This window comes from Oryzias latipes, chromosome 10 (assembly GCF_053564925.1).
Source record: "Oryzias latipes strain Hd-rR chromosome 10, Olatipes_Hd-rR_3.1".
In the NCBI taxonomy this organism is placed as follows: Eukaryota; Metazoa; Chordata; class Actinopteri; order Beloniformes; family Adrianichthyidae; genus Oryzias; species Oryzias latipes.
Window position 1 is genome coordinate 18,660,929 of NC_136246.1, and position 103,665 is coordinate 18,764,593.

At 40.8% G+C, this 103,665-nt stretch overlaps 4 protein-coding genes and 1 long non-coding RNA gene across 19 annotated transcripts; 1 reads left to right on the forward strand and 4 right to left on the reverse strand.

Moving 5' to 3' along the window:
• The first annotated feature begins 2,452 nt into the window (after positions 1 to 2,452).
• fgf18a (fibroblast growth factor 18a) lies at positions 2,453 to 44,312 on the forward strand. 6 transcript variants are annotated; one of them, XM_078953581.1, is made up of 6 exons: positions 2,453 to 2,504; positions 2,631 to 2,748; positions 40,546 to 40,585; positions 40,705 to 40,885; positions 42,484 to 42,590; positions 42,698 to 44,312. In XM_078953581.1, the coding sequence occupies exons 1-6, from the start codon at positions 2,486 to 2,488 to the stop codon at positions 42,968 to 42,970; spliced, it is 738 nt and encodes a 245-aa protein (XP_078809707.1). In that variant the 5' UTR covers positions 2,453 to 2,485; the 3' UTR covers positions 42,971 to 44,312. The 6 variants fall into 6 exon arrangements, with proteins under 6 accessions (XP_078809707.1, XP_078809709.1, XP_078809708.1 ...); XM_078953583.1 differs by having other exon boundaries at positions 42,701 to 44,312; XM_078953582.1 differs by having other exon boundaries at positions 40,708 to 40,885.
• On the reverse strand, positions 11,373 to 30,655 carry LOC144994729 (uncharacterized). The gene is made up of 2 exons (XR_013658341.1): positions 20,897 to 30,655; positions 11,373 to 18,561 (listed from the first exon to the last, which is right to left on the reverse strand). It is a non-coding gene; the product is annotated as an uncharacterized LOC144994729 (long non-coding RNA).
• Positions 44,313 to 46,659: 2,347 nt separating the features above from the next.
• On the reverse strand, positions 46,660 to 60,435 carry fbxw11a (F-box and WD repeat domain containing 11a). 4 transcript variants are annotated; one of them, XM_078953578.1, is made up of 14 exons: positions 59,807 to 59,983; positions 57,594 to 57,698; positions 55,702 to 55,770; positions 55,221 to 55,440; positions 54,864 to 55,050; positions 54,596 to 54,686; positions 53,186 to 53,323; positions 51,141 to 51,259; positions 49,678 to 49,927; positions 49,436 to 49,554; positions 48,650 to 48,764; positions 48,488 to 48,562; positions 47,977 to 48,141; positions 46,660 to 47,844 (listed from the first exon to the last, which is right to left on the reverse strand). In XM_078953578.1, exons 1-13 carry the CDS (start codon positions 59,843 to 59,845, stop codon positions 47,980 to 47,982), a joined length of 1,689 nt encoding a protein of 562 aa, XP_078809704.1. In that variant the 5' UTR covers positions 59,846 to 59,983; the 3' UTR covers positions 46,660 to 47,844; positions 47,977 to 47,979. The 4 variants fall into 4 exon arrangements, with proteins under 4 accessions (XP_078809704.1, XP_020562245.1, XP_004073339.1 ...); XM_020706586.3 differs by having other exon boundaries at positions 48,488 to 48,566; positions 48,654 to 48,764; positions 59,807 to 59,981; XM_004073291.5 differs by lacking the exon at positions 57,594 to 57,698 and having other exon boundaries at positions 48,488 to 48,566; positions 48,654 to 48,764; positions 59,807 to 60,435.
• A 754-nt stretch (positions 60,436 to 61,189) lies between these two features.
• Positions 61,190 to 66,563, reverse strand: etf1a (eukaryotic translation termination factor 1a). Of its 2 annotated transcripts, XM_023959183.2 has the most exons (12): positions 66,394 to 66,563; positions 66,144 to 66,206; positions 65,923 to 66,033; positions 64,684 to 64,859; positions 64,385 to 64,524; positions 64,151 to 64,289; positions 63,873 to 64,063; positions 63,244 to 63,373; positions 62,950 to 63,123; positions 62,779 to 62,843; positions 62,544 to 62,691; positions 61,190 to 61,914 (listed from the first exon to the last, which is right to left on the reverse strand). In XM_023959183.2, the coding sequence occupies exons 3-12, from the start codon at positions 66,006 to 66,008 to the stop codon at positions 61,832 to 61,834; spliced, it is 1,332 nt and encodes a 443-aa protein (XP_023814951.1). In that variant the 5' UTR covers positions 66,009 to 66,033; positions 66,144 to 66,206; positions 66,394 to 66,563; the 3' UTR covers positions 61,190 to 61,831. The 2 variants fall into 2 exon arrangements, with proteins under 2 accessions (XP_023814951.1, XP_023814950.1); XM_023959182.2 differs by lacking the exon at positions 66,144 to 66,206 and having other exon boundaries at positions 66,394 to 66,562.
• A 21,027-nt stretch (positions 66,564 to 87,590) lies between these two features.
• On the reverse strand, positions 87,591 to 99,497 carry LOC110015751 (uncharacterized). Of its 6 annotated transcripts, none has more exons than XR_013658339.1 (3): positions 97,136 to 99,497; positions 90,109 to 96,609; positions 87,591 to 90,027 (listed from the first exon to the last, which is right to left on the reverse strand). XR_013658339.1 is itself a non-coding variant. In XM_078953573.1 (3 exons), the coding sequence occupies exon 3, from the start codon at positions 93,168 to 93,170 to the stop codon at positions 90,261 to 90,263; it is 2,910 nt and encodes a 969-aa protein (XP_078809699.1). In that variant the 5' UTR covers positions 93,171 to 96,430; positions 96,505 to 96,609; positions 97,136 to 99,497; the 3' UTR covers positions 87,592 to 90,260. The 6 variants fall into 6 exon arrangements, 5 of the variants coding, with proteins under 5 accessions (XP_078809699.1, XP_078809701.1, XP_078809702.1 ...); XM_078953573.1 differs by having other exon boundaries at positions 87,592 to 96,430; positions 96,505 to 96,609; XM_078953575.1 differs by having other exon boundaries at positions 87,592 to 94,954; positions 95,036 to 96,609.
• Positions 99,498 to 103,665: the final 4,168 nt, after the last annotated feature.

Consider the following 103,665-nt stretch of genomic DNA (forward strand, 5'->3'; position numbering starts at 1 on the left):
TCCACATTGGAGCTCAAGTATTATACATTTTTTACCAGTAAGTCTATTGCCGTTTTCTTTCCTTCACTCGTTTAATATTAAAAAAAAAAAAAAAAAAAAAACATCGGACAGCGCCCGTGGTCGAACTTGACAACCCGCGGATCGTCAAAGGACAACTGTCGATTGTTGGAAGTAACCACTGAGCTAAACCGATGCAACATCGACGGTGTAAAGAGCATATATAAACTATAAAAAATGCGTGTTCAGTTTCATTTTTGTTCTGTTTTTTATGTCTATATACCCAAGACCTGTAATGATACAAGAACCATATTGACAATAAATGCACCCTTAAACTGTAAAAAACAAAAACATTTGTTCGACTTTGTCAACTTATCCGTGTAAAGGTGACGTCGGCGAAAGAGTAACACGTGTTTTACCGGTAGATCACGTGTCATGCGCACTGCTTAGTCTCGGGTCTATTTTGTGTTGATAGTAAACAGCAGTACTTTTGTATTAAAGCCACAAAAATTCTCTAAAGAAGCAAACCCTCCTAAATATATATTTTTTAGTTATCTAGTTATCTCGTGACCCCTTTTACCAAATTAGTTGATCATATGTGATGATTATATATGTAAAATATATATACAATATATATATATATAAATATATATATATATATATATATGGTCAAGTTCGACCACGGGCGCTGTCCGATGTTTTTATTTTATTTTATTTTTATTTTTTTCCTGTGATGTCATCGCGTTCGCTCACCAGAAAATTAATGACGTCTCTGCTGTCACAAAGACATCTGCACTGTTCCACAATGGCCACTAGAAGGAGCCAGAGGCAAATAAACTTGAGCAATTGTTCATCTTCCTCAGTTGTGTCGTCTGTCTCCCATAAAAAAAAGCCCTAAACTAAGATTCACGTAATGATGTATGTGTATCTTCTTAAAAACATGTAAGTATGTGTATCAGTTTAGCATCATCTAGTTTGTTTTTGGTTGATAAATAAGCTTAATCTATTTGTTTTCATTTCCCCCAGCATGTGTGTGTGTGTTTGGCTACCGGTTTTAGGGTCAAGGGTGAAAAGAAGGCTATGGGAAGTTAGCGGGGGGAAAAAAATACAGAGATGTGATGAAAAGGAGGGTGATTTCCACCTGCAATTAGCTTCAGCTCATCACTCTGCAGTTTCCGTAATAACCTGCTGAACTTTGTCCACTGTCCGCAATATCTATCAGAGAAGATAAACACAAAAGAGACATGGGAGTGAAAGGTAAGGTGGGAGGTCGTGCAAGACGGGGAGATATGAACAAGAAATCATGAGGGAGGAAGGCAGGTGAGCGGAGATAAGACAGGACAAAGAGCCAGCAGAAAAATGCTAGACACCCAGTAGCAGACCAAGCAGTGATAGGAAAATTTAAAAAAGTAAGGATAGGGGGAAAAAGGGGAGGAGAAAAGGTGGAGAAGAGAGGTTTTAGTCCACATGCTCCTCAGCTGTGTAAACTGAAGGTCTTGTGCTGCCTCTCGGATTCCCCCAAAGAAGGGGGATATTTATAGGAGACTGGCAGTAATAGTGAATGGTCGCTTGCACTGTCACACCCTCTACTATTATTATTATTACTTTATATGTGCAAAACTGGAAAATGTCAGAAACCTGAGAGGCCTTTAGAGACATGGACTACGTCCCATGTGTCTGTCTATGCATTAGTGTATCAAGTGGGATGCAATGTTTTTCGGGGAAAAGGTAAGAAGAAACTAAATTAGAGAAAACTGACGTACAAGTAGAAGTTGGCATGTATTAGCGGGTGTAACCTAATCTCGCAAACTTATTAGAGCTGTCAAAGAACAAGGAACCGAGTGAAGATGGAAAAGAGCTATGTGGAGCGGAATGGGACAGACGCAGACGTAAGCACATATTCCACTTCCAGGTTATAAGATTCCCCTTAAGTTGCAGACATGTTGAAACAGACTACACACACATGCACAAACACTGGCATTTAGGTCCTCAGCCACTTTGTAACAGATGCAAAGTCAGGCGCACATGCTGAAACACAAACAGTGCGATAGACATAACAGACGTGCACGCGCTTGAACACATGCTGGGAAAAGAGGAAATTCCAGAGGGAACAGGTAGGAGTGGCGATAGCAATCTATCAAAATGACTTTGATCTCCTCCATGCTTCTGTCACCGCTGCTAAAATGCCTTCGATGGATCAGGTCTGCCTTTAATTAATCATAATGCGCATATGCACGCAAAGATGAAATAGCAGCACCATGCTGGAATCCTTTTTTTGTAGAAATGGCTGTTTTTATTAAGTGAGCTCTAGTTAGAATGCCCACTGTGATGTGTTCTTATTAAAACTGCACTGTTTCTCAAATTACACATGCATTTGTTTTATCCAAAGCAAATTGAACTGGCATCTCATGTTATTTTTCTCTTATATTGTTTTTTTTTTATGTTTTCCACAGGAGAAAACTGTCTGAAGGAGGCAGTGTTGTTAAGGATGCCTACAAAGAGGCGAGGTGGGTCACGCTGGAACATTACAAATAACTACAGACCAATGTTTGGTCTAGATAGGTGAAATAAAACTAAAGTGGGCGTGCAGTCACTTTGATAATGCAATTTTTTTTATCATGATTTCCACCAAGATGATCTGAGTGGAGAGTGCAGAGAAAAACAAGAGGAAGGAAGAGAGATTGGGAAATGGAGGGGAGACAGAGACTGGCTCTGGCACCACACCAGAGGACAGAAGTCAACAGACTCTTTGTAGGTAAATGTGCATGTGAGTGCATGTGAGAGTGCATAGTTGCAGGGTTGCCTAATTTTGAGCAGAATGACTAAAATGTCAAAAAAAGTAAGTTGTGTTTGTGCATCAGCCAAGACTGTGTGTGTGCATGTGGGTGAGTGCCAAGGCAGAGGTGAGAGTGGAGAGCCCCTGCCTCAGGGGCCACAAATACAACAGACATTCAAGCTGCAAGAACATGAATGTGCGTGTGTAATCCTCTCCCTAACAAATCCTCATAATCACTCCACTTTTCATCTTTTGTCCCTTCACTCCACCCATCCCAGAACACCCCTCTTCCCGCTCCCCTTCACTCTTTCACCTTTGTCCCAAACAGCCCTCATTTATCCACTTCTCTGGTTCCTTTAGGTGTATTATTCTTAGACACAAGTTTGTATTTGTGACCCCCCTCCATTGGATGAGAGGGCGTGTTCCTAAACAGGTTTGCAAATAAACAAATTGGCATTGAACGAGCCAAATGTTGTAATCAAGAAAAGATGCAAGGAGGAGGAAAAAAACTCAATTGTGACAAACTGATTGCAGAAATGATTCATTTCCCCTTTTTATGTTTTGTTTGTGCTGACTGTACACCCATCCCACTCTCCAGTCTCTCTCTTTTACTCTCACTCTTTTCCTCACGCGCATTCCACCATGTTTTGCATATCTGACTGCCCAACCGCCCCACTCGCCGCTCTATACCTCGCTACTTTTTTAAAGCAGCTCGCCTTCCCTCTCACATTCTCTCCTTTTCTCTTTCTTTCCTTGCGCCTCATTCCCAGCCCTCCCCTCACTACCTGACATTGTGGCACTGTGCCCAATGAGTCACACCTCTGCTAAAATCATCAGAGATGGAGGGAGGAGGGCGCAAAAGAAAGAAATCATCAGGGAGAGAGAAAAAGCACGAGTATGACAGTGAAAAAAAATATAGAAAATAAAAGTGGGAGGGGAAAAAAGTTAGGGAGGCAGTAAGAGGGAGCCTCTAGGGAGAGAAAAGAGCATAGAGTGCATTTAACTTTTTGACTCCAGTAGTCAGAGTGTGCATGTCAGTAACAGTTAGCCTGTTGACAACAACAATTTCCACACGCTGCCCTGGCACCCGCTTGCATGTACAAATGCACATGCACACACAAGCAAATGCAAACACTGCCATTCAGTGACACGGTGCACAAACCTACCTGCATCCTCTGCAGACGCACACACATGCACAGCAATCAGACATGCAAACAAACCCAAAGAGAACAAGCAGCCGCAGCCCTGCCTCTCTGCATCAGGCTCCCCTTCGCTCTCCGGTCGTTGCCATTGGAAACCACACAAACACTCCCTGTTGGGCAACACTGGGAGTCAGGAGAGGACGTACATGGGTCGCACACCTCCCAAAGCCCCATAAGCTTACAAGCAATGCTAGTTTTGATGTGTTTGTGAATTTTGTGTGTGCGACTTTTGCTCTAGGGTTGTGTTCTTCAACTGGACTTTAAAGGTGGATCTAAAATACTTTCTGCTGCTCATTCAAAATTTCAAAGCAGTTCTGCCAGAGCTGAAGAAAAAACCCAGATGAGCGGCAAAATCTCCACTAGATCATCCTTTTAAATCCAGCTGTCCTGGAGAATCTTGTGAGAAACATGGATGACTGAGAATCTCCACAGACTTGGCTCATTCTGAACCTTCTGAAATTGTGCGGACATGCTCACAAACACACAATCAGAAAAAGCAGGGTGTGTTTTTCAAAATAATTTCAAAAAGATGTGGCATGACGGAAGAACAGGAGTGTAAACAATCAGAGACAAAATAGGATTACAGACAAAAATGTGAACAAAAGAAGAAAACTATGAATATCAATAGCAGTAACATTTTTAAAAGAAGCGTTACTGAAAGCATGTTGTTGTTTATTATTTTATTCTCAATAGATGGTCTCTTTTCCAGTGTGATTTTACCAATGATAAGCCTTACCCCTGAACTGTGAACTTGGCTTGCTTGTCACAGTGGGGGTGCTGGCTTTAACTAGTCTCGTGTTTTATGAACCCTGAGAGATCGCAGCAGGCTGCGCAGATGCTGCAGTGTGCCACGTGCCTGTCATCATTCTGCTGTGTTGTTTTGGGCCCATTTCTGCCTCGGTCAAACAAGCATACACTGTTCCGACAAACAGGCTTTCTCTTTCTGATGGGGAATTGATCTGTTTGTTTAACAATCTGCCACGCCGTCAGGTGGTTTTTCTGTCTTAAGGGGCTTCAGGGTGGCTTGTTACCACATGTCCAGAAGGAAGAAACAACCTGGCTTCATGTTTCCTTTATCTGTAGCTTTCCGTGAAGGGATCATTTGGATTTTTTGGAAAAACTGAAAGACGGCCCGCAAACTCTCCAGTAAGTCTTTTAATGGCACAATCTATGCTGCTTTGATGGGGTCAATCCTAAATCTGAGCTTAGGAAGTGGAACAAGCTTCTACCCTTTGCTGTAATGTTTTTAAAGCCATACCAGCCAGCCACAAAGCTCCTTCTACCCTTTGTGCTGAGCACACCAGACAAAACCTTGGAAGCCATCCACTACAAAGCACATTCCCCAAGTATTTTTTCTTCTTCTTCTCCTTTTTACAAGTGTGGGATGGGGTCGAACAACAATTACGGTAAAATGTGACTAATATGTCACAGACATACTGGTGTGCTTTTTTTCTGACCTCCCTTTTTTTTCTCTTTCCCATCCATCCCTTTTTCTCTTCTTGAAAATTCTTCCCTCTCACTTCAAACCCCTGTAATTACAAACAAAGGCGCTGACTCTTCTCCAGCTGAAACAATGATAATGATGGAGAGTAGTGTGTGTGTGTGTGTGTATGTGTGTGTGTGTCTTCATCAAAGCAGCAATTACGATGATGGGTGTAGAGAAGTGTGTGGAGGACAGTAAAGATTTACACAATCCGGGCATGAAGCCCCACAACTGGGAGAATAGTGTGTGTGTGTGTGTGTGTGTGTGTGTGTGTGTGTGTGTGTGTGTGTGTGTGTACATATGTTGACTCTGTCTTGATAGCAACAATCCAGCACACAGCTGCTCTCTGAGCTTGGCATTGAAAAAAGGCAAACAGACACTTAGAGCAAATGAAATACAGATTGAGGCGATGACAACAGAGAATGATGGAAGAGATTTTAGGAGCAAACTTAAGAGCAGGTTGCTCTCAAACATGGGCTCTAAAGGTTGTGAACAACAAACAGCTCTGTTGATGCAAACAGAGAAATCGAGGTTCGTCAAGTGTGGGGTTCGCATTCTCAAAGCGAAAAATACGCAATGTGCTTTCGATCATTAAGTTTTGAGCAGTGTGCGTGTTGCAGTCGTATCCAGGCCACATGTATGGATGGTTGCGAGGTAGAGTGTGTACTGCCTGGTTGTGCTTGGAGCAGGCCCAGGCCAGAGGAGCTCAAAGAGCTGAATGTCATCATCAGAGCTGTCGGAGAGCCAAGCAGTAATCACACCCAGATCACCTACATGCTCAGGCCAACTTAAAACACCAGTCACTCCACAGTAGTGTGTATGTGTGTGTCTGCTTAAGAAAAAGAGCTCTGATTGAGGAAAGGAAAGAAAAAAAAGACGAAAGACAAGAAGCATATGTCTGCGCAGAAACCATGCATTCTCTCTTAGTTTAAAAAGTGTTTGCACACACAGGCATGATGTGGCCATGGTGTTATGCTAGGGAGTGAATGAAGGCCAGAGATGTATTTGCTGGAGAAGAGGATGTATTTTTTCTTTCTCTCCTCCTTCGTCCTCCCTCTGTTCATGTCAGTCTCGTATCCCACCCCTCTATTTTCCATTTTTACATACAGCTCCAGATGTGAAGGCAGTGAAATATTAAATTACTGAAATGGACATGTTTCTGCACTTTCACTACATCAAAAACAACACAGTCTCTGCTTTCTGCTGACCTAACACACATCCACACCTTCACACACACACACACAGCAGGGGTAGAAACACTGCATTTCTGATCATGCTAAAAAATGTTTTAGATCATTATGTAACACAGATATTCAGTTACAGTGAGGCAAAAAAGTATTTAGCCAGCCACCAATTGTTCAAGTTCTCCCATTTTAAATGATGAAAGAGGCCTATAATTTTCATGTATACCTCAGCTATGAAAGACAAACCGAGAAAAAGAAATCCAGAAAATCACATTGTGTGATTTTTAAAGAACTTATTTGTAAATTATGATGGAAAATAAGTACTTTGTCAACTACAAACACGCAAGATTTCTGGCTCTCACAGACCTGTAACTTCTTGTGAAAGAAGATCCCCTGTCTCCACTTTTTACCTGTATTTATGGCTCCTGTTTGAACTTGTTATCTATATAAAAAGACACCTGTCCACAACCTCAAAAAGTCACACTCCAAACTCCACTATGACCAAGACTAAAGAGCTGTCTGAGGTCACCAGAAACCAAATAGTTAAACTGCACCAGGCTGGGAAGACTGAAGCTGCAATAGGTAAGCAGCTTGGTGTGAAGAAATCAACTGTGGGAGCAATTATTAGGAAATGGAAGACCACTGATAATCTCCTTCCACCTGTGGCTCCCCAAAAGATCTCAAATGATCAAAAGAATGATGAGCAAAAATTGCAGAATCACACGGTGGGACCTAGTGAATGACCTGCAGAGAGCTGGGACCAAAGTACTAAAGGTTACTATAAGTAACACAGTACGCTGCCAGGGACTCAAATCCACTGGAAGGGAATCAGCCAATCACTGCGAAATGTGACACAAGCTGATGACAGCATCCTTGTTAAAATTCCGCAATCCAGAATTTTAAGCCCGTAGTACAATTATGTGCATATCGCGCCATTTAACCTTTGCCTATTTCAAGTGATTAGAAGACGCAACATTAGAACAAACTCAATCCAGAAAATCTGTTTCCACATCCCAGGATTTCAAAGACAAGGCCACTATTACCGCATTCTAAATACAAGAGGGGTTAGTCATTTTTTCAGTTCCAAAAAAACATGCACTGAATATTTACTTTCTAATGCAACTATAACTTCAGCTATATTTGATTAAGATATGGAGCAGGTAGCAATTCATTTCAAATTTAACATTTTTTTCAAAGTATAGTTATTTGGTATGTTAGGGCTTTTAAAATACAAAAAAAAGCCTGATGTACCACTTACATTCTTTTGTCTGCACCGTTAATTAACCCCAAATATACATGTGTCTTTGGAAATACTTTGCATATGAAAAAAGCAAACTTTATATATATAAAAACAGAATTTCAATCATCTCTTTAAATCATTAAAACAGAATACCAAACCCCTGAAACCCTGCAGATAATCGTGTCATCAAGCTTGAAAAGTGTAAATGCCACTCAGAAGTTCGTTGCAGTTATCGCAGAGAGTCTCAAGCAATGAACGACACCACATGAGTGCAGTAGGTGCGCATTACGACTGATGTGATGGCTGATTTCTATGACGTATAAATCAGGCTTTAAAAGGACACATAACACAACTGTTCATATCCTAGCACTGGCTTCTTGTGGCTGTACACTTCAAAATTTAAACTTTTGCACTTCTGAATTGGTGCTTCATTATAACTGATTGGCTGTGTCATGAAAAATGATATTAACATGATTGCACATTCTTATTCGCAAGGTTTAAATGTCATATTTAAGACATTTCTGGCACATCAGAATGAGTGCATTTGATGAGTATTAGCTTACCAAGATATCTTAAACACATCACCTTTACAGATTAGGTATCAGTAATACTTAAAAGATAGTTTAAAGTCCTAAAAAAACTAAGTAAACTATTTACCAAATTTGTCAAAAATGACATAACACACAATGTGACACTACTTACTGTTCACAGACAAGCAAGGATTTCATTAGAATTTTGTAAAAATGAAATTATTGTTAATACAACCACATAATTAAACAGAAATGAGTCACCTGCTTTTTAATCTAATGCTAACAAAATTGCGATGTTTTGCATCAGGGTGCTTTAATGAGCTAGAAAGTTGTGCGGTCATTGTTGGAAACTTTCTTCTTTGATTGTGATGAGTGTGAAATGCAAAGCGCTAACTTAGTGCAGTGATTAGATTCATAATCAATGGATCTAACCTCACGGATAACTACTGATTACGCATATGATAAATACCATGTTTACTGACTCACAAAATTTGGTTGATACAAATGTTTGTTTTTACAGTTTTTCTCAGTCGCTTTAGTACAATTCTCAGATCAGAATGAAATTCCCAAAACTATTTGTTCAATCTTCACATCATGATGTGACTTGTGCACATCATATAAGCAGTTTCTCATTTCTTTGAACAAGTTGCAATTGCTTTGGTACATCCATGCAAATGATTATGTACAATTCTCTGCTCTTTGCTACATTATCAATTGTTTATGCCATGTTGATCAAAATGTATTATATAGTTCACTGTGCAATAGTCTTACTCCTCAAAACACTTAGTCATTATTTCATCGTATAAGTCATTAACGGCAAAATGGTTGACCAAGTTGTCATAATGTGACAAACATATTTCGCTGCATTGCAAGAGAGGATATTCGCTGTGATGTGGATGAGAATTTGTGGCCTAACATACAGGAACGACAAGAGGTGTAGGAAGACCACACCAATTCCTACTGCACTGCCTGTACTGTTGTACAGAATATTGTCCTATATTTTTTTCCCTTTGTGTTACTGTTTGCAGTGGGTTTTTTCTATGTTGGTATGACATGGTCTGTCAACAAATTACAATATGAACAATAAAAGAGTAAATGTGAATCTTGTCCAGTGTCTTGGAATCAAACAAAAAAGGTGTAACTTACATTTTACAATAATTGTCATCAAAACTTTAGCCATAGTTTACATCAGAACCTCCCTCTAAAGTACACAGTTATATTGACAACATGACTAAGTAATTTGACTGTCTTGTTCGTAGACAATGACACAAGGACTTGACATTCTGATGGCACTGACATGTTCAATGACATGAAGACTTAGTTTTGAGAGATGCACTAAAGATTTTGAGCAAGTTACAGGCTTTTGCAAGAAATCCATAGTGTTTTGCTGTTTGTACAAATTGTTTTGAGAAATGCACACACGTATTTGCAAACTTCAATTCTGATCTGAGAATTGTACTAAAGCGACTGAGAAAAACTGTATTATCAAGAGTCTTTGTAACAGTGGTATTACTAAGCAAATTTGCTTTAAGACAAATATTAAAAAGGATATTTAATCAAGATGTATTCCCAGAGGGTTAAACACTGCAAACAAGATTGCAGTTCATTAAAAGTAGAACATTTTGACTAATTTCTGCGAGTTTCTCTTCTATATCTGGTTTTTCTAAAACATGGAACTGCTAAAAGTTCCTAACACAATTCTGTACTAATATTATTTTAATTTTGATCTGGTAAGAACCTAATAAAAATAGATTCACTATGTGCCAGCAAGTCATTTTACCAATTTTATTGTGAAATTTATGAACAGTCACACATTTTTTGATAAAATTCAAAAATATTAAAAAAGAGCCATGCATTGGTTATAAAAAAGAAATCTATGTCTCGTTGAAATAAAGTATTTCCTCATAATTATTAAAGTTGTATAAAAACAAGCTTAGAAATTTCTGGAATTATGTGTTGTTTTATAAATTGAAAAAAAAAGAGTGGCATGTTGTTCTAGAGGTTGGTCTCATGCTTGGTAACCAAACATGGAAAAACATCACAATCATTGTCTGCGATATATAAATTATGGTGTTCCAGGAAAATTATTTGGGGATGTTTTGCTATCATAAGGCCAGGGCACCCTAGAGACAATAAATTGAGAACTAACTTTTAGTAATGACAGCATTTCTGTAATCTTTGTAATACACAATATAAATGTAAAAATTTGTCATAATCATGGGCTCTTTTGTGACCTTGGTGCAAGTAGTGTTAGGATTTTTTGTAGAGGCAATGCACAACAGTGTACACAAAACCCTCCTTTATGCTTAAGTTTGTGAGTATCCTGGTTTTTCAAAAGACTGAATATTGAGGAAATATGTTTTCTTGGGGTTGAAAAAAACACCTGGTCTGTTATTGTCCATAGTCATTGCATCAATGGAAACACACATTCACAGCTGCCTTGAGTACCATCCGTCAGTTGTGGGATAAGGCAATTGTAAATCAAATACAATGAAAATCCTAGAAAAAAAGAGTAAGTCTCATTAAACATTCAAATGTGAAGCTGTCATAACGATCAAAGCTTTAACAAAGTCTGCATGGCAACACATTTAGCAACAGAATGGCAAAAAGGTAAAGGCAGCTGTGAGTCCAGACCCTCACTAAGCTGATATGTTGTGATCAAAATTTAGAAAAGCTAGGCACAAAGAAGTTCTCAATTTTTAGTTAAATGAAGATCATAAAGAAAAAAAACATTAAACATTACTGTAAACATGAGCAGAGTTATAAAAGACAGATAAAATCACAGATGTATAAATGGACAGACAGACAGACAGACAGACAGACAGACAGACAGACAGACAGACAGACAGACAGACAGACAGACAGACAGACAGACAGACAGACAGACAGACAGACAGATAGATAGATAGATAGATAGATAGATAGATAGATAGATAGATAGATAGATAGATAGATAGATAGATAGATAGATAGATAGATAGATAGATAGATAGATAGATAGATAGATAGATAGATAGATAGATAGATAGATAGATAGATAATGTTCTCTCTCTGTCGAATGCCCAACAGTTTGCACCTTGACAGGGACACATGAGAGTAACATGCAGGCCTTTACTGGGGTATGTAATACTTAGCATTGCATATGTAAGGGGTGAGCATGCAACGAATGCGTGTCTTACGTGTGTGGGAGTAGAGTGTGTGCATACGTTTGTTTGTGTGTGTGAGGACTACCCTGCTCAGGGCATTGAAGGAATTGTTTCCACATGTGTCTTAACGCAGTGTTCTGGGCGGGTTTGGAGGACATGGGAGGAGAGGGGGCTGCTTTAGTTGGTGTTTTTTTTGGGGGGGTCAGGTTTCATAGCACCATGCAATACATCTGGGAAGCAAGAGTAAAATTAAAGTTCCCACGATTGAAAAAACACAGGCTACACAAACTCGTGTATGTATGTCCACCTTTATAAAGCACTTTTGCTGAGCAAACATCCAATATTTGTAATTAGTCCATGTGTGCACATCATAAACACAACATTGCATAACCAGTTAAATAGCTCCTCAATTAAGCTGCGCTTGTACATCACATTGCATCATGCCCTGTTGGTTTATAACCCTTGCTTTCTTGACCCTTTACTCACAAACTTCCATGCATGCTCACACTTATGCTCATTGCACACATAAACTCAAACACCACTTCTTCCCTGGCACTGAAGTGCCAAATGCTGTGGGTACGCGGGCATTTCACTGGCATGACACATGGAAGGAAAATCTGAATGTGTTCTTACTAATCAGTCCTCTGTTCCACCAAGTGCAAAAGAGACGTGGAGGCCTATGACTATAGGACTGTGCAACCTGTATAGCAGGTGTTGAAAGGTGACGAGAGGCCGGAGATAATGTGAGTGTCAGAGTTAAAATGCAAGAAGAAAGACAGAGTGACAGGATGAGATAAGAGCAGGTTAGAGGTGAAGCAAAACGGAGATAGAGCTGTGGGAGAGTGAGATGGGATAAATGGAGGCATACCAGATCCATAAATGTCTTAATCGCCGGCAGGTTTATTCATGTTAGACTGGAGTGAGGGAGGGAGAGAAGTCAATTTCTTTTCTTTTTTAAGAACAAATGGTGAACAAAATCTGTCTAGAGCCCCTAATTTACACAACAAACAAAGACAGGAGAAAAAAGACCAAAAACAGAAGAGAAGGAGAAGAAAGAGAAAAGGAGAAAAAAATGCTAATTGGCTACAGTTGGGCATGCCTGGCCTAAGATAAAAGAAGACGGCAGCCCTCAGAGAGGGCTGGGAGTGCACAATGATGAGTAAATAAAAAAAGGGAATAGATAAATGTACGAACGGATGGATACATGGATGAACAGGCAGATTAATAAGCATCTGCATAGAAGGTGTAGAAGATATTCTGCTCCTTTGTTGTTGTTTTTTTGTCACTTATATTAAAGACCCACTTCGATGAAAATTGAGTTTTTGATCTTTTTAACATGCTCTTGTGGCATTTTTCCAATATAAAGAAAATTCAACTTAATATTGCATGTCTGAGTATTTCTTTGTTCAAATTTTTGTGAATCAGGATCAGAGAAAAAAATGCAGTTGGAAAAAGCTTGTAAGTATAACGTAGAACCTACAACAGCAAGCCACAAGCTTACTGCTCCATTTTGTTGCATCCATTTGCAGATAATTAGATCCATATACATCTTCGTTTAATTATTCTCAGCGGCATCTGGCTCAAAATTGTACTGCTGGACTGTAAGCTAGTGGGAGAGCGTGTAAACAGAGGGAAGATGGGAAATGCGGCGGGCTCACTTGCCAACGGTCAGAGACGAATTTTTAATGAACTACTGCCACTCGGCAAAAACTTTGTTCAAATTTTTTTTTCTTTGGCAGAATCATAATTATAGGACTACTGGTAACACTTTTACAATTACTCAGTATAGGATTGGAGTGGGACTTTAAATCTTATTTTCATTCAATAATCAATCAATTATTTCCAAGTAAGAGGGATGGTTTTTTTTAGTATTCACATCACGTAGAACAACTTGAACAGCTTTGAGATTTAATTAATGAAAGGAAATGTAACTCACAACTTCAAAACACCTTTGGAATGAGGAAAAGGCATCACATCCCTGAGTAACCACTTATCCATCTTTATATTTTATTTCTCAAAACATGTACCTGTCGCCATCAAAGGAAAACCTCAAATGAGTCACAATGGACTTTCCCAGCTATAGAGGGTGGTATTGCCTGCTGCTGGTTCTGCAACACTGGAAGTATTTTTGAAAAGTCTTTCCCAGGTATTAGGAGAAGAGGTGTGGAGCACAAAGTCTCCTTATATGCAGATGACATATTGCTCTATGTCTCCAATCCAGCTCAGTCTCTTCCCTCTGCCTTGGCATTGCTCAGTCATTTTGGCAGTTTTTCAGGCTATAAGGTGAATATTAGTAAGAGTGAGCTCTTTCCAGTCAATGAAGCAGCACGGAACCTAGACTTTAATGGTTTCACTCTGAAAGTCGAGCGCAGTAGATTTACTTACCTTGGAGTCACAGTTACCCAAAAATATAAAGATTTATTCAAAGAAAATTTTGCTATTTATTTAAACCAAATCAAACTGATAGTCCGGCAGTGGTCTTCCCTATCAATGTCCTTAGTTGGACGAGTGAACCCTGTTGAAATGATTATACTTCCTAAACTTCTTTATCTTTTCCAAACTCTCCCAATATTCATTACTGGCTCTTTTTTTCAGCAACTAGACTCTCTTATATCTTCCTATATATGGCATGGTAAACATCCTCGTCTAAATAAAATCTACCTTCAAAAAACTAAAATATAAGGGGGGCTTGCCCTGCCGAACTTTCGCTTCTATTACTGGGCATCCAATATAAGAAATATTGTGAATTGGTCTTTCTACCATGACAACTTGGATTGTCCTAACTGGATAACGCTCGAGCTTTGCCAAGACAACAATCTCTCGCCTCTGACCTATGTTGGCTCTGGTTTGCCTTTAAGTTGTATTGCATCTCTTAACAACCCTGTAGTTAAACACACACTGAAGATATGGTCTCAATTTAGAAAACAGTTTGGCCTGCACAGTTTCTCCATTTGGAGTCCTATTGCCATGAATCACCTTTTTAAGCCATCTACTGTGGATCCAGGTTTCCTGCGATGGCATCACAGCGGTATCACTCGCTTTAAAGATCTACTTATAAAGGATACCTTTGCCTCATTTGCTCAACTGAAAGAGAAATTTGATCTTTTAAATTCAGATTTTTTTCCGTTACCTTCAAGTACGTCATTTCTTTGTTTCTCAACTACCACAATTCTCAACCACCACAGAAACAGAAATAACTGACAAGATTTTTTCACTAGATCCATCCAGGAGGGGTCTTATTTCTATACTATATAACATTATGTTGAACTTTAAATGTTCCTCTGTGGATAAATTTAAGATGGCTTGGGAAAAAGATATGGGCCTTGCTATATCAGATGATACTTGGGTTTCTGCTCTTAAACTGGTAAACTCATCTTCATTTTGTGCTCGACACCAACTAATTCAGTTCAAGGTGGTACATCGGGTCCATATTTCCAGGGTAAAGCTGGCTTCTATGTACCCCACAGTTAGTCCACTATGTACAAGATGTAACCTTACAGATGCCTCTCTGTATCATATGTTCTTTTCATGCCCTCATTTGAATGCATATTGGAGGACAATTTTTGACACAATGTCTCATGTATTTAACATAAATTTAAAACCAAATCCATTAACAGCCATTTTTGGGGTTGTGGAGGACCAATCTGTTTCAGGTACTGCCAAAAAACACTGTATAGCCTTTGCATCACTCCTGGCACGACGTGCTATACTGCTTAAATGGAAAGATACCTCTCCCCCGTCTTATTCACAGTGGCTACAGGATATCATGTCCTGTTTAAAACTGGAGAAAATTAGGTGTTCACTCAAAAAGTCTCCTGATATGTTTGAAGAATTATGGGGTCCCTTTTTGAGAACATTTCCAGCTCTTTAGTCATATAAGCCTACAGCAGCTTACCTGCATGTGGTATCATATAGTACAGGTCATGCGTGATGGAGTGATGGTTTGACTGTGGCAGTGACAGGGAATGGTATGGGTTTTTTTTTGTTGTTTCTTTTTGTTTTCTTTCCTTAGCTTTATTATAAACACTTCTTGTAGTAATTTGTCTTTCAGACTAACAAAACTCTGTAATTGTGTTTGTATAATGTAAAACTCAATAAAAATACTGGGTTTAAAAAAAAAAGAAAAGTCTTTCCCAAATTAAAACAGCTTGTTACTTAAATTGTAGCATAAAAAATCTCTGCTGGTCTTTAGCACACTTTGTTCTAAGTTGTTTATGGTGGGACAATCTTTCTCTCATCTCACCAGATTTGGATTTTTACTTCAAAAGTCTCCCCCATTGTGTCTCTCCTCATCTCCTGTTTCATTGCTTTCTACAACTCCTCTCTCTTTCCAGTGTTTTCAGTTATTCTTATTCCTTTAAACTCTCAAATCAAACCATATGTGGTGATCGCAGAGCAAATGTCACAAAAGAAAAACGTATACCAGCTTAAAAAGTCACCTTTATCCTGAAAAGTCAGCCGTTGCCAGGTCAGGCTGTCAACGCAAACGTGTGCATTTTGTGGCACTATCCATGATAAGTAGGGACATTCTTCAGAAGTCTCTGTCGTGTCTTTCTTCCTCTGTAACACACATGTCTTCAGGCAAAAACGGCATCTGTGGTTTGTTAAACATATTACTGTTATGCAAGAATCTAGGGCAAAGAAAAACAACACTAACTAAATATGTTTGTTGTTTATTGTTATTGAGAATAAAAAATGCATTCAAATGTGGTCAAGTGTACTTAAAAATGCTTAAATATAATACCTTCAGCAAGTCAAAGGTAGGCTTTAGTCTTTGGGGTTTTACCTGACTGCATTTGGATACGAGCCAGAATTAGCCGCGGAAAGCAGGTCAAGAGGTGCTCTTCTGCTGGGGATCTCCGGAGAGTCTGCTCCATGTGTGTTTTTATGTTTAGCGCGATTTAGTCAGTCTCCAATTTACAAACATTTAAGGCCCCGCTGCTGCACTGTTTCATTTTTCATTTAGTTGCAGCCCAAGGCCATGTTCCAGATTGGAGACTGTTACACAGCACACCACTGCAGTCTGCTCCACAACAAGCCACTTCCCTCCTCATTGTCTGGTCTGGACGGAGGAGATGAAGACCTGCCGGTGACCCCAAGGAATGAAACGCACACACAAGATCCCGGGCATTTCTATGCCCTCACTGAGATTCAAACCTACTCTGTTTGCAGACATGGTCCTAACTGTGCACACACACACACATAGGTAGGTGAGGAACACAGACAAAGTGTGCAGACACACACAACAAGAAGAACAAGCCGCCTAAGTCCACTAATGCGAAAAAATCTGCAGAGACAGACAGGCATAAGAAAACAGCCATCGCAAACACACAGAGACACACTGAAGTGCCGCTATGTATTTAGCACATGAGAAAACACACAGTAAGCACTCACACAGAAACTCAAGTGAACCAGTTTCATACACAGTAACGCACAAATGAAAAAAATAGACCACCAGATAAAACCCTGCTCCCGTTAAAATTGACATAAACAAAAGATGTACACACCTTCTTAATAGACACAAGAATGCTTGCACATGCACACACCTGTGGTTTCAGGCCAGCACACAGAAAACTCTTTAGTCTTTAGGCTGTCTTTCCCACTTAAAGTGAGCAGCGCTAGTGAAGAGGACCTGGCAGAAAGAGAAAACACACTCACTCACAGACACTGTGATGAGTACACCGTTGGAGCAGAAGACCTGACTAAGCTGAATTTCACACAGCTCCCTTTCCTATTTTCCATCTGCCTCAGCGTATGAGAACCTGCCGAGGGAAAAATAATGTCCACCATACGCACACCACTCTTCACTTTCTCTTCTCTCGTTGTGACTTTCTCTTAAACATATACACACACACAAGCATGCATACACTCAAACTGCTAATCCAGACTTTCAGCCTCCATTTTCCCTGGCTTTTTATTCACTGATTTTATTCTGATTTAGCCTCCTACTAATGCCTTTTTACTCTTTCTTCCATATTCCCTCAACTCGAGTTTCATCTTAGCAATATCCCATCGCCTCTAAACCCATTTTTCATTTATTTGGTGCTGTGTGGTTGACCAGCATCCAGAAAGAGACAAGTGCAGCAGTCTTGGCCAAATTTGCCTGCCTCTCTGCCCAAATTACACAGGACAGTACCAATTACCCTGTGGCCTACCAAAGCATTTCCTAGTTCAGCAATGTTGACATGCGCCCCTCCCCTTTGCTGTGGTTACAGGGGGTGTCATTAGACGCTTGTTTTACTGCAACCCCAAGAATGTGCCTGCCAGCCACATCCACGCCACGAAAGGCACAATAGCTTACATGGGGTTTATGGAGGACAAACTGTTGGGGCTACACAGAAGCTCATAGTAATTTCCTGATAACCACGAGAAACATAGAAAGGGAACAAAGTAATGATAAAAAATTTTTTTGAGAAACAGGCTGGAGACAAAGTAACTGAGCTATTGGTTTTTTTTGGACCACCAGTATTTTTCCCAAAGTGTTAGCCACAGGAAATAAATGTTTAGTTGGGAAAAAATAAGGTTTGAACAATGGGTTTTTCGAGAAACATGCAAAAAAGACTTGATAAATGAAGGTAAAACAGTTATAATCCAGTGATTTTATAAATACCCTTATATTTCTCACATGCATAGGATGTACCTTTGCAAACAATGTGCATGTGCATGGAAGTTGACTGAGGAACAACTGAAAGGGAGGCTTTTTTTCGGTTACTTGATAATCATATAGATTATGTCACAAACGCATTTTTTTAATAAAACAGAATTAAAAAGAGAAGTTAGCAATTGTCAAAGACCACAAGTATTTATACTAAACAGTGGCATATAAAGCACACACATCTAAAAGTAAGAGATCTTCTATACATTTCTTAAAAAAGATGACATTTTTCACAAGTGTAATAACAAACAGAATCACTTGAAAAGAGAATCTCACAATTAGTAAGGCTGACAGCTTGCAGATGAATGGAGGCAGGTGATTTGCTGCGGCGACCCCTGAAGGGAGCAGCTGAAAGGAAAAGAAGAAGAAGCCAGGAGATGAATGACATGTTGGATAAATAAAAAGCAGCCATAAAGAGGCAGGTTTTGCCAGAGGTAGACACCAGTCGCTGAATACATTTTTTAATCCAAGAGGGCAAAAAAATTCTCGCAAAGCCTTTTCTGTTTAGCTTGCAATCTTTTTCCCCACCTCTTCTCTACTTTTTAAGTCTATGAAACCTCAAAATGAAAATACAAACAATTCCAGTCTTCCAATAAAGTACATATATCAGCACTGAAGGAGCTCAATATTTTTCTGTTTTCCTAGTAGATTAATAGTTTATTCACATTGTTTTAATTGATGAAGTGAGACAGAGAACTAAAACACTCATGCGAGTAGTTTCATTCTGCCCCTTATAAAATTTTCATTCACACTGACATCACTAAGTGTATTGCTTCATTTGTAGAAATATTTTGCCGAGCAAAAACAGTCATACGCATACCATCCAACATACCTAAACTATTGTAACACACAATATGATTTTCAAATGTCTTGTATAACCACACATGCCTCCGGTGTTTTTCTCCGTTTCACATTTTTTAATGATTTAAAGTTCCATAAATGCTTTGCTCATTTATAGGATTGTTCTGATAACAGCTTGCCTCCTCAGCATGCGAGCAGCTGTGGTTCCATAAAGTTGTTGTTTACGTCGTTGCCATGGCTGCTCTCCTACATTATTGATCACGTGATAAGAGGCTTCCAGATCAGGAAAGAATTCTTGTGACTCAGAGAAACCAGCAAATGGGTGAATGTAAGCTGTAGTGACACCACTGTTTCAAAAGTCTGGCTTTTTCAACGGTTAGGCCCTGAAATGGTGTCAGTAGTAAAGACTGATCAATTTTTTCAACTCTAAAATTCCTAGATTGGCCAAGTCTACATGGGGAAAACGTCCATTTTGAAATCAAAAAGGTGCACTGTGGATATTCCAGAAAATTAGGATCAATGTATATGTTTGGTTTTGAACTCCTGAAGCTGTTTAAGGTGTGTTCTGCCTAGCAGATGTTAATTTTGGAGCCATAGAGTCAACTAAAGAAAGAAAAAAGTAAGCATGTTATATTTTTTGTTCTGGTCCAAAGTGTTTTGGCATTTTTTAAAACACTTCAGAGCTGCATTTTGGGTGATGATGGCTTCTGTCTTGAGAGCTTAACAGAGCAGCTCTGTTGACAGGAGGTCTGGAAGTCTTCTGCATGGTCAATTTTTCAACTACAAGATGCCAAAATGCATTGATTTCAAATCAAGCCAGAGTCATCACTGTCCAATAACTGTACTTGAACAGGGAGTATTGAGACTTTGAAATTCTGTTTGTTTGGCAAACATGGCTCCTTTCATTGGTTTCATATGCCCAAAAAACAACATGCTTAGAAATATGTTGCTTGTTCAGGTGCAAGTTTGCAAACCTTATTTGTGCCTCTATGCTTCCACATTCCCTTTGAGACATGGGAAACATCTTCCCTCCACGAACAAACAAGCAAAAAAATAGAAAAAATTCAGGCGTGACTGAAAAAATCTGGGATGTTCATTGAGGCTTGTGGAACCCAGATAAGCTACTTTTTGTTGTTTGTTTTCTGTTTTGTTCCTTGGTTTTATGTGTTTCTGTCAGCCTTTCCCAGTCAGACCCTGGGGTAAACTTGCTGGGAGGTCCTCTCTGTGTTTTGATTTGTTTGATTTGTCACTTTAGAATGTTGGACTCCAGATTGTTTGGAAATGGTTTTATAACCTTTTCCAGATTGATGTGCAGCAACAACTGCTTCTCCAAGACCACTGCCTATGTCATTACCCTTTTGGCATTAGGTCAACACACCTGAGTCCTCCAGAGCAGGAAAACTGACAAAACTTTCACTTTTACAGAGGTCTGTTGTTAATCAAAACATCAAAATGTACCAAGGGCCATTGATGAATAGAATTAAGCTACAAGTTACCCTCTTCATGAGAAAGAAGTAGAGAATAGACAAAGTTCTTTTTTTGTGCTTTTATTACTTTATTTAAACAAACGTTATTTTTGTTAATGTATTTGCCAACTTTATGTTTTTAAAGAATTTTTTTTATTTTGAGAAAATGTATGGGAAAAAATGTCCTGTGATTTCACTTTTTTCTATTCTAAAAGCAACTAATATTCACATAAAATGCATTTTTTTAAACGGATTAATCATTACAGAATGCAGTTATAGAACCTCACTCCATAACTTAGGAGATGGTTGTTTTTTTCACCTTGATATGTTGTGAGTTTCAACTACTGTCTTCTCCTCAGAGGTTATGCACTCTCTGTGACCCATTATGATTAGACTTCTCTCTGACTTTTACCCACCTGAGATGCTTTCCTCCAAGCACCACCTGGCAACGTGATCAGTCGGAGAGACCCAACAGGTCTTTTCGGATGACCACCCCTTGAACAAACAGCTGATAGTGATGCATTACAGCAGGTGTGGGACCCTTTTGAAGATGAGTGCAGTCGTCAGCCCAACATTTGGCCTTGGTGGTCGCATGTCATAAAGTTCGACAGTGGGAACACAAAGGGAAAAAGACTGGGATTGAGATCTTGCTTGAGTCCTTCAGTCATCTGATGGAAATAAAAAAAAGAATACCTTAGAAACCCTATGAAGCCTATTGAATTATGCTCATTATATTGCTATTAGACCATGATCCCTGTTCACAACAACAAGAATGACAGTGCTACCTGATGACAGGAAGATTTCTTTGACAAATTTGTCCTGGCTTGGGAAGACTTGCAGGCAGCTACACTTTTTTTTACATTCTTTCTTATGATACTGTATATCACCAGAAACTATGCAAACTCCACAATGTGGGTGCTAGTTATTCTGTAAGAGTGACACCAGAGTGAGCATCCTGAGTGGCATTTAATACTCCTTTTCCAAATCTGCTGCTGGTGAATGTTAAATGAGCAGAAAACAGATGGATAAATTCAAAATCTTGCAAGATGTCAGAGGCCTCATCATGATGAGACAGAGCTTCAAACTTTCTTTTTGTTTAAGCCAGTGTGATTAAACAGAGAAAACCCACATAGTTTATAAAAAGCCTAAAAAGCCTTGCCAAGAATTTTACCTCCTAGCTGTTTGTTTAGTACCTTACTGTGTGGTCATTCTTCCAATGTCTCCTTGACAGTTTATGCTTCCCCATCACCAACTTCATAATTTCTCTCAGTTTAAGTTAGACAGGTATGCAAAAAAAAAAAAGAAAAGAAACGAAAGGATATTTGTTTGACTGACCATTTAGAAAAAACAGCCCCCATTGCCGTATCTGAATCGTTTAAGTCAGCAGCAATCATGCTTGCAGAATCGAGCATCTGTTAGGAGATTTAGTAATTTATACATTTAACAAAAGTGTGATTAGTTTCCAGACTCCAGATTAGAGAAATGAACTCCAGCAAGAGATGCTGTCAGTGGAACTACATAAGTTGCATTCTAACTGCTGAACACTATCATTAGCGCTCAGTATCAGGGATGGCCTGGAAATGCATCATTGCACACAAATCAAGACATCCAGATTATAACAATTTCAGGTACATTCTTCCCTAATTCTACTACATTGTTTTACAACTACAGCAATTGTGCAAAAGAAGACCTTATATGATAGGATTGCATGTTTGGTCTCCGCTCTCCCTGGCCATGTGTGTCAAAGTTTTCTTGGACAAGACACTAATCCGCTCATTGCTACTGGTGGCTAGGTTCCATGGCCCTTTAATGGATAAATGTGTGTGTAAATGAAGGAAAAGAGTGTCATTTGTAAAGCCATTTGGGCCTTGAAGAAGGTGGAAAAGCACTGTATAAGTAGACATTGTTTGCTGTTTTCCAGTTTACATATGTGTGAAGAGAATAATGTAGGCTATCAGTATGCCTGGAAATACAAATGACATTCCAATGAATACAATAACTGGCAAGTCTTTGTAAAGGTAACCTATTTGTAAAAAATACCAATAAATGCCTTGCATCCTTGGGGTTTTTGGTTGAGTATCCATCTATAATCAGTGCTCCCCCCATCCGGGGGGTGGAGGTGGGTACTTCAGCTTATTCCACCAATCACTAAAGCAGTGGGCACATTGGACAAGTTGCCAGTCCATTAAAAGGCAGCCCTTTGGAGAAAGAGAAAATGCAAAACTTAACTTTAAAAGAACAAGAGCCGACTTGGTACTAGGTTAGAAACATAACTAAGTTAAACAAATGTAAAGAGTACTAATAAAAACTTCAAATACGGATTTGGAGCAACTTCTATTCCTACATTTGGAGAGGTGTTACATAATTTTCCTTTGCTGCTTCTTTTAAATTAATATATTATAAATACTGGTTAATGTCTTATTGTGTTGAAATTTATCAGACCGGTAAAGGTGTTCTTTCATTATTTTCATGTTTTTCTTGACTGTGCATTATGCACCAATTATTGTAATAAACCATGCACCAGGGGGAAAGGCTAATTGTCAAGTTTCACCTGATTGCTCAAACTATGACTGTTAGTATAATAATACTGGGAACTTGCGAATGATGAGGATGAGTCGGTCACAATTAGAGGAAACCTCAGGAAGAGGTTGCAATTGATTGGTGGCATAGGGAACGCTGTGAACTGGAAAGAGTTAGTGAATGAAGCAACAGAATGTTTTTACTGAATGCTCTTGGGTGTGTCTCTTGATGGAATTGTTGTTTGCTGAGTTTTCTTTATAGGCAGTAAAAATGAGGGTAGATTGGCTAAACTGCTGCAGGTGAATCATCTTGTGCATCTATGTTACGCATAACATTTGTAAATTCAGTATTATGCCTCAAATTTGAAGTCAAAATCCACACTTCAAAGGTGGAGAGTGGATTAGCCTAAATTTGAGCTGTACAAAAGCACAAACGTACGTTTGAAATACATCTGAAATTGGGATAATTTGAGAATCATAATTAAATACCCCACATAGACCCAATGCACATCTACCCTAAAAACACCTGAAACAGCAGCCACTATAAAATTAACTTAAATTCTTTCTAATATTATTCCAATTTTGAGGGGGTTTTTGTTGTTATTTTTTAAATCCATTTTCAAATATGTTAAACCCTTGTAAGACTATTTTATTGTAAACACATGTGTTTTTCTTCTTTTTTTCAATAAACTCAGTCGATCTTATTGAATATATTACCAGGCAACAAAACATATGAGTAAAGTAGAATGTTGGAGACTAAAGTAAGAAAACAGAAACGGGAAAGAGTAACTCAGCGGCACACCACTGTGAGTGCTGGAGAGGTTGGCGAGAGGTAGAGTGATGTAATGGATGAGAGGGTGAAAGGGATTAGCTGAGTGACAAAGATGAAGGGATGCTCTCCAGTGTCATCCATCCTCACTCTCACGCCGTCCATCATTCATCAACAGCATCATGGGGCGTGTGTCTGGCAGCTGTGGATGCCAGCTGTGCGCAAGTGTATGTGTGTGTAATCAATTTGTTTGCGTTCATTTTAAAGTCTATTTATGCACATGTGTGTATTGTAGGCATTAATATTCCTTCTGTCAGTTTGTCAGCATTAATATGCAACATGTGTCTGTGTGTGAAGTGTGTTCATGTATGTATGCAGAGTGTGTGCTTTGAGACTACTTCTGGTTGCCCATCTGGTGCTGCTATGCTGTGCCGCTCAGCCAGCTCTCTAATAGCTCCAATAAGCCTGTGGTTTGCTGCCTCATGCACACATACATACCCAGTTATGAATGCACTGGCACATAAATGGACATACACACTTGACACAAACTTCTACTCGCATGCTTCTCTTGTTGTTCTTTTTCCAAGAGAAAGAGGGCGAAAAATGACCATTTATTTACTTTGAGGTCTTGGACTATAGTAACACCGCCTGCCACTGCCATGAAAAAAAGGATTGAAAGAGTCAGAGAGCACAACAGAACAGGGAGTAATAGGGCAAAAGAGAAACCAAAGAGTTGTGGATGGATGAGACGAGAATGAGCCAAAGAAAGCTAAAGGTTGAAAGGGAGGCTGAGACTTTGCTGGTCTTGTAGGGTAGTAAGCTGTGGTTTGCACTAGTTCAGGAGTTGGTTGTGTTACAGTCTGCCCCTGGCCTGTGTGGGTTGGACTGCAACAAGCTGGGAAACAATCTCAACTTAATTTGCCTCAATTATGAAAATATATATAAATATACATTACAAAGTGTCCAATAGAACTTATCTTGTGTACTTAAATTATTTAGTGCACGATGAGGCAAATTAAAGGTCACCTCAAACATTCCAAATATTTTGAGGAACATTTATGTTTATCCAGCTCTGCTGGAGCGAGCACTCAGCCTTAGCCAGCCTGGCCAGCTGTTGGGGTTCCATTCAGTAGCAAAGTGTCTTTCCAGCTTGCACTGCCACACTGGGTCCAGATCCAACAAACCGAGAACTTATTTACATTTTAGGGGAAAATATGCCCTTTCAAAGAGGCCAAACAAGCCCTTTCTTGCCAGAGAAATATTTCTACACACGTAAACAGGACAAATTGTCAGCTTTACTTTGACGTGATTCCCCTGGATGTGGTGGATTACGCTCAGATTCAAAGCGCGGTCGTTCCAGTTTACCCAACAAAACAGGTCTCTCTTTAACAAGATGTTTATTTAAATCCCACTGGGAAAAGCCAGGTGTTGGCAGTGTACACAGGACTAATGTGGTTTAGGGAGTTTACCTTTGAGTGCAGAGTACAGGTGCTTGTAGGAGTGAGCTGCGGTGCACAGAAGATAAGATGCTAAGACGGGAGGTTAGCATGTGTTACCAAAATGTAACATGGTCTGGGTCAACACAAGGATACAAACAACTGCACCGACTGACAGACTGACAAATGTGTTCATGTGCTGCACACAGATCGCTTTTGCCACATTTACCTGCTTTTTATCTACTTCTGCACCATCTCTTTCACATCCTCACTTCTCCCCTCTCGGTCCTCTGTTAATTTGTTCCAGAGCATTGTGATCACATGGAAAAAAAAATTAGCAAGTGCACAGATGACCCCTTTTGCCAAAAGTGAAAAAAACGACACAGGGGTGGAGCGGGCTCGGGCAAGGGGGGAGAGAAAAAAAGAAAAGCGAAATAAACTGTTTATTCAAAGGCAGTGCTGAGAGCTTTTGTTGTGGTGAGGACCTGTCTTTTATTAGGTGCCTGAAAAGCCTTCAAAGGCTGGAAACACAGAGGACATGCCAACAGTCGAGTGTATACAAGGCAGAGAAGAGGTGGGGAAGAGGGGCGGGGACGGGGGAAATGAAGGGGACACGGCAAAAAAGGTTTAGAGAAAGGCAAAATGAATGGGGTCTGGGGACATAAAGGGTAGAAAGGTCACATAGAGGAGCTGATGGAGGGTTGAGAACTTGAATTTGTGCACATAGAGCAGCACAGGAGGAAAAGGGGGATGTTGGGGGCAGCTACAGCACCAACACAATATGGGGGAAACTGTTCAGGCCTCTCATGTGTTTTTTCAACTTTTTACACTAGAGCTTTCACAAGGCTTTTGTTCCTGACTGTGTCAGTGTGTGAGCATGTTTCTGTAATGGAGAGGTTGAAAGGATAATGACGTGTTGGATCAATCCTTGTAGCAGAAAATAAAAAAAGAATGACCTGTTAATACAGAATATTTGCTGTCTTTCTGGTTTAATCTGCACTTGCTAAGAAGAAACACTTGTTGTCGATATGTTTGGTAACTGTTAGTGAACATAATGTAATATGAAGGAGACAGATTTTTTAGAGATAACTTAGAGAAGCAAAAGATGTCTTCTTAACTGTTTTAACTTCTCACTCTTGCCTGTGCTTTACTAGCTGATGATAGGAGCTGTATGCCTGTATGTAATGTGTTCAATCTATTTTATGTCTGTGTTGTTCATAAGCATGTGCATGTTGCTCTTGAAGTTAAATCAAAGTGCTCTGCTTTCAATAAAAGTCACAATCAGTGAAGTGGCAGCAGGCAATGACATCACTGCAGCTGGGTCCCCAGCTGGAACACAGAAAGGACTTTGGCAAGTGTGAGTTAGTGTGTGAGGACATATGCATTACCAGAGTTTGCATTATTTATTTGAAATATGCATATTTCATGCAATGCTTTAAAAAAAATGTGCCAGGGCATTTTGCAGGTGGGTTCAGACAAATGTGGAGACTTTTTACTTGCAGAATTTGCAAAAAGAAGTGTGCACGTGTGTCTATTTGTGAGTGTGGGTATGTGGCAGCTGAGAGAAAAAGTAAGATTTCCAACCTCAGTCGTCCCCGTCATTCTCTCTTCAAGTTCTGTACCTTGTTTCCATTGGAAGCAGACAGTTCTGTGGTGAGAAAAACAACAAGAATTTCATCTGTCATTGATTAAGCCCATTAAAGGTGGTGTCTGAAGTCTTTTACACTCATTCCACATAGACCGGTATGCAGCTGCACTTAAGGTTAAAGACACTTTCCTCGACAACCCCCACCCCCCCCACCACCACCACCAAACCACAACCAAGACTACCATACAGTAAAGTACACAACATGGAATACCATCAAGATCTACACCATTACCATATGAGTGTGTACATGTGTGCATATGTGTGTTTGTGTTGGATGTGAATGGATTTTCACACGCTAAGTCATGCACGCCGGAAAATACTGATCATAAACTTCTAACCGGCATGAAAAGCCGACAGCCCCACTGAGAGCCAATGCACACACACTCACACTCAGCATGCCAGTGGGCACACAGCCTACGGAATTGATTTGCAAGCTTACAAGTGGACATACACCTTGTGTGCCACACTAAGATACTGTAAGTAAAGACTGTTTTAAGCACACACTAACCTGCTTCTGAGCAACCTGTGCAACCAGACACTCCAAACTCTAAAACAAACGTCTGATGTTGCCATTCTGGTATTTTTACCACTCCACCACTGTCATTTTATAAGCCAGCTTCACTATGGTGCATCTATGAGCGTTGTGATTCTAGCTGTGCAATAAAAGCACAGCTCTAATAATATGATAGTTAATAGTTGGGAGCACAAATGCAGATTACATCACTGTTTTTAGAGAAGAGAAGAAAAAAATGAAAAAGGTTTCCTTATTTTTTAATGGCTTTAACACCTGAATTTTGGGATGTTCAGGGAGATATTTCAAAATTAAACAATGCTGTAAATACACATAAAATGTTCCAAGAAATTACTTTAAAAGAAATCTGGAAAGGCAAATAAATCTGCTGCTGGCCATTTTGCCAAAAACAAAAATAAAACTGCAACTCAATGTTTCTCACTTTCTCTTTTCATAAATGTTGCTGTTCTTGCTTCAGTCATTAAAATGTGAGTCCATTCCTGAATTTAAAGGACCTATATCATGCAAAATCAACTTTTTGAGCTTTTAAGTTTACCAGTCACATACACACACGCGCGCACACACACACACACACACTGAAGGAGGGGAAGAGAAGGAGGGCGGTAAGAATGGGTGCCCTGTCTAGGCTACCCCACTTTGGTGGGACACAGCCTGGGTATATAGATAAATAGATAGATGATGTTAATTTCACTCAAAAAACAAGCCCAAAGTGGTATTTTGATCCATTCACGAATCTCTGAGCGTTCCTCTTAAACCCTGCCTTCTGAGCACCAGTTCCTCCCAAGCCACTAAAACGAGTTGGTTCTCACAAACATATGTATGAAAGTGAGGAACAGCCCCTTCCAGGAAGAGTCTGCGCTGCCAGGACTGCCCCCAGGCTAACGCAAACACCCATTTTCTCAATGGAGCTGGCTGTGACAGGCAAGAGTGCGTACATTTTATCTGCACAATGTGCACTTCCATTGTCTCAAAAGTTCGGATGTTGTTTGTTTTCGTGTAAATGGGTTAAGATTCCAGTTTAAACCCGATGACTTTTTTTCATTTATAGTTTAAATATTTTCATTATTTTGTTCTCATCTATTATATTGATTTTATCAATTGAGTTATTGGTTAATGAAGGTGCAGAATGTAACAAAAACTCATATGAGTGTAGCAGACTTTAGATCACTGACACAAAGTCGATGTCATTCACTCTGTGTAAGTAAGAGTTCTTAGCGGGGATGTGGGAATATTTTTATGGCTTTGCTCCCTACAAAAGCTTTTGGAATTTGGATGTTTAGTTTCCGATCTTGTCCAATTTTCCATTTTCAGTTGTCTGTTCGATGTGTTGCCGTTTCTTGTCTCTAAGGTTTCCTTTTACTTCAGTCAGTGCAGTTCTTAGAAAAATCGTTTGGGTAAAAAAGTTACTCTTATGTGAAACACATACATGTTTTTGAGCCGAAGACAATAATTCAACTGAGGGGTTGTCCTCCAGCTGTCACTACCGGATTCTTTCTGTGTTTTAGTGCAGAAGCAACAGGGAATGATGGCTTGAATTATATAGAAATAGAACTTTCAGAACTAATTCATGGTTACTACAATTCAACTAAATATCATTCCAACTTTAAGTTTCAAAAGGAAGAAAAAATATTTTATCTGTGGTATAAAACACACTGTAAGCTTCTTAGATGTTGTCTAGATACATAACCTCAAAATAACAGAACAGAAGAGAATAAAGCATATAGCTGCAAAAGAGAGTGTAGCCAGAAGCTGGGACCCAAGGGAACAAACCAGTGATGAGGGACGGCTACCAGAGACACCCAGAAAGCCATTGAATGTGTAAGGCAGCCCGCACGCACACAACCATACACAGCCCAGGAAAAGAACATACACAAAGAGGCAGTACTGACATATACCTGCACGCAAGCAAAATTACACAGGCAACACCTGAAACAGGACACATTGAATTCATCAAGTCGTTTTTATCATAAATCTTTTGTTATCTGCACGTCTCCTCTAATGTTTTTCCTCTGGCCTTCTTTCTCCATCGCCATCCCTCTTCTTCCTCCTCCATCAAATTCCAGAGATCAGTCACATTCCATATTTCCATCACAGGAGACATCGCCACAACACCGCTGCTCTCCAGGGCTCCACAGATTTGTCCAACCTGCCAGTCTCATTCTAGAGTCCTGTTGTATACCCAGCTGTAGCTCAATTCCAGAGCACCCTACTTTCTTTTGATTTTCACTATTTATATGTCATCGTCATTCATTAGGAGTTCCAGTGAAAAGGGAAGGGGCTGTAGGAGTGGAAGTATCATTAGATTCCTGTTTGAAGCTGTTGAGCATGACTGAAACCCGAATGCACTCGAACACGCCAGACGTGGGTCAAAATGACGAAGGGCAGAGATGGAAAGGCAGGTGGGTTTACACCTTTTAGGGAGGAAAAGTGTAACAACAGAAGCCAACAGAGCAAGGGAATGAGGCGAGAGAGAGCATGTGAGAAGAAAAAGAATACAGGAAGAAGGAGGGAAAAAGGGAAGAATAAAACAACAGGCAAAGTGGGAGAGTAAAGGAGAAGGAGAAATCCTCCGGAGTGCTTTTTTACTCCATTGGGACAAAAGGTTACAGCATGACGGGGGTAGGTGTCAGATGATGTGTGACAAGTCCAAATTAAGGCTGACATAATGGTGGGGGTGCGGATGGGGTCCAAACAGGGTCTTGACTGAGAGAGAGGTTGGGAACAGTCTGTGGCAACCAAATCGAGCTGGACCATGCTGAACTGGGCTAAGCTGGAACCGGGCAGCAGGGGGCTACCCTGCAGGCTCCTCCATATGGAACGCGTTAGCCTTGGGATTGCTAATGAAATGCAGGCTGACGTCAGGCAGGCACCCACCCATTGTTTTCCTGCTTAATTTGTTATAATATTTGTCTTACAAATGAGGATTTTGCAAGACGAAAGGATGTATAAGATACGTCTATAAAAGTAAAGAACTTGGGCGAAGCGTGTGGCAGTTAGAGTCTAAAGTTTTCATTTATTGTATAAGAAGAAAAAAAGATAGGGGTCTTAGCACAAGTGCTAATACAATAAAAGAGCCAGATCCTGAGCTGCCTAAGTGGGAGGTATCGTGTCTGAAGCCCTAAGATGGGTGGGTATGCTGTGAAGGGAGTGACTGCACTACGATCGTGTGTTTAAATGCATAATGGTAGTTTTTAGTCTTAAGACCTTCTCTGCTATACTCATGTGTTCCGGGGCTGCATCATCCATTTCTGTGAAGGTTTCCGTTTTTAACGCATCCTCATTTGCACTCATCCAGTAAGTGTCATTTCTTGTGAATTGCTCGCCTTTCCACCCATTCACCAAGTTCCCAACATACGGAGAATTTTCCTAAAATAGGCTTGGAGCAACACATTTAAACATGCTTTTGTTATTCCAGGAGGAGTTGTGCAGTAACTGACCACCACCTGGGTATCTGGCAGAAGTCAGTCATGAAAAAAGGGATCCAGAGGGAAAGGAAGGAGGTGTGAATGGAAAGAATGAAAGAAACAACAAAACAAAAATGAACAAATGTGGGCTGAGGAAAGACAAGAAAAAAAAGATTAATGGGGAGAGGTAATAAATGATGGAAAGTTTTTCCTGTGCTCCCCTCTTTCTCTCTTCTTTTTCTCATTCTTTCACTCTGACATGTAAATTCGGTGGTGCTTTATTGGCATGAGTAATGATGGGAGGTGTTTCAAGAGTAATTACATAGCACATTAAAGGGTTTCGTGAAAATTACAGTTCCTCCTCTGCCTGGTGGCAAGGCTAATAAGACAGGAAGGGAGAAAAAGAAAAAAAAAACAGAATGAAAGAACTGGACACAGCGAAAAGCAGTAGAAATTATACAAAGGAGAGCAGAAAAGAAGAATTAAGAGGAAATGGAACTTCCTGGTATGATAGAGGATAAAAAGGGATGTGTGAACAAGATGTACCGAGAAAAATGACAAGAAAGAAGGTTACCATCCTTATGGATTCCTTTGCTCAGTGCCTAAACATGAAACAGGAAGAAAAAAAAAAAACATGCCGGATCATCGTCCAACACAAACCACAGCTGCAATTCACATCACAGTGCACAGAGAGCACAGGATAGCTCTCACACATACAGACATGAAACACACAAACACAGCTATACCCTTGTTGACACAGTCTTAGCACATACCCAGGAACCATTCACACTACAGCCACAAATCCCACACACTCAGCTGTGCAGAGTCTGTCACTGAGGGTCATGACACACTCACTCAACCAAACACACGCAACCACAAGGACCATAATTAAACAAACATCCACCCAGCCGCTGAATGTTGCATATTTATATACAACCTCATTGGTCAAAAGTAATTACCTTATACACGATCTTAGAGCTCACAAAACGGCTCCCGCCAATCAGTGTCAGGCAGCATGCAGGGCCACTCCTACGCTTAAATCTTCTTCAGGTTTCATTGTGTTTACTCTGGTGCACTGTAGCATCTGTCTTAAGTTTTGTACATCTAAATGTCAGATATGATATTCAGATTGTCCTGGTTGTTGATGAAATTCATGACTGTCTCTGTTTTATTTTATTGGGATGTTCATTGGATCTCAAATACTTGGCCTGGAACTTGAAGTTCTGTCACGAGTTCCTGATGATATTGATTTATGAGCCAGGTGCATAACGATGTTGCCTTCCAAGTTTGATGTCTTTATGATTTGAACATACCACTTATTCAATGCAAAATGTCCAAACTTCAACAAATAGTCATGCCAGATGGCACAGAATCAAAGATGAGACATTGTTGCTGCTGGATTCTATTTAACTTTGGATGTTACCAAAGAATTATGTTCTTAGTTGATATGAAAGTTGCAGATGTTTCGGATTATTCAGCACTTTAGTTAACCTCACCCACAACAGCGACGATGAGCTTCTGAAGTCATTGAATATTTGCATTTTAACATTATACACTGCTTTGCCTTTAAGAAAACAGGTGGAGCCTGAATTGGCACATTTCTCTTGGTTAAACTAGGATTTGGCGCAACAATGACAAGCAAGATTATATGAGTAATTACCCTGACGCGTGTCCAAAGCACCATCAAATCCTCTAACTTGAATGTGTCAAAGTAAAGTTATTCCAGTGCTTCAGCTGGGCTATGTATAGAGACAACAGCTGCAGTGGATTTTGGGATGGAACAGAATAAACGTTCATATTCGTTGGATTAATCTTGTTAAGCGAGAGAAGGGAGCAAGCTGTGCACCACCAACATCGTCTCTAATAAAAACAATATCTCGCTTTTCCCTTCATCTCGCTTATAGCTCGCTATCGCCCTGCGCTAATTAATTCCTGCTCTTACTTAGCTGCAGCTGTCGATTCTCTCATCTCCCAGACGCGAACAAGTGGCGAACAGGTTCTCATTTCAAAGCCCGGCAGACTGTACACATTCTTTAACTTCACATGGGCCCCCTTGTCATCAAAGGACCTTATTAAGTGTCTCATACATTTACACATTGGGGAACAGTTTAAACTTGGCCCATGATTAACAGAGTGGGTATATCTATTCCAGAAGCCAATGTTAGGCTGACATCTCAGCATCTTATGTGAGCTTTAGGGTCCATGTCTGCAGGTATAAATCAAAGCCACAAGCCTGACTCTCCTTTCAGAATTCCCACATGCCTGCCTCTCATCTACACGTATACAGCCCATAACTTTTAGACAAAGCTAATTGGACACAATCCTCTGCACTTGACACATCTAAAAACTACAAATCTGAGCCTTGTCTCAACAGAATGATGGATTGCATTTGGTTTGTTTGGGTTTCCTAGAGTCAAACATATCAGAGTGTACAGCAAAGGAACTCAGCCAACATTTCTTTGAACACATTCGAGTTTTATCTGATTCTAACATCTTACTCACACTTCCACGCATGCATACACAACTGCTTTAATGAGTCAACAACTGGCTCTGAGCTCTGCTTCAGGTTGTACTCCAGTCACCCATAACTCAGAGTAGTGCGTGATGACCTTCAGGTCAGGCCATAATGCCCTCATATAATGAGAGTGCTGTTTTGGGATTTGTTGGGCTGTGATAGAGAAAGGGCACATACACACAATGCACCCTAAGTCTTTGTCTGGGTACTGAATGTATTGACCAGCACTGATCGATGTTAATTGCTAGACAGAATGGTCATATTGACCCAGCTCCCCGGATGAGGAAGCCTGAAGGCCCAGTCAAAGCAAAAGAAATAAGAAGAGAGTTGGGCCTAGAACTACAGCGGATAGCTCCAGATGCACACACATGCACACGGGTCTCATTCACTTTAATGAGCCAAGAGAGGAGTACAAAGGTATATCGTCCATCAATGCCAAATCTAATCAACACATCAGAAGGCTTATGTTAAAAAAAAGAAATATGTACATCCTGTCCTTGTGTGTGTCACTTTGATGTGTTTATGCACCGTTCAGTATATGCACATGTAAAATGATAAACTTTATGTGTGAGAAAGTTTATCTGTACTAGGGGGAGAAGATTTTGAGTTCTGGAAAACCTGTGAGGATGTTTCTGCATGCAGGTTTGTGTGCGTGTGTCTGCATGTGTGCCTTTTCCGTGGATCAATACGCAAAAGCTGCAGAGGCAAAGACATGAGCAATCAATATGCTGGCTGCAAACAGAAGGAGGGACATGGTAGATTAGAAATTTAAAAAAATCAGCAGAGATTGAGGACAGATTTCAGATATATAGGAAAGAGAGAACAATTAGGATGAAGAATTATGTGATGTAGAAACATCTATAGAAACATATTTGATTTAAATGAGCTTCTATTATTTTGGAAAAAAGTGTTTGCAGAAGGGAACATTTGCATTTTTATCTTTGCACAAACCCTATTGCACATATAATTGGAAATGTAAAACTTCTGCAGGTGCACATTTTGTTTTTTAAGTAGCTATTTCTTTTTTTATTTAGTGGTTGAGTCTCTTAAACCAGATGTCTAATATTCCCTGAGGTATGCACCATTACATGTGTTTAATGGTTTTTCAACAGACTTGGAATATAGAATCAAAAAGTATTTGGAAATTTGTGCAAATATTCTGAGCTTTGAACGTTCTGGTCTGCTTTTTTCTTCTATCAAGATGTACTGCACAGTCCCTTGTTTGAATTGCTGGGCTTAAGAGACAGGCCCATACCTTATCACCAGAAAGCAGTTCAAAACCCCTCGTCACAACATTCACACTCATGTTCCCCATAGCGTTGTGGTGAGGCCAGAAAAAAGCGCCCAGACACAGGTGCAACGATGGAGAGAGCCAGTAGTGGGAGAGGAGGCCAGACGTTTGTCTGTGGAGCATGACTGGAAAGCCATTCAACCACAGTGGCCCTACCAAGCCCCGCTCAGCTGTGTCCAGTTGCACAAGTCTGTGTGTGTAATTTGAAAGTACAATGTTGAAAAGAATAAGCCCAACACTTGGAGCCAAGATAACTGTCCCTCATGGAGGAGGCCAACACCCTCCCACCCTCAATACACACATGCACGGAAAATATGTACTTTCTATTCTTTCATGGCGCGCATGTGTGTGTGTGGGTGTGTGTGCGTGTGTGAATGAAAGGTATGGCAGGAGTGTTGTGTTGGCCTGGCGGGCCGTCTGCGGTTACGCGGCGGTGAGAGGGAGTTTTGGGAGCGCAGAGCGGGCGTTGCTGCCGAAATCCCTGAGAAATGTTCGTTTTGGATCCATGTCCGCGCGAGTACACCGCCCTCCCGACATCCCCCCCCCCCCCCCCCCCCCCCGGTTTAACTTAAAAGTTATGAAACAGGGAGTCAAGACATCACTTGAGAGCGGGAGTGCGGTGATCTCCACTTTCCACCTTCAGCCCTGACCCCGGGGCCACTGAGGCTGCAGGGGTGAGGATATTTTTGGAGGGATAATAGAGAGCAAGAAGTCCACTTGGTTCTAGGAAAGATATGCGCCTGACAAAGCCAGGTGTTTTTGTTATGATAATACCCTTCGAGGCATTTTTTTTTCCTTATTTCTCTTTCTGTTCCTGCAGGAGACATTTTCAAGAACCCATTTGTTCCTCCTATTTTCTGGAACGCGTGTTGCTCCCGGTACCATGACATCATTTTCATTGTTTCCAATCTATTTTCACAAATTACCAGAAATGTTGGCAGAAGGAAAAACAGAATAATGCACACGTTTGTCAGACAAAAAAAAAGGTGCCAGACTCTGGGAATCCACTGACAAAAAAAGTCCCTTTGAATTGCAAACAAGTGAACTTATTCCATCTCATTAGCAGACACGCTGAAGTGATCACTTGTTCAAATGTTTTTTTTTTTCTTTCATTTTGTTTTTTTTTTTTTCTGAGTTTGTGCGTTTTGGACAGCATCGCGCAGCGAGCCACTAATCCCATTTTGATCCAATAAGTGTGTGTGAGTTTGTGTGTGTGAGAGAGGGAGGAGGGGGGGTGAACGGGGAGGAGGTGGGAAGGATGGGGGAGAGGCGGGAGGGAGGATTGATCCGCGTCTGTTAAAATCTTGTTCTGGTTTTTCTTGGAGTGAGGTTTGTGCCTGCCGACGCGCCTCTCCCGTGCAGCCCCCTGAAAAAAAAGAGCTTCTTTTTTTTTAATGAAAAGAAACCTTGGAATTCTTGAAAGGGAGTAGGATCTGCATAATACCAGGGAAGTGGATAAAAGCTCTCGGCTGGGTTCTTTTTGCGTTCCCTTTGCATTTTCTTCTCTGGTGTCTGAATGAAACGAGAGGCAGATATTTGAGGGAGCAGAACGGCGCAGGTTCTGCTCTGGGAGTCGATCTGTCAGCGGGATTTTGAGTAAACACGTTTTTGCCTGAACTTTTATTTCTTCGCAAACTGGCGAGATCTGCTCCTGCAACCTGGATTTTTTTTTTTTTTTTTTCCCCCGGAGACTTCACAGTTTCTCCCCCGCTCTCCTCAGAGAAAGTGTCCAAAGTTTCTGCGTTTAAAGAAAAAAATAAATAAATAAAAAGATCGGATTGCATTTTCCCCCTTCAAACATTTTGGGGGTGATGTCATCGCGCTGTGTTTTGGCAGGTATTGTGTCGAGAGGGCGCTGGGAGGACTGCTGCAACCAGGCGGTAACCAGCGGCTGAGCAGAGCGGGGAAGTCCGTAAAATCAGGTGCAAAGTGCGGCTGTCATTTCCTCGCTCGGGTGGCTGAGTCCGCCACCCAGTCACAGCTGTTCCCATCCTCTCCAGCCACCCCTCCCTCCCTCGTCTTTCTTTTCCCTTCATTATTCCCTCCTGTTCTCATTCAGCACTCCCCATAAATCTCTCTGAGCTGGACCGCTCCGGGACCCTATCTCCATCTTTCTCCAACACCGTTGTCCGGTGTCACCTGAGCTGCAGACCCGTTGAGCCGGCGTGGGGACGCAGACATGACCGAAAGCGTCTCGCATTACCCTGCGCCCGCAGAGCCCCCTTCTCCAGGTTTCCGTTTGCTCAATCAGCCAGCCCATGTCTCCCACCTCCACCAGCATCTGAACCCTCACTGCTGGGACTGAAGCTGCCTCCGGTCTGTGGCGGGACAATCATCATCTCACCGTGGAGCTCGCTGTTACGCACTGGATTACGCACGGCCGAGGCATCACCCTGCGGGGTCATCCAGATCAATTGGCTGTTTGTGACGCGTGAGCGCGCTTTCACCTGTTCCTCTCTTTGTCGGGCACGCGCAGCTTCTGCGCTTTAAGTCCTGTGCTCCCCCGCCCATCCACCCCTCCACCGGTCTGGACAGCTGTTAAAGGTTGTCAAGCGGTCAGTTACCCCAGCTTCACGCCCCTCGTTGCCCGCGGCTGCATCTTTGCCCACACCGGGAAACCGGGGCGCAGCGCTGCCGATGCCCACAGGAGCGGCTGTCAACTATTTGACTCCACGCAGCATCCACCGGATTCAAACCCCAGAGGGGGACTCTTCGGACTGTAGGACTGGCTCAGACCGAGAAAGGAGACTGTCTCTGGGTCAAGTTCCATAGTGGAGGGGGGAAGCGATGTGGTCCCTTCTTTCCACGTTGACCGTCTTGTAAGTCTCTTCCTTCACGTTTTCCTGTTATGATCTTGTGATAATCTGGTTCTGATCAGTTGTTTGAGGATTTTTGAGAAGCATGAACAGCAAAGAAAGAGGTCTGGGAGGGAGTTTGCAGTGTCTAGCAGTTACATCACTCCTCATAGAAAACATGCCATGAAAAGCTCTGTTTTGATTGGCTGACAGTTCAGGGTCATGGGGTCAGAGTCAGGGCTGTGTTACTCATAAAACCTGACAAAAACATCTTCATGAACATACTTCAGGGAATGACCAGTCTAGCTGAGAAAAGACGACTTTCCCATCACCAAATAGATGTTTCCCCCTCTTACAAAGTTGATTAAAAAAACTTCGACTTTAGTTTTAACACAAAAAAAAAAAATGATAAAGCGCCAAGAACAAATCTAAAGCATGGAGAGTCTAAACTCAGGGGGCTTGGGTTTGCCAGTTTGAGGTGTGTCTTGTTAAAAGCCCTGGGATTTATTTTTCTTCCTTTGTGCCGGCTGCATTTCTCCCAGATGGCAGTCATCTCCAGATACCTCTCATTCCTTACACAACCTGGACAGGGTGTGTGCTGCTGCCTGTGTCTCCCTCCCGCACAATCGTCCCACTTACTCACCTAACTGCCTACATCTGTCTGCCTCTTGTTGCCCATACCCCTTATTTTCCACAGATATTTGTCCAGATAAAAAAGCAGGAATTAATAACCGTTGAAAGATGGTGCCCCTGGCAGCATTTGAAGAGGAGTACTCTCACTGTTTAGTCTGCTGGTTTTACTTCAAACCCCACCTCCACCTCCACCACCACCACCACCACGAGTCAGTCATCTCTGCTTTCAATCACCATGGCAATTTTCTGTTAAACCTTGAAAAAACTGTCAATGGGAAAAAAGTCCAAAACAGCCTCTTTACCAAAAGCCACATTTTCATGTCTAGGCACTTATACTGTTTTGACCATCGCTACATCACTGGCTCTAATGTTGGCCAAGCGCTGTTTTAAAACAAGGCCGGCTGCAGAAGATTTGAAACCTCTGCACTTTGCTGAAACCCACCGCTCCAGCCCTGGCCTACCACACTAACCACCACTACACACGGCTGAAACCACTGCTCTGTGCTGAGTCTCCCTGCAGTCCAAGCCGATGCCCAATCCGTGGTTCTGAGGCCTGCTCGCCTAACCACAGCCTCCATATGGTGGATCTGCTGCGACGCAGGTTCATGATGTCAGATGGTTACTTGTTTTGGCAGCTGTCCCAGGCGCACCATGCCTGCTCTCTCTCCATACCTCCTATCTTTACTCTCCCAGACTTTTTGCTCTGCCCTTTCTAATTCATCAATTTTTTTCTTCATTTTCTCATCCCTCCCCCCACCGCCGGTTGATCCCGTCTCCCTCTTTCCTCTCTCCTTCTCTTTCTCTCTGTGGCTGGCATAATATGGAGTGTCTGTGGTTTTTGTGGGAGCGGGGGAATCCAGTGCTGAGGCACTTTTCCTGCAGCGTCCTCTGCGGCAGTGCAGCCGTGGTGTTTTAACAGCTGAGAGTCCTCACAATGCACAGGCGCTCCGGGTTTTTCGGCTGCGCAGGCAAAAAGTGAGGGCCCGTGCTCTGCTGCATTTCCCAGGGTGTCTGCATCTATTAGGGCGAGTCAGGAGCTGACACAAGAGCCGTGCCAGGGAAATGTTGAGACAGAGAAATGTGAAGACGGATGGTGCACAAGTGATAAACTCGGAGGGTGAATGGGTTAATTAGCTTCTTACACTCGTCTTTTAGATTGCTTTTCACATTTTTATCACAAATTCTCCTCCATTGCTCCTTTTTTTTAAAGTTTGTCAACTGCATGATATTTGATGCTCTTTCTGATTCCTTGGTAGCCCTCTTTGGGTTCATCTTTTCTGACATCACCTTGCTCTGCTCCGTCCCTGTGGTGTTGTGTACCTTTCAGCCTACCTTTCCCACCCCCCACTCTGCTCCCCCAGCATGTCTTACATTATGACCAGCTGTCAGCTGCTGGCTCCTTCTGTACACACACACACATGCCCTGCACACGTCTGCACATCTGTGTGCATGCCCATGACAATGCGGAGGAGTCCCCTCACTAACCCTAAACATAAAGGAAGATTGGAGACAGACAACGATAGCGGAAAGAAAGAGCGGACCCAGAGACGGGGAGGGAAGGATAAGTTGGAGCAGGGAAAGGGAGGATCGCAAGTCGGAGAAAGAGAAGAGGCATGCAGAAAGATAGCGAACGATGAGGTGGGGAAAGACAAAATTCATAGAATTGCTTTTCAGCCCACACACTTGGTTCTGAACTTCATCAAGTCTTCAGTCACTAATTCAGAGCTGTTCAAGGACTGCCAAAGTAGATTTTGCAACACAATCACTCCCTTACTAAAGCTGTAAATAACATGTGAAACATCCAAGGTCAAGGTCTACACCTCAATTAAGCAACGTGATAGAGTGGGAAGAATTTTAATTGTAAATATAACCAGCTGCTTCTCCCAAAAATGGATCTAAAAGTTCAGCAAGATGGACAACTGATAAGAAGTAATACAAAGAGGCCCTTCTAGGATTTTCTTTGTTCAATAAATCTGCAGGCTACAACTTCACAAAGTGAATCATCTTTCCACTTGTCTCGTTAGTTTACCGTCTTGCTTATTTATAGCAAATGTAAATGTAGCTACAGACCCTTTCCAGTACACCTGTAGTCCAGCCCAGCTGTCTACATATGAAGAGCAGCCAAACCAGCCACCCCATTTCCTCAGATATTTGGACCAAAGCGTGTTCTTCTCGTCTCGGCATGTTTGCCATTCAGCTGTGCTCCAATCGGGTCATTTGGAGGCCAGATTTTGGTGTGGCAAAAGTAACGGGTCAGATGGTGGAGTTGGACAGAAAGCTGGTAGCATGACTATAAACACTGCTGTGGCTGCTATCCATCTGCCGATCCCTGGATATCTGCCTGTCTGCATGTCAAAAGTTGCAGTGCCAGCTGCACACCCAGCAGTGTGAGTAATCACCCATAAGGAAATGAGATGTTGAACAGAGGGAACGGCAGACAAAAAAGAGATGGAAATGATGGTGTCATGCCCGACTCTTCCAACATTCTGTATTTCTAAACCCATCTGTTTCTACTTTTTCCAGATGTATCCAGATGTTGCTTGTGATGTGCAATCCATTACAGGTGAGCATCGGCATGCATGACAGTGACGAGTGGCACGAGTTGTATATTGCTTTTCTCTGCATATTCAAGCGTGTTGTCAACTGTCCGCCAAATTCCGGGTGTGTTTGTGGGTGTTCCAGCAGGTGCTTGGCGTGGATGGAGTCAACTTCAGCGTGCACGTGGAGAACCAGACACAGGTGCGAGACACCATGAGTCGGAGACATCACCGAGTCTACCAGCTTTACAGCCGCACCAGTGGCAAGCATGTGCAGGTGCTGGGGCGCAGGATCAGCGCCAGAGGAGAAGACGGAGACAAATATGGTAAGACACACGTGCACCGAGAAAACCGTGCCAGTGCACGTGATGCTTACTTGCACCATCATCACACACCCTATAATGGCTACAAGTACAAAGACTTAAAGGTTGACCAAGTACATGCATGAATGGAGACAAAATCCACCCGTGCAGGCACACTCACAAAAGGCCTCACACACGGGCCTCCCCAGGCTTTGGTAGAGGGGCAGTGGAGCTTGTCTTGGGAGTACAAAGACCTCATCGACTGGCTGACTCAATGATTCACAAAAGAGAAAAGAGACAGGGAAAAAGGCCACAGTGAAGAAAATAAAAATCCCAGTGAGTAAGAGGAAGGGGAAAGGCAGGTAGAGTGTCGGCCTGAGCGTCAGAAACTCATCTCCTTCATCGATCTCCGCATTGATTTTTCATCCTGAATGTTGTCTCCTCTGGTTTTAAAACAGCAGGCTTTCTCTCCCTCGCCCTACATCCATCCTCTAACACTCACTGTGTCCATCCCCCACATCCTTGACTAACCTATGCTTAAACCTTGCCAAATCAATTGGGAGATGAAAGCCAAGCCACAAAGCTAAACAGTTCTGTATGTAGCTTCAATGTGGCTCGCATGTCACATCCTGTTCATTGATAAACAAGTGAGATCGCACATGTTGCTGCACACTTAAGACCTCAGAGGTGGAGGGATGTCTTTGGGTTTTTTCATTCTTTTTCTGGCAGGGAATCACTCCCCAAAGGTGACTGACTAACTGTTACAGCAGTGTCCTACACTTTGCTACCAGAGGGACACAAAAATGGCACGGTGGCATAGCATGGAGTCTAAGAGCAGAAGGGAGATGAGAAGAGAGTTGGGGGAAGACAGATGAAGAGGGCAAGAGGGAGGGAGGTATTGATTTCTCCTGACCCCTTTGTTGACTAAGGTCATGTAGAAACCGTTTTAGGGATTTATTTTTAAACAGGCACAAGCGCTCTCTAAAGATGTGTAGTTAGTGAAGCGGGACTGCCTGGAAGGGTGAACACACACAGTGCACCTGCACACATGCTCACACACCAACTCACAGGGGCACAAGAGCACACCCACCCGCCTTAAAACAACAGTATCACAGATACCCAGTCTAAGTGTTCTCCTGCTTCCCTCAGCCCACAGTGCTCCCTCTTCTCTCGGCTGTTATCCTGCTTTCTGTCCTGTTTTTTTTTTTTTTTTTTTTACAAGGGCCATTTGTGGTCAGGAGCCTCTCATCCATGTGTGAGATCAGACTTATCTGACAACCATCTGTTCACCCCAAGACAATTACATCTGTCTCTGATTTATTAGAGGGGTTAATAGCAACTATGAATCCTCAAACCGTGACTCAGCCTGAATGTCTTATCTGGTCTAGCAGAGCTTTTTTTTTGTTTAACATTTACTGGTAATCTGTGCTAATAAAGCAAGGTTACTTGGCCGTGTAGGAGGTCGTAAAAGTCTCTAGTTGAACAACTGTGAACAACTCAAAAGTGGGATATCTTTATCTTTCCGTTTCAGTGCTTGCCTTGTAGGAAATACAAAGCATTGAATTTCTCCAGATTTCTACGGATCTAATGTCTGTCTGTCCCTCTGTTTGTCCCTTCACAAGCCCAGCTTGTAGTGGAGGCCGATACCTTCGGTAGCCAGGTGAGAATCCGGGGGAAAGAAACCAATTTCTACCTGTGCATGAACAGCCGTGGCAAACTGGTTGGAAAGGTGAGACTGCATGAGAAAAAAATTCTACTCAGTAGAAAATTCTTCCTCCTCCATTCTCCTGACCAGCCTCCATTGTGTGCACCTGTGGTTTCTCTGCTTTTTCTCAGAAGGCCAGTAATCGAAGCGCCGACTGCGTCTTTGTGGAGAAGGTTCTAGAAAACCACTACACAGCATTAATGTCGGCGCGCTACACGGACTGGTATGTTGGGTTCAATAAAAGAGGGCGCCCTCGACCCGGCAGCCGCACGCAACCCAACCAACAGGATGGACACTTCATGAAGCGCTTCCCACCTGGGGAGCAGCCTGACCTCACCACCCCCTTCCGCTTCACCACCATCAGCAAGCGGGGCAATCGGGTCCGCGCAAACGGGCCTCGCTAGTAAAGGCTAATGCTAGCACCCACTTTCTTGTTGTCTTAAGACTTGATCTGAGCCTGTTAATGGCTAACCAAGTCATCCCTTATGTCACACATGACTGAACAACTTTTTTTTTGTTGGGACAAATATTGACCAGAAACTTGATGAATCATTCATTGGGGTTTACCTTTACATGTCGCCGAAATCGCCACTACAAGCCCCCAGTTAGTGATCATTTCTGTTCCTCTCCTGGACCAAGCGGACGATAGCTGGCCTAAAGCTTAAAGCTGAAAGGAAATGGTCTGTTTCTCTTCAAGGGCCTGAAATTGTGACAGAAAACTTGATGGCCAACCAGCAATCCGTGTTGCACAAAGGCCATCGTTTCGCAAATGCAGAATGCCAAGGTCTCCAAGACATCTTTTTCTAGACCAGCTGGACAATGTCAAGCATGGGATTACGACGGGACCACACAGAGAAAACACGCTGGGACAGACTAACTGAACAAGTGAGTGGGTGCTCAGCCAACAGATAAAAGGGAAGGAACAGAGGTGAACCCAGGGAGACGATGAGAGATAGAGTGATACAAACCAATCCAGTGGACATGTAATTGACTTTTGACATGTGACGCACTTATCTGTCTCACTGCTAAGTTAGTGGGAATGTTTCAGACTGCGGCATGAAGGCAGGATGGATAATAAAAGGAGGAATGGGAGAATAATCCAGTAAAAGTCGAGTAAGTGAATCCATAAGGCAAGGACAACAAGGACATGTATGTATTATGAGTGTGTGTTTGTGTGTGTCCGGATCATGAGGGACTCTGGATCCCCTGCATGAACCCTTGACGACTCACCGCAGGGACGGACTTTCGGAACTGGAATGTATAAAAAAACAAAACAAGCTGCACCAAAATCAGCCAGTCAATCACAGCTGAACCAAACCAGTGGCGACCAAAGACAACAGGAAACCTTCACGGTTTCGCCCGATGCCTTGCCTCCTCCCAGGACACAACAACCACAGTCCTTCTGCGTAGAAGGCGCATGCTCAACGGGGAGGATGCCTTCTCTGATTTCATCGCTATAGAAACGACCCAGGAGATGATGCTCATGCGAGATACCGTGGATACAGAGTGCTGCTACCCAGGACATTCAGTGAAACAAACCAAAGTGTCACGCATACAAACAAAAGAAAATATTTAAGGGAACAATTTATTGAAAGCTGTGTGTGAATGTGTGTGTATGTGTGTATATATATGTATATATGCACACATACTGTATATTATATATATAAAAGGAGACCCTAAATAAGCAATCTTACTATGATGCTTACTATAATTATAACTATAAAATTATTTCATTTATTTATTTCACTTCTGTGTGCAGCAGTCTCTCTCGACTCAGTAAACTTAAAAGAAATGTTTCCTGCGTCTCTTAGGTTCTTCACGTAAATCAACTGTGCAGATCCTTTTTTTTTTCCATGGGCGTACGTTTTTTTTTCTTTTATCTGATATTAGGTTGCATGATAAAAGAATAACTTGCAAAGAAAGAGGTTTACATTCAGCAAAATATTTCCTGACCCCCAGGAATGGTCTTATCAGAGCTTGGTTGCTTTTCTTTCTTGTGTAACATCAAAAAGTTAATCTGATTTGGATTCAGACAACTTGACCAAAAAGAAAAAAAAAGAAAGAAAATGAAAACAGGAGTATAAATATATTTATGAATATACATCAGCTTAAATGCAAAAAAATGTTTCGTAGGATCTTTTTTGATGAGAATGCACAAGAAATTTCCTTACTGTGTTACCAATGTCTCACTCAGTTTAACAAAACCTGTCATCAAGTTTACATACATTATAAATGAAGCTTGATTTTGATCAAGTTACTCAGATTTAACAGACACTCGTCTCTGCATGATTTCCATTTTGACAGTCAGACTTAGTGGATGTCATGAAATTAATGAAAAAGCTATAATAACTGTACAGCACCTCTGAATAAGGTGCAAACAGCAGAATGCAAAGCAAGTGTGGGAGCTCCCCGATGAAAAATGACAGCAATTTGTTGCAAGAGTTAAAAATTAGAGTCAAAGGGTTAACACTGATGGCTACGGTAAAACAAATTCAAGTTTTTTCTTTTTCCTGGTTCTTGTCAATATGCATACTGAGTGAGCATTAAAACAGCTTTTAAAATACAAAGTTAATATTTACCGAGCACACAGAGACCCTTTCAAAGGGCCTGAGCAGAGACCAACTGTCACCTCAAAAGTGTAAACCTCTGCCAGCAAGGCGCAGTATGAGGCCTCCGAGGTAAAACATGCAGTGGAGAGATAAACATTTAATAGCTGCTTCTCCTCATCTTTCTTACTCCCATCCTCCATCCCTCCCCTTCCTTTTCCTATCCTAGCAGGAGGTCAGTGAAGAGACGCCTCTGCCAAATGACCCAATCGTGTCGGCAGAGACAAACAGCTGACTCAGGAGGAAAAAAGTTTGTACCAGAGGATTTGTAGTGCTGGAAAGGGATTGTATAGAATAGACGGTTAACTGTGAAGGAAGCTGGGTATGAGATAAAGAAGAGCGAGTGGGGGTAGCAGAGTTGGGGTGAGTTGTTCATTTCTGGAACGTTGCTTCAGTTCCACTTGGGAGTGATGGAAATATTCTGTGTAGCCAAACCCAGAGTGGAAGGTGTATGGTAATCATGTCGGGGAAGGAATGCCAAATATGTGCGTGAGAACGGAGCTGTGACCTGAGAGCTGCAGGAATTATGGACCAAAATCCCACAGACCCAGAGGAAGCACACACACCCATACCCAACACATGCACACATCATATATTAATGGTGCTCCACCAAACGCAAATCCATCCCACAGAACTTGTTCCCAGAATTTGAAACATTTCTGCTTTACAGAACTTAACCCAGAAATGAGGGAAAACCAACCCCTAGACAAACCACCCCTTCTTATCCTGGAGAATACACCAATGCAGAATGTTTGGACAAATGTGGAGCAGGGCAGAGCTTTAAATTAAAATACCCCACAGATATACAAACTCATCACTCCATCCCACAAGACTATGTGATCTTCTAAAACAGGTTGTTTATAGACTTTGCTTCTCACAGTAAAATGACAAAACCTCAAAAACAGATTTGAAAGCTAGAATGGTGTGTTTATACTGACATCTGGTGATCAAAGTCGGTACTAAAAAAAAGGAACAATTCAATGTGAAGTATGTGACAAAATCTTGCGCAATTGGTTTAAAAAAAAGGCTTTTCTATAATTATTTATTTATAAAGTAGCGGGAAATGATTTGTGAATATTTAGTTTTTAAACAAAAAAAATCCTTATTTCTTCAAATATAATAAAAAAGCGTATGCATTTAATCTTGTAAAGCACACATTTTTTCTGGAGAAAGGGCCGCTTTCCTCAAGACCATTGAACATATAACCAACTGGAAAAGCCAAACACAAATGGAGAAAATTTATTATTTTGCAGCTTTTTTTCTCCTTTGTGATGAAACATTCGTATTTCTTAAAAGGCTTTCTTCATAAAAAATTTCAGAGAAATTTAATTTTTATTACTGCTTTCACCAAAATAAATTAACATATAAAACAATCTGTCAAACAGACAGCGGCTGTGTGTTAAAGGGTTGATAAAAGCCTGAATCTGTGAAACCATTATTAAAAATTAAACTCAGACAAAGATGAGAAAAGATCATAAACACTCAAGTTATAGTTGGCTCAACACTCCACCACTGTCAAGTACTTTATTCACAATAAGGTCATTTTTCTTCTTTAAAAAATCATTTTAATATACAACACAATTTTTGACAAGACAACTCAGTTTACAGCTAAAATTGAGCTCTTGAATTCCAGCTTCTCTCATAACCAAAGCAAGCACATAGATGATGGGAGGAAGATGATGTGAAAGGGACAGATGAAGAAAAGAAGGAAACAGACAGTAAGAGAGACAAAGAAGGGGACGAGAGAAGACTATGTCTAGTATGATTTTTGCACTAAGAACCAAAAATACTCAAATAAAATTAGAAAATAGAATTTAAAAAAAAAAAAAAACAGTAAGAAAGTAAGCATTAAAGAGAAAAAAAAGCAGAGGTGTACCAGGATGCGGTATCCCAGGCAACCTCACATGCATGTTTGACGCTTCTGCTTTGTTCTGCCATTTTTTTTAACCAGTCCACACAGACAAGCACACCCAGGTGTGTGCACCCTCCTAGTCCAAGCAAATGTGCATCTCTGGGGAGGAGGGGGTTGGAGAGGGCGAGCAAATAGGAATGGATAAGAAGAGAGGCAGGGAGGAGCAGGAAGGAGTGAAAGGGAAGCTCTCCTTCACTCACTCCTTCCATCACCCATCCCTTCCCTTCTATCCTAGTGCTGAGTAGAGTCTCTGTCTCCCGTGTAACAGCTCTGGTCATCCTCTGCCCAACTGTGCCACTGTGTATGCATGTGTCTGTGTAATATATATAGAAATATATATTCCACTGGAGTGGAAACCTTTTTGGCAGGAGCAGGGGTAAAAACCCGAGTAGCAGAAGCAGCTTTTAGGTTTTATCAGGGGCAAAAGAGGGGCGCTTGTGACATATATAAGGTCTACGTTAATACTGTCATTATTGTAATTTACAAAACATAAATTAGTTGCAGAAGGTGAACTTCTCCAGAGAGCTGAGTTGGTTCTTGTAGTAGGGACTCCTCGTCAGTGTTGACTGTACTATCGGGCAATGGGCACAAGCTTAAGAGTCTGTCAGAACAGGCAAGGAGGTGGAGGGGGGCTGAGTGGAAGATGGACAGAGATGAAGGAGGCAGGAAAAGAAACATGGGCTCCTTTGCACGAGGTGTGCACCCATCAACCAATCAGCCTTGGGCTTCCTCCAAGAATGGATGTGTCAAGTGGCGCCACCTAAGGGGGGGGGAGAAGAACACCAAGCTAGGTAAAAACACCAAAGCGGGCTTTTCTCGACCACACACACGTGCACAAATCTTGGATAGTGTTCAAATGTTGAAGTCTGAGCAGCCTAGTGCTGATGTATACCTGCTATCTAGATATGTACGTGTAGGTGCGTGAAGGAGACCGTCCCTCTGACTGGCCATTAGCTGAGACGTTCAGGAAGTCCCAGATCAGAATGGTGTCGTCATGAGAACTGCTGATGATCTGAAACTCATCGAACTGCAAGCGGAACACGCGGCCAGAATGCTCCTGGAAAAAAGAAAAATATTTGATTCACATGCAGCCAACTCAATCTAAGGTCCCCATAGAGTGGAACATGCTCAAAGACATTTAAATTTATTAAGTTTGTGAACTAATTTTGGTTTCACTCAAGTGTTTAGATGAAGAAAAGGCCCCAGCAAGAACAATGTCAATTAACTACTAAATATTTGATAGTTACTGAGCTTCTCCCACAGCTTTAATCAATTAGACAGCATTATGGATCAGTAAAAGCTTTTCAAAATACACTTTTGTCGTTCGAATAGTAAATAACCTGCAGTTTAAAGCAGCTGTCAGTAAGCCCCATTAGTGGCTGGAAACCATTCAATGAACTCACCACAAGTGTGCGCAGACATAAAGTGCTGGCAGGGGCACGAGGGTCCAGAGCTGCCTGCAGGTCCCACACCTTTATCTTCCTAAAAGAGAAAACACAGCAAAGAGACGGTCAGAAGACAAACAAAACAAGCTCGCACTCTGCTGGAAACTCTGGGACTGCGACTTGCCCGTCATAAGCGCCGCTGACGATCCTTTTGTTGTCGAAGCGAATGCAGCGCACCAGCTCCTCGTGGCCTTCTAGCACTCGCAAACATGCTCCGCACTCTATGTCCCATAACCTGTGACAATACAGTTAAAACGTCAGATACCGACACAGAAGTGTTCAAACATTTCCATAAACAAAGACTGTGAACATCAGGATTCATCTGGTCCCTGGTTTTTATGAAATACTATGTTCTGTTAAACTAAGGGGTTTTAAAGCATCACTGCAAGTTAAACAACTTTTTGATCCTTTGATTTTAAAGTCTCCTTAATTTTTCTCTTTTGTTTCCTTTTGAGTGGAATTGATTTGCAATTAAAATGGATTTGACCAGTTAAAAAAAAGCTAAACATATACACGCTGCAACGTTCACATTTACAGTAATGTTGTTATAAAGTGATGCTATAAAAGAGGTGGCTTGAGTGTAAATCATTGACTGTCTAAGAGACCTGAACTGAGTGACCCCCCACCCCCCATGCCTTCCAAACAGGAAGTATCTGCAGGCTCCAAGAAGCCAGAATCCCCAAACTTCTATTAAGAAATAAAACAGACAATACTCAAATCATATTTGTCAGAATAACAGTTCTTGATCTCCTACATGTGTTTACATGTTCTTGGTAATCCTAATTTTCTTTTATTATATCGTCTTTATAGCAAGTTATTCAAGTTATAAACTGGCCAGCCACTCAGTTGTCTGCATAAAGTGAATTCACAGAAATCTTTCCATCCTTTAGGGTGTGGCTCACATACCGGATTGTGTTATCAGATGAGCCGCTGACGACCAAACGATCTCTGTACTGTAGACAGGCGATGCCCCGCTTATGACCATTTAAAGTCCGCACAAACTCACATGTGCTGGTGCTCCATACCTGCAGAGGGAGCGGGAAACATGAAACTTTAAGACATAAATACAATATATGAATAAAAAACTAATTGTTCACATTTTCACAGAATATCAACAATCTCTCAGGAAAATCCCTTCATCTGCTCACTTTGATAGTACGGTCCCCTGAGGCAGACACTATATATTTGTCATCAAAGTCCACCACGTTGACAGCAGCGCGGTGTCCCACAAGGACGCGACGTAAGCTGATGTCTGTTGGCGATGCCATGTCCCAAACAGCAATGGAGCGGTCTTTGGAGCATGTGACCATCAGCCCGTTTGCGAAGCGCAGGTGAAGAACTGCCTCGTTGTGATGGATCAGCGTGTTCAGTACCTCACCTGTGGTCACCTCCCACACCCTGAAAGAAGAAAAGAAGGTTGGGAGACAAAAAAATACAGATATTAAGAAAGGTGCAAGTAGAATGCAAAGCTGAAAGAAAGAAAGAATTAACCCAAAGAATTTCAAGTTCAGAAGGAGGAATGGGAACAAAACAGTGAAGTGGGGGGAAAAGGGGAAAACAATTAGAGGATGGAGTCAGTGGGAAAGAAAAATACGATGAGGTAGCAGGAGGAGCGGCAGACAACATGACGTGGACGGGGAAACAAAAACAGGCAGAATGAACAAAGGAAAAAGGAAAACAATTGGAGACAGGGAGAAAGGTATTTTTATTGGCTTCAACATGGATCAAAACAAAAACAAACAAAAAAAAGGTCAAACTTTACACAAGTGCATGTTCCCCCAAGCCACTGAAAGCTAAATGCAAAACACACTGGAAAAGCTGACAACGACACCTCCCAAACTAAGTGCCCGCAAAGCTGTTGCTAAGGAAGTGAGGTCATTCTCCCGCTTCGGATGACTTCCAGAGAGTACGACCAAAGTGTAACCTAATGAAGGGGGTTTGTCTTGCAACAGTCAATTAATTATCATCTTTTCACATTCCAGAAACAAAGTTTGTTCCTAAATCTTTCAATTTGCAGGTGACAATAGAAAATCTCACCAAGAATTACAGCTGCAATTAAAACTGTAACACATTTGCAATTTCTATTCTGGGGGGAAAAATGGGTTCATAATCTCACTGGTAAACAAGCATATGTTGATTTGTTGTTAAAATTTAAAAAAACTTTCATTAACAGGTACTACAGTCTAACCAAACCAATTTATTTGGCATTAAAAAGGTCACTATGGTGTAAAATTTGCATGAAAAACAGTTGCTTACATGGTTTTAGAACATTTTTGGTTGTTTTTAAAGACTGCTCGATTGTGCAGCCATGTTCCTACAGAAGCCCAAAAGAGAGAAAAAGGTTTTACAGCTGTCAGTCAACAAAAGCCAGCTAGTGGGCACAAAAACCAGGACTAAAACTTTTGGGGTTTTTTGTTTATTACACCATTTTAATGCCTAGATTTCTGTTCCATAGATCATTCAAATACTTTATAAATGCAATAACTAATAAAAAACGTATCATTTGGTTGAAATACAGGATTTCAGCTGAGAATTTACTGAAATCCTTGTTTGGGCATCAGTGGCATGCTTTCACCCTAATTATTTTGCAGAAAGACGCCTCACGTCATACCTGACAGTTGAGTCAGACGAGCCGGTGACAATGACCCTCTCATCATACTGAAGACACAGCACTGAGCCTGTGTGACCCGTCAATATCTTCAGACATTCCAGCGTCTGCTTGTCCCAGATCTGAGGAGGGGGGAAAAAAAAGAAGAAAAAAAAAACAGGAGAGTGAAAAGATGAATGCAGCACAGAGGAGGTTGGAGAAGAAGGACAACGCAGAAAGAAAAAAAAGTTCAGGCTTAAGTGTTTTTTAAAAGGATACAGATTTGAGTCATACCAGGACTGGAATATTTTCACAATGTTCAAGCCCTTTTTCATGCTCCATTTCCCTACTGCTGTGCCGAGTATGTGTGTGAATGCGAGAGAACATAAGAGCCATTCAGCTCTTCCTTTGGTGTGTGTTGGCCTCTCCTGCAACAATAAGACAAATCTGCTCTTCTCCTTACCTCATCCATCTCTTCTCTAGGGTCAGACAGGTAAGTGGAACTCACAACATATCTTAAGCTAAAGCCCTTTTATCCCATAATTCATATGTGTCTGCTGGTTCACCCCTGCTACAGCAACACAGGAACACTACTCTGAGCCAGATAGAGATTCAACTCAGTGAGACGCAGAGGATTCAGGAAAAGAAAAACATTTATAATAATATATTTAGTATATGAATCTCCCTCTACAAGATACCTCTGTCATAACCAAAGTGCTAACTGGATTAACATACAGACAATCTGATGAAAAAAAAAGTCTCATAAAAGGAGATAGTTAACCCTAAATATCATTTATAGATTCCATCTCAACTGTATCTGTAGCTTTGTTAACAGAATAAACAAAAAACAATGGTTTTGAGTTTTGGAAGAACTTCTTTAAAATCCCACTCCAATCATCATAAGTGGTCTCATGTACGATTATGCCGTTTTTAGCCAAAAATCAAAAACCTGTCGTTTTCTAAGACAGTTTCTGCAGAGCAAGGTCGCCCCCTTCTCCCATCACTATAACGGAGCTTTGTTTACATGCTCTCCTGCTAGCTTACAGCCCCTCACACGCTCAACCAAGCATAAGCAGTGTAACAAAAATGGCGAGCAATATTGGGGCTATCCAGCTGTCCAGTTTTCAGCCAGATGTCAGTTCAGACAAGCAAAACAGACTTACACGGATCTAGTTGCACATTGTATTTTCTGTGGAACAAATACAATCTTTTTCAAACAGCATGTTTTCATCTGCTTCTGATTCACAACTATTTGAATAAACAAATACTCAGAAATGCAATTTGAAGCCAAATTTTCTTCATATATGTCCTCCATCATGAGAAATATGTCACAAGAACATGTTAAAAAACATTTTTTTTTTTTTTTTAAATCAGTGGATGTTTAAATAATAGCCACTCTTAGGCTATGTTCACACTGCAGGCTGAAACGACCCAATTCCGATCTTTTTGCCCCTATGTGACCTGTATCTGATCTTTTCATGACAGTCTGAACGACACAGATCAGTTTTTTTCAAATGCGACCCACACCACTTGGGTATTTGGTCCTGAATCCGATACGTATCCAATCTTTTCAAATGCGACCTCTGTCTGAACGGCCAGGCCATGTGTATCCGACCTGTACGTCATCGATTCGCTACAAAAGTTAGAATTCTGCGTTGAAGTAGGCGGAAACGAGAACATAAACATCAACCATGGCGGATGATGCTGCTGAGACCAGTCAGTGGAAGGGAAGCGGGGTCACTGATTTGATTCATATTTGGGGTGACAGCTCTATCCAGGCCAAACTCCAGGGCTCTTATCGCAACCAGGCGGTTTTTGAAAAAATTTCTAGCGAAATAGCCGAGCATGGTGTTGAAAATTTCCCGCAATTACTTTTTATTCCCTTTCCGACTGTCGTCAGAAGGCGGAATCCCTGTTCTGACCCTCAGATTCTCCGGAGCGGGTTAATAAAGAGTCAATAGCAGTTCTGCTGGGGGGAAGCCTTCTTTTATTACCATTCTCCTTCCTCCGTAACACACAACATGATCAGACTTATAACAATGGTCAATTTTAATGACACACATACATACCTTGATAGAGTTGTCCCTAAGGCCACTGATGATCTTCTCATCATCATATTGGAGACAGTAAACCCCTTTACTGTTTTCTGAGCGACACTGAATCCTCTGCAAGTTGTGTCTGCCACACCGCCAATTTGCCTCAATAGTCTGTAAAAGAGGAATAATTGGCCTTTAGGTGTTTATTTTTCTGAGAAAGAAGTTAACAACATAAACAAGTGAAAAACCTCAAACAAAAAACTGAATGAGAGGCTTAGTAAAACTGATAAAGAAATGAACATATTAGCATAAAACCACTAGACAACGACACTTTATTAATCGAGTTGTTTCAGAGGAGTTGAAGTCCTAGATGTTATACAAACATTTAACTGTTCAAATCTGACGTTCAAAAGTGCAAAGGCAGTTTTCATGACACAGGAAGGAGTTTCTAGAGCTGGCTGAAATGGTGCGAGCTCCAGAAAAACATGGGGGGTGGGGGGGGGGGGGGGTAGTGGATAGAGAATCTGTCCCTGCGAGCTTAGGAAAGCTGCAGACTCATCTGCGCCTCTGTGTGCTGCTCCATCTGGAGTTTGACAGGGCGCAGAGGCACATCTACCTAAAGTGCCACAGTTGTGCAGAGCTGGGAGAGAAGAGCGCTGGAGGAGGAAACAGCTCTTCACTTGGAGAATGGTGCAATGTCAGTCTCTCAGGGAGAAGGAGAGGCTTTTTCTGGCTTTTGGTGTGGTAAGAAGTGTTCCTTCAACTTTTAGCAGATAACCCATATATATGGTTCTGAAAAGCTGTTTCATGATGCATCTCAGGAGCGTGGAGAAACAGAAAAGACCTCGCTCAAAGAAATCTATTTAAAAAAAAAAAAAAACACAGCATTTTCCACTTATCCAAGGATCAAAAATATGTCAAGCTAGTCATGTCAGAAATGTGTTTTCTAGCATTTGATAATGCATCTAACATACATTTTACAGAAATATAGAAGCATTGTGTGAAGCCTAACCCCACTCCCTAAATTGAGATTCTATTCGAATTATTTTAGGGTCATTTCCAACTGCATGCCTTTAAGTGGCAGTGCAGGTCTAGATAGTTCAAAGTAATCTGTCAACAATACTCAGCTGTTGCTAAGAAGCATGGCATAAAAGACTGCTGTTCATTTGCCAATTTCCAGCTGTATACTAGTATCCTGCTCTAATTTAATTGGCTCAGTTATACCCCCCCACTAATCTCCTGCCATTTACACATCCTTTCAAACACTTTATTTTGATATTCTCCATGTTTCCCTTAAATATTGAGCTGAATAAAACTAAACCAGTTTGAAAGTTATTTAGCTTTAAAAACAAACCAGTTTTCTTTAGTTGTATTTAGATTGTCTTTTTTCTTTTACACTATCACTTTTTCTTTCAATAAAATCTAAGCAAAAACACCACATACCTCTATGTCTTGGATGATCTTAGGATAAAGGGAGTGATAGTAGGAGTTAGGCGGGATTTCTGCTGTGCGATTTTTGAAAAGGTATTTCTCCCTGGAAGCAAGAAAAACAAACAAATGATGAGTCGTCTTTCCTGTGGGATTTTTTTTCCTCAAGCACACATTTAAAAACAACAACACATCACAGCATTTTCAGTGAATTTAAAAAAAAAAAACTTAAAATCTTTGTGTTTTACTAATTAAAAAAATGGGTATGAGGGATAATCCTCACCACTGGTGTCTCTCAGACAGGCCTTTCCATAGCGGGTCGGTCCGGACCATACGTTCAATGAGCTTCTTCCACAGCATACCTTCCGATATGACTCTCTGCCACTCTTTACACACTAGTTCTGCAGCACACAAGGAGCGTGCATCCAAAAAAGACAGGATGTTCTCTGCTATGTGATCCAAACCTTGAGCTAAACAATGAAAGACAAAAAATAGAATAAAATACACATTTTCACAGCAATACTTGGAGGATTTTAAACAATGTTGAATCTTCTCAGCCACAGGCATAAACTGCTTTGCCTTTATGGCATACAGATTAGATTTACAAGATAACCAAATGGGCATTTCTTAGCAGTGGTACCTGGCAATGCAGTGATGAAGTCCCTCTGCAGCATGGGTTTGAGGTAGGAGTTGATGTGGCCGTGCTGGTAGTGGCACATACGGGAAATCAGACGCTCTACAAACTCCACCTGGTCGGCCTCAGACCACTGGTCAAAGAGGGCGATGCAGTGTTCCTTTTCTTTCTCATAGTTCCCTTCTGACGGACGTTTACGCGAACTCACGACAGGGCCATTAGTAAACTGTAAAGATAAGAGGCAGGTTCTTAAAATCTTTATTTCTCTTAGATGGACATTTGTTTTTCAAAAGTCTATTTCAGACACAAATGTTGATGTCATTTTTGGAGGAGTTAAAATTAACTATATTATCAGCTAGTGATCTTAAACTGCAACATTTATTCATATGTACTGATATTTTATATAATCTAGCAACAGCTTCCCTTAAAACAAATGCGGATTTCAGTTTCATGGGTTTGATTTATCTGAGAATAAATAAAAACATACTTTGAGAACAGTGTTCTTCTTTGGTGACAGATCATCCACGGGGGTCTGCGATTCCATCCCTGATGTGTTCTACAGAAAAGGAACAAGACAGAGAAGGCACAGGTTAAGTTCTCCTCCCTTTCGACCGACAGAAAGGAATTTCAAAAGCCAGGGCCACAGTTCAGACAGCAGCTGACAAAAGAAGGCCTACAATAACAGCCAAAGGAAGGTAAACCATCGAGAATTCTGAAGCGTGCGCGCACAAACAGCCGTGCATACACACACAAATATGGAGTTAAATAAAGACTCAACAAAAGGAATTTATCTGCTTGTCTGTCTGTGATGTGGGCTAAGTAGTCTGGACAGGAAATTAAAGAGCAAAATCTTGGGCACTTCACTGGCACCAGCTCAGGTATGACTGCAATAAAACAGATTGTGGTGATACATCAAACACAAAGGGAAGGATTATTACATTTCTTCAGTAACTAAGATATACCATTTTCTGGAATCTTAAAGAAAAGATGCTACATATGAGAACAATTTGAACGTAAACTTAAATAATCACAAATATTTAACTTTTCACCAAGAAAACTTGACATTTATAGTAAATCCTTGGTTCTGTAAAGAAAAGAAACTAAAACAATAGTACACCAGAACCACAATGCCCATAACATGTATACAGTGTCACAATCAAACAGTAAACCTAGTCTCAGGCTATAGCAGTTTACAAGTTTCAGCTTTCACTGAAAACAAGTTCAACATTATCAATTGGATAAATTCTTACACAACCCACAGCTGTATTTTCTTAGTATTTGAATGTTCGTGTACTCTAGTACAAAGAGTAGAAAAACTGCAGTATACAAACATCACCAAAAAAAAAGAAAAAAAAATTCACTGGAAAAGGAGACTATGCAAATTTGGAATTTTCTAATTATTAATTCTCCAATTCCGTCCGATAGTCTGGTAAACAAAATACAACATTCAATATTAATGTATTTTGCTACATACATTTCTGTGGATGGTGAACTGGTCCAGGTGACTTACAAAAGAATTATATCATTCTAAATGGGTCAACTAAAATAACTTTATTAGAAAACCACTAAACATATCTGGTGTTTAAATATTAAATAATTCTTTAATTTGGAAATCCAAATAAATATTTTTTTTATGTTTATGCACAGATATAAATCAATGACTATCTGGAGATAAAATCACAGATCGGTGGCTACTGCAAATACAGCTGTGCAAACAGATGGTATAAAAATCACAACCAAAGCAGACATTTTAAAAAGCCACAAAAGTTCTTGCAGGTGTTGATGATCATGCAGAGCAGCAAACAAGAAGGGAAACATAAAAAAAAAGAAAAGAAGAAAGGCTAGGTGGGGCCAAACAGGCAGGCAAGCAAGCATGTGGCCTCTCAGAGATCAACCCCCGCCTCCCCAACCTCGGTTCTCACATCTCCAGGTAGAAGGGCAAAGAATGCTACTCCTGAATCCATGAGTTTTCTCTGGTACATCCTGCATACTTCTTCTATTGTCAAGAGTACTTCCCACTCTTTCCAAAACTGAAAGTTTCTTACTTATCACATGTGTGCAACACTTGACATGGTACAGGCACTGAAAACTCTAGAGCTGAATTTTAAAAAGATGTCATTTGTACACCTCCAATTCTAGCACAAAAAACTTCAGAATATACCAGAGAAGAACCCAAACAGCTGAGCGCTTCCAACAGAGAAGAAAGGACAACAGAAGGTGAGGAGGAAGAAAGATGAGGTGGGGGTGAGTGAGTGTCATTTTGCAACAAGGTGGTATGAGGTGTTGTCTAGAGAGGGCAAACAAAAGTGAAGGGTGATGAGATGACACGGGAGGGAAGGAAAAGGAGGAGCAGCAGAATTAAGAGGAGAGAGGCAGAACCTGGTTGTGAGCCCGGGTGGAGGGGATGCTCTGCAGGCACCTGAGTGCACACAAACTCTCAGCCACCGAGGAGCAGCCCAGCCAGAGAGAGCGAGGCACAGAGCACTGTGTGAAAGAGAGAGGAGGGGAGAAAGGGAGGAGAACCAAGTGGACAGGGTGAAGGAAGAGAAAGGGGGAAAAGCGAAAGAACAAAGATGTAGAGGTAAAGAAAAAAAAGAGGTAATGGGGGGATTGGGGGGAGAAGTAACCAAAAGAGTGAAGTAATGAATCATTGAATGTAAGTGGTGTAGAGTTGGTTGGGAAAGGAGATGTGGAGTGTGGTTTTGTGCAATACAAAATAAATGGATAAATAAGATTCAATTTGAAATTGAGAGGAGGCAAATGTGTAACCATCAAAGATAAGAGAGAAGAAGAGGAGGGGGAAGTGGGGGATAGTGAGGGGAAAAACCAGTATTAGAGCTACACACATTGGCACAGTGAGCGCAGGAACACACACCCCTTCACGTTCAAGAAAAAGACTGATAAACATACACACAAAAGCATTATTACACATAGCCTGTGTGAGGACAGGTAGAGGAGAGGGAGGGGCAATGGAATTGGCACTTCTTTCCCCAATTCTTTTGGGTTTTTTTGACAGGAACCCCACTCACTGTTCTCCCATCCCCACTCTCATGAGTGGTTAGCGAGTAACACACACAAAAAGAAAACAATAAATAAATATGACAACAGAAAACAAAGACACAACCCACAGGGAACAGTTGTGATACTTTCAGTCATCAAAGTGTAAAAGTTGTGTATATAAACTCACATTAAAGTGGTAATAAGCAAAAGGAAAGAGTGGGACAAAAACTGTTTTAAGTCTTTTGATTTTAGATTTTCACTTCTATGTTTTAACCATACTCAGTTAGGGGTAGATTAACGTTCATACAGTTCATTTAATCGACTAATTTAGGCCCCCCCGCAATGGTTTAAGGACACATTGGATGAACTAAAAGTATACTGGACATTTTTTTCCTCAGGAGCCCGTGGAAAAGAAGTAGGTTCATGTTCCAAATTTACAAATAGGTTAAAAAAAGATTTTAGTATTTAGTCCCGAAATTCCACAACTTAAACATTTTACTTCAGTTGACACAGTCAGATAGGAATTCTTAGACAGTTGAGCAACATTTTAGATGTAAGAAACTAATAATTGATGTTTTTCCAGATATTTTATGGAAGTTGTAGTTTGTAAACACGTATAACCAGTGAATTAAAAGTTTTTGTGATTCATTTGACCCCGGCGAATGTTAACTTTTAGTAAGCTAACATTAGCCTACTTAGCTTGTTTCCTCGGATAGCCTCGGAAATATAGAAAGGGGGGGGGGACTGTTTAAAACTAAGCGAAACTAAAAACATCTAAATAGTGAACATACAGAATGGAAGTATTATTCTCTGGTTATAAAAGAGCACCCAGCAATTGGCAACATTTCAGTAAAAAATGGAATACGGGAAATGTGCCTAAGCAACTTAGCACGCTAACTGTTAGGCTAACGCTAGCTCACTAATCGTGACATCGCTGTCTGTGTGAATGAAAAAGCGACACTTCCTTCTACGCACTTAAGAAATATAAACATTCAATCAACACATCGGTAAAAAGTATTTTACGTCTAGTCTTTGAATAAAGACGTAATTTTAGGTTGACCCCACATCTGTTAATACGTCTGATGTCAAGTCCTCAAATCATGTATTATACAATAGTTTTTTCGTAAATTTACATAGTTGATCGACTCATAGCCAATGTTAGCAGGATAGCTAGCTACACATGACGGGGCCCAGTTTAAAGTGGCGCAGCGTCACCGCAGTAAACGCTACCCCAAGAAGAACCATCGGCTGCCTTCGCCCGACGACCAACCCTTTCCTCCATTACATTTACCTCATATTTCTTTGCCAATTTTTACCCCCAAATTAAAACGAAGACTTGTTTAACGATTTACGGGAGTAGCTTTCGTTCACATTTGGACAGTGTGTTCAACATTCTGAGCAAAATACAATACTGATATTTTCAGGCCCTCCCTCTCATTTCAAGTCCCCCCCACCCCGCTCCTTTCTCCTCCACCTCTCCCGACAAGCCGCTTCAGCTCATTCCTGTCGTCGAAAACGGTACTTTCGCCACAGTAAACGATAGAAAGCGATACTTGTGGGTGTCCATAATAGCCCGGAAAAAACGTACTTACCATCAGTTCCACCGTTTTGTCCTCCATCTCCGGCTCCATGTTAACGATCCCCCCCGAAACTCGCTATGAAAATGGAAACCCAGCCCTGCGTCGGCGGCCCACAATTCCAGAGACGTCATTCACTTCACACAGCCACCGAGCTTTGGTAGGGCAGTGTCAAAAGAGTGAGTGGGGGGATGGGAACGCCCATGTAAAAAAGGAGAGCGTTTATTGGACAGATTTTGTCCAAGGAGGCGTAGTTTAAACAGTTTGCTTTTTATTGATTGGCTCACAGTGCTACCAAGGCTTTCGCCGCGTGACTCCCACAAACAAAAAGGAAAATGGAGAAAATGCTGTTGCTATCCTAAAGAGGAACACGCCGAGGTAAAATCAATCATCCGCATTGCATTGTTAGAATGCTACACTGTGGCCACTGGAATTTACTACCGTTGATAGGTGTATACCTCACCTAATGCATCCCAAAGCAAAAAGATAAACGTAACTACTATCCATTAAATATAGTATTTCATTTTTAAGGCATATTTTCAGCACATTCTATTCCCAAAATGCTTTTGAGAGTTTGTCAAGCGGATAAAAAAGTGATAGGAAAAATAGCTATTATTACTCATTGACTGCCAATACGTCTGCTCTCTCTGTAACCCTCCCACCATTAAAGTTTATTTTGGTCTTTAACACCAACATGAATTTTTGTAAATGCTATGACTTAAAAAAAATGTGTTGGGTTCTTTTACAACCATATTTTCAAAATTTTAGTTTTCCTAATATTTAAGTTTTGGTTTTAGAAATACACAATGTTAAAACATGTAAAATATGTCATCAATTGTGACCAATCATTTTATTAACACCGGGTATGAAAAATAATAAAATGTTACGATTTAACACATTTCATAAATGCAGCCACTGAATTAAAATCCAATTTGTTTTAAAAAAAAATACCCCCCCCCCTCCCCAAACATTTTCATTTTGTTCTACTAAATGGCACTTGTGAAGGTTTGGGGTTTTATCACTTATCCCATTTCTCCCCACTTTCCAGGCTGTCAGATTTATTACTTTATTAAAATAACTTATAAATAAGTGCAGTCGATTCTCGTGTACTGTCTACCAATCCAAGGTATACTTCTTCCCAAGGCATGTACAGACAATAGACAGTCTTGCAGTTAGAATACAATGGTATTGATTGTGTATGAAAGATGTCAAATTAATGCCAATATGGAGAAGACTGCCCCCACCCCCCTCATAGGATGTGGTTGAAGGAACATCGCAGCCACAAACAGTTTCACAGAATTATTTCAATTCTTTTGATGGTAAAACACCAAAAAACTGTTGATCAGCTCCGACGCAGCACAAAACATGAGACCACAGCTTGCGAGGAAATCGCAATGGTTTTTAGCAGTTCAAATTTAATACTTTGTCCCCCTTTCTCTACAGAAACCCAGGTAAAAAAAATCCCCCACTCTCATAAAATGCAACAGCAGCAGTTACCAGTAAAAAAATGAAATGCAAAAAAAAAAAAAAAGAACATGACAGGGCAGAAGAGAAAGAGGGTGGGGACATGAGGCAAGAAAGGAAAATATATTTTCTGTACGTCGGGGGCAAGTCCAAAGTTAATCTTCAGACAGAGTTGGAGACAGCGAGGAATCTGGGAACTTGCTGTTGTGTTTAAAATGATGGGAAGGCAGCGGGGAGAAAAAAACAAAAACAAAAAAACAACCAAAATGAGTCGAGTCCAATCCAACTAGGGGAAGGATCCAGCAATCTAAGGCAGGGATTTATTCAGGAAGGGCATTTTTCCTTTCTGGATGAAAGAAAATCTCACTCCTCTCCAACCTGTGTAATGCATTTTTGTTTTGTGTACAGATGTATTTGCAAATTTGTGTATGCAACAGGTAAATTGGAAGGTGTGTCTGTCATTAATATCGTCAACACTGGAACCCCTCTCACTTGCTGCAAGAGAGGTGGCGTTTTTTTCTTCTTTCCTTAATTCTTCAATTCTTTTTTTCCCTCTAAATATCAGTCCAAGACTACCTAGTAGTCATCCAAATCAAAGAACTCATCGTCCTCTCCTTGGTATTCCATGCCCTGGAAGTCCACCCTGTACCGCAAGATACCTAGGGACAAAAGATTTTACACAAATTAACCAATGCATTGAGATCCCCAGAACTTGTGTAAGTTTAGAGCTAAAGATATTTAATAAGAATAAGGTAATCTCATCTGAGTAACATATCTACAACACAAAGATCCACGCATAGGTGGGCCAAGACTTTGTCAGAGTGCACCCAGCAAGAGATTCATCACAGCTGAAAGTACCGTGGAGTGGCATCCGAAAAGAATTGAAGAAGGAAAAGCTACACCGTTGAAACTGAAGTTTTCCAGACATGCAAGACACCTTTTTTTGTTCTTTTTAATTAAAATATATCTGATTTACATTTACAACTCTTGACACACTTTTTCATTGTTCATAATTCACTGGACTTCCTCATAGGGAAATAGCTCTGTAGTAGCTGCAAAACGTACAAATCCAATGGTATTTTCTCACACACAGATACTATGGGGCAAACTGGAACATTTTGTTTAAAATGCTTTCACTGTGACTGATGTCAGGACAGAAGTGAGAAGTTCACACATTCTAGACTGAAGCTGAACTGCAGCAGGGCTGAACATGCATTCGTACATGCTGCCTAGTTCTTGACAAAACATGTAATAACTTTGTCATGAACAGATGTAATGGTTTACTCACCCCCAATGCCTCCAAAGCCCTTGACAAATTGGGACCCTTCCTGGCTCTTGTCGGTCACTATTTCAAGCGTGGCTCCAAATTTCTTGTAGTTGTTTGCGAACCACTCCAGCAGGGGCATGCTCTCGATCAGCTCGTGTTCCTGTCCTGTCTGAAAACACCACAAAGGTTAGAAGGACTGGATTGGAATGCTAATACCCTAGCTTTAACTCTGACTTTTTAACTTTCTAGTACTTACTTCCTTATCTGTGAAGTGAGATTTGTCCTTCTCTTGCTCTGGCGTCAAATACAGAGTTTTTTCATCTGGAAATGAAAAGAATACAACATTTAAAAAAAGGAAAATAAAGTTCAGGGGCAGATTAATGTCTAAACCAACAACAGGATGGACACAAACACACAATTTTTGTACCATTTTCGGCCCCGTTGCTCTCTGCTCCATGCACACGAAGAACATAACGCATGGTATCTAAATTCTCATAAACAATGAGGATCTCCACGGCTCCCATTTCAAGTGCTTTGAGTGTGTCCTCCACTCCGAAGCAGTACTTCCCCGTATCCTGACTGATCTCATCAAAGTACCGCCCTACAGAGAAAAACAGAAAAGAGTAGTTCTGTCATCTCAGCAATAAACGGTTGCATTTTGTTTTAATGATGACATTTATATCAATAACTAATGATTTTTAAATAAAAATAAGTGTCAAACCTATGAGCTTCTTTTCTTGGATGAATTTGACATTTGATAGAACCTCTGCTGAGAGCTCAATGGCCTGGTTGAAACCGTTCTCTCCTCCATAGGAGATGTCAACAAGCTTCAGAACTTTGGCCTGTAATCTCTTTGGAAAAAAGAAAAAAAAAAAAAGACAACATTAAGCACACTTAAATGCCAAAACTTGTTCCAACAAAAGTTGTACATTTTCAAATTATGTCAGTTTTATGGTAGTCAAGTGTATTGCAGCCCATAAAAAATTATTTTTAGCAATATGCTTCAAAGATATACATTCATCACCCTGTCCACTGCAGTTTTAACAGAATAATGGAAAAAGGTGTGGCCAAACAGCAAAACAGAAATTATACTTTCTAAAAAAAATGAGTATTGCTTTTCTGTAAAAAAATATATGTATCTCACCTATGACTGATTTCAAACTATAATTAAAACAAACAAAAAAAGGATTATGAACAATGATACTACTACACGTTTCAAAACATTTCCTTGGAAAGAAGTACAAACTAAATAATTTTTTCATTTTTTATACATTCTCGCTTATTTGTTGTCCTTTTCATACATAAATACTTTGCAAGTAGTGTATTGTTCTTGAATATTGATAAACTTACTGGGTCAAACATGTCCGACTGGCTAAGTTCGGTTTTGAAGTCAGCAGATCCAGCAAGGACCATTCCTGCCACGTTTACTTTGTCATTGGACACAAAGAGCTGGACAGCGGTCTCAGCCACTTTCCTCACGTAGTTATGTCTTTTCTCCATTCGTAGACGAGCAAAACGCAGCGCGGACTGTCCTCCTCTGCCTGAAAGAAAGGAGAGAAGCACAATCCTGTTATTGACTCGCATCGACACTTAAAGAGCGGTTTTCGCCAGAACAGAGTTTTCTTTACCGTGCTTTTTGGGTAGGTCCACAGTGAACTTGTGCAGCACCTCCCGGGTGTTGCCTTGCAGTGTGCCAAACAATGCTCCACTACCATCAATCACAATAAAGCCAAACTTGCTGTCATCCGAAAGAAGGGCCGTCAACGCCTGTTGAGCAGAAACGGATAAAAAATGAATTTAAGCTACAAACAAAAACACAACAACAACCAACAGCTAAGTAAAGATACAAAGGAAACCCTCACCTCGGTGTGGAACTTGTTGTCACAGAGGTAAAGAGAGGTGTTGATTGGCTTAAAAGGTTCAAAGTCTATATTGACTTTTTTCTCCTTGCCTTCTTCTGTCACAATTGTGCCACAGTACACAACTAAACCGTTGGGTGGCACTGGCAACAGAGAGAAAAAGAAACCGCTGGATAAGACAGAGGAACTCAATTTCTTTTGCACAGAATGAAATTGATTTAAAAAAAAAAAAAAAAAAAAGGTGTCAACTTCATTAAATGTGATCATATTTGCAGTGCGTGATTCAACACGTGTAAACCTACCTTTGTTGTAGAGTTTTAGTCTTTGCTGTACAGAAGTGATGGCCCCAAGCACAGAAAGCCGGTTAACTCGACTCTTGATGTTGGACGCTGTGCCAAACTCATCAGCTAACATCTTGGCCACTCTGGAAATCTGGTCCTTAGGTGGGATGATCAGTGAGATCATACTGGTGCCATTACTGTGAAGAGGAAGAGTTTAAATGTTGTATATCTGTAATAAACTATTCCAGATGGGTTTTTTCTGTAAGGTACTCGGCTAAATAGTACATCTTTCCAAGCTTTTTTTTTTTTTTTTAAAGCCACTACTGTCTCTCTGTTACACTCTACATAATCACTGTCCTTGAAATCAAGGACTAAGTTAAAAGGACAACACAACAGGAAACTCTGACACCACCTACTAACACAGGGGCAGGTAGCGAGGTCTGTGTCTGTAGGGCAAATACTAGCTACAATGTGTGACATGGCAGGCATCTGAGAACAGGACAGCCAATTCTGCCCAGCAGGATCAAGCAACGATCAAGTAGCACCAAGCAGTACATTTGATAAATCCAGATCCCCAAAGGACACGGGTGTAAACTAAAGTAGCACTCTGGAGCGGTCGGTTTTGATCACGTCCATCTTAGACATTACTAACTAAGCTGTTCGGTTGCCATGAGGTGACCGGCAACAGTGAACCAAAAAGTGTCATATCAGCTCTATCATGTGAGCGTCATGGGGGAGAAAAAAAACCCCATTTACATTAGGAAAAGGCGGTATACACAGTAACCGAACGCCCGACTGAAACTAGCTGACCGGCCTCGCGTTTTTTGTTAAAGACACCCATGGCGGCCTCTGTCGTGAAATGACGTCTGAGTCGTGTTAGCGGGTACATTAGCAACAAAGCTAGCAACAATGCCCCTAACTTTGAGCCTCGGTGGAGCCAGGGAGGGGAAAATCTCTGCGGTGTCACTCACAGAAACATGACACACACAGAACACGACAAAACTGTACCTCAACACAACATTTATAACAACAAACCATGCTAAATAATGACACTTGGCGCGCCACATTCGGCTAACAAAAATAGCACCAATAGCTACGATAAGCTAAGTTAGCCATGCTAACCACTCCCAAATTCGGCCCCACTTATCAGATCTCCAGCTGTTGAGTGATGGCTCTGTTAATCCACCAAATGGATTTATAAACTCAGCTTGTTTTTCAACTAAGTGTCGCATTAGCAAGTAACACAGATCGGCAAATTACCCGCGGGCAGCTTCTAAACTTTTGATCAGTTTCTTGATTTTCCATATCTCCACGTTCCTGTCCGCCGCGCTGGGGTCGTCCGCCATCTTTCTGCTGTAATCGCTTCAGCACCTGAAAAGATGTAAAAAGAAGTAAAGGGAATTAGACGAAGGAGGAAATGTGTCGATGGACACAGCCGCGGTTAATATGGCGCTTCTTTTTGAACTATCTGGAGTCTGTACCTCTTCAAACCCCTGGCGCCGTGTCCGCTGCTACACCTGACCAGAGCTGGGCAGCTGGACAAGCTGTAAGGGAAGAGCTGTAGTCTGCCTATTTGCACAGAACGTGGATAGCACCAGGCCTGCTGTCTACTAGGCCCCAGCGCACACCCCGTTCTTATCTAATACGACCTACTTTCTTAACATTACATTAAAATCCAACATAGATTTCCTGACGCGATTTTTGTCGGGAAAATCGGAACCGTTACTTTACCTGCCACGGACAACACCGCTCCACTCCGTTCTCTATCGGCTGCTTTATGTCGAGTCGATAGTCAAGAGGAATGACGTTGCTTTCCCGACCGGTTTCTCTCCCTCACACGCTGCGCGTGGTGCTACAGTCTGGAGATCACATGTGGGAGGTGATTAGAATCGTGGCGTTCACTTCCTAGAAACTGCATAGAAACCAATCATATGCCTCGGATGATCTGTCACTCAAAATTAGATCAAACCGATTGGATGAAATCCAAGGCCGTCACTTGAGCTGGGTGGTCGTTTGTAACTGTGCATCATGGGATTTGAAGTTTTGGAAAAATGCTAGCAACAACAGCTAGGGCAGTTACAGGGGTTTGGTGTGAAAGGATGGAGAATAATAATTATTTTCACCATTGTTTGGTTTGCTTTCGAACATTGCACTATTAAAAAGTTCCCACTCTGATGAAAATTATGTTTTTGTTATTTTTAACATGTCCTTGTGGCATTTTTCTCATGATGGAGGACATATATACAAAAATACATTTCTGAGTATTTCTTCAAATTACGAATGAAGGGCAGAAAAAAATGCTGTTGAAAAAAGCTTGTAGCAATGACCTAGAAACTACAACTGGCAGACCACAAGTTCCCTGCTCCTCTTTATTCTGATGCATCCTTTTGCACACAACTAGATCCATGTACATCTTAGTTTTATGCATCTGAGCTGGCATGTGGCTCAAACTGTATGGCTGGATAGATCATGTAAGCTTGAGATGCACAAAAAAATAGGTGATGGGAAGAAAAAAAAAAACACTGGGAACACTTTTACAGCAGATTAAAAGATGATTAGAGAGGGACATTAAAGCCTATAGCACACCAGTTGGGCCAAACCATTCCAACAGCACTACAAAGTTAAACTTTGTGCACATCATGCTTAAAAATTTTCCGAGAAACTCGATATTTAAGTATGTGAATAGTCCTTAGGAAAGATACTTCAAGTTAGCCAGAGAAAATTTGCTTATCTGCTGTAAACAAATCTCCCCGTGCATGGATGGGTTAACCCTTTAAAGCCCTTCTCCAATCACCTTTTGATCTATTCGAAAAGATTCAACATTTAATCACAGCTTTTATCTGTCGCTCAACATCAGTCCGAATAATCTTTCCTGCTGGGCTTGCACTGTCTTGTTCGCCAAGGTTTTGTTATAAGTAATAATTTCCTTCCTTTCCCTGTCTTTTAACACATCAGAAAACGTGCCACGTTTTTATTTGCCTCCTTCACTTTTATCTCTATTGGAATTAGATATATTTTTAGTATTTTTTTTTAAATCTTCCATGGTTTTTTGTAAACCATAAGACACATTGAATCTAGATACTGCTCTTTTTTCTTATTACTGTAATTCTGTTGTCATTCTTGGTTGATCAGTCCCAAATCGGAGGCAAACAAAAAATGCAACCTTTCTGCATAAGTAAGCACATAAGACGTTTGTTATTTATTGTGTTGGTTTTATCCTAGTAAATTAGCTCTTGGTTTTCTAACAATATTGTAATGTACCAAATTGCTGTACTGACTGTAAAACTCTTTGGGTCTGAAGGTGGGATGGAAAGGGCTACAGGTACATTTAACAAAAGGCAATATTATGAAAAAGTTAAACATACATTGAAAAAGTCATTTTAAAAAGGGAACCTCGAATACAGAACAAATATGCATGGATTGAAATATTTTAAGTTTTATTACTCTTTTAATGATCATGGTTTACCAGTAATAAGAAAATTAAAATATTGCAGGAAAATTCAACGTTTTAGACTGATGGTGTTGTGTTCTAATGAGCTAATTCCTTTAGTACACCTAAAATATGTGAGGTCTTTAAATAGTCTAAGTCTCAGTTGTCACCTTTCACATGGAGGGGAAATCTGAAAAGCTCATTGCTAAACAAGCTGATTGTTCACTGAGTTCTATATCGAAAAATATTGAGCAGCAAGTTTAGTGAAAAGAAAAGTGTGATGTAGGTGCACCAGCAACAGGGATGATTGCAGCTTCAAGACAATTGTCATGAGACATTCATTAAAGAATTTAGGGGGGGCATCAAAATAAGTGGGTGTATCAAGCATACACAGACATTGTAATCATCACATCAAGCCACTCCTGCACCAAAGACAAGGTCAGAAGTGCCTTAGACTCTTGTCAGATGATTAATTTAAGTGAATATTAAAATCCCACAGTTTGAAGGCAGAGAGGAGCAAAGCCTGAGGTTTGCAGCCAGTGATGTGTTGAGGTGCAGTGCCATTCACTGATGTTGGTTCACTTTTTTTAAGTTCAGTCAACAGCCATCTACTAGGATCCTGGAGCATTTCCTTCTACCCTCTGCTGACAAACCCTATGTAGAGGTAAAGGTACCAAAAGCTGGTTCAATGACCACAGAGTTACTGTGCTAGATTGGCCAGTGAACTCACTTGACTTGAACCTAACAGAAATTCTATGGGTTGTTAACCCTTATATTATGTTAAGGGTCAATTTGACCCATTTCAGTTTTTGGTTTGACCAAATAACTGGTTATCCTTTCTTTTTCTTCATGAAAGTTGGTGACTTTTCCTCATCTAGGGTCATGAACTTGTGTGTAAAATCTGGATACTGTGATGTGCCGTGGAATGTCTGTGCACAGTTTGTTTACAAAGATTATGTTGCGGGTCATTTTGACCCAGACACTTTGATGTGGGCAAGTAGCTGTCCAGATCCGAAATAAACATGTCTCTTTGATGTACTTTATTTTGACTGCTAAATTATTTATATTTTGACCGTCTCTGAATTTGACGTTCAGACTCAGAGACCCAGGTGTGTGTAGGGGAGGAGCTTTCTCTCCCTTGTCCTTGTCACTGTTCTCATGTCATCTCTTTGAGAAACACAGCAAAAATGAGCTCCAGAAGATTTACAGCTGAAGAAGCTTTATCACTGTTTTTTGATAGTGATGCAGAGGAAGAAATTTCAGAGATAGAGGATCTTTCAGATGCAGAGGACAATGTTATTGATGATCCAGATTTTCAATTTTCCAACGATGAGGAGGATTCAGAGGACATGCTGGACATGACTAACTTGGAGGGGAGGCATGTATTTCAAGAGAAATGGAAGTCACTGGATCAGACTGACTTGAATGCTTATGTTGGAATTCTGATATTAGCTGGAGTGTACAGGTCAAAGGGAGAAGCAACTTCAAGTCTATGGAATGAAGAGAATGGAAGACCAATCTTTCGAGCAAAAATGTCTCTGGAGACATTTCACATGATATCTCTTGTGATCCGATTTGACAACCGCGACACCAGAGTTGGTCGACGTGAAAGTGACAAACTAGCTGCAACCAGAGATGTATGGGATAAATGGGTCGAAATTCTACCTTTGTTGTACAATCCTGGTCCCCATGTTACTGTAGATGAGCGCCTTGTTCCATTCAGAGGGCGCTGTCCTTTCCGACAGTACATGCCCAACAAGCCTGCCAAGTATGGCATGAAAATATGGGCAGCCTGTGATGCAAAATCTAGCTATGCATGGAAAATGCAAGTGTACACTGGAAAACTACCTGGAGGAGCACCTGAGAAGAACCAGGGGATGCGTGTGCTGCTTGAAATGAGTGAAGGGCTGCAAGGTCATGACATCACATGTGATAACTTCTTTACATCCTACCGCCTTGGGGAAGAACTTCAGAAGGGGAAGCTGACTATGTTGGGAACAGTCAAAAGAAATAAGCCAGAACTTCCCAGTGAAATTCTCAAGATACAGGGGAGACCTATGCATTCCTCAATATTTGCTTTCACTGAAAAAGCAACAGTTGTTACATACTGCCCGAAGAGAAACAAGAATGTTCTTGTAATGAGTACAATGGACACAGATGCATCTCTGAGCACAAGAGATGACATGAAGCCACAAATGATCCTGGACTACAACTCCACCAAAGGAGGAGTTGACAATCTTGACAAAGTCGCAGCAACATACAGGTGCCAGCGCAAGACTGTTCGTTGGCCCATGGCAATTTTCTTCAATATTGTGGACGTGTCTGCCTACAATGCCTATGTCCTGTGGTTTGAAATCAACCAGGAATGGAATGCCGGCAAATTGTACTTAAATTGTAATTAAAAAAACTGTTTGTGAAGAAGGAAAAAAATATTAAATATAGTGTTGGAATAAAAAAAAATATTGTTTGTCTCTTTCCTAAATGTAGAAATATTCTAAAATAAAGTTGATATCGGTTTAACCTGTTTTTTAAATTGTTTTGAGTGGATTTACACAGTACGGGTCAAAATGACCCGCAACATAATCAAGGTAATTTTTTTTCAACATAATACGAGGGTTAAGAGAAAGATGGAGCAGATACCGTCAAAGCAATCAGGACTTCTAAACCACTATGCAGTGCCCCTTTCAGAAACTAGTGTGGAAGGATCCAAATGCAGGAGAGCAAGGGAACTTAGAGCTTTTAATAAAAAAACTCAAAGTACAACAAAAGCATAACAAAACCATACAACAAAAGGAGAACCAAAAAAGCTGACAATGCACATAACCTGAGAAACAGTGAAATGAAAACCAGACACTTATATACACTGAGGATCATTACCGGTACTTAAATGAGGACAGCTGTATGAAATTAGTACATAAAACCAGATGAGATGGTAACAAGCTTGAAAAAAAAAACACCAAAAAAACATATAAGAACCACAAAAACAACCACAAAAAAAAGCTAAAACAAACAGCACAATCCTCACAGGCACTGACTGATTTTTTTTGAGACACATTTTCCAGTCTAGTATCTACATGCCACAATCATTAAAATGTCAAGAAATAAAGGATAGAAATATTAAAATTTATGGGAAATGACTCCAAATCAAATCTTTTGAGATCTGTAGAAGCATAAATCAAACACAGGTTGGTGAAAGTAGACTGGCTATGAATGGGTTAGTCGATTGACTCTAACCCCAGCTGGAGGGGATGATGCAATGAGGTTCAGGTGTGCCAGCAGAACATTTTGTCTGTGTTCTGCCGCCTTACATGCAACCAAACAAATTCACTCTTTAGAGAAAACACCAGGGAGGGAAACACACCAGGGAACACAAGAAAAATGTGATTTCCTGGATTTTCCGCTTGACTTCTGTCAAATTCACAATCTCTGAACAGGTGTGTGTCTAACCCAAAACCTCTGGGGCTCCAATATCTCGTTTCAGGTCCAAAAGCCGCTCTGCATACATAGTACAGCAGATGTCCAAAATCTGGCAGACAGGGTTTTTGGGGGGGCTCAATCCAAGCACCAAGTAAGTCAAGCCTGATTTGCAAAACATGGATGAATTCTTACAGTTATTAATGGTTGTTTCTAAATATTGTGATTATGAATAGAAAAATGTTAATTGTGCAAACTCATTTTGTGCTAACTCATTTTACTTACTGTTTTAAAAAAAAAATCATTGAAGAGGGTAATAGTTGTGGGAAGGAAGGATCTACGTTTGCGTGTTAAAGCAGATCTTATGTATGAAGCCTCTAACTAAAGATATTACATTATTCAAGTTAAAGAACAAGACGCTCAAGGTTTTCCATAATGGTTTTATCTTGGGAAGTACCTTCTTTGGACAACTAGCTCAAGAAGCAACTGCAGATTTGATTATATTTTTCCCCTATATAACATCTTTTTGTAAAAGTTGTGTGACTTAAACTTCCTCAAGACGTACAGTCAACTTTGTACCTTCTTAAAAACAGCATCACCATTGCAACGTTTCCAAGATGGTAATGAATTTAACACATCTCTGAACTTCCTAAAGACATATTCTTTGTCTTGTTCAATAGTATCTGTTGATGCTAATATAAACCATTTTTTTTACTATGATCTAAATAGAGACAATCCACACCTTTACATGAATCAGTGAGAAATTGTCTGGGCATTGACAGATTGTACCACTAGATGGCAGCATTGTAAAGCTAAAAAGTGAACAGTATTTTCTACATTGTTTCAGTTGTTAAACATTTTATACATGAGTTTTGGAAAACCTGTTATATTTTTAGTCAACCAAACCCTCAGAAATCAACACTGAAGGCATTACTAGACAATATAGTGTATTCAAACAGTTTATATTCAGTTAACTTTACTGTCTGAAAAAACACTTAAGGATGATCAAAATTATCTTTAACGTGGGTATTAAGCATTGTGGGGATGTATCACAATGTTTGACAAACTCTTGGCACTCTCAGGATGGTGAAGTCATGCAGAAAATATGATAAAGCAGTTTTTGCAACTGACTGCCTCTAAAATTTGCCAGCACTTTCATCAGAGCCGATTCATCTCCATCTGTCGATCATTAGAGCTGTAATGATCTGTTGCCTGGAAATGGATGGCTCTTGGCATGCTTTGAATAGGAGCTCCGCTGACTAGGATGCTGTTTTTCATTTCACTCTGTTGTCATGCACGAGCTTGAACATGACCATGAGCATGACCGTGGGCAGTGAAGGCTGACACATTGTCGATTTTCTTTGTTTCAGTTTAACAAATCAAAGATTTTTCAAGCCATGTGTTTACTAATGCAAACAATTTTGTCAGGGTTTCCTATTGTTATTTTGAGAATATACATTCCATAATTATATATTTATTTCTAAGGTGTTGTTCAGGGTTTCAGAAGAGCTTCAACAGTTAAAAAAAAAAAAAAAAAAAAAAAAAAGGTCCAACCCCACTTTGGGTTGGAGTATGAATTAACAAATATGAACAGGCAGCCCACAAACTTTGAGGATTGGTATGTCAACCTTTCAAAACGTCTGTGCATATCTGCTTTTATCTATTTACACATTCCAATCACCTTCAGAGTCTCTTGCAACCGATTCCCACTAAAGACTTTTTGTTTTAACTTAGTTCATCTAGAAATGAATTGTTTTGTCTTATTTAATGGCAGTCTCAAATGGTTGGTCTATTTAAGATCTTAATACACACTGAATACAGTACAGCATTTGCGTTACCCTTGTGCTATCCTAGGCACTTTACCATTGGGAGTTGGGTCATCTAGACCCACTACACAGTGCTCTGAACCTTTTGTCTTCAATGATTTGTGATCTTCACTGGTGTCCATAGATTAAATTAAATCTTTCCACCTTCATCCACCTAGGAATAACACGTCAATGTGAGGTGGGGTCATCTAAGATAGCACAAGGGTTAAATAAATATGGCAAGAAATTAAGGCCAATAATCACAAAGATCTACATCACAAAAAAGCAGATCTGGCCTTTAAAAAAAGACATCTATTTATGCAGAATTTTCAACATTATGATTAATCCCCAAAAACCTTGTTTTTTATGGACAAAATGCTGTTTCTCCTAAATCCTGTTAATTTTTTTTCCCTCAAAAGCTTGCCAAAACAATCTAGCCGGAGGAAAGTGAACGTTTTTAGCTGTACAGTGTTCCTCCGTTTATCGCAGGGGTTACTTTCTAAAAAATAACCCGCGATAGATGAAATCTGCAAAATAGGAAAAGAGATGTTTTAAGGCTGTAAAAGTCCTCACTACACACTTTCACACTTTATGCTCAAACCTTTACAGAATGATTTCAATATTATAGAAAGAAAACAAAGATATGCTCGTGATTAAAGATTCATGTAATCTGGCATGCTGACCTCATTCTGTGCGGGAGACACGGCACGGATAAGATTCATTGAGAAGGTCTACAGCCAATCAGAACTCAGGTCAACAAACGTGTGAACTTTCACTGAAAAACTCTGTGATGAGCTTGTTAATTTTATTGTACTTTTCTGTAAATATCACTTGTTTCAGATTTAAGATGAACTGTGATGGTGTATGTATTCTGAACAAAATTCTCTCTCCTCTACCTACTGTCACTGGCTTCAAGATTAGAGAAGAGTTAAAAAAAAGTTTTGTATTTGTCTCCATAGTTCTCCAAAAACTCCTTAAAAATGTATTGGTTGGGTCTTGGTTTCTGCTGTGCACCAACGTACTTATTACCCTTGTAGCTGCATGGATTCTTAATTTTTCAACTGTGCCTCTGCAGTTTAACGTTTTGGCAGTTCCTTCCCTTCTGTGAGAATGTTGATTATCTGTCTCGTCTTGGCTTTGACAAATTTTCAACCAATCAACACTCACCATGGGAGTCTCTGAGAGTAGAACCTTGTTAGTTTTTTGGAGTGCAGGACGTTAACACACAACTCCCTCACCCTGCATGTGAAGGCAGACAAATAACTTTATGCGATTGTAAACAAGCTGGAATGTGCAGAGCGGGAGCCAAAACAAACCCAGATCAGTTTTCTCCCCAATCTTTGGCCATCTGCTTCAGTTGAGTTGAAGGGAAATGGATGAATGAAATTGGAAGCAGTGATTTTCAGCGGTACATAGAACCACAGTCTTTGTTGTTGTAATAAATGGAGTGGGTAAATCGGCAGTAGCAGAAAAGATTAAGCCAATTGGACCTTAAATAACAGGAAAACAACATGAAAGTCTTCATAAGTAATGTGTTAAACACCTCAAATGTGCATAACCTATTGTTACTCATCCTTTCTCTAAAAGGTTTAAAGTATGGGTGTTCTTTGCTGAGTCACTAATATGAGACTTGCGCTTATGTGTTTGGCTCATTCTCTGTCCTCAACTTCAACAGCTTGCTTATGGCTTAAACCAATCTTCTTAGGTTGGGCTGTATGGCGCTAAGATGGAGCTAATGTTGTTGTCTGCCAGCCACCTGCTGTATGTCTCTGTGTGCTTTCACTTCTGAGGCTAGTGTGTTTTGTGCAAGTATTTATCAAGAGTAAATCTCAAGGGTTTACCATTCTGTTCACATCCTTGGATCTCTTACTGCTCACTAAAGGAGAAGCAGAAGATTTACAGCTCTGCATCCTAATATTAAGTGTATTAATAAGGAATGGAGAGCTGGGGTTGTCATAAATATAAATTAGTTCTTTTGAGGCTTAGGGAGAGTTATGCTTCATGTCCACTCAGTGTAGGCTATTAGAAGTTTATCAGAGCAGTGGATTAAGACCAATAACCTCAATTTAGAGGCCAGGACATGCAGTCAATCTTAATGATGCATTTGAAAGGGGTTAAACCCAAAGGTAATATGGTGCAGCTGGCCAGCATTCACAACTGACTGACCTGGGGCACAGTCCAATTGTCTTTCACACCTCAGGGAGCATGCACTTTAATATGCTTTTGCAGTTTAAGTCAGACTTTTAGACCCGTTCTGTCATATTATCCATCATTGGGAAGTAGACCAATGAATATTTACAGGAAGCTTGTTAGGCAAACAATACTCAACCAAGCAACCTGTCACTGCTTTGTTGTATTCGGCACATAAAGCTGATAAAAGCCCGGACAACAGGATTCTCCCTTCAAGGAGAAATTACCAGATGATCATATCAATCGTACTGCTTTCCTAGGACTGACGTGTAATTTTAGTAGTCTACATTATAACAGACACATACTAGCAGATCATATCTTATCAAGTTAACATATCTGAATCATCAAACTGTTAACTTAAAAAAAATAGGCATTTTCCTTCTGGTGTAATCAAGCTTTTCCAGTAAAAAAAGAATCAGAAATTTGATCACTGGAGAACAAAAGTATCTTCTTCAAAATTTCAGAATTACTGCCAACAAAAATAATTTTATTCAGAGTTGTGTTGGGGAGCTACAAAAGTCAAAGGGTGGTTGACCTCTGAACGGCAGGTCGCAGGTTTCACAGGTTTAATTCCCACCATGCTCACCCATGTGTCAAAGTGTCCTTGGGCAAGGCACTGAGCCGCACATTGCTGCTGGTGGTTATATGGGACTGTGATTGCAAAGTGCAAAGGGCCTTGTATGAATGTAAAAAAAAGCGCTAAACAAGTATACGCCATTTACCATAGCAGTCCTAAACCCACTTGCCTCCAGTTGTACATTTGTTTCTAAAGGCTAAATGCATGGTGCAGAAGTAAAATAAATCCCTACAGAGATCCAATTTTTACAATGATCTCACACAACCATTTGTTTGCTATTTTGGTACTGGCGATGTGTCAACATGGGAGCTTATTTGTGTATGCAGCTATACATTGGAAATATCATTTGCACTATATTCAAAACTTCATATAAAATGTGTAAGTATTAAAGCTTTAAAGGCCAGCTTTGGGTCCTATTGATCACTTTTCCAGGTTTGATTCCCGGCCTCGATGAAGCAGATTCCTGTTTTTCTGGCCTCTGACACATCAACACTGACTGACCATTTGATATTTTACACGTTACGCGTCTTGATTGGTGCAACTGAGGTTTTATTCACCTGTGAGCTCATACGTAGTAGTTGATATTGTTTTTTTTTCATTTTTTTTTTTTTCAACAAAATAAAGTTCATTGGAACTATTGCTCCAATAAAATCTGACGTATGCATCACAGAGAGGCTTCCAACAGACATCACAGCTCTTGCCATGATTACTGTAATTAATCAGAACCCTAATGGTCATCTGGGATCATTTTTTAAATGTAGTTTATGCTCTTTATGTGAGCATACAAGCATGTCTGATGCGCCATACCCATTTATTTATTTACTGTGTGCACTTCATCTTCTTCAGGGTCACATGGGTTCACCAGAGCCCACCGCAACTGTCACTGTGTGAACGACAGGGTTGTCTTTGGACAGGTTGCCAGTCCATCACATAGGGCACACACAGACACACAACTTCCAAAGTGTAGCAATAGATACTATTATTGTCAGGTTTGGATCTAACTGAAAGCAAGGTCAGACTTGGTTGTCACTTTCCAAGTAAATGAAGTTTCCATACCATTAAGTTTAGTACATACAGTAATCCATGCAATCACTCACACTGCACCGCCATGACATGCCCGCAGATAGACTGATAGGGAAAGGATAACGAAGAAGGAGATGAAACAGGGAAAAAAGATGGTGGAAAATTGATTTCCTTTGAGCTGCATTAATCAAACTGACTACAAAAGCGGCATTATCAGTTCAATGGATTTAATACAGAACATTAAAAGAAGGCAAAGGCGTGCCCGGTGATGCAAAGTTACTTTTATCATGATGGGAATCGCTAAAAGTCATATGGGTTATGGAGATACTTCATAGCATCTGATTATGTTTCAGAACATAAAATACATAAACAACATTCATTTTAATTTAAAATAAATAGTGGTTTATGACTTCTACTTGCCTTTTGTTAAAGGTTTCCAAAACAACATGCAAATAGAATTTCAAGATTTAAAAGAATTTAAACAGAACTAATTCAGTGTTGCAATGAGAGGCAATCCAAGCAGAGGATAGGTTGCCATTTTACTTCTAAAGGTTTGAAAACATAGTTAACAAAGCAAATTTTAAATTCAAATCGTTTTCATTTCAGAAGAACAGACACATTTGTGTAAAATCAATTCAACTGTTTCATCCTGTTCAGGGTCACAGAGGTCATCTGGAGCTTTCTAATAGCCGTACACACTTTCTTCAGCGAAGATGAGATAAATTTCAAATCTAGATGGTGAGACAAGACTAATAATTAAGTGAAAGGATAAAATCTAGAAAAGAGAAGACAGGACAATTAAAAATCCTCCAACCTGCTTTTCTGTCCCACAATCAAACTTGTCCTTGACTTCCTTTCAGCTGGAAGTCATTTTCTTAGTTTTGCACCCACCACCTCTTCGTCATCCGCCTTTCAATACAATTTTCTGGTGATGTCAGCAGAGTTCTTGATCTCAAATAATTTTACCAAGTCAGATACATTTTTGAGCTTTGGTAGAAAGTTTGAATTCAATTTGTTGTTCAAATTTCAAACCACCTTGTTAATTGTGTTTCCTAATGAAATAGAAAATTTATATTTAATTCAAAATGAACAAATAAATCAATATTGAGTTAAATATCAAAAACACTAATACAAGGCTTGTGTTTTGGTTTATTTTGATGAAACACTTAAAACACAAGGGTGTCTGTTTTCAGCAGAAAAAATACGTCAATAATCATATCTACAGTATTTGTGCATAAGAAAAACCCCATTAAATGGTCTTTTAATAGCATTTTTTCTTTTTATCTTAAAAAAAGTATAATTTTATATTACATTATTTTAATTCATGTCTCTTGTCATCTTCTGACTTTTTCCATTTTTTTAATCATCCATAATTACTTCATAATGCCAACAGAGAACGTATTAAGAGACTGAATATTTGAAATAAATTACAATTAAATATTTTAACAATATTAAAGGAGAAAAAAAAGGAACTTTCCCCTCAGTTTGTGTCTTCCTGAGGGTTTAAGGACCAACACAAAACGTGCAACAAATTAATGTCGGTTTGGGAAAATTGCTGATAGCAATTACGAGATTCATACTAACATTTGATGTGGGGCTATAACGAAAATCCCATTTTGTCCCCACCTCCTTATTTAATTCTTACAAATTGCACTAAATTGTATGAGAAACTCTGGCTCATCTGATCCAAATGTTACTGCCATGAGTGCATCAGCAAAGCCACAGTTGCTTCCAAATCCGTTTGGAAGCCTTTCTGCTGTGTTTTAAACAAAGCAACCCAGAGCCTGGGCTGAAACAAAACCAAGCACAGAAGCAGGCTCAAAACAACAAATGTTAGTCCATAAACATGAAAAAACACACCTGAAATGGAGCCCAAGAGTATTTGGAAAGAGACTGACCGGAGAAAAAAAGGACAATGACTGTTTTGTTCTGATCATGATTTTTCTCTGAGCTTCTCTTCAAGGAATTGAGAGTTGTGTTTTGGTAAGTTAAAACAAAAAGTATATTTACTTCTTAATTTGCAAAATGCAGTAAGAAAAGGGGCTTTATAGTTTAAGATTCCGCAAAATAGAAATTCATGTAAAAGTTCAAAGGAATTGATGCTTAGCCTTCTAACACACCGGTAAACTATACTGTAAATGGAACACGTTTAAAAATGAAAAAAAGAAGAAAAAACACAGGAAAAAATGTATTTGCTGCTCTTAAATGATTTTTTGTTTGGATTGGAATGGATTTTGTTTGTGAAACAATTGTCCAACAAAACTATTATTAAAAATTAAATATTTACATTTCTTGTTCATTGACACTTTATGAGAATTGTGCCCTTGGATTTGGTTTGATTATGTGTCTTGGTTTTGGTCATGTTCTGTTTGAGCTTCTCTTCTGTCAGTCACACCAGCTTCAGGCTACTTTCTAAATATGTTGCCACAAGAGGGTCTAAGTCTGGGTCCCCCTGGGCCAGTCTCCAGCCCAGATCAAATACAGGGTTGTATCAAGAAGGGTATCCAGCATCGAACTCTCTGCCAAACCACCTGTGTGAATCTGTGAAACCTAATTTGCTGACCCCTGAAGAGATATTCCAAAAAGTGAACAACCCTCAGTGTATTTTAGTGTCTGGTTCTCATTTCTTTGTTGTCATGTCTACCCTGTCACCTTTTTGTTGCACCCTTATTTCATTTTTTTTCCCCTTCCATGTTTAAGTTATCCATTTTTTACATGTCTGCCACCAAATTGGGTCCTGCATTTTGGATCCCACACCATTGGTTCCTAACTAATTGTCTGGATTCTTTAAAACAAACACACACACACACACACACACACACACACACACACACACACTTAAGTAATGTATCTTTTTATTTGGTGTCATATAGGCTGACATATAGAGTGTGATGATAAAAATATGAATAGGTCCTAATTTTGTAAACAAGTACTCAATTAAGAAAAAAAATGATTGCAGGATATTTAAACCCTCATCTTCATTTTTTATCTAAACTGAATCAAAGTGTCTCGTTGTGGAAGACTAAATAAGCTACTAAAATGATCAAGTTAACATGAAGAACTGAGACCCCCCCCCAAATAAAACAAAAGATTAAAAAAAAGAAAACATGCAATCCTGCTTTTAGCTCATCCTAAACAGTGATATTAAAAAAACATAATAATTTCTTCACTACATCTTATTAGAATTTTTTTGATTAAAACCTGAATTTAATACATTTTGTCCTAAAGACCAAAACAAATCCATTAAAAATGCATTAATTTAATTAAATTCAATTCAATTTTATATATATATCCCTATGTTTACAACAATAGTCATCTCAATGGGCTTTATACTGGTAATTGTGTAATAAACATGAATCATAAAGAACAAAGTCATAGAATTCAATAGGTAATGGCTAAACTAAACAGACTAAACTAAACTGGGCATCCCTGCCTAGACCCTCCTTCGCGGAAAGGAAAAACTCCTAAAAAAAAACCCAAAACATTTTAGAATAAATTTAATTTAAAATCTACTGTTTTAGAAAAGCAATGTCTTCTGAAAACATTTACCATAAAAAATAAAATTCTTCCTTACTTAACAAACTTGCTATTTGGTCAAAAAATTTCTTTTTCACAGTTGCTTTTCTGCTGCATGTTCACAATAACAGTCATCTTCTAATTATCCTGTTTCCATCCTTGTCCTTTTTTCTGCCTCTCCAGTGTCTTTAGTCTTTGTAGCTTAGTCCACAATGACTCTAAAGATCCCTTTTTTCCTCCTTCCTTTGGTCTCATTTGGTGTGATCCAAATTGCTTTGGACAGACAAAAGCGCCGTGTGTGATGGAAGTCCTTTTGTTGGGAAGTGAATCAGAAAAACTGGAGCAAAAAAAAAAAAAAAAAATAGGAGCATTTGCACGCTGAAAAGCACACAAAGGAACAAGATGTACAGACACAAAATGTGCTGTTAACCGTTTCTTTGAGCAACACTGCAGGATGTGTTTGGCTTCAGTGTGTCAGAGTCAGACAAAACAACTTAAACCAAATCTGTATCACAGATTTAAGTTTGGGTTTGGGGTTTGTTTTCCCTAAAATTTAAGCAAAGGGTGTTTTTTCTCAGTTTTATATTTATCCCTTCCTATACAGATTAGGATTGGGAAAATCAATTTTACCTAATTTAGCTACTATGAACTGTCAATCTGATACAGCTGTTCGGATTTTAATGATATGAATTCGTTTTTTAGAATGTCAAAGTGAGTTGAGAACTTCTGTGACAAACAGCAGTATTCCAGCTTTCAGTGCGACCTTCATATCTTAAGAGTGATGAGGCCTTTGCCATGCTGACAGTAGAGGGGAGGACCGGAGACATCTGAAAGTGCTTATCTAAAAGAAGAAATACAGGCACTGGTAATTTATCTCTAAAGCTTTTAGGATTTTTAGGCAATCCTTCTGCCTTTCAGACACGGGTGTCACTCAAAAATATTGGAATGGAACAGAAAAATGAGCGGAAGATGACAAGCAGATACGTACAACTTAAGTGCAAAAGAGAAATGGGAAAACGACTAAATGTGATCGCAATTCATTGCATTGATTGTGCGATTTAATGGATGACAGAACAGTGGCTCAGAAAACTGCAGGTAGAAGCATGTCTGACGCTCAGTCTAAACACAAACAGCCCCTTTGAGACAAAGTGACACAATTTCTAAAAAAGCAAAGCTCTTGCTGAGATGTCACAATAAAATGAGAACTTGTAATTTTTTCCCAACAGTTTATAAAGTCACGGAGGAATAGAGAACATCAACACACAATAGGAAAGCAACTAAAGCTGTCATGTTAAAAATACCTTCAAAGACATGTCTACAGGGGTGGATTAAAGTCCTTGCCTTTGCTGCCTGGCTTTTAGGATCATATATGTCTTCTTTTTTTATTATTCAGGATGAAAGACAGATGTGGAAAGACGCTTCGACAATATGGACTGAGACACAAGGATGGCCAAAGGCAATCCTCTCTGTGTTTTGGAGCTTTGCTTGCATCCCGGAGGATGTGGTTGTAAACGGTCAGACAGGAAGTCTGTATTATTATCATCAAACTTATATTATTGATCTGAGCCTCAATTCAGACATAAAGTATTAGATCTTGGCTGGGAATTACCGTCCTGCACTTTATACTCTATCTCTCTGTCTGCATGTCACTCTAAGAATACACTATTTGTCCTGACTGATCAATAGGAAAGGGCAGTGAACAAAAACATAAACACGTTTGTCATTCACACAGGCTTGGCCACATATTGGTTTTGATAGCATTCCCATGACTTAAAAAAAAAAACCCAGTTCAAGTGCATATAGAGACAAATCATTTTTAGGACGTGACCAGACGCCTCGGAAGATTTCAGATTGGCGTGGTGACATGGCAGAAACCAACCACATTTCATCACTCTAAAACCTCTCCTAAAACAATAAAAAAGTGTTTAAAAAATAACAAAAAGGAAAGAAATCCAAAATAAAGGGGCAAAGTTTGTGCCTGAATTCATTTCCAAATGCATAAAAAAATTCTTTTTTTTCTTTTTCATTCAAGGTTATGCAAAATTAAACTGAATTCTGCATGTAACAATATATAACAAATTAGCAACATTCGGCATGAAGGGGTTTAGGAGTCACAGCAGTTCTAATACAAATTCAAATTGTTGTTTACAATTTTGAAATGTTGCCAAATGAGCTAAATAGTGGTCGAAGGCAGTAGGTAATTTTTCCTAACATTAATTTATAAAACGTGTACCACTGGTTAAAATGTTATTTTAATGTAAAACATTGAGTAAATAAAAGTTTGTGAAATGATCATTTCAGGCAGGAGAACAACACTTTTCAATGTAACACAATTTTTTTTGTAGCATGAAAGTGAGACTAACAGAACATTCAGTCTTCTTTGTGGATGAAGAGGGAAAAATAAAATTGAAAAATATATAATTAACTTTTTTTTTGGTAAACATTGCAGAGGATAACTTTAAAAGATTAGTTGTTGCTATTAATCAACAATCGGTGTCCAGCCATTGTTCACAGAACACTGCTGCTAATCTGCTTTCACCACCATGGCTTGCCTGCCTAAAAAGTTAATCAGGAAAAGACGGAGAATATAGAAAACTCTTAAAACGTTCTTATTTTAAAAGTTTATGTAAAGTTTATGTAAACCCCCTGAAAACTGCTGAAACAAAACATTGGAAGGATTAAAATTTGTGCATCATGCTTTTTGGCATCTGAGAAAGAATACCATCATCATCTGCTTCCTACACATCAGTCTCCTCCGTGATTATAGTCTCTTGGCACAGAGACACAGCTGATGTTGAATGTGACAAAGATCAAAGCAGTGTGTTGTCTAAGATTATTATGTCATTTCACTGACAACACAGACCTACTTTCTGGTGTCAGACGGGAAAACAGGAAACCGCATAAGGAGAGAAAACATTTACTGGCACATAGTGGCAGTCAAACAATGACGGGAATACAAATGAAATAGATGCATGAGTTATGTCTTTATATGTGATTTTCTTTGTTTCTCTCTATCCTTTTCATTATTTTTCATTTATATATTATATTTTATGTTTTTTAATACGTTTTATTTTTTTGCAGAGAAAAGAGAGAGGGGAAATGTGTGAAAAAAGGAGGGGGGTTGGAGGAAAAAAGAAAGGGGGGGAAAGTAAGGGGATACAAGTGCCAAGCTGCTAATTTGAGTAGGTTATGATTTTAAGCTTCAAAACGTTAATGCCAGAGCTGCTGGAAAGACAGATGTTACATCCAAGAGTGAAAATCTGACACCAAGATAAGCAGAAGATGTCGGTTTGCGTTCATCAATACACTCTGGGTCAGGAGCGAGGGATAAAGCAGACAGGGAGCAGTGTGACAGTGTGCACGTGCAAGTGGGGGTTGAGATGCAAGCATGATGCCGAAGTCTGTGTTCACTAGGGGGACCATATCCTCCCCAGCCCGACCGCCAGACCAGGAGAGAGGGGGCAGGAGACCCCCGGACCCCGGAGATGTGAGGAGATATAAATGTGATTTCAACAACAGAAGAGTATTTGAAGAAAGGCTCAGTTTGTCTTGTTTTGAAAGGTTAGTCTTTTTTTTTTTGTTTTGTTCAGTTTTATTTTTATTTATTGAGGCATTTATTCCAAACTGTCACCCATTAAAAAGCAAGTTTGAGTCAGATTAAGCTATAAAGTTGAACCCACTTTTAGTCCTATTAAAATTAAATTAAGTTATAAAAGCAGATTAAAAATAATGGTTATAAAATCAACCTTGGTCACCTGTTGAGGGTGTGCCTCACCTTCGCCCAGTAGTCGGGTTGGCTCAGGTGATCCTGTGACCCCAAAAGTTATTCAGTGTGTTCTGAAGATGGATGGATGGATGGATGGATGGATGGATAAAACCAACTTTATGTTAACTAATGTTTGTTTGAGATTGCACAATACTAAGAAATATCTGTATGGTTCTCATTTTCCTAACGCCAGTCACAGGTTCTTGCTCAAGTAAATTTTAAATGCTATTAAAGAAATTAGAAAAAAAAAGGGTTGAAGGCTGTAAAAACTGACACAGTGTTACACTTTAAAGTTTCTCATGGCAACAACAGATAGCAAATCCAAGATGATAACATTGCAAAACAGGATTGTCATCAAGTTTATGAAAAAAGTCCCAATAACTGATTTCCATGGTTTAATACGTTTGGTGATATTTTAACATATCAACTCATAGAAGACAGCCTTAAAATTGATTTACTAAAGTAAACTAAAATTCTTGGAAAGTTAAAACTTGGGAAAATATGTAACTTTTGACCAAAGGTTTACTGGATGAATTTGATTGGACCATCAATATCCAGACTCTCCCATTCCTTTGAAAAAGAATGCAAAAAAAATCAAAGGAAGAAACCAAAAGCAAGAACAGGTGGTTTTCATCTATGAAAACTGAGAACATGAAGTTTTATCTGTTCTGTAAGTAAGCCACAGTCAATTTTTAATTATCAGTTTCAACAAAGGAATCACTCCACAATGCCCAGCCTTTACACTCTTCCTTTTTAATGTACAGTAAATATTGACCGATTCACCTTTGTATATTATAAATATCAAATAATTTTGCATCAAATCCTATGTTGGACATAAATGATCTAGTCCTTTGTTTTAAAATAAGCACCTTTATGTTACAATGGTGGTTGGCTTTGTGGCGATTTAGTTTTTCCTGCAGCTTTTGTTTAGTCACAGATCTTCATATATTTCACAAGGTCTTTGGTTCATCTCAATCACTCCGAGATGAACTCAATAACTCTGTCATTTGATGATATTTCTATTCTTATTAAAGCTGTCCTGTTACTGTGAAGGCAAAACACTGTCCTTGGTACCTCTGTGTCTGAGCTGCTCTGTCTACCAGCCTTAACATCAGTATTTTGCTGATACAATTCCACACATTTCCAGGTTCCAGGTTTAACCCAAACCAAACACGGATATCTTTATTACTGGGACTGATTAAAAGGAAGTGGTCCAAGAGCCTATTGAAAAGGAGAGAATACAATTGATGAACCCTGAAAATATTGAATTAAATTATAAAAAATATTTTTTAGAATAACACCAATAGTTTTTTTTTTATTTTAGTACAATAAATGCTGTTCATTCTCACTGAAAATATTTAATATTAGACTTTATTTTCAGAATAAGTTGAGTACGTTAAATTTATCTATACATTTTTTCAACAAGACTTGAAGTCTGCATTTATTTTGGGTGTAAAATCTGATTTTTTTTTTTCTTGAATATGAGGGAAATGAGAATTTGTTGACACCTGAAACCTGCCTCCGGTGGTCTTTTGAGGAACTGAAACATTTGGTACCTGAGGGTTTACATTGAATTTGGGAATGAAAGGTGGGGGCTTAGGACAGACACTGCAATTTAGTGGATTGAATACTGACAAGACAAAACATAAATAAGAAACAAGCTTTGCACAGCATTCCAAAAGTTTTGTTTGCTCTCCTCTAAAACACAACAGTGCATTCAGAAACAACAATCCAACAACTGCAATATTCACAATTTTGTTTTTATTTGTAGTTTCCTTTAACCTCCTGTAACTCACAACCTACAGTATAATTAAATGTGTCAGTTCTCCAAATTGAGTACTTTTAACTGTCATTAGTTAAAAATCAGTATTCAAAGACTTTATCACGGCTTTTACATTGCTTCATTTTATGTATTTATTTAATAAACGGGCAATTATTAAAAATTATAATTTGGCCTGAATACGTTTAAAACTGTTTTTCCAGCAGGTTCCTGCTCAGACGTAAAATACATCATACACAACATGACAAGACAAAGAAAGAAAAAAAAAATTCCATGAACCATCATAGACATAGACTAGTAAAACTGACAATTTTTATTCTAGGATTTTACTTAACAGGTTTCGGCCTGTTACAACATCTATAAATAAAACACAAAACAAAGTGCTCCTTTTTTTAACTCAATAGTCTTCAGAATAAAATATTTTATAAAGCCTAATTTTTTTTCCATGTATGGGCCAAATTCTGAACTACAAATAATACATTTAAAAAAAGAAGTCTTAAAAATTATCTAATGATTGTATTGTGTACATCTTGTAGCCCCTGCATCGTACATACCCTGCCTGGTATGTATGACCAGACCATAACTGAAGTGGCACGCCCAGACAACAAAAATGTTTAAACATTTTTTGGCCCGTATGTGGGCTAAACAAAGGCCACCTCTGCTGGAAATCAGCCAGATGTGGCCCACCTCCATCTACTGTACCAAGTAGTCCAACCAATGGCTAGAAAGGACTGGCCTACAGGACAGCACAGAAGCAGCAGTCTGTGGGAGTGTGTAGCTGGAGGGTGAATGTCTTCCAGGCAGCCACTTGCTTTGAGAAAGCTCAAATCCTCAACAAATGGGGAAGGCAACAACAGAAGAAGAGGGGAGCCACAAAGGGAGAGGTTTAAAAAAAGAAAGCTCACAGCCGTCTGAGACAAAGTGCAATTCACTGCTTCTTTGACCACATTAGCCGGCAAACACCCAAAAAAACAAAAGTTTAGTCAGGCACCTGATGGGGGTTATATGGGACCCAGAAACATCACCCAAACCTTGTGCATACTGGGTTCTCCAAACAAAAATATTATTGGTGTCAGTAAAACTAAGAGTTGACCTGCAAACCATTTGGACGCACCGCTGTAGCTCGCCTGAAACTGAGCCTCACACTTGCAATCCCTAGTCTAATAGTGATCAGCAGCGTGCCCAGCTCCTTAGCAACAGCACACTGTGACATCAGGAAAGGGGAAGAGCAGCTGTAGCCTCAGGTGACAGAGGCTGATTTAATTACGCATGCCCCACTCACCTTAAGTGGCTGCAGGTGTGCCTGTACCTGTCCTGCATGGTGGGCGTAAATGAGATGATGCTTTGTGCCGGTTGTCGAAGGGGGCAGCGCACAAAGATGAGGAAGCTGAAGATGAGAATAAAGATAAGTTAAAGTTGTTGGTTTTTTTTAAAGCAGTGACCAAACAGAAGTATGTGGTCGAAACTGTGAACAGAGCAGCTCAACTCAAGTCTGCTGGATGAATTGCAGTTTGGAAGTGATTCGTTTCTCACTCCAGCCAACTCGTTTTCTTAGCTTCAGTTTCATTTCCCTCCATTGCTTCCACATAGCTGAAACACCTATTTTCTTGCTTCTATGCAGGAATAGTCAGTGGACTTGGTTACATGGTGGGGAATACTGATAAATTAAGATTTGCTTTTACAAGACATTGTTCATAAATTGCTTGTGTTTAGATTTGCTATTCATTCCTTTTTATCTTTCATCATTCTTGCTGTTCTTTTCCAAATGTTCATATTTTTTCACTCTTTGGTCTGCTTTTTATTCCCACTGAAGTGAACTCCACCAGAGTTCATTAGGAAGCAAACGGAGACCCTCAAAAACAAACCAAGGGTTGCTTTTTTGACCCTCACCAGACTTCAGGTGAACTTTCACACCTGCCATCTTCCTGTTTAAAGTAACAACACTATGTGTGGGGTCAAACCTAAAATATGAATGCACCTTAGATTACACACACTCACTCCCACATGGACAAAGATTAGCTGCTGTATCTTTACACAAGGCTATCTTGTGAATGTGAAAGTACATGTTATTTGGTGCCATATGTCACACTGCAATTGCTGTTTATCTACAAAATAGGTAGCAAAAAATGTGGAGAAATGAAGGGTGTATGTAAAAACTGTGATTCTTGTTCCTTTTTACTGAGACTGTTCAATGCTTGCAGTGTGAATATTATGTCAATCTCAGGACTGATTAAACAGTAAAAAAGCAGGACACACTTGTGCCTCAAAATAAGCTTTCTTTATACATAGATGGCTCCTAACACTACATGCATAGACATACACACACAAAACACACATCAGACTTACTGATGTGTGTTTATAACTCATACCTTTTTTCACAACACTTTCACACAAAGATATTGAACTGCTCTTGCTAAAAACTCTCTTACTCAGAAAGTAACATCTTGCATGCAGATCTGGTTTGTGCAAATGCACCATTTCTTGCATTTGGTATGCAACAGGATATTTGGCTGTGCTGCACAGAATTTCCTGTACCACTAGTATCTTGAATACATTTTGGATTTGATTCCCAAGAACTGTTTCAATAAAGTAACAAGTTCAAAAATATTCAAACAGACTAAGGATCCAACATCTCTGCAGACGAGGATAGAATTTTATTTATTTTAAACTATGGAGAGGGGTGTGCTGTTGTATGTTTCTTCTAGTGGTTCCAGGATATTCTAGGTGTGTACTGTCTTCATTTAAAGTCAGCAAAATCAGCTCCAAAACCCTCTGTGACCCTGCTCAGAATGGAATGGGTTTAAATAATGAATGGATGGATTTTATTAGTAGGTGAGAAGCTGACAAGCTCAAGATCCACATGTGAAATTAGGGTTTTGAGTTTATGTTCAAATGACATTTAGCCCGTATAGCCATAAAAATCTGAGAACTCAGGGAAATCAGTCAAATTTATAAAATGATGAAAGTTCCAAACTTTCTGCTACTTTCAAAACTTCTTTGGGTCTGGTCTTGAAAACAATGATGGCACAAATGGTCATTGTATCAGTTTAGGTAATATGGAAACACATATATGCAACATTGACAACACATTGCTGCTGTTTTCCATTGATATTCCACGAAAAAAAGGTCTTGAGTATGCCATGCAACCCTGGGACTACATCATGATTGAACTTCTGCATTTTATTCTCAGATTTGCACATATAAATTCCCAAAAAATTTCATAGAAGTGAAAGCATGCCAGGAAATATAAGCTTTTCAGAGGGACATCTTCATACGTTTCCGATTTCTCATTTAGGATAACTGCAACAAAAGACTTAGATGATCTTGTTTATGATCAGATATTTAGTGTACGCATAACAGCCTCAATGACTTCCACAGCTAGCAGATGTCTTATTTGCTGCTTGTTGTTCTGTCTACTCTTTTGTGCCTGTATTTGCTACTCATAAAACAATCAGCATTATTATTATTATTATTATATATAGGATTGTAACAATTAATCAATGAATCAGTTAATATTCCCAAAATTCAACCAGATTGATCTGAGGCAAGTGTCATGATCGGACTACTAGGGAGACCCAGATGCTGGAACCCGGAAGAAACTCAGGAAGGCGTTGTATTTAACAGGATGTTTTAATTATAGAAGTCAGGGGACGTCGTGGATGCAGGAAACTGCTGTGGCGAGGTGGAGCGCCGAGGACGGCGTTCACAGTCCGTGACGTGGTGGAGCGCCGAGGGCGGCGTGACCGGCTTGAGGCGAGACGTGGACGCTGAGGACAGCGTAATCAGCTTGAGGCAAGGCGAGGACGTCGAGGATGATGTAATCAGCGTGGAGCGAGGAACCAGCGTGACCAATGGAGTGAAGACCTGAAGACGTGAGACAGACGGTAAGTACAAGCTAGGATTACTAAAGCGAGGGTAACTTAACTTGAGGCCAGGCGTGATCACCGGAGTGAGTATAACGGACTGGCGTAGTATGCTGGGATGGATCTCCTTAAGAAGGTCTGCCAGGTGATGAGATGATGCAGGTCAGCTGGTTCCAATGAAGGAGCAGGGAGGGGAGGAGTAGCAGCCGGAGGAACCGTGACAGTACCCCCCCCTCAACGACCGCCCCCAGGCGGTCCCGGACGACGATCAGGGTGGTCCCGAAAGAAATCGTCAATGAGGGTACGGTCCAGAATGAGGGAGCGGGAGATCCATGAGCGCTCCTCCGGACCGTAACCCTCCCAGTCCACCAGAAACTGGAAACCGCGCCCCCGGCGGCGGACGTCCAACACCCTGCTGGCGGTGTAGGCAGGAGCGCCGTCGATGACCCGGGCGGGCGGTGGGGAAGCGGACGGCGGGCACAAAGGACTCTCCTGGACAGGCTTAAGCTGCGAGACATGAAACGTGGGGTGCACCTTAAGCGCCGCCGGGAGCCGCAGCCGCACACAGGAGGGGTTTATGACCCTCTCGACGGGGTAAGGTCCAATGTAGCGTGGAGCCAGTTTACGGGAGGTGGCCTGGAGCGGTATGTCCCGTGAAGACAGCCAAACCCTCTGTCCCGGTTGGTAGGCGGGGCTCTCCACCCTGTGGCGATTAGCGATCCTGCAGTTCCTCTCTCTAGTGCGCAGGAGAGCGGCCCTGGCCTGAGTCCATACACGCTGGGCGCGTCGCAGGTGATGCTGAACCGACGGGACCGCCAAGTCCAGCTCCTGGGAGGGGAACAAGGGTGGAGAGTATCCGAGGGACGCTTCAAACGGGGACATACCGGTAGCAGCAGACGGATGGCTGTTGTGGGCGTACTCGATCCATGCCAGGAATGAAGACCAGTTGGAGGGGTTTTGGGCGGCCACACAACGGAGGGCGGCCTCGAGCTCCTGGTTTGCACGCTCCGCTTGCCCATTTGACTGGGGATGATGACCGGATGTGAGGCTAACCGTGGCACCCAGAGCAGAACAGAAAGCCCGCCAGACCTGGGATATGAACTGGGGCCCGCGGTCGGAGACAATATCACTGGGGATGCCGTGATGCCTGAATACCTCTCGAACCAAGACGTCAGCCATCTCGGTGGCCGTGGGCAGCTTGGGAAGGGGAATGAAATGGGCAGCCTTGGAAAAACGGTCGACAACTGTAAGAATGACGGTGTTATCCTGAGAGGCCGGCAACCCAGTGATGAAGTCCATGGCGAGATGGGACCAGGGCCGCTGCGGAACAGGTAAAGGATGGAGGAGACCAGCAGGCGGCGAGTTGGAAGACTTAGAGCGGGCGCAGACGTCGCAAGCCGCAACGAATTCCCTCACGTCCCGAGCCATGGAAGGCCAGAAAAATCTACGTTGCACGAGCCTCAGGGTTCTATGAATGCCGCCATGGCAAGCAATACGCGACGTGTGCCCCCAAACCAGGACATCCGAGCGGAGGGAGGAGGGGACGTAAAGAGTTCCAGGGGGGGCCGGAGGATGGTCAGGTTCCTCTCCCTGAGCTTGGATGACCCTGCTCTCAATGTCCCATGTCAAATTACCCACAATACACGTGGGGGGAATAATGGGAGAGCTGTCCTGGTCATCCCCTGAACAAAATAAACGTGAGAGGGCGTCTGGTTTAATGTTCCTGCTACCCGGCCGGTAGGTGATAGTGAAATCAAACCTGTCAAAAAAAAGGCACCAACGGGCCTGACGTGAATTAAGGCGTTTAGCTGTACGTAGGTAGGCGAGATTTTTATGATCCGTCCAAACGATGAACGGATGTTCAGCCCCCTCGAGCCAGTGACGCCATTCCTCCAGAGCGAGTTTAATGGCGAGGAGTTCGCGGTTACCGACGTCATAATTTCTCTCCGCCGTAGAAAGCTTCCTAGAGAAGAACGCACATGGTTTCAGTTTCCCCGAGCCAACCTCCCGTTGGGAAAGAATCGCTCCCACACCAGAATCGGAAGCGTCGACCTCGACAACGAACTGTCGGAGAGGATCAGGCTGTGATAGAATGGGAGCGGAAGTAAAGAGGTGCTTAAGTCTAGTGAATGCGGATTGAGCTTCGGGGGTCCAGAGAAACGGTTTAGTAACGGAGGTGAGTTGAGTCAACGGAGCGGCAATGCTGCTATAGTTCCTTATGAAGCGACGGTAGAAATTTGCGAAGCCGAGGAACCTCTGAAGTTGTTTACGGGAAGTGGGAGGTTCCCAGCTGGTGACGGCCGCGATCTTGGCCGGATCGGGGCGAATGTTACCAGAGTCAATGATGAAACCCAGAAATGAAATGGTGGGTACATGAAACTCGCACTTTTCGGCTTTAACATATAGTCGGTTCTCTAAAAGCCGTGAGAGAACCTGGCGGACATGGTGGGTGTGTTCATCCAGATCGCGTGAATAAATAAGGATGTCGTCAAGGTAAACAAAGACGAAGCGGTTCAAAAAATCACGAAGAACATCGTTAACGAGATTCTGGAAGGTAGCAGGAGCGTTGGTGAGCCCAAAAGGCATCACCAAATACTCGAAATGACCGAGTGGGGTGTTAAAGGCGGTCTTCCACTCGTCCCCCTCCCTCATGCGAACCAAATAATAAGCGTTACGGAGGTCCAACTTGGAAAAGACTCGAGCGTCCTGAACAGAATGTAGAGCAGAGTCAATAAGCGGAAGGGAATATTTATTTTTAACAGTAATTTGATTGAGGTCGCGGTAATCAATGCATGGGCGCAAAGTTCTGTCCTTCTTCTGGACGAAGAAGAACCCCGCACCGACCGGAGAAGATGAGGGGCGAATATGACCAGCCGAGAGGGCTTCCTGGATATATTTTTCCATTGACAGTTTCTCAGGGCCTGATAAATTAAATAGCCTCCTCTTAGGCAGCGTAGCGCCTTTAACTAGTTCGATGGAACAGTCGTACGGCCTGTGGGGAGGAAGGGAACCAGCCCTGGTCTTACTGAAAACAGCCCCAAGATCGTGGTAGCACGGAGGAACCCTAGAAAGATCGATCTCCTCAGGATCTGGATCACAACGAGGAGAAACCGAGGGTATGGCGGAACGAAGACAATTAGCCATGCAGGTAGTGCTCCAGTTGGTAACGTGGAGATTAACCCAATCGAACTGGGGGTTGTGAGCGCGAAGCCAGGGGAACCCTAGAATGATGGGAGACTGGGGGGTCTTGGTAATGTAAAACTGAATGAGTTCGTGATGATTACCAGACGTGATGAGACGAACGGCCTTAGTACGGTGGGTTATGTGAGTGAGGACCTGACCACCCAATCCGGCCGCCCTGACAGGGATATCCAAAGGTTCTGTGGGAATGTTAAGCTCAGAAACAAGACAGTCATCAATGAAACTCTGCTCAGCTCCAGAGTCGATAAGGGCTCTACCTTCAAAAACACTAGAAGAAAAACTTAACTTGACAGGTAAATAAAGAAAAGGTCTCTCGGTAGAGAGAGAAGATTGACCCGCCCGTGGCCTGCCTTCTAACGGGGGGTTCGGGAGTTTAAACGAAGCTTACATTGATGAACGAGGTGACCGGTCTGGCCGCAATAGAAACACGCCCCCTCATCTCTTCGTCTCTGCCGCTCCTCAGGGGTGAGCTTAGAATGTCCAATCTGCATCGGTTCCTCTGTGGAGAGTCCGACAGAATCGTGAGACATAACATGAACATAGTTAGCAGCAGGGAATGGAGGAGAAGCACTGGTAAGGAGTCTCTTGTCTTGACGGGGGCGCTCAGCATGACGTTCACGGAGACGCACGTCGGACCGCAAGGCCGCGGTGACGAGCTCTTCAAAAGAGCTAGCCTCGGGTTGCGAACATAAATGGTCTTTAATCGAGTCATTAAGGGATTGGTAGAACACCCCTTTAAGGGCTATATCCGGCCAACCCGCCTCCACAGCTAGAATCCGAAAGTCTATTAGATGGTCACTCACGGATCTGTGGCGTTGTTTGAGGGCTAGCAGTCGGCGGGTGGCCTCCTCCTCCTTGCGGGGTTGGTCGAAAACCAGCCGGAACTCGCCTAAAAAGCGTTCGAAAGGAACTTGAGAGATGGGATTAGCGGTCAGGTAAGCCTGAGCCCATTGAAGCGCTTTACCCCGGAGAGAGTTCACTATAAGGGTGATTTTGCTGTGGTCTGCATGATAGTGCCGAGGTGCCTGCTGGAAGATCAAACGACATTGCAGGAGGAATCCCCCGCAGGCTCCTACGTCACCCAGGAAAGGCTCAGGAAGGAGCCGGATGTTTTCGTGAGCTGCTTTGTCTGCAGCGGGGCCCGGGCTTCCGGTGGCGGAACCCGTGTTGCTGGCTGAGGCGTTAGTAGGTCCTCGGGAGGTTAAATCCGTCAGAGCCAGAGAAATACCGTCCAAGCGACGGAAAAGATCCTGCTGGGCGGCGGCCATCTGGTTGAGGGATTCAGCTTGCCGTCCCAGAGCGATGCCTTGGTGAGTGACGGCCAAGCGGAGTCCCTCCGGGTCAGCTGGGTCTGGGTAATGGCCAGTCCGTTCTGTCATGATCGGACTACTAGGGAGACCCAGATGCTGGAACCCGGAAGAAACTCAGGAAGGCGTTGTATTTAACAGGATGTTTTAATTATAGAAGTCAGGGGACGTCGTGGATGCAGGAAACTGCTGTGGCGAGGTGGAGCGCCGAGGACGGCGTTCACAGTCCGTGACGTGGTGGAGCGCCGAGGGCGGCGTGACCGGCTTGAGGCGAGACGTGGACGCTGAGGACAGCGTAATCAGCTTGAGGCGAGGCGTGAACGCTGAGGACAGCGTAACCAGCTTGAGGCAAGGCGAGGACGTCGAGGATGATGTAATCAGCGTGGAGCGAGGAACCAGCGTGACCAATGGAGTGAAGACCTGAAGACGTGAGACAGACGGTAAGTACAAGCTAGGATTACTAAAGCGAGGGTAACTTAACTTGAGGCCAGGCGTGATCACCGGAGTGAGTATAACGGACTGGCGTAGTATGCTGGGATGGATCTCCTTAAGAAGGTCTGCCAGGTGATGAGATGATGCAGGTCAGCTGGTTCCAATGAAGGAGCAGGGAGGGGAGGAGTAGCAGCCGGAGGAACCGTGACAGCAAGTTGTTAATCAAATCAACCTATACCATTACAACATTGTTTCAAATTGAAATAAATCCATTAGCTATATATTTACACTTGATCATCTTGCAAGAAATATGAGGAATCTGGAAAACTTCACCTGTAATGTTCAGTATCCAGGTATTTATCTCTGAGTCACACTGTTTGAATTAATGGCTAAAGATGTTCTGGCTTTTTTTAATGGCTATTTGAATGAAATATGAATGGAACATTAGATAAACACAGACTGAAGGGTTCCACTTTGGTGCCTTAAGGCCCGTACACACCGGGACGAATATTCGCCAGGCGTTATTCGCCAGCGTTTTTCGCCACGTTTTTTTTGTTCACACCCAGGCGATTTTCGCTGACGATGAGCCGAGCGACCATGCAATTTCATTCCCTGACATTAGATGGCACTTAATGTAAACAGAAATACTCCTGTACACAAGGTGGCGCTGCGCAACTTTACGCTTCTTAAACTCGCTTTTCCCTCAGAAGAAGAGAGCAAGTATTTACGCGCTTGTCAGGATAATACAAAGAAAACATGACTATTTCAAGCACCAGTAGCTCCAACTGGTGCTTGGTTCGGGGATATTTTAGAATGTCCGTCATTATTTCTTCGCGGCAGTGTAGACGCTACTTGGCGTCTATCTTCTTCGCTGGTATGTGTGCTCAGCAAGGCAGTTTTGTGTTTGAGCGCCCCCAAGTTGTGTTTTACTGGTCGAATAGATTTCGACGCGAGGCGTCAAAAAAAAAAAACGAACCCGAGGCGTTTTTTTTTTGACGCTTTGACGCGTGGCGTTTTTTCGCGTCGGTGTGCACACTCTTATTGGTGCCCTTTGTTTAGTCACGAGGCATTAAACGTCGGCGAAAATCGCCGGCGAAATTCGTCCCGGTGTGAACGGGCCTTTATTATCTATTATTCTCTACTTTTACCTCAACCTTTTAGAAAGTCTTGAAAATTAAGCACATTCCATCTGAGTTGTGATAATCCAAGTCATCCATGTCCAGTTTTGAACAAAAAAAAGTGAAAAAAAAAAAAAAAAAGGCATATACTTACATAAGGCTTTACTACCTTCTTAGAAGGCCCAAGCCACTACAGTCCCGTGCACACACACTGATGGCAGCTCTGCTGCCATACACCGTCACCTATAACCACCAGGAGCAATGTGGAGTTTTGTGTCCAAGGACACTTCGACTCAGCGGGCAAGGCCAGAACCGAAGGTGGGATCTTCCTCTGCCCTTTGGCTGCCTAAAATAAAGACACAACACCTTTTATAACTTAATGATGACATCAACTTTGTATGAAAATGTTGTTTTACAGACCATTTTTAATCTTTAATAGAGAGTTCACTGAAGTGGCATATATTGGATTTCCAGATGAAAACAAAGGTTGCTGGAATTTGTTAAAATGGAAAACTATATGAATACCTGCAAAAAATAGAAAAATAATCTGTACATTTTCTAGTCAGTGAGGATTTTTGACAAACTTGTTTTAAGCAGGGTTTTTTTAACCGATACATCCAGGGCCAGCCCTGGTCTTCTGGGGGCCCTAAGCGAAATTTAATTTGTGGGCCCTCCAACTGATCAGCAGCACCAAAAAAACGTAACTGTTGTAATCTAAATGAGATCTCTCTATTAATACATTTGTGAATTATTGTTGCTGCCGAATAATTGAATACAGTATGTTGCCTGCATGTTGGATGCACATTTAGTGGTGCCAAACAAATTTTAAATGCAAAGAAATAAATATGAATGACAAATGTATATAGATATATATTTTTTAATGTAACATTAGGCAAATGACATTCACAAAACTCCAACTTCTTGAAAACAGCAACTTAATACCAAATCAGATAACGGTAAAACAATCCAACATAAAGAAAACAACAGATTTTGGAAAGTCATAATCTTTCTCAGTCTAAAAATGGCCTCTTTGCACCAAATCCATTCTTACTGTATCAGAGAGTGTGGTTGGTCATTCAGCTGGACCAACTGGATTTGAGGTACCGGTAGGTGGAATTTTGGATCCAGTGGGCTCCTCTTTCATACACGCCTCTCTTGGAGCCTCTGGAACATGAGATACAGATCTTCAATAAAAGCAAACAGTGAAAAGTCAAACAGTCAAATGTTTTCCCTTTCAACAGTAGATGTGGTGACAGGAGTTTCTTCTGCAGCTAAAAAACAAGAATTATTATTATACAATAATCAACGATAAAACTAATAAAAAACCTAAAGCAGAAAACTACTAATAGTTTGGTGGCTCATTTAAAATCTGTGTGCAGGTTTTTTCACAAATTTATGATCTTTTTATATATTTATGAGATTTATTGTTTGATTGTATATTTGCATGAGGTCATATTTATTAATTTAATTATGAACAACTTGGGACTCCATACTCTTCAGCTGCTGTTAATGAACATAAGGGGATTTGCAGACACTGTTTTTTAAATTACTTTACATGCTTTTAAAATTACCTGAGATGACATCTCAGGTAATGCACCACCTCCAATACTTTTTGAGAGCAGAAGAAACTGTTGGCTGAGACGGAACTGTGCAAAACATCATCGTTATGTAGGACCAAAACTGCAAAATACAAATAAGAAAAAAATGTACCTATTTATAAATAATAAATGTGAACAATAATTTGAGTAGAAATGGAAATATAAGCATTTATACACGTCTTTATCTATTATTTTGTACGTTCATGATTTTAAAATTAGTACATTTATTTTGTTTATCATTTATAAATGAGAACATTTATTTCCTATGTATTTGGCAGTTTTGATTCTCCATATTTCATGCCAATGCAAGATTTTAAGACATATTCAATGTTGAAAAAGTCAGACTACCTGACCTGCTATAATAACAAACGGGGTCGTTTATGTGCAATCTTCACCTCGGATCGATTAGTATTTTACGTAAATTGTGCAGCTGCACAGAAATACTGGATAATGTAAAAAATACGGCCCCAACATCCTCCAAACTTACCTTGTGATTGATGTTGAAGTTCTTCATCTTTTTTCAGCTCCTAATGATGCATAAAGTCTCTTTGGCATGAAGTTCTCTTGTTGTCGCTTTGATCAGTGTGACAAAATGTGCTCGTTTTTTTCATTTTCCCAACCTTATTGAAATAAAATGCGCTCATAAATTCACACTGTGCCAGGATCAGATGCAATGATGTTGACCAATCGCTGCTAAGAGGGGCGTAACGTCCTTATTTGGGTTGCCAGATTGGTTCAGGTGTGTTGAAGGAGGGGATCACAAAAGTGCAGGCAACTTTCTTTTGCACAACATTCGAGTAAGCCCTGGCTGCAGCCTGCAGAATTGGTCAACATAGTGGAATGCGGCTGCAGCCAGGGGTAGTTGCAACATTCAGAGCGCACGTTGGTACGGAAATTCTATGAAATGGGTTGCCAGGTTTGGGTCCTTCTTTGTTTTATTTTTTTCGCCACTTCGGGGCCCTGGTATTGACGGGGGCCTTACGCGGCTGCGTAATTCACGTATAGGGAGGGCCGGCCATGGATACATCAAATAGGGCAAAAAAATGTGGATAAACAGAATAACCTATATCTAAAGATTATTCACTAGATGTAAGTTTGCTTACAGCGGTCCATCTTTTATCACTGGAGTTACATGCTGAAAAAAACCTGCAATAAGTGAAATCCTTTTTTTTTTCTCACAAAAATTGCTGATGTTTTAAGGCTGTAAAATCCCTCATTACACACTTCTCTAAGACAAAGATCAACATTTTCAAACTTGTTTAATCTCTCAAAGTTTAACCCTTTGTTGGAAATTATCTTCCTGCTTTCCTTTTGAGTGGACCCAAATGACCCATTCTGAAGAATTCTGGCCACCAGGCCCTTGCCTGGCCCCAAGTGGTGCCGATCTTTACAAGGGGGTTGTGAACCGCTCTTAGTCTGACTCATGACCTAGGGCCTGTCTGCCATTGGGCCCTCACCAGCGGTGTCAGCCCTAGACAGCCCACCTCCCAAGATCACTTGAGTACTCAAACCCCTCCACCACGTTAAGGTGGCGGTTCACGGAGGGGATATAATTTTTTTTTTTTTTTTTTTTTTTTTTTTTTTTTTTTTTTTTTTAGGTTGAACTACGACAGAGTTTTAAGGCCACCAAAAAAAAAATTCATTTGGAGTTTCAACTTCAAATCTGTGATTACAACTGCTCAAATGTGCTTCTGTGTGTGCTCGAATCTGCTAGTGCAAATCACAGGTGCGCTACAACTGCGCTCTGAATTCGGACACATTCCTTGCAAGAATCTTGTGTCTAAACTGATCTGTGTCCAATAATGGGACTGGGGGGTGGGGGGTGGGGGGGGGGGTAAGAAGAGGCGGAGTCAACCAATCAGTGCAGGATTAGGAGAACTTGGTAAAGTTAGAAATATCTTCACAGATTCAGACTTCCTGCTTCAATAACTCTTCGGATAAACGTTCAAATGTGACACCAAGTCTCTCAATCATTTTGTATTAACACAGACATCAAAAGCGTTGATCTGATCTAATACATTTTTTTCAAATGTTAATCCATATGATTTATAATAAAGCTGCTCAATAGCCGTGGCCCTGTTGTCTTGCTACAACAAAGATGATTTTCCTGCCGACGCTGTCCGTTCGCAGCCATAGCTGCATGTCTGCATTTAAAGCACGAAGAGATCATTTCTCATTAAAATGCAGGAAAAAACGGACTTTCTTCTTTAGAAATGTATTTTTTGTTCACTGTCTGTGTTAATACAAAATGATTGGGAGACTTAATGTCACATTTGAACGTTTATCAGAAGAGTTATTGAAGCAGGAAGTCCGAATTTGTGAAGGTATTTCTAACTTTACCCAGTTCTCAGAGTCCTGCACCCCCCTAGTCCCATTATCGGACACAAATCAGTTTAGACACAAGTTTCTTGCAAGGAATGTGTCAGAATTCAGAGCGCAGTTGTAGCGCACCTGTGATTTGCGCCAGCAGATTCGAGCACACACAGAAGCACAATTGAGCAGTTGGAATCACAGATTTGAAGTTGTAACTCTAAATGAACACATGCAAATGGGAATTTGTCAGTTCACAACAGAAGATTTTTACACACAGATCCAGATTTTTGATGCACAAGTATTCACTTTCTATATTACAAGATCTCAAATCAAATCTACAGGTGCGTTCTTTTTGGAGCATTTTCACCTTCATAGAATCTCTTTGCTTTAAACCTATAATCCGGAAATAAAGCTTCACAAAAGCTTCAACATATTTCATCTCTCCAGCTACGCTCCGATAAACGGACAATTTCGGTGTTTTCTCCTTAATCTACGACTTTTTTCTCGTAAATTTACGAAATTTTAAGTGTTAAATTTATGAGATAAAATCTCGTAATTGTAGTTTTTTTTTTTTTTTTTTTTTTTTTTTTTTTTTTTTTTTTTTTTTTTTTTTTTTTTTTGGCCCTAGTTTTTTTTTTTTTTTTGGTGGCCCTAAAACTCTGTCGTATTGAACAGGCACCATCAGGGTTGTCAGCAATTTATCTTCAATGCCCCACTGTGGCAGTCTTTGTTCTAGATGCTTGTTGTTCAAAATTTTGAAGGAATTTCTCTCTTTTGTACTGACGGCGATGTTTTGGTGTAAAAAATTTCTTTATCCGTCGCCATAAAGATGGTCTTTCTAAAAGCTTTGGGTCCACAGGTGGTGTCAAAGTTCTTTGTGGATGTGGGACATCTGATTCTTGAGGCATTTCAGCAGCCAGTCTTTTTATAAGAACAAGGCTGTCATCTGATTTTTTGGCAAGTTCTTCTTGATGCCACCAAGCTATCTCAGCTTCGCTGGCCATTTCTTCAATAAAAACTATATTCGCTTGCTTTAAATGATAATCCAAAATGTTGTCATCATTAACGGGTAGTTGAACAGGGCGGTTATTCTCAAAGTTTGTGTTCAGATTCTCTGAGGGAGGTTTTTCAGGAAGGATGTTCATTTTAGAAAAGTCCTCATCACTTAAGACGGCTTCCTTATTTTTTCCATCAAAGTGTTCCTCTTTTGCTGGGACATTTTCATTTTTGCTTGGCAGTGGATCCACCAGAAGGATGGGAGAGTCTTCGTTCAGATTTTCTGAGGGACATTTTTCAAGAAGGATGTCCATTTTAGAAAAGTCCTCATCACTTAAGACTTCTTTTGGCAGTGGATCCACCAGAAGGATGGGAGAGTCTTCGTTCAGATTCTCTGAGGGACATTTTTCAAGAAGGATGTCCATTTTAGAAAAGTCCTCATCACTTAAGACTTCTTTTGGCAGTGGATCCACCAGATGGATGGGAGAGTCTTCGTTCAGATTTTCTGAGGGACATTTTTCAAGAAGGATGTCCATTTTAGAAAAGTCCTCATCACTTAAGACGCCTTCCTTATTTTTTCCATCAAAGTGTTCCTCTTTTGCTGGGACATTTTCACTTTTGCTTGGCAGTGGATCCACCAGAAGGATGGGAGAGTCTTCGTTCAGATTCTCTGAGGGAGGTTTTTCAAGAAGGATGTCCATTTTAGAAAAGTCCTCATCACTTAAGACTTCTTTTGGCAGTGGATCCACCAGACGGATGGGAGAGTCTTCGTTCAGATTTTCTGAGGGACATTTTTCAGGAAGGATGTCCATTTTAGAAAAGTCCTCATCACTTAAGACTTCTTCCTTATTTTTTCCATCAAAGTGTTCCTCTTTTGCTGGGACATTTTCACTTTTGCTTGGCAGTGGATCCACTAGAAGGATGGGAGAGTCTTCGTTCAGATTCTCTGAGGGAGGTTTTTCAAGAAGGATGTCCATTTTAGAAAAGTCCTCATCACTTAAGACTTCTTTTGGCAGTGGATCCACCAGACGGATGGGAGAGTCTTCGCTCAGATTCTCTGAGGGAGGTTTTTCAGGGAGGATGTCCATATTAGAAAAGTCCTCATCACTTAAGACGGCTTCCTTATTTTTTCCATCAAAGTGTTCCTCTTTTGCTGGGACATTTTCACTTTTGCTTGGCAGTGGATCCACCAGAAGGATGGGAGAGTCTTCGTTCAGATTCTCTGAGGGAGGTTTTTCAAGAAGGATGTCCATTTTAGAAAAGTCCTCATCACTTAAGACTTCTTTTGGCAGTGGATCCACCAGACGGATGGGAGAGTCTTCGTTCAGATTTTCTGAGGGACATTTTTCAAGAAGGATGTCCATTTTAGAAAAGTCCTCATCACTTAAGACTTCTTTTGGCAGTGGATCCACCAGACGGATGGGAGAGTCTTCGTTCAGATTCTCTGAGGGAGGTTTTTCAGGAAGGATGTTCATTTTAGAAAAGTCCTCATCACTTAAGACGGCTTCCTTATTTTTTCCATCAAAGTGTTCCTCTTTTGCTGGGACATTTTCATTTTTGCTTGGCAGTGGATCCACCAGAAGGATGGGAGAGTCTTCGTTCAGATTCTCTGAGGGACATTTTTCAAGAAGGATGTCCATTTTAGAAAAGTCCTCATCACTTAAGACTTCTTTTGGCAGTGGATCCACCAGACGGATGGGAGAGTCTTCGTTCAGATTTTCTGAGGGACATTTTTCAAGAAGGATGTCCATTTTAGAAAAGTCCTCATCACTTAAGACGGCTTCCTTATTTTTTCCATCAAAGTGTTCCTCTTTTGCTGGGACATTTTCACTTTTGCTTGGCAGTGGATCCACCAGAAGGATGGGAGAGTCTTCGTTCAGATTCTCTGAGGGAGGTTTTTCAAGAAGGATGTCCATTTTAGAAAAGTCCTCATCACTTAAGACTTCTTTTGGCAGTGGATCCACCAGACGGATGGGAGAGTCTTCGTTCAGATTTTCTGAGGGACATTTTTCAGGAAGGATGTCCATTTTAGAAAAGTCCTCATCACTTAAGACTTCTTCCTTATTTTTTCCATCAAAGTGTTCCTCTTTTGCTGGGACATTTTCACTTTTGCTTGGCAGTGGATCCACTAGAAGGATGGGAGAGTCTTCGTTCAGATTCTCTGAGGGAGGTTTTTCAAGAAGGATGTCCATTTTAGAAAAGTCCTCATCACTTAAGACTTCTTTTGGCAGTGGATCCACCAGAAGGATGGGAGAGTCTTCGTTCAGATTCTCTGAGGGAGGTTTTTCAGGAAGGATGTCCATTTTAGAAAAGTCCTGATCACTTAAGACTTCTTTTGGCAGTGGATCCACCAGAAGGATGGGAGAGTCTTCGTTCAGATTCTCTGAGGGACTTTCCTCCGGAAAGATAACCATGCTATAAAAGTTATCATCCAATACTTCTTCCTCCTCATTTATTGCATCGGTCCACAATTTTTCCCAAGCTTCATCAAACACAATCATTCTCTTGTTTAACATATTTGCCATCTTTACAAGCAGATCTCTAACCAAGTGATTCTAAAAAAAATCAAGGCAGTTGCAATTGTTGTAAACCTCACTAAAGCACAAGGACTGCAGTGTTTAGTAAAAGTTCAATTTGAAGCTTCCACTCTCAAAGTAGCAAAACAGAGACTTAC

Excerpts from the sequence above, each read along its gene's own strand:
- etf1a (XM_023959183.2), bottom strand. The coding sequence starts at position 66,008 with ATGGCGGACGACCCCAGCGCGGCGGACAGGAACGTGGAGATATGGAAA. Across the intron at positions 63,374-63,872 it reads AGTCGGACATGTTTGACCCA|AGATTACAGGCCAAAGTTCT; the intron begins GTAAGTTTATCA and ends TTTTTTCCAAAG. Across the intron at positions 62,692-62,778 it reads CTCACTTCACAGATAAGGAA|ACAGGACAGGAACACGAGCT; the intron begins GTAAGTACTAGA and ends TGGTGTTTTCAG.
- LOC110015751 (XM_078953573.1), bottom strand. The coding sequence starts at position 93,170 with ATGGCTAATTGTCTTCGTTCCGCCATACCCTCGGTTTCTCCTCGTTGT.
- fgf18a (XM_078953581.1), top strand. Across the intron at positions 40,586-40,704 it reads TGATGTGCAATCCATTACAG|CAGGTGCTTGGCGTGGATGG; the intron begins GTGAGCATCGGC and ends TGGGTGTTCCAG. Across the intron at positions 40,886-42,483 it reads AGAAGACGGAGACAAATATG|CCCAGCTTGTAGTGGAGGCC; the intron begins GTAAGACACACG and ends TCCCTTCACAAG.
- fbxw11a (XM_078953578.1), bottom strand. The coding sequence starts at position 59,845 with ATGGAGCCGGAGATGGAGGACAAAACGGTGGAACTGATG. Across the intron at positions 55,771-57,593 it reads CCACCCGGGCTCACAACCAG|AACACATCAGGGATGGAATC; the intron begins GTTCTGCCTCTC and ends CCTTTTCTGTAG. Across the intron at positions 54,687-54,863 it reads CTGTCTGAGAGACACCAGTG|GGAGAAATACCTTTTCAAAA; the intron begins GTGAGGATTATC and ends TCTTGCTTCCAG.